This window comes from Mixophyes fleayi, chromosome 1 (assembly GCF_038048845.1).
Source record: "Mixophyes fleayi isolate aMixFle1 chromosome 1, aMixFle1.hap1, whole genome shotgun sequence".
NCBI lineage: Eukaryota > Metazoa > Chordata > Amphibia > Anura > Limnodynastidae > Mixophyes > Mixophyes fleayi.
In genome coordinates, this window is record NC_134402.1 from 124,490,820 (window position 1) to 124,634,998 (window position 144,179).

The 144,179-nt window shown below is 40.8% G+C and overlaps 1 protein-coding gene and 1 long non-coding RNA gene across 2 annotated transcripts; one reads left to right on the plus strand and one right to left on the minus strand.

Moving 5' to 3' along the window:
- The first annotated feature begins 45,925 nt into the window (after window positions 1–45,925).
- LOC142105783 (uncharacterized) lies at window positions 45,926–51,111 on the plus strand. Its single transcript, XR_012679719.1, has 6 exons — window positions 45,926–46,171; window positions 46,378–46,457; window positions 46,548–46,583; window positions 47,907–48,035; window positions 49,275–49,307; window positions 50,950–51,111. It is a non-coding gene; the product is annotated as an uncharacterized LOC142105783 (long non-coding RNA).
- An 8,775-nt stretch (window positions 51,112–59,886) lies between these two features.
- Window positions 59,887–119,715, minus strand: ADAD1 (adenosine deaminase domain containing 1). Its single transcript, XM_075200217.1, has 12 exons — window positions 119,624–119,715; window positions 104,473–104,646; window positions 102,782–102,970; window positions 94,662–94,814; window positions 89,692–89,799; window positions 83,793–83,918; window positions 83,287–83,413; window positions 77,017–77,187; window positions 75,261–75,490; window positions 60,999–61,236; window positions 60,743–60,875; window positions 59,887–60,297 (listed from the first exon to the last, which is right to left on the minus strand). Exons 2-12 carry the CDS (start codon window positions 104,639–104,641, stop codon window positions 60,184–60,186), a joined length of 1,758 nt encoding a protein of 585 aa, XP_075056318.1. The 5' UTR covers window positions 104,642–104,646; window positions 119,624–119,715; the 3' UTR covers window positions 59,887–60,183.
- Window positions 119,716–144,179: the final 24,464 nt, after the last annotated feature.

Genomic DNA, 144,179 nt, shown 5'->3' on the forward strand with positions numbered 1-144,179 from the left:
CAGGCCCATCTCGTTACTAAATGTTGACCTAAAATTATTTGCAAAAATCTTGGCCTCTAGGTTGAACCCACTCCTTCCAGCCCTCATCCATCCTGACCAGGTGGGCTTTATTCCAGGGCGCCAAGCCCCCGATAATACTAGAAGGATTATTGATCTAATCCACACAATAAACAATGATAATCTTTCCTCTCTCGTCATGGCGCTCGACGCCGAAAAGGCGTTCGATCACATCTCCTGGTCATTTATGGAGGGTGTGCTTCGAGCAGTGGGATTCACAGACAAATTCCTGGCAGATATTTTGGCCCTCTACCGGTCTCCGTCAGCTACTGTTTCCGCTAATGGTCTGACCTCGATGCCCTTTTTGATCACGAACGGCACTCGTCAAGGATGCCCCCTCTCCCCACTGATATTTGCTCTAGTCATCGAGCCATTGGCCGCCAGAATTCGTAACAATCATGAGATATCTGGCATACAGGTGGGCCCCTCTACCCATAAGATTGCCCTATACGCGGACGATGTTCTGCTCACTATCACTAATCCCAAAACGATGGTACCCCCCCTCCTAGAGGAACTAGATCTCTATGGCTATTTCTCGGGCTACAAGATCAATCCAGATAAGACGGAGGTTCTAGACTTTAATATATCAGCTACAGACAAGTTATTATTAGAACGCTCCTTCCCTTTTCACTGGGGTCGCCGCAAAATTAAATACTTGGGTGTTTCTATTACAAAGCACTATCGACATCTATTTCAAGCAAATTTTCCTCACCTACTCGATCAAATCAAAATAGACCTTACATCGTGGTCACAGCTCTATATCTCCTGGCTTGGACGCATTAATGCCGTCAAAATGAATATCCTCCCTAGGCTGCTCTACTTCTTTCAGACTCTCCCCATCCCATATGTTTTTAAATTCCTACAATTCCATGTCTCCAGATTTGTCTGGTCGGGCAGACGACCCCGGGTCCGACTTAAGGTTCTTCAGAGGTCCCCGCGGGGGGGGTCTGGGGATTCCTGATTTTCAAAGATACTACCTCTCCGCCCAACTCGCTCAGTGTGTCCTATGGTCTGGTCGGACGGAAGCCAGAGTTTGGTCTAAAATTGAGGCAGAGGGTCTGGGACTGCTTTCTTTATCCTCTCTCCTATGGGTCCCGAGGCCTCGTCACCCCAAACGTCTGTTATCTCACCCCATAGTCTCACACACATTATCCATCTGGGACTCATCATCCCAAAAATTTGCCTTATCTCCCCATCCCTCTCCGGTTGTTCCGCTATTCAACTCTCCGGAATTTCCTCCCGGACTGCATCATAACTCATTCCAGCCATGGTATTCGCGGGGAGTCATCTACCTCAACCATTTATCCACCTCAGTAACTTTTCCTCAGTTTTCTGAAATTCAATCACAGATCCACATTCCCTCAAAGCACTTTTATCAGTTCTTGCAACTTCGCCATTTCCATAGTGTTGCTAAAGATCGCCTGCTAGCCCGACCTCTCTCCACCTTTGAAGCCCTCTGTCTACGCCAATCTTGAACCAAAGGTCTGATATCAATGCTTTACCACGAACTTGCTTCCCCTTCTTCTTCTCTTAGACCCCCCCATGAACTAACCTGGGAACAGGACCTTGGTGAAGAGCTATTAGATGAGGAATGGTCTGAAATTTACGAGAACGCCGCCTCTAGTTCCATCTGCGTAAGAATTAAAGAGAATGTTTATAAGATGCTTTATCGGTGGTACTATGTGCCCTCGCGTCTTTGCAAAATCCATCCTGATTCATCTGATCGGTGCTGGCGAGGGTGCTCCCATGAAGGCACATTTCTCCACATATGGTGGTCGTGCCCAAAATTGACAGGCATGTGGATCCAGATAAGAGGCCTGATTAATTCAATTCTCCTGGTGGATATTCCCCTGGAGCCAAAAAATTTTCTTCTCCCTATGGGGGCTCCCTCGGCATCCCGACATGAGAACAAATTGAATAGACATATTGTTTCGGCAGCTACCTGCCAAATAGCGGCAGACTGGCGTTCGCAATCCCCTCCTTCCATGCAGTCCATAATCAACAGAATTTGGCAGATTGAACGGATGGAATACATGACCAGTATTATCCGAAACTTCTCCGGAGCCTTCTCCAGGGTTTGGGACCCATGGTTATCCTTCTTCCAGGCATGCCCACCCTTTATTTAACTCCGCTTTAAAACCTCATTCTTCTTGGATCTTTTTCCTACTAACAATGGATCTAGTCATTCACTCCTTCCCTTCTCTCCTCTTCTCTTTCATTTCTCTCTCTTTTCCTCCTCTATGTATTCTCTCTCTTTCTTCCTCTTTCTATAAAACCTTAGGTCATCTGTCATTACTAAAATTGTTAGACTGGTTGACTTAGTATCCTCTTATGTTTTATGCTGGTGACTGATACTGTTTCCTCCTGTATACTTATGTTTTCAGTATGCAATTTGTCATTTGTCCTATGCTGTTCTCATGACCTTGCAAAAATAAAACGTTTATAAAAAAAAAAAGAATTACCTTACTTATCCAAGAAACAGGTGAAGCACTAAATTTGGTTACTTTAAGCCCAAAAACATTGATTTTTCAACAAAATAGCAAAACAAAACCAAACAAAACCAAAACCAAAACACGCAATGGCGGTTTGGCAAAACCAGAACCAAAACACGACGGTAATCCAGATCCAAAACCGAAAACAAAACCAAAACACGGGGGTCAGTGAGCATCTGTGGTGCTCCAAAGCCCTGTTTTTACAGCACAGAGGAGTGCATAAGCGCTTTTAAAATGCAGGGCTACAAGGGGTTAATTGTGCTCCTGGAGACTTGTGCCCAGGAGTGATTGACAGGAGGAGGATGAAGGCCCTGATTGGCTGGGGGAGTAACAGGAAGAGGATGTGCAGGAAGGAGGGGAAGGAGAGAGCGGCATGGTAGGAGAAAGGGGAGCTGATGTGCAGCCGAGCAGAGAGGAGACTGAGCTGCTGCCGGAACCGGTGACATTGCCAGCACACGCGGAACGAGAACGGCTGGGGACAGGCAGTGGGGCGTCAAAGACAGTCTCCACTAACTGCAGAACCCTCTCAAGGTAAAACCCTAGCCTGCAGTGTACTGCACACACCCCAGTGTCAGAGGGAAGAGTGTTGAGAGAATCTACCCAAAACTGACATTGCATTCTTTTACAAGGAAGGATACTGTTCCCTTTGTGGGAGCTTTTTCCCCAGATCATACCTTTACACAGGCTGCAGGGAACAATTAAGACTGTTGTTTCAGCTATATCCTGTGTGTTGCTGATATCTGGACCCTATCCCCTGTTTCAGAGAACATGTGCTAATAGAGACGCATTCACTTGTGAGAGAACAGCGCCATCTTGTGGCTGAACTGAGCAACAGCCCTGTGTTTTACTATAATAATGAACCCAGCCTACAGTTTTAACAGCTCCCCTTTTCAGAGGAAGTACAGAGACTTAACCGGGACTGTTAACCCTTCTGGAAACCTCTGCAGGACATTTGAACACTACCAAATTCCTGTGCACAGGTCGGCCCAGGAACGAGTTGAAAATATGGTAATGCTACCGGGGATAATATTGGTGCACCAAATGTTTTAGATGGATGTTAATGTTATGTGATTTACCTAAGAGTTGATTTATTGATATTGAAGGTGTGACATTCAGCATTAGCGGTACCGCTGTGATTCAAGTTAACCCACAGGGAATAGCACGGTACCCCCAAACACCTGAATTGGAAGGAGCCCTCTAGTGGGCATGGTAGTGACCGTAAGAGTCTTGATTGGTTATTATCGATGGTTTCTTGCATCATCAGCAGTCAGATATCGTTAACTTGAAAGTAGTACCTGTGATTACCAGTGTGACTTATTTGACAAAGTGCTTTGTAGATGTTATCGCTATTGTGCCTTATACTCACCAGGTGTATGTTATATGTTAAATGCTATTGTGCTCTATACTGACCAGACGCATTATTTTGTCATTACTATTGGGCTGAGGGGGTCAGTGGTGCGGTGGCCTACCAAATCGATCCTTACCGCATTCTCAATAAACCCAAGTTGTTTGATCAATCCTTGTCCCTTTCATTGAAGTATTTATCTCCTGGCCACCGGATATCCGAAACAGAAAAGAACCTGACTCGTATCTAGACGGCAAGGTAAGGGAAGGATTTCCCATCAGCACTCGTCCACCACATAAACTTTAGTGTCACGAACAGGATCCGAGTGCATCAGGAGAGTAACACCCTCAGTGAAAAATGGATCAGCAACAAGGCGGGGGAGCAGCGCAACCGGCAGTGCCACAAAACCTAGAACAGGCCGCCCCAGTGGAGATCCTAATAGGGCAACTCACAGGGTCGGCGCTCAGAGAAGTAGTCTCATGGCCGATGGACGACAAGAAATAAGCGGCACAAGTTTTAAAAAAAATTTCCACTACGTTCGAGTCTAGAATTCGTCCAGAGCAGAAGATGAAACTATATGCTCGCAAGTAACAACCGAACGAGACACTGCGGGACTACGCCCTGAGCCTACAAGAGATGCTAAGAGCCATTCAGGCAGTGGACAAAGAGGAAGTACGAAACGTGGACGAGGCCCTGACCGTACAGTTCATAGAAGGAGCAGCCCAAGAAAGCGTTAAGATTCAGCTACGACTGATGAAAGCACAGATACCATGCAAAACCTTTCGAGAGTTTAAAGAGACCGCCATCACGATTGTCGTTAACCAACGGGGAAGGGAGGAACCCAGAATTGGTGAGCTTCAGAGAAAGCGCAAGCTCGACGGGAGCCATGGCAAGCAGCACAGAGAAATCAACACGGGCCCAAGAATCGGTAATACAGAGTGGTCAGTATCTCACCAGAGACCCAATGCAAACGCTCAAAAAGCAAATGGAGGAGCTGGCAGTCGGAATTGCAGAAATCCAGCGAGAGATGCGCCAAATGGCGAGGCCACCGGCACCCACCTACGGGGAACCAAAGTGGAGGCCCGAAAGACAAAGACCAGTCCGAGGCAGGTGGGAACCACCTCGCGAGTATGTACGGCGATCGTCCAACCAATTTGATGGTCAAGGGCGCCCGATATGCCGCCGGTGCCATGGGGTAGGACACATAGAACGAAACTGCGACCAAAATAAGCATTTAAATGACGAGACCTCGATGGAGGAGGACCGATCCTCAGGAGAACCATGGCAATAGAGCCAACTGCACAAGAGGGGTGGCCTTGTTACATAAGAGAATGCCCCCACCTGAAGGTCCAGATAAACGGAGTTGTGCTGCCTGCAGTGTTGGACACGGGCTCCCAGGTGACAACGATACGCCTATCCGAGTTCCTACACCATTGGGAGGAGCAAGAAATTATGTCTGCACCTAGCACTTGGCCACACCTACTGGCTAGCAATGGTCAATCGATTACACATCGTGGCTACTGGAAGGCCGACATACAGATAGAAAAGAGGACTTTACTCCAACAGGGATTTGTTATCACCAATGTCCAGGAAAGTGATGTACCTCCAGTAATCATTGGAATGAACGTTCTTCAAAATTGTCCAGAAGAGTTAATAGAAGCCTTCAAGAGTAAATCCAAGACAATGGTGCAGCCCGCGAAGCCGGCCTTTCAACATACTGTTCGGCTCCTACAGGGTTATCAATAGTTCGCTGGTCCCCATATAAAGGTTTTGGGCACTGTCAAATCGTTTAATGTGCGTAAGGGCTATGGATTTGTAAACAGGAATGACACCAAGGAAGACGTGTTTGTACACCAGACTGCCATTAAGAAGAACAACCCACAGAAGTATCTTCGCAGTGTGGGAGATGGAGAGACTGTAGAGTTTGATGTAATAGAAGGCAGGAAAGGTGCTGAGGCAAGTAATGTAACTGGTCCTGGTGGTACTCCAGTCCAAGGCAGCAAACATGCAACAGATCGCAGCTATTATAGACACTATTCGTATCGCAAAGATCCTCCACAAAACTATCAGCAAAACTACCAAAAAAGAGAAACCGATGGAGAGAAGTCAGAAGATATTGAAAGTGTGCCAGAGGCAGAGTGTCCTAAGCTGGAAGAGGTGCACAAACTGCAGAAGAAAGACTATGACCGGGATGCGCAGGCCTGCCAGCTGCCAGTAGGGAGCATCGTCCTCAAGAAGAATAATCGACCCCGGAGTAAGTTGGATCCCAAGTGGGAGTTGAACCCGTATGTGATTACGGCCGAACCCATATCAATGATGGCTGTTTACCAGATGTCGAGATCAGATGGCACCCGTCCACAGTGGATTCACCGAAACCAGCTCAAGCTCCGCCTAAGGCCAGATCAAGGGCCAGCAGAAACATCAAGGGATGACTGGGACGAAGAGCCAGATGATGGTGAAGGGACTTTGCCTCAGCTGCCCACTGACCCTCTTGAGCTACTATTGGCGGAAGGCTGGGCTACTATGCCACTGCAGAGTCAGTCTCGGCCGCCAGTCGAGTTACCATTATCCCTTGCGCCTGTGGAGGTGGCCCCCGATCCCGAACTAAGACGCTCCGCGAGGAGTACGAGGGGTACATTTCCACGGCGGTATCAGGATTAAAGATCTTTCTCACTGAAACTGTTGTATATAATGTATATTAAAACTGTTGTCATTGAAAATGTTTGTCATTATAAATGTTGTAGATGTTTGATTTGAGTTGATAAAGAACAACCCACCTTTACGTATTAATGCGTGAGGACACGCACCTGAAAAAGCGGGGGTGAATGTGGTGCCCCAAAGCCCTGTTTTTACAGCACAGAGGAGTGCATAAGCGCTTTTAAAATGCAGGGCTACAAGGGGTTAATTGTGCTCCTGGAGACTTGTGCCCAGGAGTGATTGACAGGAGGAGGATGAAGGCCCTGATTGGCTGGGGGAGTAACAGGAAGAGGATGTGCAGGAAGGAGGGGAAGGAGAGAGCGGCATGGTAGGAGAAAGGGGAGCTGATGTGCAGCCGAGCAGAAAGGAGACTGAGCTGCTGCCGGAACCGGTGACATTGCCAGCACACGCGGAACGAGAACGGCTGGGGACAGGCAGTGGGGCGTCAAAGACAGTCTCCACTAACTGCAGAACCCTCTCAAGGTAAAACCCTAGCCTGCAGTGTACTGCACACACCCCAGTGTCAGAGGGAAGAGTGTTGAGAGAATCTACCCAAAACTGACATTGCATTCTTTTACAAGGAAGGATACTGTTCCCTTTGTGGGAGCTTTTTCCCCAGATCATACCTTTACACAGGCTGCAGGGAACAATTAAGACTGTTGTTTCAGCTATATCCTGTGTGTTGCTGATATCTGGACCCTATCCCCTGTTTCAGAGCACATGTGCTAATAGAGACGCATTCACTTGTGAGAGAACAGCGCCATCTTGTGGCTGAACTGAGCAACAGCCCTGTGTTTTACTATAATAATGAACCCAGCCTACAGTTTTAACAACTCCCCTTTTCAGAGGAAGTACAGAGACTTAACCGGGACTGTTAACCCTTCTGGAAACCTCTGCAGGACATTTAAACACTACCAAATTCCTGTGCACAGGTCGGCCCAGGACCGAGTTGAAAATATGGTAACGTTACCGGGGATAATATTGGTGCACCAAATGTTTTAGATGGATGTTAATGTTATGTGATTTACCTAAGAGTTGATTTATTGATATTGAAGGTGTGACATTCAGCATTAGCGGTACCGCTGCGATTCAAGTTAACTCAGAGGGAATAGCACGGTACCCCAAACACCTGAATTAGAAGGAGCCCTCTAGTGGGCGCGGTAGTGACCGTAAGAGTCTTGATTGGTTATTATCGATGGTTTCTTGCATCATCAGCAGTCAGATATCGTTAACTTGAAAGTAGTACCTGTGATTACCAGTGTGCCTTATTAGACAAAGTGCATTGTAGATGTTATCGCTATTGTGCCTTATACTCACCAGTGTATGTTATATGTTAAATGATATTGTGCTCTATACTGACCAGACGCATTATTTTGTCATTACTATTGAGCTGAGGGGGTCAGTGGTGCGGTGGCCTACCAAATCGATCCTTACCGCATTCTCAATAAACTTAAGTTGTTTGATCAATCCTTGTCCCTTTCATTGAAGTATTTATCTCCTGGCCACCGGATATCTGAAACAGAAAAGAACTTGACTCGTATCTGGAAGACAAGGGAAGGGAAGGATTTCCCATCAGTACTCGACCACCACACATCTCTCCTTCAAACACACAACATGATGCTAGTCACAATATTTAAACCTTCTGTCTGGGTGTTAATTTTTCTATGGCTCTTGACACAATTTCTCCTGCAGAATTTCACATTTTACACATGTTCGTACTTTCCAATAATTCAGTCCTGCCTCACATTTGCATAACCACATATATTTTGACTTTCCAGTTCTCTTAACTTACCTGTGCCACTTCAAACAATCTCTTGGGGTTTGGTCTCAATACCCCTTTCATTCTTGTCACATTACCACTTGCAACATCTTTGTTTCTCCATTCACACATGCCAATTCCTTCCATTACATCTGCCAATTGGTGTCTAGATCTTATATTTCTTAGGGTTGAATTATGTGTATTCGACGATGACTGTTCCATTGTTGCAAAGCTCTCATGTCTCTTAATCATACTTGCCAACTCTCCCGGAATGTCTGGGAGACTCCCACATTTTGGGTGAGTCTCCCGAACTCCCGGGAGAGTATGGCAATCTCCCGAATCTGCCCACTTCCTAGCGAAGTGGGCAGGATTTGGTCCAAAATGCAGCGATTCCCGCATTTGGCCCCGCCCATGGTGTAAAGTGATGCGTTTGCGTCATTACGTCACCAGGGGCGGGTCTAAAATGACGAGATTTTTGGTGCCCCGTCCCCCTCACGCCCACCTCCCCCGGCAGGCTCCCGGAAGACAACATCTGAAAGTTGGCAAGTATGCTCTTAATATATCTGGATCCATTATCATCCCTCTGCGAGCTGGAAGTCCTGCCCTTTTAAATCAAGTCCATTCCCTTCAGAACCGTTCGCTATCTAGGGCACGCAGGGCTGCCATCAGAAATTGTGGGGCCCAGTACAAACGATGAAGGCAGGGCACCCATTCCTGAAGTACAGCACGGAGTGTACCACATTGACCCTATATTAAGCCACACAGTAGTGCCCCTAGTTCATATTATGCCACATATAGTACCCCCAGTTCATATTATGCCACATATAGTACCCTCAGTTCATATTATACCACATATAGTACCCCTAGTTCATATTATGCCACATATAGTACCCCGAGTTCATATTATGCCACATATAGTACCCTCAGTTCATATTATCCACACAGTATTGCCCCCAATTCATATGCCACACAGTAGTGCCCCCAATTTATATTATGCTACATATAGTATCCCCAGTTCATATTATGCCACACAATATTGCCCCAATTCACATTATGCCACACAGTAGTGCCTCCAGTTTATATCATGCAACACAATAGTTACCCCAATTCATATGCCACACATTAGTGCCCCAGAAATCATATCATGCCACAGATAGAACCCCCAATTTATATCATGCCACACAGTAGTGCCCCGAATTCATTTTATGCCTCATATAGAACCCTTAGTTCATATTATGCCACACAGTATTCCCCCTAATTCATATTATGTCATACAGTAGTGCATCCAGTTTATATAATGTCACACAGTAGTGCCCCCCAGGGCTGCCATCAGAAGCTGTGGGGCCCAGGACTAATTAATCTGGCAGGGTCCCCAAACCACCTTCCTCATTGCTGTACATGCCCCACCTTCATTACAGTATTCTTAAAAAATATAAATATAATAAAAAAATAAATATAAATAAAAATAGTTTTACCATAAAAATTATTTTTTTTTTTAATTAAAAATAAATACAATTGATAATAAAAGTAAAATAGAAATAAAAATCAATATACATATAAAATTATATTTAGGATGTAAAGAAAAATAAAATTAATATAAAAATGTGTACAGAGGAAATATAAGTATGTATAATAATATAAACTATTAATTATGAAGAGAATTAAAATAAATATAAGGTAGAGAAGCTGAGTAAGTTTGGTGATGAATTAGGCTAGAGAAAATAAGAAAAAAAGAAAAAAGGGAGAGTAAAAAGTTTAAAAGTAGGTAAGGCTTAACTTCAGGCTTCAGTGGTGGTCAGCGGTGTTTCTATATGTAGAGGTGGCTGAGCTTCTTCCAGGTCTGGTGCTTGGAACACAAATGCATTCCAAAAGCCGAACTTTCTGTTTTCTGTGGAACGCACAGGCGCCGGTGCAGTCCACTGTCTGCTTTTGCTGGGGGTCCCGCGTGTTTCGTACTGCCAAAGAGGATGTCATCAGGGAGGAGAGCTAGGGGGTCAGGGCAGTCCAGAAGGCCCGGACAGATGGAGTGGTATGAGTGGGACCCCTAGTCTATCCGGGCCCCTCACAGTCATACTGGCTGTGCCCCCCTGATGGCGGCCCTGAGGGCACGCATTATATCTATGGCACTTTGAGAGATTCTTATCAAAGTGCTGGATATCTGTGATCCCTATAGTCCATAACCTTTGACTATCAATATCCGAGATCTAAGGGGTCCTCTGAAATTATACTGTGAGCTGGTAATTTCACTTCAGTCAAAATATCTATCCACCTCCTCCCTATATCCTTTGTCAGTGGCACGAAATGACAGCAATAACGTATAAAAACAACAGACCCTATTTGATATGCAGCAAAGGGAGTAACCTGATGTCAAATTTCAGTTAGATAGATTTTAGAGGTCTGTAAAGCAACGGGCATGGTATATGGTGTTACAACCCCTTAATCTAATCGATACCTGAACTGCACTTTTTAGCCATGTTGTTACAGGAAGTAATGTAACTATATCATCTCCTTGGAAATGTACTTCAGGGGTTAAATTCCCCCTCCACAGGGAACACTCAGGAGTTAAGTGAATAGTTATCATTGTTATTTCTGTTTGCTCCCTATTGTCCACTAGTGAGCTCTACAGCCAACCAGGAGCCTGACCCAGCAGGGGTCACCTGAGGGAAGACACATGGGGAGGTAGGGGAGGGGGCTAGATAGTGTAAGCAGCCCACCAATCAAGACCTTTTGCAACTCCCCTGGACAGGTAGATCCCAAGGTGGGATTAGGAGGTGATAAAAGAAGCTACCCTGGGAGCTGTACGTGTGTGACTAACTTTTGGACAAGAGGTGATGCTCTGCCAGAGATGTGCTGTGGAACATATCTCAATGGATTTATTTGAACTGGTTTCCTCACTTGTTGAACCTGCTATCGTTACGGGACCGTGCTGTATTTAATTCTGTTCTGCAGAATAAATCATTCTTCTATTTTTCCCCTAATACCGTGTCTGAGTGATTTGGTAACCACGTATCTTCACAGTCTGAGCGTTTTTCTAACAGAACTGTGTAGACACAATCTCTGCAACTCATGAACAATTTACAGTGTACAGTCTGTCAAGAAGTGTAATATTTTCTCCCACCTTTTGCCCAAAGCTGTTTTCAGTGGCTTAAAGTGACAGCAAATAAACATATACATTTCTGTGCTTGTTTTATATGATTTTCCTACTACTTCACCAATGTAGTATAAATACCTTTCTGATTGTGTATCCTGTACTAAGATTAATCCACAATTACAATTATAACAGGTCATGAAGTATTTAAATTTCACTGTCTATACAAATGAGCTAGGTGTTGTGTGCCCCTTTCTTGCTCTCACTCCTTAACAGGGCAACTAAAGACACAGATCCTTCAGTACAGTCTATTTCTACCCACTTAAAATCAGTCTCACATATATGACTAGAAATCATGATGACACACAAACATATAACAATCCCTTGACTCTGTGCACTCGCTGGTTCACAGCGAAGAAATGCAAGGGCCTCTGACCAGACTCATGGGGCAGATTTTTAAACAGTCACTTCTTTCTGTTGATCTTGGCAGTGACAATCACCAGAGATTTAGGGGCCATCCAGGGCAGACTGCCACAGAATGCCCAAGAAGTCCCCACTCCCAGGTTCAACAAGATCGCCTCATACTCCAAAATTCTACACAATCATATACGCTCACACAATCAAACGCCTAGTGACAATTGAAGCACAGAGAAACAGAAACAGAAACCTGATCACTGAGACTTACTATAATATCCGAGCTTTCCTTGAGTACTGACTGGTTATCAGGCACAGGAGGACAGTAAATGTACAGAGTAGACAAAGTTCTACTCACCGCAGTCTTTTGTACTTCTGTTGTCCAGAGGCTACCAGAGCGACTGTCAGTGCCCCTCGGAAAGTCTGGATATCTCGCTGGGGACCTCCATTGATGATAACGATATTTTTTAAGTAGTCAGTGATCAGATAAGATATATCATATCGGACGTAGAGACATTAATTACACACACAGGTGGGGAGTAGTATATGCTCTGAGTTTATCAAAACAAAATGTCCTCTATATATATAATATTTCAGTAACGTAGACATTTTTGCAATGTGCAAGTGTGAAAAGCAAAATGAGTGAGCATCAGCAAATATTACAAAGAACAAAGAAAGATATACATGTCCTGTGGCACTGGACATAACTGTTACAAATCAAAGTTGCAGTTCTTGCATGTCCTTGAAACTTGTTAATGAAACTAAAGCCTATTGTGACTTGCAAAGCTGTAGGCCTGAACCCTGAACAATATTTTTCTGAACAAGCCAAGTTAACTCTCTCACTGGCAACGATGTGACATCACAGCGTTGTCAGTTGAGAGGATCCAGGAAGACAAAGAAGAAGCAGAGAAGCGAGCAAGAAGAAGATATTGTAATAATTACATTACTATCTATAAAACAAATGGAGAGGAGCCTAGAGAAAATAGGGGGAGAGGGGGCTACAGAAAAAGGGGGGAGAGGAGGCTGGAGAAAACGGGGGGAGGGGAGGCTGCTGAATACAGGGGGAGGGGAATGGAGAAAACAGGGTGTCACAAAACTTGCCTGCTCCACACTTCTGTGCTGCTGATTTCCTCTGCCTCTGTGTAGAGGTCAGCACTTCCTGGTTTGGGCGGTCACATGATCGTGGCTGGGAGGCGGCATATTCAAACTTGCAGAGTATATAAGCTCACTCTGCCATTGCAGCTGTATCAGAGCAACAGGTATTCATACCCAGACTGACTCCCTGTTATGCTATATTGCTGCTGACCATGGCTTTCCTTGTGATTCCTTCTTGGATAGTGCTTCTGCCTGTTAACCCCTCGTGTACCAGTCCTTGCTTGTTTGACCACTCTCTCTCGGATCCTGATTTTGTTCTGCACTATTGCCTGTGTACCAGATCCTGGGTCTGTTATTGTACTTCCCATCTGCATACTGATTTTGTACTTCGCAACCACCAGTGTGCTAGTCCTCAGCCATCGGATTTCCCTTTCTTTCCGCTGTCTTACGCCTAGTGGCTGATCAGAAGGCTGCGACCTGCATGTTCCCAGCCGCAAAAGTCCATCCTGCCTTGCAGCAGTTCTTGTGAAGACTGGGGAACCCGTTAAACTCCACATCTCTGGTTGGCATGTGCTAAAGCAGGCTAACACTTGTATCCATCACCCCAGGACTCTCTTCATTACAGACAATGAGACAATCATTACACAGGGGGAGAGATGGCTGGAGAAAACGGGGGAGATGTGGCTGGAGAAAACGGGGGGAGAGTTGTATGTTCAGAAATCCACATCACTTGCAGACTATTAATTTAAAGGAACTGCAGGGTTGAGCAACCATTTATGTTTTTAGCATTTGCCCTCTATTTGGTGCTCCTCTGTTGCTGTCTATTAGTATAATTAATTTTATAACTGCAGAATACATTAACACATGCAAATAACTAGAGAAAGGTAACCTAAATGACATATATGACATTAGGCTGTTTATTTACGAAATGCTTGTGGGTAAGAGGGCATGTGAGAACAAAGCTGTCTGGCAAAGGGGCATGTTAGAGGAAAGTGGTTTGACAGGGGGACATGTTTGAGAAAAGCTGGTGAGCAGGGTGACATTTGAGAGAAAATATGGTGGGCAGAAAGGCAGAGAAAAACTGGTGGAATGGGGCTGGCATGTGTGACAGAAGCTGATGGACTGGAGGTGGCATATAGCTGGTGGACAGATTGGCATGTATGAGAATAGCTGGAGGGTAATGGGGACATGTGATTATGTAACAGGTGTGTGATGTCAAGTATTTTTTCTTTGTTCTGTAATCAGATCAACATTTGGATCCTATGCTTTTGAAATCCTGTGTTTGCTCTTGGGCAGCAGTGGAGCCTGGACAGAATTCTGCAGCAGTGCCTCTGGCCTGCAGCTTTGCCAGCCAGCCAGTGACGGTGATATGATGAGGTCACACATAGGAAAAGGTGGAAGGGAGGTACAGATGATAAGATCAGCAGTCAAATTAAGAAAGATGGCTGGTCACGAAGGAGGGGCCAGTGCCCACTGGCACCCCTTGTCCTGACATAAGGGGCCCAGGGCATATGTACCTAGTTTTCCCCCCTTAATCCGGCTCTGCTTTCAAGACCAGTTATTATTACAGAACAGTTGCTGTCTGAATAGTCGGCCCTGTGTTTAAACTCCTATTATTTTTGTTTTCAGCAGTGTCTAACTATTTCAAAAATAGTGATGTAGAAATTTTGACTGAATTGAATAAATGTGTAATTTAAGTATTCCTGTCTATCTAGTATTCTACTCGATTTGATCTGAACCCATTTATATAGTGTGGCAAAGAGGGATATTTGCCACAGTAACCTGTAAGGAAACAGGTAGGAACACAGTTAGTCTGCAGCAACAGGCTGCAGACAGGGTTAGGTTTTCCCTAGGTTCCTCTCTTAGCACACACACACAGGTGTTCCACATGGGTGTGATTGGTTTGCTGTGATTTGTTTATAGTGCTTTGGTTGGAGGATAAAGACACTGTCTGTATGTGTGGGTGGACCACCAATTCCAGTAAGTGGCCGGCGAGTAGACAGGGAAGTAATGCCTAGCCAGATGTAGGTGGTGGGGACTTTCGTGTACTGTTACTGGATATGATTGCTGTACCAACATGGAGCTGTTTTACCATCACAAGTGGTGTCATCGTGGGATCTGTAGTACAGCTAAGACACAGCCGTCCTCCTAGCCTCCAGACCCAAGGGTGGTGAGTGGAGTCTGCTAAAGATCACTATAATCCACCAAACTGTTGTAATGCTTTTGTTTCAAATATATTGCTGTGAAGAGACAAACCTTTGCATTGGGAACTGATTAGCAGCTGTTTTGTTGCAAAAGAAAGCAGAAGTTAAAACACTGCTGGTCACTGTAGTGTCACACTTGTTAGAGGTTCAGACTGTGAGTTGGGTGTGGTCCACAAAGAAATTTTTTTTTGTTGCTATTTTACCAATGAAGGTTTCACAGCACACGTCAGCTGAAAAAAAAGGGGGGTTTAAAAACAAGCAAAAACAAATTTATTTTCTGGTAATTGTATTGCCACACTTTGTGGGTCACTCATTTGGTAATTGGGTGTGGCCCAGAAACTTTTGTTGTTACCTGAATGCTGAGAAAAGCTAGGTTGCATTTCAGAGCACAAACTCCTGTGGGAATGGAAGACATTTTAAGAACCCTAGAGCATGTGGCAGCAGTGCAGGAGGAAAATACCCGACTTCTCCGTGAGGAGACTGCTCAGGGAAGACGGGAAAGAGAGAGGCTCCAGCTACTCTCACGCTACAGAAATTAACTTCTGATGATGACGTGGAGGCATATCTAATAGCCTTTGAGCGTGCCGCCACCCAAGCCAATTGACCACCTGGGTCTTGGTCCGAATACCTGTCTCTCTATCTTTCAGGAGAAGCAGAGCGAACCTATATAGACCTAGATGAAGACCAGGCTGGCGATTATCAGCGGCTAAAAACCGCCATCTTAGCGAGAGTTGGAGTCACCAGAGCAGGGGAGGCCCAACGATATCATGACTGGAGGCTCTCCAAAAATTTACTGGTTTGGGCTCGGCTTGCTGAACTTGGTAGAACACTAAAGAAGTGGTTGCAGCCAGAAAAAAACACTGCGGACAGAATGATCGAAATTCTGGCCATTGACCACTGTATCCGGGGTATGGACCAAGGGTTCCAAAGGTGGGCGCGACAGGCGGATCCTCAGTCATATGGGGAATTGGCTGCTGTAGTGGAGAGATACAGCACCTTGTAGCATATGCCCAAACCTCCCTTGCCCGCTCCAAAGTTTGTGCCTCGGTCAAAGACTGGCATATGGAACAGTGGACCAGTGAGGAGAGATTGCTGGATAAAAAGGCAGCCAAACCTGCATTAAGTCCAATCTGCTTCAAGTGCAAAGAGCCTGGACATTTGAGGGCTCAGTGCCCGTTAGTAGAGCATATGGATTGTTCACTAGCACACACACAACCAAGCTATCTGAGCTGCTGACAATGAGTCCCGTTACCAAGAAGTCCTGCTTGTTCCTCGTGACTGTGTTTGGGAATCACCAACCGGTGCTGGCTTTAGTAGATTCGAATAGTGAACTGTCCTTGATTTCCAGCTCCATATTATCAGAGAAACTGACGCATAATCTGCCTAAAGTGAAGGTACTCTGTGTCCATGGGACTGCCGAGGAATATGACAGGACTTTTTTGCCTATTACTGTGAATGGACAGACAGCAACAATGGTAGCGGCCGTTGTCCCAAATCTGCCATACTCTTTAATCCTGGGCAGAGACTTCCCACTGTTCAAGCAGATCCTCCAGGAGCTAATCCAGACGGACACGTCGGCAATTGAAGCACCGGCCGAAAGTCCAGCCTTGATGGAGGAGCTTGAGGGAACAGAAAATGGAAAGCGCTAGGATCTACTACGAAACCTGAACCAGACAATTCGGGAAGATACACCTCCTAAGAGGTGGGAGTGTAGACAAAGGAGAGCTGCACCAGTACCAATGCAAAACCAGACCCTGGCATCATTCGTTGGCGAGAAGGGGCTATGCCTCCCAATGAGGACTCAGACTGGGCAGGATTGTCTAACTTGTTTACACTAAGACTTTGGCTGAGACCAACTTGGAGATGTTGCCTTAGCTAATGTCTATAAGAATGTGGTTGACATTAATGGGTTATTGCCTATTATATGGTAAAGAATGATTTGTTGTTTAGAGTTTCTAATGTACAGGGTAGAACTGTGGAGCAATTGTTAGTACCACAAATCCATACATCACTTGTTCTCAAAGCTGGACATACACATCTGTGTGGGGGACACGTGGGGGAAGATAAAACAAGGGAGCAAATATTGCTCAGGTTCTATGGGCCAGGAGTGTACAGGGCAATAAAAAGGTTTTGCCGGACTTGTGCAGTATGTCAGAGAACATTTCCAAAGCCAGACTATCCGGCCACACTAGGTCCCATCTCTGTGGTGCAGACCCCGTTCAAGCGTATTGGTATGAATTTGGGTAGGCCCATTAGGGAAGTCTGCCTGCGGCCATCAGTATGTATGGGTCATAGTGGACTATGCCACCAGGTATCCCGAAGCTATACCATGGCGCAATGAAAAGTCCAGAACAATAGAAAAAGAAAAAATAATAAGTTAGCTGCAGTTAGAACTTTCCAACCAGGTGACAAAGTTCCCATGAGGGACAATCTGTCCCCAGGGTGGGGATATGCTCTCAGCAGTGTCAGCATCACCAAGGTTGGCGACGCTAAGGCGAGGTGTATGTGGCAAAGAGGGATATTTGCCACAGTAACCTGTAAGGACACAGGTAGGAGCACAGTTAGTCTGCAGCAGCAGGCTGCAGACAGGGTTACGTTTTCCCTAGGTTGCTCTTAGCACACACACACACAGATGTTCCACATGGGTGTGATTGGTTTGCTGTGATTTATTTGTAGTGCTTGGGGTGGAGGATAAAGACACTGTCTGTATGTGTGGGTGGACCACCAATTCCAGTAAGTGGCCGGCGAGTAGACAGGGAAGTAATGTCTAGCCAGATGTAGGTAGTGGGGACTTTCGTGTGCTGTTACTGACAACTGCTAATAAACAGCTAAATGGCTCAGCATACCTGTGTCAGATTCCTGTGAATGGTGTACTTTCTCACAATAGTTTATTAGAATACACTCAATGGGTTTTCATTAGCATTAATAATATTGTAAATTATTAGTACAAATGCTAAAATGATTCTGTAAAGTAAAAATGTTAGCTCTGGCTGGAAAAAACAAATCCACTCTCCACTGCCAAGGCTCTCACCAAATTAGTGTTCAATTGCTATGTCAATGAAGAAGACAGTCATGTATGTACAAAAATATACATTTCGGTACAATATATATCTCCCCATAATCAATGGGAATTTGACTGACCTTTCACATGCATACCACAAAAAAGAAGATAAAAAGTATTCCCTGGGAAATGAAAGTTAAAACTTTTACCTAAAGAGAGAAATTAAAAATAACATAGTTTCAGTGGAAAAATGTACCCTTCACTTGTTGTTGTTCCCTTCCAACTGCTTTCTGTTCTGAAATCGACAATTTCACTCAACTTTGTAGCTAATAAGCTGCTATACAGACAGTATGGAAACATGTTATGATGTTTAGGTGCAAGGGATTTATCCCTTATGTATAGATTGTAAAAATTATCAAATATTCTTTAATAGGTACTTGAATTAAACAGAATACTTTTACTTTTTTCAAATATAAATAGGTTTATATAAAACATGACACTTTATTGAGTAAATGAAAATGGTGTAATTTTACACACATCCAGTGATCAAATGTTATGCTTTCTATTTGGTTTGAAGCTTACCTGCATACAGCTTTTAAAGGCCAATCTTCCCCAAGCACCAGCTGCCCATGAGACACCTGGGACTCACCTGACACAAGTTGGAATTAATGTAAAGAAAAACTAGAAATGAGGCGCAGGAGAGGATAGAATTTGATCATGTTAGGACTGGCCAGAACGGGACAACTTTGGCGTGAGTTGGTCAGCTTAACACATATTGTAATATGTGGATCTAACATTCCCTATTTTTAATATAGAAAAGTGGTTAGAACAGCATTAAATGCAATATATATATATATATATATATATATATATATATATATATATATATGTATGTGCAATAGGAGCACCGAAGCGGCCGTCGGGTATTTTATGACATACACTATCATGAGCTTTGTTCCATGAACACCAGCACAAGATGAGCATATTGTGAAACAATAATGCAGTTTATCTGACTTTTTTTTGACAAGCTGCTGAATTGTTTTGATCTGATTTGCTGCCATGGATGATATAAAGGAACGGCTTCATTCTGGACTTTACAAGTAATAATAAAACGTTCCTTTATATGGAGTGCTGGTTTCCAGTCTTGTTTGACAGGAATATATATATATATATATATAATTTGTCAAGAAATGTGTGCTGGGGTTCATCAAGGTACATTTTTAAAACTTACATCAGAAAAAGAGGTTTGGGTCATAACCATTTCTATAAAATATATTTTGGGCAAAAGTAACTATTGCTGTTAACAATGTTATAAATTAATTTGAAATTAAATGTGGTTTTCAGTTATCAAAATTATACAATATGTGAACAGTGTAGTCCAAACATTAATCTTAAAAGAATTATTCATACAATGAAATTACTTTATCCTAGAATTTGGTTATTTTGCTACAATTTCACAAACAATGGAAAGTTATTTTTCAACCATATCTTTTCTTTGAGATTGAGAGATCTGTGGTTTAAATATGAGTTTCTTGTGAAGTGGAAGAAAAGCCTTCAGAATGCTCTCAAAGGGCCTGATTCATCAAAGCACGCATACTGAGTGCAACCTGCGTTTGGTTTAAAATGCACATATTTAGGCTTTGCGCACACCTGAATTCATCAAGGCACGGATCTCAAGATATGTGTGCTGTTCAATTCGGGTGTAGGTCCGCTGTGCTCTACGGCACAACACACTGCAGGAAAAGTCCAATACCTACCAGGATTATAAATTTGCAAGAGAACGCACAGAAAAAGAAAAGTGGAATAATTAATGCCACCAATTAACAATAACAGCATTAATGATCAAAAAAAAGGGAAAAAAAAAATCTCCATGAAATACATTTATTAGGAAGTTGCTAATGTCTACTAACCATAAAATATTTTTTTGCAGTTGCTCCTGATTACAAACACGTTATGGCATGCATACAAGGCTGTCATCCCTAGCATAGGCAAACCGAGGGGGGGGGGGTTTCCTAGTGCCATAAACCCCCCCCTCCAAGCCTAGAGCACTGTATAATTGAGGTGGCTGGTCCCTGCCCCCGCTTCACACGGCTCTGCTTGAAAAGGGAGAGCTGCCTGCACCTAACAGTAGTGCACGCAGCATTGCCCATGTATATTATGGGGATAGGAAGAGTTGGAGAGCAGCCAAACACTGCCTAAGATTATAGCCACGCCCCCAAGCATGCTGGTCAAGCCTACTGGCGCGTGATGTGGAAACCCCGCTCTACAAATCCTGTGTTTGCCCCTGCCTAGTGATCAGGACTAGCCCTGTAGCTGGAGCAAGAGATACAGTAGAAAAACATAGCTGTCATGCAAATGATGCTGGAACCACCACTGACTGGTATTGATGCAACTAAACAGGGAGGCACGAAGTATAACGCACCCCCAGTGTTCACCAGGGACCCCTTCAAGGAGGTATGGACTTGGCTGCATGAGGTGCGCAGGTTGCAGTTCTCCAAGTTAGTCACCAGTGCAATGGAGCAGTAGGGGGAATCCAGGAGAATGATCAGAGACAAGCCAAAGAACCGGATCAGAGCAGGCAATGCAGTACCAAGCAATGAGCAAAAGAGTAGTCAACGAACAAGTCATGGGTCAGAACCAAACGGCAAACAGGTGAACCAATACTCTGGCACCAGAACATAATGAGGAGGAGTCTAAAGTAGATGGAAGTGGACCCTGATATGTGGGTGATGATTTCGGCGGTCAGCTCTTCCACGCTCACCATTCATTCCTGACAGAATGAGTGGAGAGCATGGGCAAGGGGATGCTGCTTTACTGCGCATGCAACAAGAGGCCGATAGCCGATCCAACAATGGAAGATAGGCGTCCGTCCCTGACTCCTAAGGGAACTGCGGGGATGGTGCGTGACAATTAGTTTGTGATACCCAGAGCTCCATTAGGATGTGGCTGCATACCCTTGAGTATGGCACGCCCTTACCCACCCCGTTCACTCCCCAAAATCGTAGGCTGTAGTAAATGTCCTTTGTGTATGAAGACGGAGCAGACGGAGCTATGTTTAGTGGCGTATGTCCTGGTTCTGGGCATGCACAGAGTGATTTTGTGTACGATACTCTCAAAATAGGCAGATACGTGCCTTGATGAATCAGGCCCCAAATGAGAAAACATGGTGCTAGAATCTGGAAAATTTACAACCTCCTTCTGACATACCTAGCTGGTCAGGATTGAACAGGATTTCTAGATGTCATTCTGTGTTAAACTTTATAAATGAGTCTGTTTCTGAATTTATTTATGGTTTAGTTGTACTGACCTTTTTAAAACATCTGAGACCCATATTCACTTGAAGGTACATGGGGAAATTTTCAGATTAGTAAAGGGCAGACTTATCAAACCTTCTAAAAATTAAAAGCCCATAGCAATAGATTGTAGCTAGCATTTATCTAGTTCTACATTCAAGAAAATGACTGCTAGAAGTTAGAATCTGATTGGTTCACTGATTCCACATGTAGGAACTGAATATTATTATTTCAGTTGATCAAAAATATAAATACTATTACTTCCTGGGTTCTAATGTCTCAAATTTCTGAAACACCTCATTGATTCAATTGTTTATTGCGTAACCCTGGAACAAAATTAGGATTGCCATAGATTGTAGTATATTTGGACAAAAAAAATAGCACTCACCAAAGGCTTGCACACTCACAAAGTTCTCAATCCTCCCCCTTACAGCATGGGTCTATTAGTGGACACTTTAGCTGTTAGGCATACTGTCTCTGTTACCTTGAATATACAATGGAATGGCTTGACTCAATTAGTTATTTGGCTGAATACACTAAATAAAGTGTTACAATATAACATCAAGAAATGACACTTCACGCTTGTGTGAAACAACAAGATATTTGAAACATTGTATCTGCCACACTACACAATCTGAGTCTGTGATTCATTTTGATACAATAACATTTATATTGAAATATATTAATACATTTCCCAATGCTATTTCAGCCAGTATATTACTGTGGAGACACATTGCATATCATCTAAAAGTTCTAACCTAATTACCTCTCAGATTACCTGTTGACCTAGCTAATTAACTTGGGCTGCTAGAGAGCTTTGTCAAGTTACTCAGACATTGTTCTGATTACAAACTAGGTCTACGCCACACCTCATAACAATGGGCATTTGAGACAAATGGTAATTACCTTAGCTAACACAAGTAAAATGACTTCTGCTGTCCTGTTATTTTCACACAATATGGCAATATTCTTTCTTTTTCTAATGCATACAATATTGCAGGTAATGGCAAGGGCAAAATGTACCTAATAACATGAAATAATAATACACATAATACACCAATACTGTGGTGTATATACTTAGACTGGGCCAAGGATTAAAAAGTACATTAAACCATGAGAAACATTCTCAGTCCAGTAGCACCCCGTTTCTTGACATTGTTAAACTGACTAACTCACACCAAAGTCTTCTTAAATCTGAATTTTAACAAAATAATTGTGATGCTTTTTAACTGGGATAAGTCTTGTCTGCATGCAGCTTGGAACCTCAGCTGTCACCAAAAACATTATTAGTGTTGTTCTAACTAATTCAAGTTGTATTCTGTATTAAAAACAGGAAATGTTATTCCACGTACTACAATACATGTTAGCTGACCAACGCATGCCAAGTATATATTTAGCGATAATAGGGTCTCTTTTGAATGTTTGGGAGACATTTTGAATAGATCTCCTGGACCCGAGGGACAGCGAACCTATTTTCTGGATTCCGGATCACTAGGTAGTGGATGTAACAGGGTCTCAATAATGTGATTCCTTGTGAATTAAGTCATATTGGCCCTGCCCCCATGGTGCAATGTAGCAATGATGGCATTTCACCACTGTACTTGAGGACATACCAGTGGGGATTTTTTTCAACTTGACAAGTATGGCGTGTGCTTAAACAACACTTTAGCCTGGCTGCTCTGGATCTTGTCAAAAAAGGGCCCCCCTCTGCTCCCACTATCAACTCCAGTAACTACCGCCCAGACACTAAGCTACTACATATGCTGAGCACCTCTAATCGGAACTCAGCAAACACAGTTCTGACGTTCAGCCTCCGACACATGTGCTGTTCCCCGATTTGAGGAGCTTAGCATGCATAGTGACTGAGTGCTGGGGGCTTGTCAGATGATGGCCTATGCAGAGTCAGAGCCCTGTACATGTAAGAAGGGGATTTTCTCTCCTTTCTCATGGCCAGGGGCCGATTGGGAACTTAAAGTGGCCCTGGAAAAAAACTCATGAAATGGCCTCAGGTGGGTGGGACCAAGGCAACTGTAGGTGGGACCAACACAAAAGTAGGCAGGATTTAGTACTAGAAATTGGTTGTAGTAACATTTAGGAAAATCTGGTTGTAATGAATTAAGTCACAGTGGGTGATCTCTAAGGCAATGCATGGAAAACTGCCAGTCCTGTGCTATAGATTTCTATGGCAACCCCTCCCTCCTTCACTAAAGATTTCTATGGCATCCCTCCCTCCCTCCCTTCCTATAGGTTGCTAGATTCAGCCCCCTCACTTACCTTTAGTTGCGCTGGCCAGCGTCACTCCTCAGATCAGACAGACAGAAAGTAAAGACTTCCTGCTTCCTGTCTGCCACACAGTGCTGTGGGAGTCCATACAGCAACAGGCAGTGTAGCCATTCGCTACCTTTTGCTGTCCACTGACCACCAATTCCTTTGATCCTCGCTACATGTGTTAAAAAAATGAATAAATAAATTACAATTGCAAACACAGTCTGAGAAAATAATTTGCATTGATAAAAACAGTTGACAGTTGAGAGTTGAAAATATTGAATGAATAAATAATCAATATAAGTTCATAGAAAATATTTAAAAAACTACACTTAGGGCCTGATTCAAGTCCAAATGCAACTTGCAGTTTACAAGAGAGCACGGAACTTGAGCTTAGTTCCAACTGTATTCAAATCAAAGCATATGTCAAGATGCGTTTCGGTTTGAATCTGGTTGTAAGTACGCTCTCCCTAAACGTTAATGTAATTAGATAGTCAGAACAGAGTGGAATATACTTAAAAGTGTCTAAACAGTAAAATTATTAATAAAAATATGGAGTGTTCCCAAAAATCCTATTTTCTACATTAAATACGTAAATCAAGATGCTTTTAATGTGTACTGAACATAAAATGTATTCTTATGGTCTATCGTACTTGCATACACATGTTTCTGTATTATCAGTCGGCACTTACACCTGCCCAGTAGCTGGTGCAAATGAAACGGCTGAAAGCAAGTGTACTTACGGTAAACTCAGGACTTGAATTGGCCACATCTGCATCGAAATGCCCTCCGGCACGCCCCTATCATCATCATCACTATATATATATATATATATATAATATATATATATATATATATATATATGCGCCACAAATTCCGCAGCACTGTAGAGAGAACTCGCTCACATCAGTCCCTGCCCCATTGGAGCTTACAATCTAAATTCCCTAACATACACAAACACACACACACACACACACACAGACTAGAGTCAATTTGTTAGCAGCCAATTAACCTAACAGTATGTTTTTGGGGTGTGGGAGGAAACCGGAACACCCGGAGGAAACCCATGCAAACACGGGGAGAACATACAAAGTCCTCACAGATAAGGTCATGGTCGGGAATTGAACTCATGGCCCCTACTGTACATTGTCTATGTTAGTCCACCCCTTCCCTCCCCTGTTCCACCCATGATAGGCAGATGTGTCATTTGCATTCAGACATTAATTATATGCAATTGTGTTCTTTGGCGTAAGGTTCGTTTCTGAGCAGGTGCAGAGCTATTTCATGTTAGATACACTCAGCAAACGGGTATACCTCTGAACATGAATCAGACACTTAGTCTCAGCCTTGTTATTATATATGAATGTGACCAAGCAACATTTTGTGACTCTTTATTTGAATCTAGAAAGTCTGTTACTTGGTTATTGCCGCAAAAATATTTGTGCTTTTCCATGAAATCAAGTATTTGTTAACACCTCTCTCAAAATCCTGCACTAGCTCCTGGGGACAGTGGATACAAATCATGTACCATCCCAGCTGCACTGTAATTCAGGATGAAGGTGGAGTATAGAGGATGAAGGAGGAGGTAGAAGAGAATGAAATGAAGGAAGTCTGCCAAGGAATGAGATTTCCTCCAGTGGCGTTCGGCGGTATGTGTACATTTTTGAAGAAACCGGGTAAATTTGGAGAGCCAAGGTTGGGGTTTAGAGCGGCAAAGGTGGACAGCAGAGGTGAGGCAACAGAGCCAAGAGTGATGGTGAGGTTGTGGTTGTAGAGGGAGAGTTTCAAGTGAAGAGGTGAAAATAACAGGATCAAGAGCATCTAGAAAGGGTAGATTTGGGATTTGAGAGAGGTGCAGGGGATGAGGAAAGGGTGAAGGAGAGGAGATGGTGGTCAGAGAGTGGGAAGGGAGAGTTCGAGAAGTCAGAAAGACCACATTAGACAAGGTAAAGGGAGTGACTAAAACTGAGGGTGTGGAAAGAAGTCCATTGTGAGAGGCCAAAGAAGGTAGAAGGGCAAGAAGTTTGATGAATGCTGGGCCTGTGGGGTTATTGATGTGGATGTTAAAGTCACCTAGGATGATGGAGGAGAGGTAGTGGGGAAGCTAGCCAGCAAAATTATCAAGAAATTGGGAAGAGGGACCAGGGCGGCGGTAGATGACGGAGACACGGAGATGGATGGGGTAGAAGAGACGGATAAAGTGGACTTCAAAGGAGAAGAATGAAAAACAGGGCTCAGGGGAGATTACACAAAAGATACAATTGGGGGATAGGAGGATGTCAACCCAGCCACTTGGACAATCATCAGGTCTAACGAAGTGGGTGAAAGATAGGGCCCCATAGGAGAGAGCAGTGGGGGAAACCGTATCAGTGGAAGAAAGCCAGGTTTCTATGATGACAAGACGTTTAAGAGAGTTGAAGATGAAGAAGTCATGGATAGAGGGCAGTTTTTTTCTGATGGAAACGGAATTCCAGAGATCAAAGTAGAAAGGGAGAGAAGGAAGTGCAGAGATATGGATGACCTTGGCGGAGTTGGTGGTCCGTGGGGGTGGGTTGGATCTGGGATGGAGATGAGGGCAGAGGGTGAGGATGGGTATTGGACGAGAGCAAGGAGACAAGGCGAAAGACTAAGGGAGTAAAGAAAGGAAGGATGGAAGGTGAGAGGATGGACTAGCAAATGAGTGGACAAAGGGTGCGAAGGGGAGAGAAGGAAAACAGCAATGTCTATGTAACAGGCTGACTGATGAGTGTGTAACTGACTGACTGATGTACGTGAAACTCACTGACTGATGTGCTTTAGACTGACTGATGTGTGTGTAACTGACTGACCGGTATGTAACTCTTCTACTAATGTGTGTGAGACTGACTGACTGATATGTGTGTAACTGACTGACGTGTGTATAACTGACTAATAGATATATCTATCCGTCCTATGCATGCTATAATGTTAATTACAATTTACCAATTACAATACAGCACAAATCAGAATAAGAAATAATATTTATTTTTTGAATCAAATCTTTTTGATTGAATTTTTCAAAACGCACAACAAATAGTAACATAAAAATATTTGCTTAAGTAAACTATACTAAGAAATATTTGTCTAAGGTATATAGAGTTTTATAAATATTAACATTAATTGGATATTGAAAATTGAATTACATTAATAATCAAATATGGTTTCATAAACAAGAAATAGTGCGATTACAAATTGGAACTAGTCATAGCTTGAGGTGTGTAAATAAGCAACATTAATGTACAATATAGATTATATAAGTGTATTGCATGGTAACCCTCCATGCACATACTCACAAATAAAACATTACAGATTGAACCAATTATGTTAGGCCTAGTTGACTAGTTTGGGTGTTTAGGTGACAAATTTAGACAAGATCGTCTGGCAATGATTTCATTGCACGTTTGGATTTTATCCATCTGGACCATATTTTATAATACTTAAAAGATTATTCACCTTGATGGGTGCTACACAATATGTACTGAGAACATATAAAATTATTGAAATTTCAGCGTGAATACATATGAGTCTATGAATCTTCTATGTAATTTCATCCAGAGACCTCAGAATGGAAAAAAAACTATACATAGTGTAGTACTCAGAAAAAATAGAACAATACTACATAAAAAAATAATACATAACAAATTGTGTATAAGTCTTCTATCAAACTTAAAAGTAAATAAAAAGAATAACTATACCAAAAGCCAAAATGGTGCCACCACCTAGTGGTATGTTGTATAAGACAAACAAAAAACAAAACTAAAAATCAACCCCCTTTGGTATAAAATATCAAACACCAATATGTGGAAATCTTATTTCGGGTTTCCCCTTATGTGAATCTGCTTACTTGACTCCAAATGAAACAGGCATGTATATATTAAATATCAAACGTGCTTGAGAAATGGAGGCTTCCCTACTAGTCCCGCATTGATCCTAGAAGATTATGATGAAGCACAGAAGGAGCACATAGTGCATTATCTCACATTTATTTATCAATAAAAAATGAGAATAAAATAGACCGGTAACAAACTTCCAAATGAAACAATCGAGTCTATCTGTCTACCAGAAATTCTGGCTGAATACATTTTTCAGCATTATGATATGCAGCATCTTTTGGGCCTCATATGATATCATATAGCATTGCATTGAGAAAGACCTAATGGTTGAAATGCATCGACAGCTGATTGCATTTTCCAGTAAAAGTGGACTTCTGCTATTCCATATGGGCAGCACAGTGGCCTAGTGGTTAGCACATCTTCCTCACAGCACTGGGGTCATGAGTTCGATTCCCGACCACAGACTTATCTGTGTACAGTTTCCTCCCACACTCCAAAAAAAAACATACTGGAATGTTAATTGGCTGCTATCAAAATTGACCCTAGTCTCTCCCTCTCTCTGTCTGTCTGTGTGTATCTATATTAGGGAATTTAGACTGTAAGCTCCAATGGGGCAGGGACTGATGTGAATGAGTTCTATGTATAGCGCTGTGGAATTAGTGGTGCTATATAAATAGATGATGATGATTCCAGCCTTATCTGCAGCATGCTCTTCATTCCCCCAGACCAGAGAGGAATAATATCCATTTATCTTAGAGAAAATCCACCTACATTGTAATGGGTATAAACATCTAAGCTGAAGAATCATCTTAATTAACTCTACCAGACATGGATAGGGGTAACGTCTTCCAAGTGGAGATTTTGGCCCGGAGATATTTTATGACCGGATATATGTTAAAGGGAATGTACTCCTTTACCGCATTAGATATCCAAATTCCAAATTATTTAAATTCTATTTTTTTATCTATTTTATATTGTTGTAATTTGGCAGCCATCAACAAAAGGCCAAACCCACATAAAATTTCATGTTTTCAAACTGCATGGTTTGAAAACGCCATCACAATTTTTTTGAATGGCATGTATACAAACAGTGTGATTTATGAAGCTGTGGTTTGCAGAAAAATGGCACAATTACAGTTTATAATGGCGGCTATATGCATGCGGCGTGCACCAACATGCACATACCAACATGCACAAACCTTCACGACATGCATACAATACATTTTTTTCAAATTTTCCAGGTACACATCTTAGTACCAGGAGAGGCCCAATGTGGGAGCCTGATCTTTGGTCCAGGCTTTTGTCTAAAAGACTGCCTGATGCTGAGTAGCCTGTGTCCTTACAGAGTGGTATGGGTAAAAACCTAATGTATCCTATCCGGTTTTAACATGCTTTTTCAGTTTTCATCCTCTGAGTAATAGGAAAGTAATTCTGCAGGTTGGAAGTGAAACTGTTGGCCATGCCTGGTGGTTTGTAAACCACATAAAAAAGCCCCAAATGTCTTGCTTCTTTCTTGCAATATGCACAAACAGTCTTAGTTCTCAAATTTGACCCTGTGATATCACCCAAATAAACACTCTGGGTTTCGTATAGTAGTCCATTTTATTTGTGTAAAATACGCATTTCCCTACTGTACATGCGCACGAAAAATGTGTAAGCTTAAGGTCCCTATGAAGACTCATATGTATCTTACACTTACTACTTCCTTTGCTCAGAGATGTGTAATGGGGGAGAAAAGGGGTATTTTAATGTAGGCCAAGTTCACATTCTCACTGCCTATGAGGATATTGAGACTGCCACAGATACCCTGTCAGGAGGTGTATCCGGTGTTCAAACTCTGGTGCAAAACACATACTGCTCCTGTTGCTGATCATCAGCATGGACCTTGCAAGTGATTTAAAAAATTAAACAAATACGGTAAAAGGGCAAGCAGTGTGTAGTACTTCTTCCGATAAGTGCACTAGTGCTCATAGTCTGGTGGCAGCAATTTTGTAGGTGAAGAACAATAAGCTGGACCACTAACACCACTAGCCTATGACTGGCTAGGTTAGTGACACTATAATGGGGAAAACTGTAGTGTTGGGTCCTCTTGTCATAATGTCATCTAGCCCGTCCAGAATCTCCTAGGGGAATCGGGCCTCCAAAAAAATGTGCCTCCCCAGAAAGACCAGTCCCATGCTGAACGCACTTCCCACTTCCAACTCTCCTTGTAAAACTAAAGGGGCCTGCAAGCCCTAGCATCAAGGGCCTGCTGGGACCTGTAGTACACCTGTAAAAACATACACTGAAACAAATACACAGAAACAGCAATAAAGTCCTCGCGGAGCAATGATGTGAATGACAGGCTCTAAACCTGTCACATTAATCAATATACAGTGGCTTCGTTCTGATTGGTCATTATGGTTAGTAGTAGTAAGACCTCACGTGGTATCTCACCACTAACCACAATGTAACACAACGTATCAGGGGTGTTCATTGAAGCAACTAGTACTAGTTGCTCCTTTTTTTGTAGGTGAGGAGGGACGCTGTATTTATTTATTTTTAAAAACATAAACATTGCAATGCTAATCATCTTTATCAATAATGACTGGCGTCTCTCTCTACCACATGATTATCCCCTTGAAGCGTATGATCTTCATACAGTGGTCCCTTCTTGCATATAATGCTGAGTAGCCAGTTCTTTAAAATACATAAACAAAAACCTGTCCAACAACTCTTTCCAACAACAGGTAAGTACACTTTAATAGTGTTTTAATATTGGGTTATTACCAGGGGTGAAACAGTGCATCGCGAGGCCCTATAACAAAATATATGTAGTTGCCTGAAAATTTCGCTCTTACATCCCGGGTCCCCCTCTCTGCTCACAAGAGAGTCTGGAGGGTATATTTACTAAACTGCGGGTTTGAAAAAGTGGGGATGTTGCCTATAGCAACCAATGAGATTGTAGCTGTCATTTTGTAGAATGCACTAAATAAATGAAAGCTAGAATCTGATTGGTTGCTATAGGCAACATCTCCACTTTTCCAAACCTGCAATTTAGTAAATCTAGCCCTGGGTCTTTTATGAGCTTTTGTGGTCTGGCTCAAGTTTTTTACAGATTACTAAATTAATTACATAAATTTTTACGTCCCTGTGTAAAGACATCCCAAATGTGCATAAATAGGGATCTAATAGAAAGACTGATATCCCTGTCCCACAGTTACACACTGTTACATTCTGCCAAAGTTCCTACACAACAGTCCTGTCAGGACTTTTAAAACATCAGTACATTTATTACTATAGATTATATGCAATCCAAAGGGCGTAAAGTAAATCCTGTGCAAGATGAAATGTTCCATTTGTTGTATTAAAAGACAAGTAGAAGGCCAACATACAGTCCTGTTCCTCATATGATATCATTACTAGGTCCTCTTCCCACTTTTCTCTTAATGTGCAAGACTACCAAGTGACACCTATGGGAGCATTTAAATCGGAAATTCATTTGTATGGCTCCATATTTGACGAACAATATTCATTTGAGCATTATTCATGTTATACGGCTCTATCTCAAGCATTTCGGAATTGCAGATAATGATAGAACAATGATCTCAGAAGGTCAAATTCCTTGTAATTATTTTACAAAAATAATTGACCTATTATTACATTTCCATACCTGTTTTAAGCAGTATCTTCCCAACTTCTGCAAAGTGTCCTTAAATTGATTCTACCTGACTTTTCCACACAGACCAGAGAGGACATGTATCGGTCAATTTACCAGGCATATATACAGTGCATATTGTAACGTATATATAATTTGGGTTGAAAAAGATAAGAAGTTGCAACTTGCATACAAGGCAAAAACAATGGAGGGGGGGCCGCGCATGCCTATGGGGGGAGGAGATAGGGAGGAGGCTCCTGGGGCACCCAGAGTGCACACGCCAGCCCTAGCCATACCTGGAAAATTTACAGTTAAGCCTCCATTTGCGAGTCTACATTAAACTATATGGGGTTTTTTTAGATTTTGTTTATGGAGTAAATTTTATTTTCAATATTTTTAAAGGTATAAGATCATTATTTGTGTGCTACAGAGTAGGTTGCATTCTATGTTTTATTGCATGTGCTAACATATGATATTGTTTCCCCATTCATAAATATCTTTTGTAATTACCTTTATCCTTCAAAGTAAATGTTTTAAACCAGATTAAGGCATGTTGAGAAAATTGCAGTTCTCAGTATCTCAGTACCATCAGTACTATCCAGTCTATCCACCAAGGATGAAGCTATGAACAAAGGGGCACAACTCAATTTAGATGATCAGAAATACATTCTTATAATAGGTGCAAAGGGAATACCATTTTTCCATAAGTTATGTTCACAATATTATATGGACCCCTTATTTTTAAGTTAGCCACATACACTATGCGGACAAAAGTATTCGGATGCCTGAATATTATACCTATCACTCCACAGAACATGTTTCCACTGCCCCACAGTACAGTGTCAGTGTGCTTTACACCAGTTCATCCGACGCTTGACATTGGTCTTGGTGATGTGAGGCCTGTATGGAGTAGCTCAGCCATGGAAACCCATTCCATTACGCTACCGCTGCACAGTTTTTGTGCTTACATTAATGCCAGTGGAAGTTCGGAACGCTTCAGCTTTGCAGTCAGCAGAGCATTGGCACCATGCTCCTTAGCAGTCGTTGACACCTCTCTGTGATTTTATGTGGTCTTCCGCTTCATGGCTGAGTTCCTGTTATTTCTAAACGCTTCTAATTTCTAATAAAATCACTTACAGTTGACCGTGGAAAATCCAGCATGGATGAAATTTCATGAACCGTCTTATTGCAAAGGTGGCATTCTATTACAGTACCACGCTTGATGTCACTGAGCTCTTCAGAACCACCCATTTTGTATCACGAATGTTTGCAAATGGAGACTGCATGGCTTGGTGCTTGATTTTATACACCTCTGGCAACGCGTCTGATTAAAACACCTCAATTCAATAATTAACAGGTGTGGCCAAATATTTTTGTCCATATAATGTATCTTGAGTTAAAGTTATAGAATGCATAAGCCACTATTACTCTTATTGTTGTATATTTCGATTTTTTGTGTTCTTTGGGAGTTAATGGGTTGGAAAGCTATATCATGTCTGATCATGTAGGAAATATTTTTATGTTACCAGGGAAGGAAATGCCTCCAACATTCCAAGATTAACATTTTAAAGCAGTCATAAATCAAGATTGAAAAGCACCTTCACATGCATTGAACTGAATTGCCCTGAATTAGGTAGAGTAATTGCCAGAAGCAATAGTGGAATCCAAATAACAAGAAACCACCTTTACACATATAATTTACAGTTGAGAATGTATAAAAAGGCGATATCTGGAAAATAAGTCAGGATGCTAGGCAACTGCTCTCCCAGTGTTTCCCCCGGGTACTCCGGTTTCCTCCCACACTCCAAAAACATGCTGGGAGGTAAATTGGCTGCTATTAAATTGACCTTAGTCCATATTGGTGTATATTAGGGAATTTAGATTGTAAGCTCCAATGGGGCAGGGATTGATGTGAATGAGTTCTCTGTACAACGTAGCGGAACTAGTGGCCCTATATAAATAGTTGCTGATGATGATATTAATAAAAGTTCTTTCCTTGTTTTCATTAGTTCAAAGGAACCTAAAATAAAGTATTTCCCCTAAAAAAAAAAACAATATTTTTTTTGTATGCTGCTGATAAAACCATTATTCTACATATTTTCTAGGTGCTTGATTTTGTCCAGCAGCTGTTTCTGCCATTTGTGTAATGAAGAAGCCTTTCTATGACAGAAAGCAATGTTCTGTACTCCTTAGCTGTAACTTGTTTGGATATTTGAGCAAGTTGTTCCTTTAACTCACACACCACAGCTGTGGTAACATGAGAGGCTACATAGTTTCTCTGATTTTCCTTACCACGTCTACATATGAAAATGAAAATTCTCATGTATTCCATCTGTCGCAATTGCAGTCTCTCTGGGCCTAAGTCATTAAGGAAAGTAAAGCAAAAAAAAGGGAGTAAATGTTCTCCAGGACAAACCATGTTACAATGCTAGGGGTGCAGATTCGTTTATTATTTTGCAGAAAAATTAAATACTGGCTGTTTTTACATCTAACCGACAAATACTTGCTAGCTTTATTTTTACACTGAAATTTAAAGTTGATCTAGGAAATGCCTTACCTCAACTATAAATCTGTCCCCACATTTTAAATTTACCTCTCCCTCCAATGCTCAATGTAACATGGTCTTGCCCAAAGTTACTACTATTTTATGCTTTGCTCTCCTTAATGACTCAGGGCCTCTATGTTTTTCTGTCACTACCATTGTGCTGCAACTTGCCTGCAGCAGGAGTGCTCAGAAATTTACCAATTCAGCCATGTGTAAGTGTATATTTCTTTAAAGTTTTGATTTGGTGGTTCCCCAATGCATAAAGCAGAGCTTCCCTGTTGCGCATCCTCACAGCAGCATAACAGAACCAGAATTCTCAAGGGTCTACTGTTTGAAGTGTTTGAGGCATTGTGGAATCTGTTGTGAAATGTCATTTTAGGATGTCCTACCTCAGAAACAAATTCAGGATCAATACATATATATGATTTATTTTTTTTTATCTTTGAATTTCTCTCCTAATTATTTAATTCACCTTGCATGAGAGTCAAAACTCCAGAATACAGTTTGTCTTTCTGTGGTAAATACTATTAACATTCTCTATGTTTCTGTGCTAATATCTCAGATCTGTCCATATTACAATTATGTTGTTGCCTATTGGATTATGCACAAACAGATACACTATGTTATGTGTAGGGATAGAGTTCAACTCCTTACATATTGTGAAACCACTAATTAGAAAGGTGTGTGTACCAAGAAGAAATCTGTTATCTCAGCTAAATCCTACCGTACCATATGTGAAAGATTTTTTTTTATTTTTTCATTGTTTGAAGCAATAAATATGTGTAATACAATTAGTAATGAGAGAATCCAGTAACTATACTGATGAGAATGTTCTCCGTGTTGGGTATCTGAATTGTAGACGTGTCTCTGGTCATTTTTATTATATAGAAAATTTCTTCCCCACCTTCTTCCACCTCTGTGCAATGGAATGCACTTCACCCCTTTGCAATGGCCTTGAATCCTTTCCCAATATCTCTGGCTTGTTTAGAATGCTCTTTCCTCTTTATTTTCTTCCACTAATTTCATACACAACTGGAGTCAATGAACAAAGTGAGTAGAGATGCTCACTGACCCCCGTGTTTTGGTTTTAGTTTTGGATCTGGATTACCGTTGTGTTTTGGTTTTGCCAAACTGCCATTGCATGTTTTGGTTTTGGTTTTGGTTTTGGTTTTGTTTGGATTTGTTTTGCAATTTGTTAAAAAAAATAATGGCCTAAAATAACATAATTTAGGTATTATTTTGTACCTACATTATTATTAACTTCACTAACACTAATTTCCAGTCCTTTCCATTCAATTTTGACCACCTCCTAGGCCACAATATGATTTTCATACACTTTCAAGGAAAAATTGCTGCAGTTCTTGTCAGTGATAAGAAAAAGGCCATTGTCACCTCTTAAGTGTGGAATAATTTTTGCACAAATCCTGACAACAGTTGTCTAGCCATTTTTAGTGTTTTTAAAGCCGCACTCAGTAGAGGTAGGGACCTTAACCATCTGGGATCCTCATCCATGTTACCTCATTTATCAGTGAGTTCTTGGAAAGCTGTTGGGAAAATCAGAAACTTAGGTTAAAAAAGATAACAACAAGCAGTCCAGTATCATCTGCCTCCCTTCTCTCATCTACATCCCAGCACCTGCAATCTACCCCCCCCCAACACCTTCATCATCAATATCCCCAGAACCAATAATTTACAGTTAAACAATCCTTTGCAAGAGGAAGCAAGTATGAAATCTGTCACCCTGTCGCAAAGCGGATCACAGACGCCATAAGGACTATGCTAGTATTAGATCTGCGTCCAATGTCCATTATTAATGTCCATTATTAATGCAGCTGGTTTTAGACAGTTACTTGAGGTGTTCTGTCCCAATTACCAAATTCCATCACTACATCATTTTACTAAAAAAGCTATTCCTCACCTCTACCAGAAAGTTCTTAAAAATGTAATCATTGGGCTACAAAATGCCATTCTATCCAGTGTACACTTAACCACAGATATGTGGGCAAGCAGAACTGGGCAAAGTAAAGATTATATGACTGTGACAGCCCACTGGGTTGGTCATTCGCCTTCACCAGCAGGGACAGCAGCAGCATGTACCCAAGTACATCACATTTTTCAGAAGTAGGCTACTCTGTGTATCAGCAGCTTCACTAAGAGGCATACAGCTGACAATCTGTTCCAAAAACTAAGGGATGTCATTGAAAGATGGCTAATCCTGCTTGGACTCTCCTGAGGATATGTCATTTCTGATGACGACCCCAATATTGTTCATGCATTACAGCGGGGTTGAATTCCATCACATTTCCTGTTTTGCTCACACAATCAACTTGGTGTTACAGAACTTTTAAAAAATGACATGCAGGAGATGCTGTTTGTGTCCGGAAAAATTTAGGGGCAATTTCTGTTTTCTGCAACAGCATGTAGGAGAATGCAGCAGCTGCAAGAAGACTAGCATTTGAGGGGAATGTACTTTAGTCCAGCGAAGTAGTCACCTGTGAAGAGAGTGCAGACACAGTTAGCTTGAGTCAAGTGATTGCCTTAATAATACATTTTGACAAGGAGCTACAGAAATTTAACGTGTGACATAAAACAAAGTAAATGTGCTAACTATATTTTAATTGTAGACAAAATACTTAATTTGCTTCGCAAGGATCCAAGACCTATCAACATCTTGTTTAGACGTCTTCTCCTTCAGTTTCTCTGGCAACTGTTTGTTTTGCAAAAAATTGCTTTCTCAAGACACCCAGTGGTGATGCAGATGATTCCGCACAACATTTTGATATTTGTTCTGCTGTAAAAGAATTGGCCAATAATCGTGACAGCTCTGCCCTAAAATGAACTACTAATTCCATTTGGAAGGCCATTATCAGCAATTGCATCATAGTACACAGACTTCTATGATGATGGGATGAATTAGTATTGTTTGAGGAAGATTAGCACTGAACCCTGCCACCTCTTCTGTTTCTGAGTGAGCTATGGTACAATAAAATGTAACTGCAGATTTAGACCAAGAGTGTCAGCCCTATTATTTCTATTTCAGCAATTACAATTAGCAATGGAGCTCTTCTCTTTGGGTGTTACCTATATAACGCAGTAGAATTTGCCTGCAAACTCTACAGACAAGCCTGCTTGTCTTCCTCTTCATCAATGACTCTTAGCAATTGAGCACTCAACTTTGGGTGTATATTACACCCAAACCGTATTAGTGCAAATTAGGAAAAATACAGTTTAATCCCTGCTAGGCCCTCCATCATCCTTTGCATGTTAATAGTAGGATTGGTTACACTTCTGGGCAAGGTCACACATTTTTTTGCCAAATCCTTCAAACCAGCCCAAATGTCAAACTGTTGTGGTCTGCCACCTGCGTCATCTCTGCTTGTGTTTGGAAAGTGCAAATTAATGCCAGAACCTCACGTGCCAGAACTGCTGCCACTGGTGCCACCCTGCTGCCACTGGTGCAGGACTTACACAATCAACCGCATCCTCATCAGCGCCCTCGTCGGCTACCCAAATCTCCCCCTCATCCTCTTCTAATTCTAAAGTGTCATCCTCACTTGGTGTATCACTGGCTACACTCGGGCTGTTCAAGCACACATCAGCAGAACTGCTGAAAGGGCCCTTCTTTATGGGTACATTATCAGAATCCTCACGATTAGACATACCACTGGTGGATGGACTCTCCACAGGGATTGGTGTCATTTCTGATTCTGAGCATACATTATCCTCTAATGCCTTACTGTTTTCTTGCAGCTTGGCTTTGACGTGTAACAGTAGTAGTGCACCACTTTTAGACTCCAAATTACTTGGTCTTGCTTGCTCACGAGTGACCTTACATGAAGAAGACTTGGTAACATTTTTAGATCTGCCACTAATAGAGAAAGGCAAAGGCCTCATTCTTTCTTTACCACTGCGTGTGTAGAATGGCATGTTGGCAATTGTTTTTTTATCGGCACTTAGTTTTTCCTCAGTTACACTTATTTTTTGCTTCAACACAGTACATTTTTTTGGGGTGTGTGTTTTTTTTACCTGATTTAAAAAGACTATGTACTTTGACATCGCCTTTCCCAGATGACGTACTGGGAACGCTACCATCAGGACTGGTGACAGAACCGGGTTGCTGATTCTGCTCATATGTGGACTGCTTTGAATCCATTTTAATGAGCCCAAAGCACTTGTATTGCCAAAATTGTATTAGCTAGATACTGCTGACAAATATGACTTTTGACAGCCAGAAAAATTACTGTAAAACACTGGGGAATATGGGACACCCTAAAAGCACTTGTAGTGCTAAATATTTTTTTTGATACTGCTGACAAATATGACTTTTGACAGCCAGAAAAATTAATGTAAAACACTGGGGAATAAGGGACGCCCCCAAAGCACTTGGAGTGCCAGAAATTGAAAAAAAAACAAAAAACCATCCTCTATCCTCCTCTTACTGCTGTTACAATTGGTATTAATATTAGACTTGTATAGAATAGAAACAATAATGTGTCCAATTATTGCTCTGTCCATGCGCTGATATAGCCTGTGACCTAACCCTGCTCTCTCCCTCTCTCAAATGGCGATGGATTGCTGTGGAGGCTGGTATTTATGCTTTTCAAATCTCGCGAAAACCGAGCTCAGAAATACGAATACGTCACAATGACGTTTCGCCTCGATTTAGATTCCGAATGGGCGGGAGCCTGCTCGACTCGGTACTCAGATAGGCGAAATTTGGATGGATTCGGATCTCTGGGAACCGAGCCCGCCCATCTCTAAAAGTAAGTGACTTTTCAGATAATGAATTGCACTTGTGTCATTTTATAACTTCAATTACAATGGGGTATGTATACTTTTAATATTTAATCTTTTATGTTTTTCATTTTTAGTTGTTTATAGAAAGAGTTTGGTATATTTATATTGATTCAGCATGGCACATAATACTGTGTGGGTAAGCGACAAAAAAAGTCTTCAATTCATTTAATTTTCAAAATCTGAAGAAAAAGTGAAGAATGTATTTCCCACCATGTGAAAGGGCTAACTCACCCGCAGCCCTTTCACATGGTGGCCTTCATTTCACCCAAAGGTCCTGACCTGGAAGCAGACAAGGAGCTATGGTTGGATTACTTTTTTCCTACACATTGCACATTCACTGTTCTACCATATGTCCCATCACTCACATTCACATTTTTTGAAGTACATGCTATTAGGATTTTCAACCCATTCTCTATGCTTGCTGCTGTGATCTATCATCCCCCTGGACCACACCAACAATTTATTTTTGCTGAGTAACAAGGAAAGAAGAACAGATTACAATAAAATATATAATCAGAGCAGATCAAGGTATGGTGTATTTGTACAAAGTTTACAGCATATTCCACCTTACATTATAACATTATGTTAATGTCCAGAACAGAAAGCATGACAAACAGAAAACAATACAATACAATGACTAACCAGCGGGGTTGTACTGGAAAAATAAGTATATCACGTCAAGATAGCGAGACATCAAGTTTGGAGACATAGGATATCAGAGGAGTGCCTGAAGAGCCGCAACAAGAGGCCATTTTGGTCCTTTGGTAAGGAACCATGGAAACTAGAATTCAGAGATACCACCATTTTTTTTCCAGAACTTAGCAATTTTCCCACAGTAACAAAAGTTGTGGTAGAAGGTAGCATTATCCCGCTTACATTTTGGACATTGTCCTGTCTCGCTGGGTATCACGTTTGCATTGGCTTTGTGACACATATGCCCTGTTAAGTGTTTTCAGATATAGGTAGCAGCTATTCCCTTTTTCTTCCAATTGACGAAAGTGATGTTGTCCGGATTGAGGCTGGGTTTCCCAAAAAATAATGCCCCCGTTTCCTATTTTGAATAAGTTTAGTTCAAGCTATTTTAGGTTTCTTGTTCTTCCATAAAAATTTCAGGAATATTTTAGTTCAGTTGTAAGTATCCGATTTGATTATACTAATGGGAATCATTTGAACGACATAAGCTATTCTAGAGAAAATAACACTCTTGATCACAGCATTCTTCCCAAGTAGGCGAAGGTGTAGGTTGGTCCAAGGTCCAAGGTGGTTCCAACACTTTGTAATGAGTGGTGTAATGTTCAATCCATATAAGTTGTGTATATGAGGTGGTATGTGAATTGGCAACTATTACATTTTTCTTTTTAAGATTTTCAATTGAAATACAATGTCAGGACGATTAAAGATGTGGTCTATACCAGAAAGAGGCAGGAGTTCAGATTTATTAACGTTAACTTTGTAACCCGCATAACTGCCGAAATCATGTATGAATTTCAAAATACATGGGATGGAAACCTCAGATTTAGAAAGCAGCAACAACATATCATCAGTAAATAGTGCTAACTTAGACTCACAGTTGCCAACCTTAATTCATGTGTAAGAGGTGTTGTCTCTCAGTGCAATTGCTAGAGACTCTATTGCCAAGGCAAACAAGAAAGAGGAGAGAGGGCACCCCTGTCTGGTCCCTCTTTGAAATACTAACGGCACAGAAATATGGCCATTGGCCATGACTTGTGTATATGGGTTATTATATAGCTCTAGAAGGAGTTTCAGGAAAAACAAATTTATGGATAGTGTCAAACAGATGGTACCAGATCACATGCCTTTTCAGCATCCATCGAGATTACTAAATTTGGATCTTTTGTCTCTGAATTATAGTGAGCAGTTTCCTGACATTAGTCAATGATTGTCTACCCCAGGCAAATCCCATCTGATCTCGATGTATGATTGTAACTAAAATTATTTTCAATCTTTCACGATTTTTTGTGAAAATTTTTGTAATCTATATCTAATAAAGCGATTGGACGTTAAGAGCCTGGATCTGTAGGATTTCTTCCTGGTTTGTGGAGGACTTTGATGATCACACTATTAAAGTGCAAGGGTAGTTGGCTATCTTGCCACAAATCCTAGGCCTTCTGCTCTTCTCTATCTATAACACATCTCTTGGAATATTAAAAAGCTCCTTTGGATCTCAGTATTGTCCTCTATGCGGATGATAAATTTATTTATCCTCTTCGGATCTATCACCATCTGTGTTGGCCCACATTATTGACAGAATTTCTATCATTTCATCAATCGCAGTCTAATAATAGAGCTAATAATATTCCCACCAGAAAACAGAAGTTACCTACCCTACATGACAATAAATTCGGCCCCTCAAGCTCGCTGCCTAGGTGTGATCCTTGAGTCAGAACTATTTGTTCCCCACCTCCAATCTATATCTAAATCTTGTTATATATTCCCCGATTATGCACATATCACAAACAAGATAATGCAAAAACTTTAATTCACACACTCATCATCTCCCACTTTGTCTATTGCAATACCATCCTTACTGGTCTTCCCCTAACCAGGCTCTCATCCCTATATTCTATTTTGCTTACAGATGCTAGAGCTGCAAATAACTGTCACAGTTTTCAGACCACCTAGCAGGTCACATGTTCCAGGTCACCCAGCAGATGCGCAGGGAGAGTTCATTAACTGTCAGTTTCCAGAGCAATCAGAGGGTGCACAGGTGTATTGGCAACTGTCACATTTTCCAGAGGACAATGGTAATGTATAGTTGTAAATTACGGGTGGACATTTTGCGACATAACTCTGAAACAATGCAACTGAGTACAAAGCCAATATTTTTCTGCAAATTTACAGATCAAGACCTTTAATTTAATATATGATGTGCCCTACTTAGACAATGGCATCATAGAAATAAGTCATTCATAAAAGTCATACTGCTATTAATATATAGATAAATATTTTTTAAGGGCAGTGCAGATAGAAAGTACATCACAATTTAGTATTGTCCTTTGCAAATTATGACTGTCACTATACGAACACTAAACAAATTGTGGTTGAGTGACTAGAGCGGAGTTTATAAACGGTGGTCATTTACATCATCGAAAACCACTGATTATCTAGGTAAACAGACTCACATTTCCTGAGCGTGAAGTAACCATTTAATAATAAATTTGTCTTGAGAAACATAAAGGAGGTCATTACACAGCCCAACATCAGCTTTGGTCCCACCATGTGATTGGTGTCAAACCACATAGGCAGGCGCGGGCTGGGAGAGGGAAGCCCGGGGGGGGGGGGGGGGGGGGGGGGGGGGCGCACAGACAGCCGCATCACATGACAGGGGATGCGGCCGGCGGGCCTACCACCCGGCCCTAATAGCGGTCTGACTGAGCGGGCCAGCCCGCCCCTGCACATAGGTCTATGGAGCACATGACAGTGTTTGGGGGTGAGCAGAAATGTGCTAGGTGTTTTTTACATTGTACATCCAGTGTGTTTTGTAAATGAGGTCCAAATTGTTTAACTAAACCTGATGCTTACTATTAGTTATTGTAAATGGGTTGACAACTACAGTTCATATACTTTAGGTGCGGCTCATAACAACTATCAGCTTTTTGATCAGTAGGTTTGACTAAGACAAACAGGATGGATGCTTACTTCTTGTTTTGAATGCCATCTGGCATTTTTACATCATGGTATCAAAATTGATTTATTCTGGTATTGTTTCCACTGATCAATACAAAATACTCTGTAATATCAAATATATTTTAAAAAATGCTAAAGCTTTTACTTGATTAAATATGAATAAGAAAAGGATAATAACTGATTACATAAGTATCCACGCAACATGCTGTAAAACATTGGCAAAAGCACATTTAGCTGCAATTTTTACTGAGTGTTTAGCCGTAAGTCTCCGCAAGCTTTAGAAATCTGGGCACTGCAATTCTTCTTTGCAGTACTGATTAAGCTACATCAGGTTGGTTGGGAAACATTGGTGACATTTTTAGATCATTTCATAGATTCTCGATTGCCTCTAACATTTGTCTATATTTTGCTCCATTCTTTTTGCCCACTCTTTTGACAGGTTTTCCAGTCCTTGAAGCAGAAAAGCAAACCTATGGCATTAATTCTACCACCACCATGCTTCAGGGTGAGTATAGAATCCTTAGCCAAAATCTAGGTGAGATTTCATGAGAATGTTCTACAATAATAATTTTCCTTTTTCACCTTCCATGAAGCACAGAATTGTGACGTTTCTAGACTATTATCCCATAAAGAATTTCAAAAGCAAGATTGTAACTTGGTCAGCATTTCCATGGGCATCTTGGTAGCCTAATAAATGCCCTTCTTACATAGAGCATTAGTTTAAGAGGATGAACTGTTCAAGACAAATTCAGGTTTGAGACATTTTCTCTCCATTTCTTTACAATGGACTTGGCTTAGTAAGACTTAGTAAAAGTCTTTTCCTTGCCTTCTCAAGATTGGTGCTTTTCAATATTTTGCTGTTGGATTTGTTAAGAATGTTCTTGAATCTTCATGATGAAACTCTTGTTGGAAAAATACCAGCCCACTGAAGGACCTCAGACAATTGTATTAATTTTAAAATTAATTGAAATACTTTAAAGCGTTGATTCTTTATTTGCCATCACTTGTTGTTTTTACGGTAATCACTGGTAAGAATTCTTAAATAAGTCAATTTTGATTCCTTGATGCAAGAAAAGAAAATGTGAAAAAATACTAATAAGATGGAACACAACACTGTTTATAGCTACTGTATATTATTGCTAAATATTTATCAAATTATGTATATAATGAAATAACTTTTATTTCCCAGCAGTCGAATAACTCCCCTAGAGGATAAAGCAAAATTTATTTGAATTTTGAAATGTTTCAATATGTCTGGCAGGTAATTTAAGTGGTGTCTGCAGAATGGTTTATTAAACAATTTGTTAATTATTAAATAAGTGGTTGAAACATACTATGCTTGCAAACTCTGAGATGCAGTAAATTATTTTATATTACCAGAAATAGATTTTACCTGATCAGTCAAGTATTGCTTTTTAATTTAATGTCATTCATAGAGTGTATTATCCAGATTATCAAAGAACAGGATTATTTAATTATCAGTTCAAAAATATCATGATGATCTTTGAAAAGGTCTACATAAAGGTACTAATATTAACAACTGGAGTGACAGGTAGAAATGCTGGTAACCAGGCTGAGCAGAAAGCAGGAATGGAATCATAAGATAGAGGACTGACATGGTACTGGTATAATGAGATTGCCCAGGTACAGGACTAAATAAACTGGATATAATGACAATGTTAGTAATGAAGCTGTCCAGGTAACAGGACTGAAGAAGCTTGTACATAATCTGTTCAGGTAACAGAGCTGTAGTAGCTGGATAAACTGGCAATACCTGTAAATAAGCTATGCAAGTAACAGGGCTGAATTATCTGGATATTTTGGTAATGCTTGTAAATAAGCTGTGCAGGCAACAGTGCTGAAGTAACTGGCTTGGGCCAGGACTGAAGCCAGAAGTATCCAGGGGATAAAAGAGAAAGCAAAGTCCAAAAACAAGCCAAGGTCAAGGGTTCCAAAAGTCAGCAAAGTCAGAGTCAAGCCAAAGTTCAGGTGTCTGGGAAACCAAAAAGGAGATTCATCAGCAGGCTCAGAACCTGCAGCACAAACAAAAAATAATGACTTTGCAAATCTGTGATACAACAAGCCCCTATATTTAATGGGTAATTATCAGGGATGATCAGCAACAGCTGGAGAGTGATGCACACAAACTGAGCATACTCAGAGTAAAACTGACAGTAGACAAAAAACACACTGAGCATGCTCCAAGAACAGAACATTGAAGGCTATCTCCACTTTTTAAGAGTGCGAGGTTGTGAAATAGGGTTTTTCAAAAAACTATGAATTACAAAATAGGGAAAAAAGTAGTGTTGTCTACCTATTATAACCAACCTTCGCACTATCCACATTCACCAAACATGTTAAATACTTAGGCTGGTCAGTTTGGGGCACTTAGGCGAAAATTTAGGAACCTTAACTATGCTATCCATTTTAAGGTTTCTGTGTAAAAGACAATGGGTTCTTGCACAATGGTTCGAAAGAAAAAACCCTGCTGTTTAACAAAATATGAATATATATAATAAACATTCCACACTCCCTCATTTTAAGGCTCTTTATATCTTCTATGTTTTCTTTTCTTGCAAGACTGTTGAACTCTGTTCCCTCCATCTTATTTCTTATGCTTTTCATTAGGCTTTATTCCTAAAAACATGTTGCAGAGCACATTTATTGTATAGAGTTTCTACTTTACACTCAGTTGTATTGTTATATTTGAACGTGTCAAGTGTAGCAGACCTTTCAGGCAGTATATACGTTAAATTCTAATACACACAATGGGGCTTATATACATTGTACAAGACGAAGCAGAGAACAGCTTTTAGCCTGGTTTTGATAGATTAATGAAAGTTAATATGTGACATGCCCTAATAGGTAATATGTATTTACCTTGCACTATTTTATAAAACAAGCCCTATTGTCCCCCAGCTGGAAGAATGTAGAGTTTAACATTTCAGACAACTGACCAACTAACTAACCTATTAGAGGCGTATGTGCAACTTCATTATGATAATGGAAGGGTTAACGTATAAAGAAATGTTAGGAAAATTAGGTTTGTTTAAAGCACCTTAGAGGTGACCAAATTGATATGTATTAATGTATTCAAGGTCACACAAACATTTCATATCAAGGACTATAAGAGGACAGGTGGTCATAATTTGCAAATGGAAGAAATTTGATTTCAGGACGAGTATAGAAAGTGGTTCTTTACTTTAAGAGTGGTTAAGCTGTAGAATTCCTTACCACATAAGGTCATGGCAAAGTCACTAACAGAATAAGACATTGTCTGTATGCCTTTCTTACAATGAATGATATCTGTAGTTTTAAATAGTTGAGGTCATTGATCCAGGGACTTTATCTGATGACATGTAAATTAAATGAACCATTATATCAAATAATAAATGGTGTTGCCCAGAACTCCATGGAAGAAGGGATTTTTACTAGCAGTGGAACAAGAGGTGATTAAAAAAATAAACATTTTATGGAACAAATGGCATATATGAAAAGTAGGACATTTTTAATTGGAAAAAAAAAGTGAATTCATGGTGATGGACCCACTTGAAGTAAATTTACTCCACAGTATCTGCATAGAGTGGAAAAGGTAATCTTCAACAGGAAATAAACATTTCCTGTAAGAAGCTGCTCTTTAAAAGTTGCTTTGAATGTGTGTTGAGTGCAAATAGTAAAATAGGAACAACTTTTTTTTTTTTTTTTTTTAAGAATGTGCACACTGGCTGTGTATCACATATAATAAAATGCATGATTTGCTCAATGACCAGCTTATGCAGCTCAGTGCTTGGAGGTGGCACATGGAACAAAGGGGAAAAACTGGTGTGTTTAGAAAGCGTCATGTCATTAGAGAAGAAAAGTTGAAGACAGTGAGTGTGGGTTAGAGGGATTTTACCTACATCCATTCTGTGCTGCTGATACTTAAAAGAAATTCCAAAGAGTCATCAAGGAAGGAAAAGAAAGTAATATTTATTGCCTCACAGGTACTGCAGTGTACAACTATCTGTAATATCTAAACTTTCTCTTTCCACCCTCATTTTATTTCCATGATTAAGAATATAAATTCTTCTTTGGGAACTGTGCCTATCTCATTAGCATTATATGTATATTAGCTGAAGGAAGATAATTACAATGTGTAAGTTTCAAGCATTCTGTTTGCTGGTGTTAACCTTGCTTGTTTTCTCACAAGAAACTCCAGTTCCACCAAACAGCCAGGCTATTCTGTTGACAATACAACGCGATGTTTCTTTTCTGAAGCAAGGCATCACTGTAAGTATGAAGATTATATTTGTATGATCTATACAGTATAATTTTTTGGTGCACAAATGAGTAATACACGTTGTATTCTTTTTTATCCAGGTAAACAATACGTTCCGCATACCAACGGATGTTCCGGTAATTATTTTTGAAAAAATCTTTTATATGTAGCATAAAGTTAATGTATTTATTGCTCTGGTCAATGTATAATAAATATAAAGGGAGTAGATTTTCAATCAACATGCATAGTTTTTTTTTTATTGTATAGTGTTTATTTAAGCAGAATAAACCAGAAACGCATTTCACTTCAATAACTGGCCCTGTATATCTGCTCTGCAATTCTTTAGTTACTATTGAGCAATGTTATGTACAGTAGTTACTCTGTATTAGAAGTTACTCACCCTTGGAGCTCATGGCTTGGACGTGAACAAAATTATACATCGGATTGCTGGATATTGTTGTAGCTTTAGTACGTTCCTTTGATTTTACATGTGCTGATCATTATTTATCTTCACATTCCTGGTGTTCTGTTCTGCAGTACTGCTGTGTAAAGGTTTTGTATTGGTAAACCAATCAGGATGTCAGCTCTTTTTAATTCTAAAAAAAATATGCAACAATACTATATATATCTTTAGTTGCACCAAATGCGACCACTGGCTACAATATAATCGCATTCACCATGTATATTAGTGTAAACTTAGTGCTATGTGAAATCTCTGGTTTCATAAAAGGAGTTGTGCTTATGTGAAATTGTGCCAAGGTACTAATGTGGATGTATCTAGTTACATAGTTGGAATGTAAGCATATATATCAATCATTAGTGATATTCTTTACTGGTGGAAATGTAAGCAGATGTTCACTTTCAAATGAAGAACATTCTGCAACCATTAAGGCTGTCAACTAAAAAGTGTATCAAATGTTGTTAAAAAGTATACTCTACATGAAATGTAATTATGCAGCATAATTACATGTAATACACTAATTAAAAAATGCCTAGTTACAAAAGTGAAATATGTTATGCTATGGAGAAAACCCGCATACACAGAACAGTATCTTCTGTCATGCTTTATTGGGTACAGCATATCAATAAATAAACCAAATATTTTAAATAGTATTTACAATGAGAAATTCTTCTCTTTAGAACAAAAAAGGTTATGTGTGGTTGTTTTTGCTAGGTGAAACTTTTCCATGGTATGCATAGCTCAAAAAGTTTTCCTTGTTAACAAAAAGTAACCATTAAACTTTTTTTTTGTAGCCAGTAGGGGCTCACTTCCCTTCACAGTATACGGGTAATATTTAATGTAACCTCACAAATATGCAGAGCAAATTGGAGAAAATGTTATTATATGATTCTATAGAAAATATAAGCATTACTTTAGACAATACTACTCTTTAATAATTTTACTCTATAATATGTACATTATATAACATTGAAACTATTATTTTTCATGCTTCTTTCAGGGTAACTGTACATTATATGCCCTTGCCTGTTTTGGAGGAATGATGGCTGAATTAGAAAGAAAACATAAAAATGAAGGCGAAGTAACTAATGCAATCCTCAACATTATCACCAATATAAAGCAAATCATAGTAAGAAAAAACTGTGTTTTTTTTGCAATTGTTAATGAACCTTACCTCCCTAGTGAATGATTGCATATGGAAATAAGTCAGTTATACCGTGCATAGTTTTCATCATTTATTTTGCAATGCATTTCACAGTGAAGCAAATTTTCTAAATAAGAAATGCTATATTTGTTTATTGGGGGTACCTATGGGCTGATAGACGGAACTGTCAATCATACGCCTTTTGCAAAACACAGCTAAAAAACACATTAGAAATAATGGAATAAATATATACATTATGTACATAAACACACAGGACGTATAATTGTATTATATCTCAATATTTAAAAGGAATAGTCCTGCTTAGTCCATTCAAGTTGCTATCAGCAACAATTTGTGAATTGGGTTGTGTGAGGTTCTGAAATTTGATTGGTATTTTTAAAGGTGTCTCTACCCCGAGTTTATTTTCCGCATCTGCCAAATACATGTAAGAGAGATTGTATACTTAAAATTTACAAAATATTCTTACAAATCCCACCACTCCAGCGCTGACAACTTTGCCAGCAAGCTCAACAAACAACTCCATTCCCAGCCCCATGAAGGCCCAGCAACAATGTGGCAGATCCACATCTCCTCACTGCTCAGCTTGATAAGAATGTAATAAGTGCATTATAATGTAAACAAGCATGTATCCCATTATATTAAGGTAGGAGAGCATGCAGGTTGCCTGCATGAGCTGTATGCAAAACTAGCTGACAGCACTGTCATCATTGTCAATGAGATACATATTGAGATGCGGGTGGACAAAGAAAAAAGACTTCGAGGCCAAAGAAACCCAACCTTCATAATAACTGCAAGACTCACTTCAGAAATCATATGAATGCTAGGTGTTATAGATATTTGCTGGTACTCGCTAAATATATCCTAGAACTAGTCTGTCTACTTACTAAGATTTATCAATTTGTGCACAGCAGACAAATTGTAGGGGTATTTCACATTTGGACCTATACAGGCACAAGCCCCTTATCATCTAATGGCAGTCCTGCATGGGGTACCTTTTAAGCATTTATAAAAATCAGCGGTGTTGGGGAAATATTTACTTTCAGAAAAAGTATTTTGAAAACATTTATAGATAAAGAGATAGAAAGACTTAACAAGTAAATGTTTAGGAAATTCTGTTATATTCTGTATTTGCTTGGATTCTGCATTGTTATTTCCATTGTACTGGATTCCTTTGGCTAATTGTTTTCTTCCTTTTTTTTCTAGGAAATGAAATTAAATAAGACAGTCACAACACGGGTAATTATCTTTAAGGTTTAAACATTAAATAGAAAGAAATGCTACAACACAGAGTAGACAGAAAAGTATTATTGAATAATTGCATGCTGTATAGCTCTAACTGTTTAGTTATTTGTGATACTATTACGCAATGCTCTTCTAGCAGACTCATTGCATGATAAGATACAGTAGGCTTTTTCAAGGATTGCATTATATATTTTTTTTAATGTCGAATTAAATCATTGTTGTCGTCATAGAAACTTCCTTCCGTAACTCCATCTCACTTTAAGTCACTAGAGGCTTATTATCCTGACAAGTTTTTTTTATTCTTGCTTGTTTGTCTCTGCCTTAAGCTATTTCTGTAATCATGGCTTAGTGCTTATAATACACTCTCTATAAAGAAACATTAATATTAAACTGCTAAAATGACAGGAATCACATAATTCTGAGTATCTGAATAATACAATATACAGGATTTATAACTAGGTGGGGGCTACTATACTGAATGGCTCTAAGACTATAAAAAAAATAGCAGTGTCACTTTAATGTTAAGTGAGTTTCGCTGCTGATTGCAACATGAGCCAATAAGTTCATGCAGCTACACATATTTCAAGGGCTCTTATGGTTAATGTTTTATCACATAGGAAAGCATCTTGTATTTACCATTTCCTCTTCTAAGTAAACAGCTATACTGAAACCACATACCTGAAAAGGCATTTGAACAATTTTCATTTTCTTACTCTGCAATTCACATAGTATTTTGATGCAAAATGCATTGCAACAATATTCCCCTATTGTAGTATAACAGACACAGTGACATTATTTTAGTATAGAGGTCCATGTAGTCCTTCTATAATGTGCCAGTGGACTCTATATGTATCTTAATGTCTGCAGCATTGTCTCTCTCATTAAATAACTGTTCCCTAAACATAGGAAAAGGGAACTTTTGTGGCAATATAAAATATGTAAAGGTGGAGCTCTATTTTTTCCCCCCTCTATTACCTTCCCCCAATTAACAGATTAGTTTGAACTGTGTTTATGTTCACAAATATTTACCCTTCCTATATCATCCTGGACTGTCTTCATCACTGTGTGAAAATATCAGTCTCCAACACTTTACAACAAGTGTCATAAGAGTGGCAGGTTTGTCCACAAATGTGCTGCATGCACCTCTTTCCATAAATGTTTCTTGCTAGTATCTCAATAGTAAAAGAAAAAATACCTATTATTTACTAATTAGAACTAGTGATGCCCCAAAATCAGCAAGTGTAATACATCAAAAGTGAGGTAATATGTGGAGTAAGTCCACGCTCACAAAAAAAACCTTCTTGTTATTAATAATTAGTATTTTTTTTTAAAGGCCTATTGTATTTTAAGTCAAATGCAAACAACACTTTGTTGATGGTGGTAACATATTTTACAAATTTCAGCCTTTTTAGCCGACATATAAGGTAGAATGTTATGTGGTATCAGTACAGTTCTTTGTTTTATAAAGCACTGTACGGATACCGCGTAACATTCTACCATATATGTCGGCTAAATAGGCTGAAATATGTTAGAATTAATCAAATTATCTTCATAATAAAAGTAAAAATGCTAAACTACACCCTCCAGTTGGTCAGCATATGACTGATATATAAATATATATGTTCTTTACTTGCAGGCGTTATGTTCCAATAAGGAGTGTAAGTTCCACATGGTGATAAAAAATACTCCTCAAGTTCTTCAGAATCTGTTGGACTTCCTGAAGCACATACGGTCACAAAAATAATTTGCTCTCATCTTCTGTGTTCACTACATGTTGCTCAATTATGTATTTATTGAAAAAAAATCATATCTATTTATTTTGTATTGTATAAGTTATTACATTTTCATGTATTTATTATCTTTGTGATATACTGTAAGCAACTAATTTTAAATAAAAATAAAATCAGATATTGTTCACATTTCTACATTTGAGTCCACATTATAATTAATGTAATTAAACAATAAAATATATGTAATTTTTAAATACAGTGTGTGATTAGTATTACATATGTACTTAAAAAATATATTATGTGAAAATAAGGGCAACAGCATTTGTGGAATAGATACACATGGATTGTTACCATCCATTAAAGGCTGCAATAGCTTATGTATAGCCACACAAAATATGTTGCATTCCGATGTGCCACTGACCAGTCCTTTATTTCATCTATAGAGTATTGTAAAAATGTAACATGGTGACAAAGTTAATTTCTGTCACAAAAAAATTATCAAACCACCTTCCTCAGTTGTCCACTTAAAAAGAAAACTTACTGTGTTTAAACCGTGAGGAAAATGCATTTATTACTCTTGTAACCTAAATGAATTATCAGAAACGATCTTAAGGACAAGCACAGGATTTCTACAGGGAGGGTATTAAGGACAGAGTAGTGTGAGATCCACAACTGCTAGAACCTTTACATGAGATGTTCACCTTTAATAGACCCCTTACGAGGAATGAGTTATGTTCCACAGTACTCAGTTGTCCCCAGGACTTAAGCTTGGGTAATAGCAGTTGTTGCCCAACGGAGTGGACGGAACACGGTAGGAGGTAATGGGCAACCATGATATTGTTGACAGAACTTAGGATACAGTTGGCAGAAATCAGCGTCAGACAGGCATGCATAGTCTGGCACTTGTCTGATGGAGTGGACGGAACACGGTAGGAGGTAGTGAACAACCAGGATATTTTTGGCAGAACTCCGAGTCAGACAGGCAGGGGTTAATGCAGGTAGTGTGCCACTTGTGTTAAAGAGTGGGCAGCCCATGGTAGCAGTAAGTGAGCAAACATAATGTATTTTGGCAGGATTCAGATTCAGACAGGTCAGAATCAGGAGTAGAGAAGACAGCTGAATCCTTTAAACAAGCCAGGTCAATAGCAGAACAAGTCAAGATACAAGGTACACTAGGTCAAGCAGGAACTACCACCAGCATTGGTATGCTGCCAGAAAGAGTTTTATAAAGGCAACAGCACCAATCACAACTGGAGGATAGTTAGATGCATGAGTGTGGTAAGTAATAGCACAGCTGCCAGACTGGGAGCTAAAGAGAAGCTTGTTGCTATTTATCTAGCAACCAGTTAAGCTGCAGAATAGATCCTACACATTATTGCTAGAGATGAGCAGGCTCGGATTCTGCTAATCCGAGCCCACCCGAACAGTGCGGATCCGAACGGGATCCGAGCACTGTTCGGATATTTCCGGCGGGCAAAAAATTGAAAACAAGGCTCTGTCGTCCAAGTCTCGCGTCGAATCTTGCGAGGGGTGGGAGGGAGGGCCCAGAACAATTCCATCTTGTACCTCTTTTTTTGGCATTATGTGCTCAAGCTACCTCGGTGCAACCTTTTGGCCTAAAAACAATATTGTGAGGTGTTCAGAATAGACTGGAAATTAGTGGAAATGATTGTTATTGAATGTTGTTGAGGTTAATAATAGCGTAGCAGTGAAAAAAAAACCCACAAAACTGGTTTTTAGCACTTTTTATGTTTTTTCCAAAATAAATCCGAATCCAAAACCTTAAATCCGAACCAAAACCTTTCGTCAGGTGTTTTGCGAAACAAATCCGAATCCAAAACCTCAAGCAAATCCGAATCCAAAACGCAAAACACGAGACACCAAAAGTGGCCGGTGCACATCCCTAATTATTGCAGCACAGCTAGCAGACAAACAAGAGAGATCCTAACTCTTAACAGAGGGTTTCTAAATGCTTGATTTTGGAGCAAAAATAACCACTTGCCGTAATAATAATAGAATTAGAAAAGTACAATGCATATAGTGTAATAATGCAGGTTTTAAAAAAAATAATAAAAAAAAAAAATAGGCATAAAGTAAGCTGTAAATTAATGTAAAAAAAGATTCATATCAACCTCACTTAAAAAAAATCCATCTTGACCATTTTACAAAATTACCACTTTGTAATGTTAAGCTCCCCTCACATCCAATTAAAAAAAATTACAATTAGTGTTACAGTTACACAGGTACCACATTCCCACAAAAATGAGTCTTAGTGGTATATTTAATAAACTGCAAGTTTTAAAATTGGAGATGTTGCCTTCAACAACCAATCAGATTCTAGTTGTCATTTAGTATAATATACTAAGTATAAAATAAGTAGAATCTGATTGGTTGCCACAGGCAACATCTTCACTTTTTAAAACCCGCAGTTTAGTAAATATAACCCAAAGGCTGCAATGTTCTGTAGTTTATTTTAATGCATGCACTAAATTAGAGATTCCAATTATGTTTTTACTTGTAGCATCATAAAATTAATAATTTAGTTTATGACCATTGCAGGAAATAATATATAGGTTAAAAAAAACTCCAAAATTTAAATACATAATATTTCAAAGATGGACTACATTATTAGATCCCAGCTATCTGTTGAGATTAGAAAATCATATTGAGCAAAATTGTGACAGGGAGAGGTATCAACAGAAATTCATTTTAAAATGTGAATAGTTGTTCTTCAAAACATAAATAAAATATAAAAGAAAAATGTATTAAGGTTTTAATCCAGACATATCACCTTGGACCAGAGCTTGAAACTGACGTCATTGTAGCCTGCCGGGATGTTCCTTCATAGGAGCTGTTTCAAGTGTCGTTTTTCAACCTGTCAGTGTTATCAGCCTGTCGGCCTCTTTACAGTCGGTGTTGTCACTACCGTCATAAGGTACCCCACCCTTCGGATGATGGGGAGGTAAAGACTGTTTCTCAAGTTTCAACTAACAATAGTTTGCATATCTTATTCAATGCTTTAAGATAGACTTGCTGAATATACTAATAAGAACCATTGCACTAGGGTGTAATTCCACAGGAGACCTAGTAAAAATAAAGAGCTAGAGTCAGTGTAAGTGTATGTGCACCATATTAAGGGGCATATTTAATTGTCGGTGGAAACGCAGAAAATCTCACGCTCCGCGCACTATTACCGTTATTATGGCAATAGTGTGCAGAAAAAATGTTATTACGGTACTCTTCTTGCTGGATTTCAGCTCGCAGCTCCCTGAGCCGCGAGCTAAAATCCAGCTAACTATTACCGTAATAACGGTAGTAGTTTTAACGCGGCGGGGAATCCGGACAGTTGTATATGTGTCTAGGTCTGATTGAGTAACAGTTGCGTCCACTTGACAACAGAAACAACCCCCAGACACTCCAACTTGCAGACATGTACTAAAACCATTTATTTTATAAGTTAAACACAATTGCTATAAAGTGTCAATTAAAACTAACCTAGCTAATACAGAAGTACAACTTCCCGACAAGTGTAGAAAAAAAATTATGTTTTTATCGTTGCTTCTACACAACCAGAAAATCCTAAAGTATGGCCAAGTGACTACTAAAGTTTGAACACAGGACTTAATTTTGCTCAACTAGCTGATAATTTAAGATAAATATTGTTGGAATTGCAAGACCCAGGTCTAGGAATGCAGACTTATGCACAAGAGTACAAGTAAACTGAGCAAAGTCTAACCATGAGGAAGCCATGAGTTTTAAAGCTAGAGGGAAGTGGGATTGTTTTTGTGGACAGCAGTGTGAGAAACCACTGACACAAGCTGTACATACCCCAATCCTAAAAAAGTTTGGCAATAAGTGCACTGAAGAGACATTTATCTTGCATAATCATCATTTGCTATTAAAATTAACTGTGGATTCAAATAAAAGGGGAGGAGCTCTGAAGAAATATAAACAAAAATAAACATCCTGGTTCCCAGATACCACAGGACACCTTCAGTGTCCATGCCTCGACGGGTCAGAGCTATTTGGTGGCACAAGAGGGACAATATTATGCAGGTGGTTTTAATGGTGTGGCTGATTGGTGTATAGAATACTATAAACACTGTCATCATTATGAATAAGATCAGGGGATATGGCCCCATTTTGCCTTCTCACAGTTAAAACACTTAACATACAAACTTTGAAAAACAGCCCCATACCATTATCCCTCCTCCAACAAACCTCACAGTTGGCATAATGCAGCCAGGCAGGTAACGTTCCTCCGGCATCCACCAAACCCAGACTTGCTCATCTGACTGCCAGAGAAGGGTGATTTGTCACTTCACAGTCCAGTGTCAGTGTGCTTTACACCACTTCATCTGACGCTTGGCATTGACCTTGGTGATGTGAGGCTTGCATGCAGCTGCTTGGCCATGGAAACTCATTCCATTAAGCTTCCACCGCACAATTTTGTGCTTACATTAATGCCAGTGGAAGTTCGGAACTCTTAAACTATGCAATGGACCGAATGTTGGCAACTTTTACACACAGTGCGCCTTACCGGTCGTTGACGCCGCTGTGATTTTACGTGGTCTTCCGCTTCATGGCAGAATTGGTGTTGTTCCTAAACGCTTTCACTTTCTAATAATATCACTTATAGTTGACAGTGGAATATCCATCAGGGATGAAATTTCACTGTCTTATTGCAAAAATGGCATCCTATCACAGTACCACGCTTGAAGTCATTGAGCTCTTCAGAATGACCCATTTTGTATCACAAACGGAGAATGCATGGCTAGGTGTTTGATTTTATACACCTCTGGCAATGGGTCTGATTGAAACACCTCAATTCAATAATTAACTGGTGTAAACAAATACTTTTGTCCATATAGTGCATTTATAGCCTAGCATGTCTATATTGCAGAAAAGCATACATAAAAAGCATACATGTCCTAAATAGTAGTAGTAGGATTATGATGGTCAAAGCTCCACATATATTGTGCAGCTGCTTTAGAAAAAGAAAAAATGCAGTTCCAAGATTTTAGGGCAATACTGAACTGTTAAATGAAATGCTGTGGCCCAACGATTAGCAAGATCCATTTAAAGCATACAGTGGGGTTATTCACAAAGCGCAGTGCACAACACTTTCATTGTGCACAAGTGCACCTAGATAATCTAAATATACATCTAAGCATTGTGCTCTCCAATCTTCTGCTCTCAGGAAACTGCTCCAGAAGTTGAAGTGTGCCTTGGTATGCAATGAGGTGGAAAATTTTGAGGTACACTGTGCAATACATGCAAACACACGAACATACAAACATGGCCATAGTGCTGAGGTAGCAATGCTAACCACTTTGCCACTGCTGCCCAAAGTGCAACCTCCATGCATAGTTTCAAATACCTCAATCCCACATACTTTGAGACCTCTCTTCATTATGATCCCTGAAACCAGTAGAACAGACCCATTGGTTTTCCTGGGCTTTTGTACTGTATACTACTTCAAGAGATGTCATGTATCTGCACTGCTGCTGTATTAGCATTCCACCAAGAGAACCCAGGTGACTAATACAAGAGTATTTTGAACTACACCGCTAACAGAGATCAACTTTGCAACCAAGAGCGATACACAGCTAATAATTCCACAAAAGGAAAGTGTGGTCAGATTATAATACTGATAAGAACACTGTGCAGGGACAACTCAATGCACATGAATTTGCATTAAATGACTTAGATGTCATTGTAATGATACACTATTTACAATCTTTTTTTAACTACATTCTACTTATTATTGCACACTATTTCAGCTACTTTGTATCATTTTTGATTGGTGAAAGGTAGATTTTAAATGCACTATATGCTACAATCTCCACAAAGCATTTGCTTTGTGCCTAGAAGAGGGGATGCATATGTGAGACAATTTTGTGCAATTCGTCAATACAGGCTGAGAAAACTTGTGTTTTGCCTACTGTGATATTTTCAGACACCAAATTTGTATACCAATCAGACAAATAAGAGGATTTTTGTACTTGCGTTAAATCCTTTTCTGATTTCATCTGGGGGGCACTGCTACCATGGGGTTGTAGGAGGGTGAATGGCGTTGACACTTAAATAGTTAAACTGTTAATGTAACTGTTGACAGAAGCTCTTCCCCTCTGCAACTCATCAGTTATTTAAGTGCCCAAGGAGTCGGGCTGTTTTCAGTACTGTTCTGCAGTACATGCTGTTAGAATAGATTTTCTTCTATTTATTCTTATTATTGTTTATTTTTATTTAGGACTGGGCAAGTGCTGTAAGCAGCACTTGTACCCATAGGACTAAAAGGAGCACCGCTCCGTTCATTTCAGTTACGCTAGATTTCTTCAGTTAGAGGCAGTGATAGCCGCGCATCGACGAGGCTGCCACTGATTTCTCCTGTCAGGTCCGCACTGCCTCAGGCATAGAGCATTGTGCCCTTGTCGGTGAGCGGCTATTACAAGGAGATACCAAGTTCCCCGCTGAGGTGGAGGGTGGAATTTGGATCTCGCTGGCCAGAAGTGACAGACTTGTCCTGACAGGTCTTCGCTGACTCAAGCATAGAGCGTTGTGCTCTGATCGGTGAGCGGCCATTACAGGGAGATACCAAGTCCCCGCTGAAGCAGAGGGGGAAACATGGATCTCATTGGCCAGAAAAACGAGAGCAAACAGTGCTGGGAGTGAGAGATTGACAAATCAGAGAAATAAGGAAATTTTATTTAAAAGGTAAAGTCCACTTTTGGGCACCTCTCCCCTTGAACTCACAATGTTGAAATACGGAATCTGCTAATATCACTCCCATAGAATGTACCAGAGACTACCACGGAACTCCACAGTGATCTCAAGTATCCTTATATTTCACAGTGTGGTGTGCATTATCCCTGCTATACTCTCTATGCTTCTGTCAGCTTGTCCAAACACTATCAGACACCAAATTAAAAGAATGTTCGCTATTGCGGACACATGGGAATATCACATATCTACATATTGTAAGTAGGCCAAGTTTTTGGTCATTTGGACTTTCACAATAGTGGTCTGTTTTTCCTGTTTACATTTTTCCTGAATGTTATGCAACTATGATTAAATGACTAGGCTAGTACATTTATGTAGCGCACACAATTCAGGAGTGACTCAATATTCATATCCATATGCTATTTATCATATCATTAAGCAGTGTGAAATGTCTAAAAACAAATACAAAGAAATGTAAAACTGCTTGTTTGTGTGAATTGACTTGCAGATTTGAAAAGCTTAAGTTTCTTATAAAGAATTTTTCATTTTAAAATGTATGTCAGGATGAGAGCATAAATCTGATATGATGAAATAGAATATTGGATGTCAGGGCCCAAATACAACATTGCATTGAAACATAAATGAACCTGATTTTCAACTCAGATAAATGTGTGACAAAATGTTTTTTAAAAGGAAACAATTAGCCAAGTAGGAGGTAATTAAGCTAGGTAAGCCCTTTGTGAGGACACCAGTTTAAGATATGCAGATCACAGACATCCATTGTTTTTGATCATGTATTCCACTAGCTAATTAACTTCCTTTCAATAGATATTGTAAACACAAACGAACCACTAGGTGTAAATTAGAGAGCCATATGCCTAGGTGAGAATCTTGGAGACTCCTGTAAAACCTGTAGGCTCTTTATGTAGGTATATAGAAATATGAACTTGAAAGGAAATGCCTTCATTTTTCATATTTTGGGAAATCCATTTGCCACTCCGTACTGAGGGGCAAAAACCACACAAGGGTTTTAAAACATAGATACCAACTATACAGGGAACAGCCATAGTATTTCAGGTCGAGATCGGATATTGTTGAAATTGCATCATATTTGGTATTTAAATGTGCGGGAAGTTATGACCGGTTTATTGAAGGGGAAGTTATGTCTCTGGGAGATATCTGAGAAAAGCCAAGACAGGTCAAAACCTAGGAAAAGTTTTGAACAAGCCCTAGGTGACACCCAAGGGGCATTTCCGCCCCCACATTAGCATTCACACTGCCCTTGTGAATGCTGTCCCATTAGAGTTTGCTTAAAAACCTGTGTTTTGAAGGGACAAGTGGTCATCTTCTTGGGGATCAATCTAATTGAAGGACTGTCCATCTTTTCTGCCTGCCCTAGGCATACAGATTAATATATGTAAGTGATGCTCTGTACTTTCATCCCATTTGTTTTACTTGTATGTCAAATCTTTATCCAATGTTTTTTCATTCTCTGTAAGCATTGTACTGTTTGTATATTAAATCTAAAATGTAATAGTTCTGTCCTTATTGCTCTAAACAAATTCATTGCCTGTTTAGAAGAGACCGATTGCTTGGCTGGATTAACTGTTTAGAAACCAGTGTGTGAAATGTTTACTGTTAGCTACCAGGGCACAAAGTGTGCACAATTGGGTGATTGAGTTATAGGTTTGCTATGGGCCTTATACGTAGCTGGTGGCAGTTGCCGAGATGTGTGAAGCGTGAGTCTGTGTTGGGAAAAGGGACCAGTGAAATCTGTAGCCTTAGAGGGGAGTGTGAGATTTGGGCTGGAATCCTGTGTGTTCTCTTACAGTAAGCTTCCAAGTCACAAGTGCGCAGAGGGCGGTCTGTGACAGATAAAGGGGTTCAGGAGCAGTTTCCTGACAAAATAGAGGTGATATATTGTATGACTGTTGGAATATATTATAAGATATCTAATCAGGGAGTAGCTAGAGGGGCTTATCCCTGACAATGTACTTTAAATGTGTTGTGGCCAATGTGTGCAACTTACAAGACAAATACTGCAGCACTTTGTAAGAGTGAGAAAGCATATACATAAATGACATTTGTATATAAAAATCTTTTATACTGGCACAAAAAAATTCCAATGTCTACATTATTACAGAACAAAATTTGCTTATTTGCAGCATTTTAACAAACAAGTCTGTTGCCATAAATCAAACACATAAAGACAGACACAATGAAACAATGAGGGAATCCTTTATATAAAAATCAAATTATTCTGAGTGAAAAGATTGCTTTCTTGTAATTTTGCCAATATTTGAATGTGCTCAAGGAAAACATGCACACTTGCCAACAACTTCAATGTAATTTTTTTTTATAAAATGAGAACTTAAATGAAATATAAATACAAATCTACAAGAACTGCAGTTGTATGATTAAATTGTAAAGTCTTCAATGGTGTTTGGCTTCACAATCCAAGATCCAAACCCTTGTTGCTCCAAATAGGACTTCAACAGGCATTTTGCTTCTTGGTAGGGTATAGCAAGGCTCTAAACGATAGATGAGCATTAGATGTTAACTTACAGACTGAATATATAAAATATATTTAAACAGACATTTCCTCAAATGATTACAGGCAAATATTTGGAAAAACCAGCCAGTATTTCACTTACATGCAAAATAATAAACTAATTTGTACACCTTGCATTGTAACATGGTTTGTCCACGAGAAAACTTACTCCTTTTTTTGCCTTACTTTCCTTAATAAATCAGGCCAGAAATGTGCATAGTTTCTGGACTTAGTAAGTTTTGTTTAATCTTTAGTATTTACCAACCCAAATCCTACTGTCAGTTATTTGCATAAATGCAACCTTATGTACAGACGTCATAAAATGTTTCTCTGCAAATTATAGGTTCATAATATTTAGCAAATTATTAAGCATAATGACACAGCTTGGTATGACATCTTCTACATACAATTAATAATTTAGTTACCTTTGCCTCATGATAAGATAATCCACGAACAACATCCTCTCTTTTTGTTTCCTTTACAAGTAAGTTGAAACGACTTAACATCGCAGCTTTGCAAAGACGGCTTGCCATAGAATGCCCACTTTTAAATGGGGAACTAAACAATGAAACAAAATGAATTTCCTCATTTGCAGGTAGTAATTCAATTACCATGATACAATTGTTGTTATTTGTATCCCTAAAGATTCATATACAGCACCAAATGCTTAAAAGCACATACCTTTCAATGCTTTTCCCTTGCAATGCATTCACAACTTCCAATGAACTATCTCCCTGTGACCAATTCAAACTTAATGTGCGATTAGCGGCAGCAGTCTGAATTGCGTGTGTAGCAGGGACAATGCTTATGTAAGGTCTGTTTACTAAGTAAAACATTGGCAATCTTGAAGTAAGAGCATCATCAATGCGTTGTTTTACAGCTATTTCCAATCCTCTGGTTTCTGTGCAATTTGCATTGCCTGAAATATAAAACCATGTGTACACATGAAATACTTGAATATGTTTATACATAGAGTTCTGTTCAACAGTCATCCACCACCACCCATCTTTAATATTGATAGTTAAACATAAAAGCATAAAATATCTACTGATTAAAATAAAATAGAAGTCTAATATAAGGGACATTTGTATAACCACTCATTAAACAAAAGAAACCTGTAAAAGTATTACTGTAGTATATTTCTACAAGATGAATATAAAGAGAGACATTTAAAAAATCATGCTACAAATAATGTGTAAATAACTAATAAAGATGAGAAAACAGTATATATTCCAGCTGGTCTGGGTGGGTCAAAAACAACTGTAAACTTCTAAATAATACTTTATATATTATGTATTATGACAAAACACCAAATCTGTACACATAGAATAACTTATAAAAAAATATTGTAGATGGGCAATGAAACAACATGTAAGTATAATGGATAGATAGAATAGCTCCCCACACCCACATTCATATCCTGTGAGGGAGGGGAGTGTAAGAGAATGTTCTTCAGAGGGGAGTAGTTACATATTTAATTAAATATTGGAAACTACACAAACAAAATCCCCATTATACAAAAAATAAAAGTAAAAGGTTCTATAGGAGGATACTGTACTAGGCATGGAACTGCTAGTCTACCTTTGCACACTCCTTACTTATAAACATTTTTTACAAAAACTTAGGTATTCAATAAGTTAGATATCACTGGAAGCAAATATGATATGATGGAACAATCCATGTATTCACTGTCTACCCTGGTGAATTTGATATTGTTTGAGGACAGATGGGGCTGTCTTTAGCTAGCGGAGTATATTTTTATTTTTCCATATTTACTTTCACACAATTAAAGCAACCCCACAAATGTACTGCAAACTTTTCTTCGCAAATATTTATATCAGTACATAAAAAAACCAAAAAGGTTTGTTTTTTCACATAACTGCAAATCACCTGTATAAGATCACTTGTAACAGTGATGTAATAATAGCTGGCATTAGATGTCACAGGTATTTATATAGTGTGTAGCACTTTCACATTTAATACAAGGAACTCACAATGCCATGTATAGTGATCATCCCACCACGAGAACCTTGGTTGTCATTGCCAGGTACTCACGGGGATTAAGCCCAGGGTAATTCACCATATGTAAAAAATAAATGAATATACAACAGCAGGAGGATGTAAATTGAATTCATGGATGCAAAAGGAATGCTGTGCTAGATGGTTATTATCAATATCAAGAGTAACAGACATTATGGCTCAACAATTTGACTATACAGGAAGAAATGATAGATCAAACTGATCGGACAAGTCTGTATCCATTTTTCATTTAAATATATATGTCCATATGTCACTATGTTAGAATAACTTTTGATCATTTAGTGTTAATTGGATCGCAAAATTGTTTTGTCACTTGTATCAGAAAACATTATAAAACAGAAATCCAAATATAGTGGCTATAACAAAAATAGTCTATGGAGACACTTGTCAAAAGCAATTCATTTTAAAAAAAAGGTGGGAACAAAATGTGTCAGACCCTTTAAATACAATCAACATAGGATTTACTGCCACTTCTGTCGTACACTTAAGGTGTCATCATTGTAAATACTGCATCACATGGCACTCGCTACCTTACCATTAAATGGGCGGAGGGTCACACTGGCACCGGAGTCAGATAAGAAGGATTGACACAAGTACACAGGCAGAAGAAAGGGGGGCGTCCCCCTTTTACACCTGGGGACTAAAAGGGCCAGTGAGAGACTTACTAGTAAAACCAAGTGGGGGAGGTTAAGAACTTGCATAGGCAGGAACAGGAGGAGAAGGGATAGTATCGAGTGGAGATTTGCAGCAGCAGGCAACCATCGCCATTGCTGATAAAGAAACTCACAATTACTTGAATTCAAGCAGCAGACATGCCTGCAAATAACCGGGAACACACTGCAGCAACTGTCCAACAAGGCAGAGGAACCCATGCAGGCGTTTGATTGAAGCAGCTGAGATTCAGGAACCCAGCCATGCACGAGCATTACACAGCAATGGCTATGGGTCACATGTGAGCAAGAGAAGGAGTACAGCTAGAGGCCGAGCAAAAGGTCAGAGAGCAGCAAAGAAGAAGCACATCAGCATGGAAACCCTAGCTATCTCGTTGGACACAGAGGCAGGATAAACCCAGCAAGTAGCAGAAAATATCACAAACCAGTAGTCCATGGTGAGTGAACTTTCCCTCTTTCCCTCAACCTACTGTACAGGGTCAAGGGGCTGAAGATGACAAGGAGTTGGGGGATAAAGGCAGCTTAATGAGGCAACAGCTTGAGGGGCTGTGCAAAACACCCTCATCGCAGCATTCATCTCAGGCTAACATGGCCACAGCTTCACCCGCTAATGGAGTGCATATTCCGCAGGCATGGAGAGCGGCTGGACACAGTTTCAGAAAAGGTATCAGGTCCCCGGATCTTGGGTATTCATCGTTCCAACACAATTACATGGACAGCCACCCAGCTATGGTCCATCGCCTCTAGTTTTAGGACAGCAAGAATGGGAGCCCTACACTGGATTTGGTTATCAGCCTGCTCCATACCCCTATTATCATCTTCCACGGTTACCCTCACCCCCACGGCGCAGCCAAGAGTACAGGTATAGAAGTCTGGAGCAGAGGCATCAGCGGCATGGTAGTCGCTGAACGACAAGGGAGCACAGTCGGCACAACTCGCCTAAGGGCAATAAAGCACGAGCATCATCTAGGCATCAAGAAAAAAGACTGCAAAAAGAAAGAAAATTGCATCAGACCAGACATCAGTGCACATTGCATGGAGATAGGAGCTCACACAGGGTGACTGTAGATGCTGGGTCCAGGACCACAGCAAGAGAAGGACATCGCTAAAGTCCACACCAATCCAGCAGTTCGACACTGCTCACCAGGTGCCACATCCAGCATGTTCAGCGGTACAACAGCAGCAGCCAACACCAGGGCCAGCGCAGCAAAAGACAAGACCTCTGTTGCCCCTATCAGCGCAGAGATGAGCGTATCAGCGGGGACTGGTAAGAACTCCAATAATGATACTGTTAATATGAATAGGGGTGGAAGTAGAAGACAGCTCAGGATTAGATAGTTCTACTGAATCCGAAGGCAAATCACCGTATAAGGCTTTTAAGGAGCAGTGGTGCATGCTGATGACGGCGAAAAAAAAGCGTAGGTTATCTGGTCCTGGGGTAGATGCAGTTAGAGGTCAGTTGGGGCAGGCTTCTGAGCATAAAGCTGTAGCGTTCGAGCAGGCTGGGGTATCACTAGGATGCAATCTGGGTGCAATTTACAGCTCATTTGCCAAATCAAACAAGAAGGGACATTGAAAAAGGCCTATTTATTGACATATATACACCATGACAGAAGCAGGGCTAAAGGAAAAAGAGAAGTTGGTGAGAAAGGTTTAGCGCAGGCTGATGCGTATAAAACTATGGATAATTGACTGAGTAGGATGTTCGTTTACACAGGGTGTTACTTAGAGGCTTTCCCAGGGATGACCGAGTATGGAAAAATAGACACATTTTATCCACTTATTCAATAGGAAGTTTGGGGGGACCATCTGGAGGGATTACGACGAGGCCTTTCGCCTGAAGTCGCAGGGTCAGAAGCCAATTAATTTTAGGTCAAGAGATGTAGACATCTGGTTAAACTGCCAGGGTAGTGCAGCTAAGGAAAGAGGGGGTGCATCAGCAAAGCCTTGGAGGCCTAGTTTACAAATGCAGAAAAGACCTAAATGCCGGACATTCACAAGGCTCAGTGTACAAGGGCGCAATGCAGGTTCAGGCACGCGTGCATTTTTAGTAAAGACTGGACAGGTATCCTAAGCAGTATGAAGCAGAGTTAATTTATGAAGGATTTAAGGAAAGGTTTGAAATTCCGGTTTGGACGTCAGTTCAAATAGGATAGAGTGTAAAAAGCTAAAGTCCATCAATGCGCATCCAACAGTGGTTAAAGAAAAAATTGTCAAGGAAATGATCTTGGATTGAATTGCCGGTCCCTATATGGAGCCCCCCATAAAGGATTTGGTTGTCTCCCCCCTAGGCTTGGTGCCTAAGAAGGCAACAGGGAAGTTCAGGCTCATCCAGCATTTGTACTTCCCAAAAGGAGCGTCAGTCGACGACACACACGACAGTGAGCAGTATTCAGTCCAATATCAGTCGTTTGACAGTGCAATCAAATTTGTTAGAGCACATGGCAGGGGTGCTCTTATAGCAAAGCTGGACATAGAATCAGCTTTCCAGCTCTTGACGATACACCCAGACAGTTTTAGGCTGATGGGTTGTCATTTTGACCACAAATCTTTCATTGATAAATGTTTACCAATGGGGTGCGCAATATCATACTCAGTTTTTTGTTCCTTTCTGAAGTGGTGTTTTGAAACCCGTAGCAAATTAGACGATTTTTTGTTAGTTGGTCCTGCAAAGACAGAGCAATGCAGCCAGTTGTTGGGAGAGCTCCTGTGCATGTTTAGGGAATTCGGTGTCCCTATTGCTCAAGAAAAAACTGATGGTCCAAAGCCAATCATATCTTACCTAGGAATCGAAATTGACACAGACAGGTTAGAGTGCAGGCTCCCAGCGGACAAGATAGCAAGGTCCAGCAAGATGGATGGCAGGTGCATAGAGGCTAGGAAGGTCACGCTAAAACAGATGCATTCATTGCTGGGGTTGCTGAACTTCGCTTGCCAGGTGATACAGATGGGCTGCATATTTAAGAGGAGGCTGGAGAGAGCAACAGCAGGAATAAAAAGCAGCACCACAGGATTCACATTAACAGGGAGATCAGAGAGTATCTGTTGGTATGGGACCGTTTCCTACAAGAGTTTAATGGGGTGTGTTTATGGCCCGCAGCAGAGGAACCTAACCATGAGATGCATCTGTTCACAGACGCAGCAGGGGCAATAGGTTTTGGAGCATATATGGAGGGGAAATGATGCGCGTGGTCAGACGAGTAGGTCGCTAGCGGTCTCACTAAGAACCTAGCTGCGCTGGAATTGTTACCAATAGTGGTGGTGTTTGAGATTTGGGGGAAGAGGTTAGGGAACAGGCACATCAGGTTCTGGTGCGACAACCTGGGGGTGGTGCAAGCCATTAACAATCAGTCGGCATCAACCATCAACCCCCCCCCTCCCCCGTTATTAGGCTGCTTGAGCGGTTAGTTACAAGGTGCCTGCATAGGAACATTACATTGAGAGCAAAGCATGTCCAGGGCGAGCATAATACCGTAGCTGGTGAGCTCTTGCGACAGGAATGGGAGGTTTTCAGGGAGGTTGATCCTCATGCGAGGCAAGTAGGCTTACCATGCTCTTCCCATCTTTGGCAGATTATCAAACCGGTGTAGGCGAGCTGGTGGCGAAGTCCTTGGCGCAAAAGACAAGGAAATCTTACATTTAGGGCTTACATTGGAGCTTGGGATAGATGGCAGCCGTTTAAAGCCAGAAGATCATCAGAGGGTAAAAGGAAACCCTACAGATATTACTGGCATTCCTGGGTGAGCTACACACAACCAGGGCTTTGAAGACCAGTGTTAACAACATACTAGCAGGCATTGCCTTTTTCTAAAGGCTGAGGGTAGAAACAGATATAACCAAAGCATTTATAGTGCGTACAATAAATGAGGGGCTGGCCAGAAACGAGACTTGCAACCCTGATCCCGTGAACCAGTGACCGCAGAGAGGCTGAGGGAGTTAGTAGGGATAGCACCCACAGTATGCAGGGATGAAAGGGAAACAACGCTAATTAACACTGCAATCATTTTGGCATATAGTGGCGCTTTCAGAGTCAACAAGATGATAGCACAATCCCAAAAATCGCTCAGATCAGGCCTTTTGCGCAAGAATATGGCAGTGTCCTTTAACGCGGTGTTGTGCAAGATCCACAGGTCTAAGATGGACCAATTAGGAAAAGAAAGGTGGGTACAGATGACACCAGGCGGATGCGGCGGTTTGCCCTGTGGCTGCAGTAAAGCAATATCTCAGCTCAAGGCTGAAGGACAGGGAAGTCTTCCTGGTGCACGGCAGACGTTTCCCCTTTAACAAGGTTTCAGTTCACATCAGTTTTTAAGAGATGCGTGCAAGCCTTAGGTTAGGCACGGTAACATCAGCAGCTGTCGAGGGGCAATCTGTCAAGAGGCTGGGTGGCTGGATGTCAGACAGTTATAAATCTTATGTCAGGCTGGCAAAGTGGAACAGCGGGTCAGCTGATGTGCGTGACTGAGAAGTTGGTACCCTCATGTCTACCCCACCAGGGGGTTTTTCCTTCTTTTTCTGCCACCTCACTCATGCAGTCTCAATCTCTTCACAGCCAACCAGGGTAGGAGGCGAATATGGATCTCTGGACACTCAGCAGGCTTCGACTAGGCCATACAGGCCTTGGCTAGGCCTGCCAAAGGAAGCAGTTACCGTTAGTTGGCTGGGAAAAAGAGAGATGGTATGGGGGGGACCTCAGACAGGAATTGCTAGAGGCAGAATAAAAGTGAGACCAACCTGTTGTAGTAGTTTTACACCTCGGGGCAATGACCTGGGAAAGAAGAAATCTATAGATTTTGTATGAGGTATCTGGGAAGATTTTGTGTGGATGAAAGATCGCTGGGGTGCTATTACATCAATATGGTCAAAAATCATACCAAGGCTGTCCTGGAGAGGTGCGAGGAAGGGGGCGGGCATTGACAGAGCTCATAAGAGGGTTAATTCATCCACAAGTAAACTCATTTCTGCATGCAGCGGCATCACCATACGACATGCACTGGTTTGTATAGGAGAGACGGGGTATACCTGTCAGATGTCACGCTGGACTTGTTCAATAACACGATACAGGAAGCACTGGAGGTGTTGGGGGCTTCGGCCTCATGAAAGGTTCACGAATGTCTCGTGTGCGGGGGCATGCAGCGGCCAAGGTATAGCTATGGAGGGGGAGAGGCCCAGCGCGGTGCATAATAACCTCGGAAAGGCGGCCGTCTGCCCGACTCCAGCTTCAACGGATGGGCCTCTATGTGGGCACACCAAGGGAAGAGAGGGTGTGTGGGCACTAGATGTGTTCTCCAGACATCCTGGAGGAATTGGTAAAATGTGCACTGCTTTCCCTGCATTTGGTGTTGATTGTAAATAAAATTGTGACCGTTATTAACGCCAACACCGGCCTGTGCCCTTTTATTTCAGAAAAAGGGTTTGCTGCCTCCTGCTGGATGCCAACAGGTAGGCATATCCTCCCTTATAAGGTGCGACCAATAATGAGCTAAGCACTGGACACATGTAAATAGCGACCAATTGTCCTCCTAGACACCAGGGGCCTCAATTAGAATTAGGAGCAAAAAAAAAAAAACGCACATTCTGGACAAACCATGTTACAATGCAAATGGCACAAATGCATTTATTTCTTTACATGCAGGCTGCTTTTGTTTGTAACACAGAAATACGGCAGCATTTAGAGATGAGCTAGGACATACCCATGCCAATTTTAAATCTGTCCGTAAATTTTCAAACCCCCCCCTCCCCCTCCCTGCAGTGCAACATGGTTTGCCAAGGTACAAATATGATCCTAACTAAAAATGAGGCAGCATATCACTAATTAGATAGATGGGGAAAGCGATTGTTTAGGGAAACATCATTAAAATGCTAGGGGTGCATGCATGAAGCACTGGTGACGTGATCACTTGTTTTTCTTTCTTGAAAGAGATGATCTGGATCTAGAGACCAAGACCAACTCTGCCACAGCAACTCAGTTACTTAACAAAGAATGACAATCTGTGTTAAGAAATGAAAAAGTAAACCCCCCTGACAAAAAAATTCTCTTAAGCCAAAATTAAGATTTTGTTAATATGAGTACCGCACATGAAATTAGAAATTATGGACTGGCTAGCTCATGTTGGTTCAGATGATAATGGATCTCTATCAAATTGGGACAGAGCTTTCTTTACCTTTGAAATCAAGAAAAAAATATCATGTCCTATCAGTGTGAAAACAAAGTACATTTTAAATTACAAATAAGTTTCAGTGACTATTGAAATTGGGCATGGTGAGACAGTAGTATGGCTGTCATCTTCAGAGGCCATGCTCAACGGAAGAAAGTTTGCCAATTTACCACTAAGCAATAACCTAAATCCAGCAAGGGCAAAAAAGAAAAGGATCAATGTTCTTAGACAGTACAACATCGCTAAGTGGGTTGTATAAAAGAATGTATGCAATCCTAGTGCCAGCTGTGCACAATCCAAAAACAATCTGTGCTAGCAAAGTGGCAATATAGCCTCACAAACTGAAAGGTCACAAGAGAACCTAATTTCAGAAACTGCTTGTCAAGCTGTGAAGAGAAAAGAGATGCACAACTAGATGTCGCTGCCATTCAAAAAGAACATGCGCTTAAAAAAATTGCCTACTACACCAAACACCCCCATTCCCGAAAAATACTTTTAATTTATCAATGGCTAAATTAAACCACCGTTGCAAGTTCTTTGTCAACTACAAAATTTAAACAAGCATCAAGAAAATTAAAGAAATAAAATCCACATATTATCTAAAAAGGCCAGTCACCAATGCAGGTTGAAAACAGCCGTTCTTAAAATTATGTCAATGGTAAAGAGTATTGTATGGGTACTTAACATTTTTAGCATCTATGTGTATTAAAATGTGCTTTGCGCTGTTAAGAAACCGATGCCACTGATGCAAACATAATTTAATGCTCGTTTTAAAACCATCAGTCCATGACCAATTTGCGTTGAGGGCATTACTCGTCTTGACTACATCTTGATTGGCCTCTCATTTATGTTTTAACCTGGCATTTCTGCGGCATAATCATCCCTAAAAAACAACTGGTACAAATGTAGTGTTGGGTTTGTTTTGTTTTTGACAAATAAGGATATTCTAAATTAAATACAAGCTTAAAGAAATAGAAATACAAAAAGAAAGAACAAATCAACAATACAGTGGAATAATTATAGTTGCAACATCAAGATAATTTGTTTTATAACAATAAAAGGTTAAAATCTACATCAATAAGTCTTCTAGATAATATTGTTGGTAAATGCAAAGACCAGTGAGACAACTGTATTCAAAGCACCTTGGTTAAGGGCCACCAATTATTCTGTAAGGCATATCTGGTTAGTGGGTCTTAACAGAGCTGGTCAAAAGTAGGGATGTGCACCGGCCACTTTTGGTGTCTCGTGTTTTGGATTCGGATTTGTTTCGCAAAACACCTGACGAAAGGTTTTGGTTCGGATTTAAGGTTTTGGATTCGGATTTATTTTGAAAAAAACCATAAAAAGTGCTAAAAACCAGTTGTTTTTTTTTTTTCACTCCTACGCTATTATTAACCTCAATAACATTCAATAACAATCATTTCCACTAATTTCCAGTCTATTCTGAACACCTCACAATATTGTTTTTAGGCCAAAAGGTTGCACCGAGGTAGCTTGAGCACATAATGCCAAAAAAAGAGGTACAAGATGGAATTGTTCCGGGCCCTCCTTCCCGAGATTCGACGCGAGACTTGGACGACAGAGCCTCGTTTTCAATTTTTTGCTCGCCGGAAATATCCGAACAGTGCTCGGATCCCGTTCGGATCCGCACTGTTCGGGTGGGCTCGGTATTAGCGGAATCCGAGCCCGCTCATCTCTAGTCAAAAGTGGCCTTGGAAACTGCATCGAGCAGACGTTCTAAATCTCTAGAAAGGTCGTTCCTCAGCCTAGCGAAGGTTTCTTCTTCTCTGGAGAGTGGTAGATACTACTTTTCAGAGACATTGTAAGAGACACATCCTTTCTCAGAATATTAAAGGGGACTCAGATTTTGAATTTTATTCACAAGAGGGACAAATTGTCGGGGTATTCAGAATATGAGAACCATTTTAGTTTCGGCATAAAGTTGGTTAGTAGACAGGGATTGGAACATTTAGTCATGTTCGCCAGACTCTTAACATGGAGGATGCAGAGAATCCTTCACTTCAGGACGTTTCAGTTATTAATTGAAAGAAGCAGCGTCCAGTTGCTTTTTCTTCCTCTTCTCATTTATCTGAGATGTTGATAGTTTAATGGGAACTCCCTTTTCCAAAAGAGGTAAGTTCCACTTAAGGTTGATATGCCAATTGCTCGATTATCTAGACATACCACTATTTCAGTTACAGGGTCTGCCTCTCTCAAATATCGTACAGACCATTAGTGTGAAGGTATTTTAAAATCAATTTATGGGGCAGCAGGGGTAAGTCTCAGATCTTCTTTAACATCTGCATGGGTTAGTAAGGCCATTGAGAAATGGTCATAACAGGTCACTGAAGGTCTTCAATCTGGCATGTTTATTCTATCCAATCCCATTATAAGGAATTGGTCTTTTTCACAATTCTCACCTCAATTCATTATTTATTATTAATATAGCCTAATACTTAATGTCTAATATTTATTGAGATATGCAGACTCTTAATTTTGAGAGTCATCCATTAGTTATCCTGTAATAATTTATCACATTTAATAAGACATTATGAAACGATTATAGTGTATAATTCAAAGCAACCGCTCTTTTATCATGATAGGATTCACCCTATATGAATCATTTTTGCACAATATGTATATAATGTAAAAGCGACACCATTCATTTCATTATTTACTCAATACACCCCTATACACATAGGTTAAGATTTGCATGTATTTAATTATTAATTGGATACTCCTTAGCAATCTATGAAGTTGACAGTTTTTACAACTTTGCAGGAATTGCAGGAATTCTCCACCTCTAAACCAATTCACGGGACATAATGTAGCCTTATATTGACTTGGCCATTGTAAATCTTGTATATCTTTAAAGACCTTATAATATTCTGTGATAAAATAATGGTATATGCCAACAACTTGTTAAGATTAATTGTTAAGACTGAAATAGCAGATAACTGAGTTATATGGAGTAGGTCTGGTATACTTAAAGGTTGCATCACTGTCAAAAATATGTAGTCAGCATAAAGGAAAAGAATATAGGAATATATTCCTATATTCATATATTCCTCGAGAAGAAGTCTGAATAGATGAAACGTGTTGAGGTCGAGGGACTAGTACCCTCCTGCATTGCTGTATATTCAAGCTATCATTAGAGGTATCCTGAAATCTAACCCACGGCTGTGGAGATTAAGGGCCTGATTGGAATTACAGATAAGACAATTATTCTTGTTCATATTGTGAGCATGTATTTTATATTCTATTGTGAATAAATTTATACTTTTTTATATACTACACTATGTGGGACAATTTATGTTTTTTTATATATTGGCTGACGGAATGAATTAAGTGTGAACATCCACAACTATATGAACATATACAGATAAACTGATTTTTATATATTTTCTCAGTGTGCACTAATCTGGTGACGGATTGATCACTAAATACACCAGTTGTCTGATATTGATCTGGCATTTCTGTCTTCTTTGCATATGTGTACGGGACTGGAGTAAACATTCATGCTTTTGGAAAGTTACCAAAAGGTTTGGACTTAACGCATATGGAAATTAATATATACCCACTGAGTTTGGACTAAATACTCTGAAATACTACACAAGTGTGCGCCTTTTCCTATGAGCTGCAGTGTGATTCAACATGGAGGAATGGTTTGGGTGGTACCTGATGGTGCAGGAGTTTGTGTTTGATGGAGAAGGCTTACGTTTATAAAAGTTAGACTGAGTAAGACAATGATATATATTGTAGACTGTTGGTTTACATGGTAGTAATGTATATAGGATAGTGAAGAAAACGTGCAGATTGCATAGATTGAATGCATATATTGTTGAGATCAGGATTTAAATTGGAAACTGGTACAGAAAGTGAAATGTGATTTGTACTGGATAGTCAGTGGGCAGATGTTAGAATTTGGCTGAGGTTTACATTGTTACATGGGTTAAGTTCCGTTTCTTTAGTTAATAATGCAGCAAGGTGATATTAACAAAGACTGCATTGTTATGGTGTAGTTTCATATTATTTTGACTGCTTCCTCCATGTTTTTCTTTAACATGCTGCGTATTCTTGATCTTGTCTCTGCCATGCGGCATGTCCTCCATCTTGCATCGTGCCCACACTGTCTTACAATTAATGCACACAATGAAATCTGATATACAAACATTCATACACAGATGAGAAAGGCACATTTATACGTAAATAAAACAGATGCAGTAGGCACTGCATTGTATTTTATGTAAAATATTTAAGCTTCCTACAATGTGTTCTTGTATGTGTGAACACTGTTACTGAAAATACCTATTGTTAATAAGCATACATATGATCTTAAATGAGACATTGTGGAAATCCTTTCTTGATATAATATGCAAATTTCTGTATTATACTGTGGTAATAAAAGTAAATAGGACAGACATTGAAATAGAATTATCTTTCTGATAACTGGGTTTAAACTATAATCTACCTTTTGTGAGTGAAAATAAAGGTAGTTCGTAAATGGTCATTAGGATATTAATATAATAGTATATTTGCTGTACCCTTGGATTCAGATTTTGTGACTATTTTCTAGATTTATGTTGGGGTTGGCAATTTCCCTATGTGAACCGCAGCGGTGAGGACACCTGATTATTGTTAAAACACTGATGTGAATGAGTTCTCTGTACAGCACTGCGGAACTAGTGGCGCTATATAAATAACTGATGATGATGAAAATAAAAAATGCCCTCAATATATTGGGCCAATAATAGACAGTTATTCATTTTCAGTGCCTAGTAATCTGTTTTTTTTTGTTTTGTTTTTTTAAAGTGACCAGCACTAGTTACATTGTAATGGGATAAGGGCAGCGGAAAGTGCAACTGACTCAGAGGTGAAATGGCAGCAATGTGCATATTCCCAGGGTAATGAACTAATTATTGAGGGAGGAGGTCATGACATTACAGCTAGCATCAATTTTTATCTTATTCTGCGGCAGAGTAGTTTGTGCCGTTTCTTATTTTTTTTTGTTATTTCCATTCAACTACAAAAAAAATTTCATATGGATTACAAATATGAAACATTTTTCCTTTTTACTAGATCACCACATTGGAACAGAAGAGAATCTATATTTTTAATAACTTGGTGTGAGGGCTTGGGGGAGTTTTTATTTCAATAAATGTTTAACAATCATGTCTGTTTCTTACATTTTATTGTTATTTTTTTTTTTTTTAGTATAGTGGAATGAGGTCTTATGGAACTCATACCACTAAACGAAAAAAGGTGACAAATATACCACACCAAGTGTCTCAATATTTATTACCCTGATGCTTTTCCCTGCACAATTTTTTTAATGTTTCATACATATGGAACTTTTCCCATTTCTTTCAATGGTGTTTTTATTCACACATCCCACTGAAACGAGTGGGTTATTGACATGAATGGGAAAAGCTTCTTGCAACTTGCATTCTAGATGTATATGCAAATACGCTCCACACATATCAACATTGGGTATACCATATGTGAAGGTCATATTAAACGCACAGGATTTAAATGCTTTGTCACGTTGGGTTTGCGCTTTCATTTTTTGAGGCAAACACAACCTCAGTGGCTTATCAGCTTTACTATTAGTGCCTCTCAGCACTTCATCATCAGCTATCATTTCACTTAGACTCCAGATAAACTTAAATCATTTTAACTGTAGTAGCGTAACTAAAAGTAACAAATTTACATATGCCTATAGAGTCTGCTAATGTTTTTTGTTTTTTTTTAGGGATCTGGACAAATGTACTAAGTGAAAAAGCTATTAATTCATATTTGTTAAGAGAACAAAACAATCAGATTTCTTCAGGTGTAACTTTACATTGGTATAGATTTAATAATACTGTTAATTGACCTTATACCAAGTAATAAATAGAGGCATACGAGACATTTTGGTGAAAGAGTAGCTTTTTTTTTCTTTTGAATAGGCAAGATAAACCGGATAAATAGAAATTAGTCTCAAGTACAAGGTACTATGCAAGACAGGTAACACTTCCACTATCAAATTGACATTTGTTGGACTTTAGTTACCATCTCAAAAGAATATAACTTACCCACAATAATACTGCTGATGTACACTGGCTGCATGAAGATGCTCAAAAGTCCTCCTTGAACTCCCAGAACTTCCCATTTTGTTAGTTTGTCAGTGGAAGACATGCTGCTTATGTGATTAGTAATGTTCCGTGGGTAGTATGCTACAGGAAAATTTTTGCCCTCCACAGAAACATGAAGGCTTAATTTGTCATTGGTTTCATGTGCAGAAAGAGAATGGGGACTGAGATATCTATTTAAAAAAAAAAAAGAAAAAAAAATTAAGACAAAGTTTTCCTTACTATTTGACATTAATATATGTCTCAAAGGCTAAGTATTACTAAGTAAAAATACATGAAATAACTTGAGGCTAACCATGTAAGGATGGAAATGCTCCAGTATAAAAAGATACAAGTGTTACATACAACTTGGCAGATTTACTTTGTAGAAATGCATTGTGAGGATTGATTTATACATAGGTAAGTAAGAAGCCCACTGCAGCTCAAACGGTGCAGTAAAAACTTTTTGACCGATTTACAATTCCATTAGGAAACTGTCCTAAATATGTGAGAAAGGCTTTTAATGTCCCTAACGGAGTGTAAGGTAATGCTTTACTTTTTCACAGAGCTGCAGTGGAAAATCAGGACAACACTGACAGAAGCCATGGTTTGAAGACAATGAGCAATCTTCTATCGCTTTAGGGAGAGTGGTTAAACGCTCAAATATGGGTTTGAACATTCCAATAAAAGGTTTGTTTAATCGGGAGTTCAATAACGTCATCTACATAATAAAATGCCTATGTGGTAAAATGTAAGTAGGCAAGGCAATAAGACGACAGAATGACAATGAAAAATATTTTTACCTATAGTGTTGTCATGTTAGATTCTATGGGGGCATATTCAATTCTCGGCGGAAACGCCGAAAATCTCGCGCTAATCGTGCGCGGAAAAACAGTTAATACGGTAATTTACTCGCTGGATTTCAGCTCGCAGCTCCTTGAGCTGAAATCCAGCTACATATTACCGTATTAACTGTACTAGTTTTTCCGCGGCGTGGAAAACTAACAATTGAACATGCCCCAATGTGTATCAAACATGAGGAGCAATGTTAACGTTTAACATTTTTATTTCATAAACGTATCATATAAAAGTTTTGTGTTTCAACTTTAAGATTTTGTCTTGATGAAAAGTATGACAATGTGTTTTGTATGCCTGTTTTATATATGTAAGAAAATGGAAATAAATAATAAGATTTTGTGCTAAAGATCTAATTTTATTTTTAGCAGTTTTCAAACAGAGGAATAATCCTACTCCATTAAATCCATTTTAAATACTTTATTTGTTAAAGTAATGTGAAATGAACTTTTACTGTATTTTTTTTAATTACAACATTTTACACTGATGCACCACTATTTTAACTGCACAGTCTGCACTTGACTCAGAAAACTGTTCAATATAAAACATGCATATACCTTCCAACTCAGAATAGTTCTGACATAAGTATGGTAATGAAAAGATGTATATACATTCCCCTCATTTGCAGCAGGATATATGTGTTGCCTTTTTATAAAGATATATTTCACATTTCTTGGATGCCTTTTTTTCTTACATTCCTATATATAAAATTAAAATAAAAAATATAATTTACATAGACATCCGAGTGCTCTCAGTCCTCTAAGTGGAATGGAGAACCTCTTATGTACTACCTTGTGGACCTGAAGGAAATAGATTTACAGTACTGTAATGTGCTACAGAACATCGTATAGGTAACGATACTTACAGTTGTGAATTTATCTGGGCAGCACCTTTTGGAAGCTGATTCATATACAGATAGAGATTCAAATTCTGTTTGAGAGCAAGGAAAGATGTTGCAGGCTCTCTGCAGAAAATAGATTTTTTCATCATACCAGTATTTCCGCTATAGAAAAGTAGAAGCTGCCTGTAAAAATACCTAAGAGACAAAACATTTTAGTCAATACTTACGCCAAGCACATTTATTAAACAAAAGTACAAACATATTAAATTGAAATAATTTATTTCTAGTAGAAATTATGCATTTAGAGATACTGCACCAGCAATCAGTCACCATTACCCACTACATGCTGTCAGTTATTCCCGGGTCTATTTTCTCAGTACTGTTCAGCTTCTTCTTAGTGTCGATATTCTCATCCAACTGCCAACAGTTTCCTTACAAAATCACTGTACAGCCTTGATGCCAGAAACAGCTATTTTCCTGTATCTGCTTTATTGCTGTCTCCTTGGTATTGCTTGCATCATCTAAAACTGCCTGCCAAGGTTATCTTGGAAATTGCTTGTTCTCTTCTAATTTTGTTTTTTGATTTTAAGCTATTTCTTCTAACATTTCTTATTTAATTAAAAGAAACATCAAACTTTTTTTTAAAAAAATAATGTCTTCAACTAGTAAAGTTTTAAAATTGAATCGCCTTTAATATTGCTTACTTATTATTATGAATATCTATTTATATAGTGCAAGCATATTCTGCAGCTCTTTACAAATAAGAACACACACAGTAATAAAACAAGACTGGATATTAATAAAAAGGTAATATGATATATTGTTATTCAATTTAAAGTATTTCACATCTATGCAACAAGTTCAGTTACCAGCACTCTCAACTTCACTGACCAAATATACTCTGGGGGAAAGAAAAAAAAAAAAAGAAGAGTACAGCAAGAAAGACTGTTAGTATAAAAAAACCAGTAGGACAATGCAAAGATCCTGCTTGGTCTGCAATTAGATGACAGCAGACAATTATAACGTTTTCAACTGTACCAGATCACTCATAATACTGCAACACATTGCTGGCGTATATACCAGATACACTACCTTGGGCATGCAATAAATACAAACAGAAAGAGGATGAGTGGAGCATATGACATTACTCATGGGAATGCCCTCCCATAAGTGGTAATACAGGACAACTGTCAAAAAACAACTTGGATAGGGTCTGAGGACTAACTAGGTCCCCAATAGACAAACAGTTGCAGAGAGCCCTGAAACTAAGGAGAAACACAAAGCTCCAGAATATGGATTGAGCTAGTTATGTATATTAACATTTACAGAAAAATGAAAACACAATATGGCTTAGAACACAAAAGAACTTACAAAAGTTACTTGCCCACTTTCCCCAATAAGACAAGTCTTTCAGAATGCCAAAAGAAGGGTACTATTTAACTGACAAAAAAACGTAAACATCCGACAGTGAAATGTTAAATTAATGAACATTAAAAAATAATACCTTGGGGGGGCGTGGTCTGGCAGCCATTCTGAGAGGATGCACAATATTGGGGTTCTGGCTCAATCCATCTAATTTTCCTGCCCATAGGGCAATATTGTCGATCAAAAGCGTTCTCTGCATTTCTGTGGGGGGCAGCCACGGACTGGAAGTTCTCCACGGCTGCGGAACTCCGGACCGCGCGAATACAGGCCGATAATATCACCGCGCCCTTTCCCACCCAGCTGACCCATACGGCTGGCCCGTGTCAATCGTGGACTCCTTTCCACCATCAGGTTTGTTCCCGACACGGACCTTGACTACTTCCTCCAGCACCTGTGGACATCTGCACACATAGGCAGCGGGTCCTCTGACAAGAACTGCGGGCACCCGATGAACTTCCGGCGGCGCTACTGAAGAGGACTGTCGAGCAACTGAGGGGATCCCATCTTCGATGGAAACCGTGGGTTGCATGACTCTTAGTCCCGACGTCCCTCCTATACCCCTCCTGCATACGTTACAACTACCGCAGCAGATCAGAAGAGGGCTTTGCCCCCACATCCCCTCTAAGTTCATCTCACATTACTGTGCCCACGGGTCCCGGTAGGAACCTGTCATTTCCACACCGGATTCTCCCCCGGGACTCGTACTGCCAAACCCACATCACTTATCTGTCTGGCCTGAGAATCTTGCGGCCTCTCCCTGGAGCAGCTGGTCCCTGGACTATTCCTGACACTGAGGACCCTCTGCTGCATATTGGCTGTCTGTGCTGCACTGTTCAGCATTCACAGGCTCCACACGGCCTGCTGCCCTCTAGTGGTCAGTTGCTTACACTACTATATCTGTGTTCCTAAGCATACAAGGCCCACACTGATATCAGGTCCAGGCTCTCAGTCCTTCCTAATAAAGGCTACTTCGGGTTAATAACCCACTCATTCCGTATTTTACCTGCTACCGGACTCCAGGGCAGAAGTAACCTTGATTCACCCCAACCCGGATCTCCTGGTATGTTCAATGATTTAATAATCATGCTGACAGGGGAGGGAATCTCTTCTACACCGCTTTTCAATTCCAGATTCATACGAGTCCTCCCATCTACGTGGACCCGTTCTTTGTATTTTACTCTAATATCCTGCTTGGGTATACCGCACCTTCAACGATTCCTGCTTAAATCTCTATCTTTCCAACATGCCTAAGGAGAGTAAGAAATCTCATCCCAAAGGACTTCCTCAATATTTCTCGAAACAACCGACCTCAACCCCGCACCGCGCAAGGAGAGATTCTTCACACACTTCTGCTGATTCTGACTCAAACAAGGACGACGCATCCCTGATAACCAGACGGGACTTTCTAACGCTAATTAAAGAAATGAAATAGCTTAAGTCTTCTGTTCACTCAGAGGTGCAAACTGCCCTCCACTCGCTACGTGCGGAGATGACCTCAATCGGCGACCGCACCGATCAAGTTGAACGGAGACTAGAGACGGTGGTGTCCTCCCAGACACGAATGAAGGAGGATATTGTACACCTTCGCAGTTATCTGACATTTGTCCAGGAGCATCAGGAAGATATGGATAACCGGGCTAGGCGGAATAATCTACGCCTAAAGGGCATTCCGGAAACTGTTGAATCTGCACACCTGGACCAATATCTTAAGAAGGTTTTCTCCCAACTGGCCCCCGAGGAACACTTACTATTGGACAGAGCCTATAGTGCCCTGAATCCCAGGTCGACTGACCAAAACCAGCCTAGGGACGTCATTCTACATCTTCATTTCTATACTGCCAAGGAGATGATCCTACGTGGGGACAGAAAACAGACATCGGGAGTTGGCCCCAGTAACACAAGTTTTGAGAGATCATAATGTGTGATATCGGTGGGGCTTCCCCTTCCGTCTCTTCCTCTGGCATCAGGATCGTCAGGTCTCCACTCGCACACTCCCAGAGGTTCAGACTCTTCTCAACCATCTACTGCAGGCACTCAGTATACTAGCACCACAAAGCGAATGGTCTACGGTTCAGAGACCGTCCACGCCTCGCAAGACTTCTTCATAATCTAACTCTCTAACTGCCTTCAAGAGCTCCTCATTCAAAGTTGGTGCATCCGGGACAGGGCTAATAATAGTGGTCTCTGCTTGCTTACTGGCTACCCCTACTGGATGCTGCCCAAGAAGTTGAAGGTCTCCGGTTACTAGTTCTTCATGACGTACAAATGTTGTTTTACTTTCATTGTAATGTTTACATGCACTAGGTCAGGTGGTGTTTCTACTTTGTTTTTGCTCTCTCCTCCTACTTTCTGTCTCTCCCCTCTCTTATTGCAGGTTGGTCTTCACATTCGATGCCTCTCCAGTGCCATATCATATTGTCTACATAAACTCCTCTTGGAATGTCCCTCTCCTTTTCCCATCAGGCCTGTTTATTTTTTAATGTTTATACTTGTACCTACTTACATATGTGAAATTTGCCTGCTATCTCTGCCACTTCTGTCTGGATAATGTACTGCTATTATTGCATATGTTTTTACTGTGTGTTTCTATGCTACAGTTATGCCCAAACCCATCACCCCCTTACGGGTCAACTTGGAAGTTGATAATCACCTCCCCCCTCCCTGTCCGCTCTCTACTTGACGTTTCTCTGGTTGGTAACTGTCAGTCACCTCCTCAGAGAGCTTTCTTGCTCTCAGTTGGTCCCCGGGAACCGCTCCATCTGTCCCACCAGCACTTTGGACTGGTGTCTAGCGCCACACCTGACCTCTGCCCCCCCGACCCTCCTAACATTCCTACCATGTTTTCCCATTCTTGGTCGTCTTGTTCACCCACTCCTTCAGCAAGTCAGAATCTCATTTTACTATTCATATTTCCCTTTCCTGACTCTTCCCCCCAGACTTTCTCATGACCCCTCGCCTGATATCTTTTAACGTCAAAGGTCTCAACTCTCCCTAAAAATGGGGCAAACTTTATACCTCCCTACAGGCCCTTAAAGGTGACCTAATATTCCTTCAGGAAACCCATTTTATTAAACACTTTCACCTGGACCTCAGGTCCACACGATTCCCTCTCACCTACCGTGCCTGTGACTCTACACAGAAGAGACGCGTGGTGGCAATTATTTTCTCCCGTAACTTTGCTTTTGATCTCCTAGATACACATAGCGACAAAGAGGGTAGATCCTGCTGTATTTAAACAGATAGTCTCCGTAAGAGGGGAGCTCAACCTGTTGGTTTCCAAACGAGCGGCCAACAAGCTGAAATGGCTGAATCAGCATTTTTATGAAAAGGGCGATAAGGCGAATAAGCTCTTGGCCACTCGGCTGACTGGCGCTACTCAAAAAACCCACGAGCCGTGGAGTCAGGGGCTTCCCTGACCTCAAGGCTCATTACTGGGCGGCCCAGATTAGCTCAATGGTTTCCTCATTTGCGCCTCCTGTGTCTCACACGTGGGCAGACTTAGAAACGGCCTATCCGGCCTCTGGGGAATACATCCTGATACCACGAGGGCACTGATTAAATGTTTTCCAACCTTGGAATTTGCTGCTCGGACCAGGGAGACCTGTAAGCGCCATCTTTCTGCCTCTGTCAGCCCTCTTTCTAGCACAACCATGTGGCAATACCCGCCTTCCCTCTGGGTATGTCCCAATCGTTTTCTCGGAGATGGACCATAGCAGGTTTTCAATTTGCAGGAAACCTACTTGAGCAAGGAAGGCCCATGCCCTATGAAGTTCTCTGCTCTAGAGTTCCTGACTTTCATCCGCCTTTCTACCAATATCTGCAGGTTCGGCATTTTCTCCTGTCGGACAGCTCGCCCCCCTCGCCTCTCCATTTGAATCTCTCTGCCTCTCTTCCCCCTTGCGGAGGAGTATGATTTCTTCCTTGTATAACCTCCTACTGGAGAATATGTTGCCTTCTGGGAATGCACATGAGAGGGAATGGAAGACAGACCTGCACCCCCCTCGGAGAAGGACTGTTGGGAGACCATCAGAATGAATGTGGCCTCTAGTTCTATATCTACATTAATTTAAAAAAACGCATACAAAGTTTACTATAGGTGGTATCTTATACCCGATAGGCTCGCAAAGATGTATCAGTGTGCTTCTCCTGACTGCTGGAGAAACTGTGGTCATCGAGGCACGCTAGCACATATCTGGTGGTCATGTCCGGTCATTTCCTCCTTCTGGGATAGGGTTGCGGGTCTCCTCTCCTCCCTTCTCCAATGCCCTATTAGGAAGAATCTGTGGTCCTTCCTACTCTGCTACCCTATACAGGACGTTGATGCTCACTCAGCAAAATTAGCTTCACATGTTCTGGCAGCTGCTAGATGTCCGATAGCTAAATCATGGAAGCGGGCGGAGCACCCCTGCGTCCCTTCTCCAGGATCTTATGCCTGGTTTATCGCCAACATGGAAAAAAATACTTTGTTACTACAAGACAAAGAAGATAAATTCCATCAAATCTGGCTCTATTTCTAGGGTCCCGCACTTTTACTTCTTCCGAATAACCCCCCCATACAACATCGGGCCTATTGCTTCTTCAAACACCATAATACAGATTTAACAACATCCCCTTCTGTGGGAACTCAGGCTTCTTTTACCCCCCTTCATTGGACGACCATACCCTTCCCCCTCCCCTACACCCCTCAATATCCATAGCCTCACCCATCCACCCTTTGCTCATTACTAGCATGTTTTACTGCAATATATACTTTTACTATGGAAAGTGACATTGGTTGATACTTGTATTTTGAATGATTCATACAAGCTTTTCTTTTGTCATTTGTTTATATAATAAAATTTTGAGTTAAAATAAATAAGTAAATAATACCTTAGTAAAGACCGTCTTGCAGAAACTATAGCATGAGAGTCATGAAGAATTCGCCCATCATTCTGAGAGCTCTGTCCAAAGTTACACTCTCCTGTACCTATTGCAACCACTTCCCAATGTTGGCCATCTAAAAATGAATAAATCAGTTTGAAAAATAGTTGATTTTCCTTTACACTGTCAAGATCATCTAAAACGTACAGCACATTTTCAGTTGTTAACATTGATAAAAGTTGTCTGCAGTTTCAATACTGTTCAAGCGGAAACAAGATGGAACAGATAATGAATAAAATACAGATGATCTTGAACAAACTGACTATTTTTATGACCTGGTTAGTATATTACATTTACAGGTATAACCTAATGATTTTTTTCTGAATGAATCATGTAAAATAAGTACAGTATTTTAAAACAAACAGGAGTACAGTGGAGAGAAAAAAAGGTAGTCTCGTGAAGATAAACCAATCCTAAATGTTTTAAATCACTTATTTGATTCTGACTGTTCTTACCCTTTTCCATCACAAATGTAGCTAGAGAACTGCAGCAACTGTCATACTCTGAATATTTAGACAGCAGTTCAATAATCTTCTCCTTTATTATGCAACATATCTGTTCATGAACAAAAGAGCGTTTATCTGAAAAACAACATAGTGGATTAAAAGGTTTTGAGAAAATATTAAAGATAAAAAGGACAGGTAAAAACAAATAAGAATGATAATGGAACAATTATTCAATGAAATCCCTAAGTGACCAGAGGAATATTATTAATTGAGTAACAAGCCAAATATTAGAAACCTGTGTAAGGGAATTATAAACTTTTCTTGGAGGGGGAGGGCTGTGCTTTTCTATTCTCCAGGTATATAAATACATTTATTTTATTTTGATTGTATAGGGAAAAACAGCAGAAATAGGGGGAGTCGCTTAAAAAAAGAAGTCCACCTTCAGAGAATATTATATTCCCGGCATAGTTGTCTAATTTTGCTGCCCTTAGACATTTCGATAAATTTGTATCTACATCAGTGAAAGGCTTCCTGAATCTTCAATCAAAGAAAGAGACACATATCTGTAATAACATATGAGTGAGCATTAAAAACTAGTGTTAAAAGCTATAACAAACAAATCTGACAAGCAGGAAGGAACTGGGGGCTGCAGGTAAAGGGACGCATGTTGGTCTAGGGACACCTGCCCATCACTGATCTACACATATATGTTGTCATATCCAAGAGCAACCAACAATAAACAAATCTGCCTAGACAATAAAAAAAAAAAAAAAAAAAAAAAAAATCACTGAAATGTGCATTTTCCCTTTAATCACAATCCTGATGTTGATGTTAATGTTTTTTGAAATATTAGCACACAAGGTTATACAGTAAAACCATATAAGGGATCTAATCTAAAAATAATCTAATGTACAGGTACCCATTAGATAAAAACTTTTTAGAAATGTATCCAAGCTTTTCTAGTGGAACGTGGGTGCTGTCACTGTAATACAAAGGACAGTAGCTTGCAGTGAGGCAGATAAAAAGATTCACCACAACATCAACAATCTTAACAGATGTCATGTTATGTCAACTTTTACAAATCAAACCATATATGTTTCAGGGTCCTCTCACAAATTAGATGTATATATGTTTTTTACTTATCCTGCTACATAGGGTGTCATAGTACCCATATATGGACCTCCATATTTCGCAATTGTGAATGTTTTAAAACGCCTTTTGCAATTAGACATACCTGTATTTAAGAAAAGAGGATTTTGTACTCAATGTAAACTCTATTTCTCTGAATCCATTTAGAGGACACTGCTTAACTATGGGTATAGACGGTGCTCTGTAAGGAGTAAGATACTTTTCTACACTAAAACTTGTCTGGACTTACTCCTTCCCCTCTATGCCCCTCCACTGTTGTTTAACTAACAAAGTCCATAAAACAGGAGTAAAATAAAACAACATAAAACAGAGCGAAGATCAAAAGGGGTGGGAATGCAGTGTCCCCAAAATTGATTCAGAGAAATCCTCATTGCTCACATTCCTATTTGGGGTACACTGTTTAACCATGGGGACAATCCAAAGCTGCCCCTAGGATGAGTTCGCTCAAACACAGCGCTGCACAAAACTTTTCAGCTACAGCTGGAGTCTTTGGAAACAAAGACATTGAACCTTTAGTAAAAGTATGGACAGAGGACCAGGATGCTACCCGACAACTGTTCAACCAAGGGTCCATTCTGTGCCGCCCAGAAGGTGCTCACCGATCCAGTAGAGTGGGCTATAATATCATCTGGAACCAGAGTTCCTTCTAAGATTGTAGCTTAAACCCATCTTGCAAATGTATCATTGCCAGCCACCCTCTCTTATGCACATCATAAAGATACAAGGAAGCTATATGCTCTAAACAGGAATGAATATTTGTTTACATAAATCATCACGGCTCTAGCCACATCCATCAGATGGAGAGTCTTCACTTCTAGATACTAGATCATGACCCAGAGCAGGGATAAAATCTTGGTTTAGATTAAATGTGGACCCCATTTTGGACTTGAAAGTAGGCCTGGGGAGCAGAACAGATCGGTCATTAAGAAAAATAAAAGGTACCTCCCAGGTTAGGAAATTTAGATCAACAGATTCAAGAGGCTCGAATGACAGCTTCTGAACCACAAAACAGGATCAAGCTCAAGTCCCACAGAACGACTGGAGGAACATAAGGCAATTGGATTTAAAGAATCCAGTGAAGAAAGATCTGAACCTTGGAAATAGTGCCAACAATGGCATTTTTAAAGGCTAATTGCAATGCAATGTCTTGGCCATCCTGTAAGAACAAGTCAAATGAAATGAATTTTAACTCCCTTTATCTCACAACAGACTATGACCTTCTCAGCACCTTAACTCAAACATTAATTGCCTCAACAGCCAGAATAGGCCATGACAGAAGTGCTTATCTTAACAGGGTACGCCCTGGGTGGTTCTGCCACCATGCTTAAATGATCTTCTCAGTCAGACCTGTATCACCAGAATAAGTGGGACAACCTCTCAGCCACGAGGAAGTAAGGGAAGAAAGGTACACCAGTCGGTAAAGTCACCGGACCGCCAATGGATTCCATAAGGAATGCCTAGATCCATGGTTCTTGAGCAGTACCAAGCTACTTTGTGGTTCAGCTGAGAGGTCCTCATGTTGACCTCCAACAGACACAACTTTTCCACAATCTAGTTGAAAACCTCCGCATGAAGGGACCATTCTCCAGGATAAATGGCATGCAGACTCAAGTTGGTCTCCCAATTATCCCCCCTGGGACATAAAGAGCCATCCATCGCATATTCTTGGCTAGTCTCCTTCATAGCCAGAGGATTCCAGGTCTCCCCTTGGTGGTTTATTTACACCAGAGCCATGGCACTGGATTTGAATAGGTATCTCTTAGTAAGCACTGAGCCTGCCGCAGAGCATTTAGAGCTGCACTATGTTTGAGAATGTTTATAGTAAGTTTCGCCTCCTCCTCTTGGGACCACAGTCCCTGTAACTGAAGTTCCTGAGTCACCATTTGCCATCTGTGGTCAGAATAGTGCAGTCAAAGATGGAGAAGGAATGGCTTTTGCTGAGATTTTTTGTCTTCACCCAGCACAGAAAGGACTGATAAGTCTGTGGCAATAGTTTGTAAAACCGTGCTGCTAATTGAGGATTGGACCTTAACTACTTGGCTAGAACCTCATTCTGGAAAGTTGAGAGTGGAGAACAAGCAAACAGCACCGCTTTGAAACAAGATGCCATTCTCCTCATTAGCTTCATGCAATTGAGGATTGAGAGCTGTCTGAGAGATAACAGTTTTCATTTGTTTCTGTATGGCCAGAATCATCTCCTCCGTAAGAAGACTGACAGCTGGTGTAAGAGAAACATCATGTGACGAGATGGGAGAAGACTGGACTTTTGATAGTTTAACACCCAGCCATATCAAGCACAAATGGGTCAATAGAAAAGGGGCAGAGCTCACCATTATCAAAAGGTCATCCAGGTATGGTAAGACAATCGCCCCTTTTGACCTCAAGAGAGCCGACATGACTTTCATAATGTAACAAGGTTATCAGGAAGGGCGCCCTGAGATGATGGATACATATGTTAGCCTGGTTTAGCGCTGGCCAAACAGAGGCTAATTGATTCCGTTCTTCACCAAGAACTGCCGCAAGCCGAGATGAGCTTAGCAGCCGTGAACCCGCAGTTGGCAGCCCTCTGAAAAGCCACTACACAACACAGCAGAGATGGAGAAGGGGAAAACCAAAAGCAGGTCAGCAAGCCGAGGACTGGTACACAGTCAGTAGTGCAGTACAAAAATCAGGATCCGAGATAGTAACAAGCAAGAACTTGTAGAAAAGGAGTTAATAGGCTGAGAAGGAATTCAAGGGAGACGCACAGGAAAGCGCAGCTTCTGCAGCATAACAGGGAGTCAGACCCATGTGGAAACCTATTGCTCTGACACTGTTGTCAGAGAGAGCTTTATATATTCTGCAGATTTGAATATGCCGCCCCAATCATGATTCTGCGACTGCCTGAAACAGGAAGTGCTGACCTCTACACAGAGGCAGAGGAAATCTGCAGCACAGGAGTGTGGACAGGTAAGCTTTGTAACATGTAAATACCCTGGTGCTGTGTCAAGACCAAAGGGTAGTGCTCTGAACTGATAACGGGATTAATCCACTTCAAACGTGAGAAGGCTGTGATATCCCTACCAGATCAGGATAAGGGGATAAGCTATTATCTCAATGAAAGAAGAAAGTTACCGCACTCCATGGCAATTGGACAGACTCCATTCTAAATTTGCAAACCCCCATATGCAAGGTTAAAGACTTCTGGGTTCAGGATGGGCCACAAAGTCAAGCCCAGTTTTTGTATAAGGAATAGGTCTGAGTAATAACCCAAAGCCTCCTGCTCTTTCAGAACTAGGGCATTCACTACAGATGACAATAGGGACTGAATGTCCTGGATCTGTCTGTTAGATGGGGTGTGGAGTAGAACCACTTGTGGAGGCCCCAAGATGTAACCTGGTTTCATCATGATTACAACCCCCAAGTCCTAAGAACACCTGACCAACTGGTCCTGAAAGAACAAGACGAGCCCACCACGGATCTTTCTGGATGGGAAAGGATCCTGTCATGTGGACTGTTTTTCAGTGGACTTTGAAACAATTGGCCTGCCCAGGCAAGCCAGCTTACCCCTTTAGTGGCTGTCCCATGGGGCTAAGCACTGACCCCTCACAGACATTCCTCTCCCTTTCCCTAACAAATGAAAGGACCAGAATCTCTGGCCTTCTGGTTTAGGAGCATTAACGGAGAGAAAAGGACTCTTTCCTCCTGTGGCCTGAGACGAGACAGAGAGAGACTGAAGAACACAATCTGGGTCAGTAATCAATGTGAAATTAACAACCAAAAGTTCCGTGACGGAACAGAGTGTAAAGAAAAGTCAGTACTCAATAGCAGAAAACAAGAGAGAACAGTGCCCAACGGAGTGGCTAAATAGAGTACGTACACAATAACATAAAATAGATGAGAGTACAGTTAAAGGACAGCACACACTCAGACCACAGTCTTAATGAATACTGAATGGAAAAATATTTCCCACTTTCAGAGAAGCAGCCTAGAAGGGGGGTATAGCACAACAGAGTTGACCAGCCTACGTTATGCTTTCCTCAGCAAAAGTCTTTTTCTGGGGGAGGTGTTACTATTATGGCACCTGCACCTGCCCTTGTGAGTCCAGTCCAACCATGGTGCCGTCTCCAGAGACAGTTTCCCTTTCCATAAGACCCTAGTGTGGGGTGCTGCTGGCACAAATACTCAAAAATGTTGACACTGTTACACACTGGGTGTGGACCGTTAGATATGTATCAGACACTTCATACACACAATTTAGTACAGCCCGTTTAAGACGCTACTAGTTTTCTCCTACCATTTGGCCATGGATTCTATTTTTTGGAGAAACAGATCTTATTTGATCACACAATTAAGTAAAACAAAAGATAGTAGGAAATCGCACATTCACTCTCCTAACAAAATAGGAATATTTATTATAGGTTATGTCCACTCATAAGTTATTACAGAGTTAAGAAATGGACATCATTCAACTCTATTACTGCTAGTGGGGGTGAAAATTAAGAATTGCAACAATGTCTCTCTTTCACAAACATGTCTATGTTTTTTATTGGTATTTTAGCTGTACTAAAGTCACACATAATAATTGTAGGCGAATCTAAATTGTGATCTGGAAGCGATAAAAAAAAAGTTTTACATCCTTGTTAGGCTGTGTAGCTCCACACGTTAATTTGGTATAAATTAGTAAACAATATCGCTATGGGTTTAATACTTTTACAATCATTGCATCTGGCTTAGCAACAAAAAAAAAAAAAAATTAAAATAAAAAAAAAAAACTTACCAACTCGTGTTCTTGAACGACTTGAAGGTTCTGTCGAGACTTTTGGTTCCACAGGTAACAAGGGGGGTCCTCCAGTAAGACACATGTTTTTACTTACTGAAGGTTGAACTACAATTACACAAACAAGAACAATAATAAAGGACTGTATACACAAATGACAAAAAGCTCATTGGGTCTATATTAATAGTGGTTTAGTAAAAGTATATTAATTGTAATAATGAACTGTTTTATACTAATGTGAGCATGTGGAGTTTGTCTCTAAACATTAATAAAATTATAGGGGTAGACCAACAGCGCAAAAAATACATAACATTTACAACCTCCTCTTACCTCGAAATCAAAAGGTCTGTACTGAGACATGGCAAAAGCTCAACTTGGGTTTCCAAGATGAGCTGGGCTCCACCCTACTTAACTGTGATAGAACATAAAATCCTACACATGTACACTAATACCTTAAGCCATTTGCAATTTTTCTACAATACAAGCGCTGAGACACACTTTATGCGGAGAGGGACCACTCAGATGACAGCAAAAAGGAATTTACAAAAGAAAAATGAGGGCTAAAAAAAAGCTTTTTAGTTTTATATTAATCTTGCAAAAAAGTTGTGTTTAGATCCAAGAGATACTCTCACAATCATGGAAAGCATTGGTCCAGACATATGCAAGATGAGAGAGCACAGTCTATTTATGAAATCACCTTGACCAACTCCTCTACTGCATCCATTCAATGTAAAGCTATTAAATGAGAAATGCTGAAAGATTTCTAAGAGCGGTATTTCAACAAAGATGAATATACACTGGTAGCGTGCGCATAATATATTATTCTTGTTTAGATATGGTATGACTGCTTGTGTGTAATATTAAAAACAAAACCACTTTCTACATTATCCATTATACAATGTGAAAAAAAATATGACAATACACTGAATAAGTGCTGCAATTATTTCAAATATTCACTAGCTAAATATTTTCATATTGTATGCAAATAAAACAGCCGAAGTTGAATTTTTATAGATAAAAATATTGACGCACCTGTGAAAAAGGGCGATGTCCAGTAACAGCACATACACTTTATGCTGTCAAAATGTGAAATAGGAAACTTATGTTTATGGTTAATCTTGTTTCCTTTAAGGTTCCATGGCAGCCCCTTAACTCCTTAGTCAGTTGAGGAGAGTCAGTAAAAGAAAAACGCATCTAAGAGTATATATAGTGTGACTCCTTTTTCCCCACAGGTGTCTGAGTAACTTCCCAAGCTTCCCCTGAACAATATAAAAGACAACACAGTTCAGAAAATCGGTACTGCCGTGGAGTCTTCAAGGAAACAAAATTAACGGTAAACATAAGTGTTCTATTTCCTCTGTGGACTCCATGGCATCCCTTACAATGTAGTGTAAAACCAAACCGCTGCTCTGCAGAGATCATCCACTGATGCCTGAGCCCGGCTTGTCCAAAAGGTCACCATGGCCTTTAGGATTCCAGCACAATCTTGTCTTACTCCTGGAAGGACAAAAGCGGTTTGCTTTGTACTTGAACAACCACCTCTCCTCCATTGACCTCATCAATGAGAAGCCATCCAGCTTTGGGTTTTAAAACGGTCCCTGACACAGAAGATCTGATCACAGTGGTAGAGCAATGCTCTTTTTTCCCCATGCTATTGCAAACCATGGCCGGCGCGGCCAAAATGAAAGGACTGCTATTACCTCTACTGTTTCTCTCCTAATCTTCTGAAAAGTGAGTGCACCAAGACAATATGAAGGGACCACATAGTTACCGCAGATGAAAGTTCCAAGGGCTCCTCAGAGCATATACTCCTTCTGCTCTGGAGTTTCTGCAACAGGAATAGGATCAATCTAACTTGGCGTTCTGTCATGTTGCTATCAAATCTATTTGGGAAGGTCCAAACTTGTCGACCAATAGTTGAAACACTTCTTCATGCCATGCCCATTCTCCTGAGTGCATCTGATAACGACTCAAATAATCCGCCACTCTGTAATCACTGCCTGTTAAAAGGTATATTACTAATTCTTGCATCATGGACCTGCTCCTTGTGCCTTCTTGGCGGCTTATGAACGCAAATCCTGTGCAGCTGTTGGAAAAGATGCTTGTGTGCTTGCGATATAAAAAAAAGAGGCTGAAAGCGTTTAATCACGTGCCACACTGCTCTCATTTCCAATGTTTGAATGTATCCTCCATTTGCACTGAAGGCATGTGCCCTGCGCAAATTCTGTATTAGAAGCATCCAGGGCCTCTGTAGCAACAATCTGTTGTTAGCCCTGTCTGTTCTGGTTCTGAATATGGCATCTCCTGGAACTTCCAGTATTTGGATTTGCCACCAGTGGAGTGACTTTTTGATATTTTTGGTGACCCTGACACTCTTTGGACTTTGGTCCCACCGATTCAGGAGATCCAAATGAAGATTTCTCATATGCTACCTTGTCATGGAAGGTTGTTGATGGTGAAGGAGAACATTCATAAAAGTCAAAAACTGACCCTTTTCGAAGACTGGTGCTTGTGCCAGACATTGAATTTTGAACAGTCCCCCAACTGACAGCAACACATTGTCTCTTCTTGTATCTATCTGTGCTCCCAAGAATTGCAGCCGTTAGGAAATCACACTGACTTTTTTTTTGTATTTATGATCCAACCATGTTACAGTAGGAAAGATATTACCTTGATGGACCTGGCTTGGGTGATGTACTTTGATCTCCCAGTCACCAGAATATCATTCTAGCTAGTGCCAGCGTGCAATTCCTTGCTTTCTGAGGGCTGCCATAGGTACCACTATTAAAATGAAAATGGTACCCCAGAATGAAAAGCCTGAGGAAACTATGATGCTGCGCTGCCACCCGAGAAAGGCATCCTGTAAGTCTGTGGATGAAGGGGAGTTTACGGATTCCTCATGGAATTGTTGTTTCATCACAGAGTCTGTTTAGGTTGAGAACAGTTTGAAAATCTCAGGAACGTCTGTACTATAAAGAGTTTGGAGTAAAAACTTGTGGTGACCTGCTTTTCCATCATTATCTGTAAATGGCTAAACAATGCTTCATAAGTTAGGCTTATGAAAATATTGCTTCTGGGTACTTAAAATTCCATTTTGTATCCCATGTCAATAAAATCCCATATTCATATTGTGGGTAGCATTGGGGCTAAGTGGTTATAATTTCTGCCTCACAGCACTGGGGTCATGAGTTCAATTCCCGACCATGGCCTTATCTGTGTGGAGTTTGTATGTTCTCCCTGTGCTTGCGTGGGTTTTTTCTGGGTGCTCCGGTTTCCTCCCACACTCCGAAAAACATACTAGTAGGTTAACTGGCTGCTATCCTGTGTGTGTGTGTGTGTCTTAGGGAATTTAGACTGTAAGCCCCAATGGGGCAGGGACTGATGTGAATGAGTTCTCTGTACAGCGCTGGGGAATCAGTGTCGATATATAAATAAAAGGTGATGATGATGATATTCAGCAATCTAGAGTGTTGAGTTTCCAAATCTCTGCATAATTTCAGATCCTGCTATCCACTAGACTCACAGAAGGTTGTTCCAACTCTAAGTCATTGCAAATTTTTCAGTCGCCTTCATTCTTTACCCATGGAGAGGCAAAAGGACTATTGAGAAAAATTATCCCCCACCCCCCACACACTGTCTAGGATACTATCAGCAGGGATGATAACTTTAAGCACTTCCTTAAAATGCTGCCTGTAGGAAGATGCAGAAAAAGACATTCTAAGATCGTGTGGGATGGGATTTACCTCCTGTGATTTTCTGAACCATAGTTGATCTAATCGCAAAAAAGTTAAGTACATTTAAAGGAAAGAGTTGCCAGACAATTCTTGTACTGCGTATCAGTCAACGAAACGAGAAAGGGGTGTTCTAGCTATCACTGTCAAAGCCACACTTCTGGCGGAAAGTGCAATTAAAAATGCCACACAGACAAAATTAACTCCTTTCTACATGATGCCAATATTTCTGAGAAAACAATATTTATTACTTCTATATCTTAGACGTCCTTACGCAGAGTCTTAGTCCAAATTTTAAGTTCTCTAGAAACTGAGGCTATTGCACCTTCAGTCTTAAATGCAGTTCCTGAGGAAGCATGATGTTTCTTAAAAAAATGTGTCCACTTCCTATCATTTGATCTTTCAATTGGCCCTCAACCTTCATTGAAACAGTAGCCCTAGCTGAACTATTAGCTACATCAGCATCAACCTTAGGCACTGAATCCCTCTTTGCAGCTTGGCTATCCTGGAAAGTGTACATACGATCAAGTATTTTTGGATTGGATTGAGGTCTATCCAATGGTTTCCATTCATTATTGGTCAAATCTTAAACCATGTGTGTGCCACAGAGACTCTGCACTTCTGCTGCTGTTCCTCAAAAAATGAATATTGTAATGAAACCTGTGCTGGGATGTTTGATAACCCCATTGCCTTGTTAAGGCCACTGTCTTGTTAATGTGTTTAAGTAGCACGTCTATTACTTCTAGATTAAAGGATCTGGTATCTTGCTTGATCTCCCTTTCTTCACTATTAGATGAAAACTCGATTTCCCCAAATGAATCTAAACATCTTGGAGTAGAGCCCTCCTAGATCATCTAGATCCTCATATTTGTAACCTGCCTCTCTGTACCCTTAGTGTGCATACAAATTTACCTTGGTCACAAAATATTTTATCATACAGACCACCGATTCATGTACTGGATTTACTTCAGATTGTGGAATAAGGAATGTGAATACACACTACACTCCATGGTGGAGGACAAGTTCTATAAACCCATCCATGCACTGCCAGGGTGAGGAGAGGGAAACATCCAGTGCCAACTAGCTCCAGGAAGGTCACAGTGGTTCATGTTATTCATAACATAAAGGAGCAGTGATGTACCCCTTTTTAAAAAAATTAATAAATCCAAAACACTGTGTACTTTATATTAGATAATTAAAAGTAAATAGGTAATAAAAGTAGTGACAGACAATTCTTACCTTGTGATTCAGATTCCTCATATTGAAGAAGTTCATCCAGTGCCAATTTCGATGCATTTGCTTTTGCTTCTTTTTTGTTCTGTCCCATTCCAGTTTTGTATTCAATTCCATCAACGATGGCACAAAAAGCAAAATATGCACCGAAAACATTTCCTAAAGACACAAAAATAAAGAAAACATTAATGGCCATGTTACCACTGAAGCAATACAACAAGCATCAAAACTATCCTGCACTGGGTCTAAGTAACTAAATAAAGATTGAACTTTAAACATTCACTTTCTAAATGTACTTACTTAGTCTCCTGTTGAACATTGTAATACACTTAGCACATAATTATAGCTGCTATTGCTATATGGAACATCGCAAAGTTAAAAAGTGGGCACCTCCTTGTGCTTTTCTTGTTACCATTAAGTTTAGTTTCAATTTAATTAGCACCTGGTGAAAATAGAGACACCTGAAGCAGTTTCATTAGTGATCATAATATGCTAAAATACCAAGAGAGAGACTTCTACAGGACTCCTTTATTAGGAGAGAACTCCATGGAGTTCTCCTTTAATGTATGCAAACTGCAGAGTCATAGGTTGCTACCTTCTAGAAACAGGTGGCCAAGAACAGTTTGAAAAAGTTATTATCAGCAAGTACTGGAATCAGATTTAAAGTACACCTATCACTGAAAATGTAACCAAATGCTGCACCAACATAAAATAACACCACATGTGGCGATTATTTAATTGTCCCTAGCATAATCTATTAAGGAACTAAATGACAATGGCATCCATGATATGCTGTTTCAACAGGTAAATTGACAGATAACAGATAAATGAGAAGTAGAATAGTACCTAATAGAATCCTTAGACCCTTAAGTGATTCTGTGTTGACTTTTTGGATCAAGGCATATGAATTAAAAGATTATAATATTTGGTAGCCAAGGGTGGAAATTCAGGTAATCCTCTCCCAGGAAAGAACACTCCGTATTGAACTATTTTAAAGCCAAGGATTAATATGCCAGGACAAACTTGAACATCTTGGTAGTATTTACAAAATATGGGTAAGCACCGGTCTCCATGAGAGCACAGGTTTCAACAGAAATTGATCTCCTCTGTCTAGGTTTCTTGCCCATCTATACGAAACATATTATATTAGGATTGCAAAAAATTAAGCGTTTGGACAGGGAGTATAACGGGTAAAGTCGATCAGATATGGCAGGGCAATATATTTATTGCAATGGCATTTATTCTACCAAAGCACAAGGTGCATAGTGAATCCCAAGTTGCTAGATCATGCTGGATATTTTTAATTTATGGATTAACATTGGTTTAAAGTAAGTGATAGCCCTTTATAATTGAATAGCGGGTGGTGACCAGATGAATTAATTTTTTTTGTATGGCTAGAGAAAGCCTCCATTTTACAGAGTTGCTTATTTTGTACCCCGAGAGCCTCCCTTAAGTTCATGGAACATGGTGGTTGTTAGTAGTACAGTACATTATCAGCAAATGAATAAAATGATTACTAATGGGTTGCTACTCATACCCCCACTATTTCAGAGGTAATCTGATTAAGGCCAATAGAAATGTGATGCACATTGCAAAATTTAATGGGCATAAAGGGCATCCCTAGTGCAATTTTCCAACTTGAACAAATCTGAACTTAATCCAACAGACAACCAAAGGTCAAGGGTAAATATAGTGCTTGTGAATTCTCCTTTAGGACCATATGCCCTAAATCTCTGTCGCATGAAAGGACAAAATCTTATCAAATGCCTTGTCTGAATCCAAAGCTAGCATAACACGGGGCAATTCTTGTTTATGTGATGAGCAAGATTCATAGTTCGAATGTCATTAGAGGAGTGTCACAATGGGATAAATCCTACATGATCTTGTTAAATTGTACCAGGCAGGAGAAGGTTGAGTCTATTAGTTAGCACTTTAGCAAACAGTTTAAAGTGTGTGTTGAAGAATGAAAGTGGTCTATAATTAGAGCAGTCAAAAGGGTCCTTATTAGGATTTAGAATTTGTATAAGGAGTGAATTGATCTGTACGAATTGGGTGTTAGAATTCATGGGAACGTTTTTTTATTGAAAAGAGGAACTTAAGGAACAGTTAAAAAAAAAAAACCCACTTCCTTAAGTTCCTCTTCTGCAATATTCAGATTCATTTTGTGTATGGCTGCTGAATTCAGTCTAGGGAGGCCACAAGAGGCCAAATGCTGTTGGATGTTCAGCATTACTTCCTTATCACTTGGCAGACATCCATGAATATCATACAAAGATGCATAAAAGTCTTAATGGATGTTAAAACTTAGATTGGGAATTGTGCCTCTGGGAGGTTCTTTTCGCTCCTATTTCAATGGGTAGAAAAGTGCCTGGCTTATTACTTCAGTCATAGAATTTTTTTTATTTAAACATCAGCAGCTCCATTGCGTTTTATCAGCTAAAAAGAGCAGAGTTCCACTACTTTACTCTAGTTTATTATAAACTTTTTCAATTCATCATCATTTATTTAAATAGCGCCACTGATTCCGCAGCGCTGCACAGAGAATTCATTCACATCAGTCCCTGCCCCATTGGAGCTTACAGTCTAAATTCCCTAACATACACACACAGACAGATAGAGAGAGAGAGAAAGACTAGGGTCAATTTTGATAGCAGCCAATTAACCTACTAGTATGTTTTTTGGAGTGTGGGAGGAAACCAGAGCACCCGGAGGAAACCCACGCAAACACGGGGAAAACATACAAACTCCACACAGATAAGGCCATGGTCGGGAATTGAACTCATGACCCCAGTACAGTGAGGCAGAAGTGCTAACCACTTAGCCCCAGTGCTGCCCAATTGTGTTAATTTTTGTTATTGTTCTAAAACTAAGATTTGAAACAATTCAATGTTCAATAAATCGTCAAGAAATCAATTATTTAGTCTTAACAACCACTGTTTCTTTGCGACAAATCCATCCTTTTGAACAAATCAGCACATAATCCACTTTGTGCTTACCAAATTAAGACTCATTAGCAAGCCTACTGCTTCCTCTTAAAAGATATCCAAATCCTCATGGGCTTTGCAGAATCTGTGAACATAATAAAAGGGGGCATTCCACAGTATAAAAATAGGACTTTTGCACTTACATTAATACATTTCTTTGATTCCACCTAGGGGACACTGCTGCTTTGGGGTATAGGAGTATGAAGTATGCATGAATAGACACTTAGTTTTAAATATTGAAAATTGTCAGCTTGAACGCCTCCCCCTTCTATAACCTCTGTACGAACAGACACCCAGGTTTTTTATTTATAATCTAACAAAGCCCATTAAAAAGCTCATAACAATTAAAACAGCCATCTAACGCAAAAACCCTACTTCAACATTAAAACAGTGCACAAACAAAGCAGTTGCAATTGCCACTTGATGGAATCAGATAAATGGATTTAACATCTATAGTGGGGGAAGAGTCCTAATTTTGGCAAGTTCCAACAGTACCCCTAGGGAGGGTACTCTCAACTAATGCCTAGTCAAATACCTTTTTTTTTCCCAGAGCTTGCCTGTTTAAAATCAAAAACAATGAATGTGTAAAATTCAGTTAAAGTATGGTTGGATGACCGAGTTGCTGCCCAATAACTGCTCGGTCGAGGTCCCATGCCGCGCCACCCAAGTAACACTTTCCGATCTTGTAGAATGAGCTGTGACGTTTTCATAAACTGGTTTTACTGCAAAAACATAAGCCTGAATCCACCTGGACAAAGGTTTAGATGGCATATATCCTCAAGGCTCTGAACACATCTAACAATTACAGGAACTCTTCGCTTTCTGAGAATAAACTCTTGTCAAAAAGTAGGAATAATAATCTCCTGCTTTAGGTGAAATGTAGAAACCACCTTGGGCTGGAAAGATGGTTTCGTGCATAGTACAGCTTTGTCATTATGAAAAAAAAAAGGAAAGGCAAACTGCACAATAAGGCAGCCAATTCTGATATCCTTCTTATGGACACAATGGCCAAAAGGAAAACAACTTTCTAAGTAAGGAACTGGATCTCAACGGTTTTCTGCAACGTTGAAGAAACCAAATTAAGATCTCAAGGAGCAATAATAGGTAGAACATAAGGTGGCTGGATATGTAGAACACCCTGAAGAAAAGTCTGAATTGCAGGGAATTTTAGCTAACTTCTTCACAAAGAAGACTGACCGATTGAAAAACTGGACCTTTAAGGAAGACAGTCTCAGACCACCCTCAAAACCAACTTGTAAGAATGACCAAAGCCACGCCAAATTAAAAGATGAAGTATGTACTACTTTCTTTTCACATTATGAAATGTAAGCCTTCCACAACCTATGGTACTTTTTCAAAGAGATTGACTTTCTGGTTTTAATCATGGTCTAGATTATCTCCCGAATCCAATGACAGACTGTTTGCTCTCAGTATTATGGCCCAAGCAGCCACCTTATTACAGCCAGTCATGCTAAATTTTCTTGGTAAAATGTGCCTTGGCTTAAAAGATCTTTCCATAGTGGAAGATGTCCCGGTCGATCTTCCACCATGCTTAAAATGTGCATATGAAGAGCTTCACGGCTATTTTGGGGCTACCAAGATTACAAGAACGCCTTATCTCGAACCTTTCTAGAACCCGCAGTAGCATTGTTATAGGGGAAAAAAGACAAATCAGTTGAAAGTTCCATTGGACCATCATGGTGTCCACCAAGAATGTTTTTGCATCCCTGGTCCTTACACAATATTTGTCTACCCTGTGACTCAGTCGTGATGCCTTTATATCTATTTACGGCTGGACCCAATTCTGCACTGAACTGGCTAACTACCCCCTTGGATGGCTGGCATGTCGGCTCAGGAAATTGGCCTCCCAATCTTCAACTCCTCGAAAAAACACTGCTTTGATGGCTGGGACATGATGTTCCGCCCAGCTCATAATCCTGGTGGTTTCCGTCATCATTAAGAAGCTCTTGGTTCTTCCTTGGTGGTTTATGTACACTACAGCTGTAGCGTTGCCTGACTGTATGCAAATAGGTTTTCCCTTTAAAAGAGATTATGCTTGAATCAGTGAGCGGAATACTGCTCATAGTTCAGAAACATTCAAGGAGAGCTTGAAGTCCTCCTGGAACCAAGAGGTTTCCTGCATTAGGAGGTTCTTAGTCGCTGCTCACCACTCCAATAGATTTGCATATGTGGTCACCACAATCCTATTCCATATGGAGATGTCTGCTGATATTCTACTTCAGTCACCAAAGGGATTGACGGGTTTAGCTTCAGATCCCTTAATGCACCTCAAAATCAATTTCACCAGATTTCAAGGATCTTCTCTTCTACTAGAAATATCCTCTGAAATCTGGTGTTGAATAGGCGACCCATAAAAACAATGCGTTGGCTCAGCACGAGGCTGGATTTTTAATAATTTATCCCCCAACAATGTTAATCCAGCATCTGTACTCACAGCCGTAACGAGGGTGGTGCGGGCAGTGCCGTCACCCAGGGCGCAAGGCCAAAGGGGCGCAGCAGCCGTCCGCTACCTGCCTCAATACCTTCAGCCCTTAAATTCTGCTTAAGGGCTGAAGACAGAGAGAGAGATTAACATTAACTTACAACACACATGCGTTCCACTGCGTAACTTCAGGGCAGAAGCACCAAGCTGTTGTAAGTTAAAGAGAGAAAGAGATCTCTCTCTCTCTCTCTCCCCCCCACTAACAATTGGATCAGTGTACCCTGAACTATTAGTATATAAGCTTCTTTAAAGGAAATGGGCCTTTTATTAATATTCCTCACCTAATAAATTTAATTTTTAACACAATAAGATTACCTAGAGTAAGAGATCCGGTTTCTTTTGGTTGGACATAATTGTGAATTACTGTGTCATTTTCCACAATAAAGTCCAGATAACAACATATCCTGGTAGTTAAAGTCATTACTGCCCTGTAGATTCCTGGTTAAGATATGACTGTGGATTAATATCTACAATACAGTATATCAAAACATGTAGCATTTATTTTGTCAAGTAATTATATTTCCTCATGTTTTTCTGTTGGCCTCTCAAGGACTTTACAATGACCTTATACCTCAGACATTATTCTCTCTCTTTTACTTTCACTAAAGTGCTAGCCACACCCACACATTAGGTTGGCCACGCCCATTTGTCAAATGCCACTCCCACTTAGATGGGGGGCGCCGGTGCCATGTCTCGCCCAGGGCACTAAAATGTCTAGTTACGGCACTGTCTGTACGGTTTTATCCTTTGATGATTCAAGAGAAGACCAGGCGATCTTTCCTTTATCAGAAGGACATCCAGGTACAGTACCACATTCCCCCTTGAGACCTTAACAGGGCCGCCATGAAACACATCAGAGTTCTGAACTCTATAAAAACTCTCGTAAAGCAGAACGTCACTAGCGTAAATCTATTACAATCGAGCAATACTGTATATACAGAGTCCTAAAATGAAGACCAACCAAATGTTATGTTATCTTGTTATCCACATTACGATGGGTCCAGCGTGTTATAATTAGTCCGGATGGCCCATGCTATGGTGATCGAGCTACCCAACAACAAACCACCCCCACTGTGTAAAAAATTAATGAATGCATAAAAAAACAAATACTGTGGTTGAGGCAGCCTTAATGCAGCCCCCAGGTGATCCCATGACGTGGTCCTGGTAAGGTCTATTGCCAAGCTGCCCCTGCCCATTACTATACCACTGATGTATCTCCAGATGCTCGCAAAGTTAAAATCCAGCCATACGGCAACACCCTAAACTCTAGATCTGGGATAGGTGCCAAACATGGTGGGCAGCACAGTGGCGTAGTGCTTAGCACTTCTGTCTCACAATACTGGGATCATGAATTTGATTCCCAACCATGGCCTTATCTGTGTGGAGTTTTGCATGTTCTCCCCTGCATGCTTGGGTTTCCTTCGGGTGCTCGGGTTTCCTCCCACATTTCAAAAATATACTAGTAGCTTAATTGGCTATTAAATTAACCTTAATCACTCTAAGAAAATGGAAATATCAGCAATTATTTCCTTAGCAGGGCTGGGTTTGCCCTTTGTCATTAATATACTGTAGTTTCTGAACTGTTGTTTTATACAATTAGAGACCTTCAAAATAATATGTATGGAATAATAATTTCTTTACTATAATAAAATAAATAATAATAATAATAATAATAATAAGGCTTTGTTTTTATTATCCTCTTTATTATAAGAATGTATCTTTTCAACATTCATATACACATGAATGGTTAGGCAATAGTGCAATACAACATTTTATTTCATGTTTCTTTTTTTCTTTAATCCCTATAGTTTTGATTTTATCTTTCTGGCTTCTAGGAAATACCTAGCAGTAACAAGTTCATACATTTATTTAATAAAGGTTATGTACTTTAGAGAAATTTGTTTTTTCTATGAAATGCACCACAATATTGAAACAACTTCTCTCTCTATGTGTTTGCTAATAAACTATGGAAAACATTTAAATATATATTAATGAATGTAATTCACAATATTGCCTCATCTCATTGAATGCCCCGGATACTTGCGATTCAGGAAAAAGCACGCTGGTCTACCAAATACACATACAATTTTCCTGCATGGGTATGTACCAGCCTGCAAGGAGGCCGGGGATAATGTATGGTAATGCAAATCACATCTTCAACCTGTATGCACCTCAGAAAACATTTAATACTTAAGGGTGTGAAGACAGTGTGTCATCAAATTTCTTGCCCCATCCACTTGATCACATGAATGGTGTCATCAGCACAGGCCCAACTCTTGCTTTCATACCTTTCTGCCATATCTTCCGGAAGGGGGGTTTGATAAACAGAAAAGAGGAGCTATTAGTAGCTCTAAAATACGGTGTAGTTTTATTTTCCATCAGTGTTGGAATAGAAAGCACTACCATCTCCCATTATTTTTTTTAGATATGTAACATAGGAATCACAAATACATTTACTATGAGTGACAAAGCAAGTTAATTACAAGGTTTCACAAATGCGCCAACATATGTTTCAAATATTATAAGGATTAAACTATTAATTAACAGTTTAACCTACAGAAAAATATAGACCTATCAATAAACAAAGATTTTTAATTGCCAACAAATGAAGATTGATCACACTGCGTACTCAACCTTACCTGTAGTTACAGTCTCTTTCAGCTCAAGTTCCATACGCTGCATTTGTGCAAATTGATGTAAAGCAGAAACTGGATTCAGCTCACCACGTCTATATTTCACAATAAATTCTTTGGGGATTTGTTTAAGTGGTAAAGATGATGTTGGTGCAGGCACTATTACTTTGGATAAAAATGGTTCAGGAAAGACACCTGGAGAAAATGGACATAAGTAGTTGTAACTAGGGCTAGTTTAAACAAAGCAAACATGAATCTGTCTGATGAAGACCTGTGATTTAAATACTAATGACACATTAAAAGCAACTCAATAGCATTTTGTGTTCTAGTTTTTGCTTTACAATGCATACTCTTCTTAGCAACTGAATTCTGGCATGACACATTTTTTGGTCAATGCAGAAAATGCAAAATCACAACACCAATACTCCCTCCATGATAAAGGATGGTAAATTCTATGAAATATACAGGTTAGAAAAAGTATAAACTGGACACTACAAAACAGAGCTAAAATTCCATTCTTATGTCCTCCAATGTGTTTTGAAGAATCTTAAAAAAATACTCACCTTTAAAGTTGTGTTAGCATACATTAATATCTTAAAACATAGTTTACATATTCACACAAGACCATCTTACAAAATCTATTCACCCAGGGCTGTAAGCTACATAGTGCAAGACAAATCTACTGCCATTTTCAATTGAGCCTTTATGCAGTAGAGAACAGGCTTGTATACATATGCGCATAGGTCTTTTGAATGATATGCTAAACTCAACTGGAAATAAGTCAATCAGAATTTAAGTCTTTTCTGCAGGAATGACTGACTTATGCACAATTTACCAGTTAAGCATGCCAGAAGAAATCCCCAAACAATGACTAAACCCTGTTTTTCGAGGTACATACTAAGGTGTGTATCCTTGGCAAGAGAAGCATGAGAAACAGGAACATAACTATGTGTTAACCATGAGATTACCATGCCTAACAGATCACAGGTGGAGAAGGGTCACTTCTGTTTTACAAGAAGGGAAAATATACCCATATGTTTTAAAGTCACTGAACAGCAGTAGCAGAAGAATGAATATCTTCCTCCCTGCTTCCAGGATTCAGACTACAATTGGCATTTGGGAAAGCACAGAAATGACAGACTATTCTGGATGAATGCAATACAGCAATTTGTTGATCCATCAAATAACAATAGAGTAAGGGTATAAACTAAAGGTAGAGTATAGGGGAACGAAGGATTAAGAGGAAAACATTGTTACATTTTAAAATGTTTGAAATAGATAATTAGGAAAATTATTTAATTTGAACTGCCTAAAACCTGTTGGGCCTGACTCATTAAGGAAAGTAGAGCAAAAACAAAGGAGTAACTTTGCACCTTGGCAAAACCTTGTTGCATAGGAGGCACATTTATAAATGGGGTAGGGCACGTCGTAGATCAAGTTTTAATTTCAGTATACAAATAACGCTATCAAGTTTGTGTGTGCTACATGAAAAAACAGCCAGTATTTTCCTTATGTACAAAATAATAAACTAATTTGCATTGCTTGGTTTGTCTTACTTTCCTTTTTAAGCAGGCCCGTTGAGATTTTCATGTTTGTGTGAATGGAATATGGTAATGATTTTTTTACCCTATGACCCCATTTTACATTCCTATGTTATTAGAATACAAATTCTCCATGGTAGGACATTGCAAGAGTACCTGTAATTGGAGTCACTTTGGCAGCTCCATCTTGTGGCTCACTGTATAGTGAAAATGTTGTTGCTTTGCTTACAGCAGGACATGGAACTTGACTAGGTAAATTTTTCTTTAGTATCTGAGCAAAACTGGGAACCTTAGACGGTTGATTCCAGCAACCAATGCCTGCCATTTTGTCTGTAAAATGGAAAAAATAAATATTACCCATTTGCACTGAGTGAGCTCTCTTTTTATATAGCTTGTCATGAACATAGAGAACTTACCGGTAGTTATTTATAAGGGATAAATCATAACTGCAGTGTAAATATGTTGTATCAAATGAATCCATTGATAAGTTTAGCTAAAGTGTAAAATGTGAAGACAGAAAGCCTGTTATATGTGTGTATTTGATGGCTCTGCACATAACCAGTGTGAGAAGATAACCATGTCACCTGTAGCAGCTTCAAAGGGCTCTTGCTGTGAGATATATCCTGGCATAAGCTAGTTTTTGGACTCCTGAATAGACTTTGGACCGGTCACAGCTGGACATCCTTGCAGCCCAAGGCAGCATTTTGAAGGCCTATACATGTATATAGAAATATGAGCTTCAAAAGGAAAATGTCTTCATAGTTCATATTCTGGGAAATCCGGGTGGCATTCCATACGGAGGAGCAGAAATCACACCAGGGTTGTGAATGACAGATACGGGTGGTATCCGGGAACAGTTAAAATCACATATGTTTGGAAAAGGTATGTCATATTTTCAACATTCCATCATGTTTGGTATCAAAAGATGGACAAAGTCATAAGGGATTTATTAATTATAAAATTGGGTCTGTGTGACGCAGAAAAGTTAGGTCACATAGTAGAATTGAGTAGTAAATCAGACAACATGCAAATAGGGATTGAAAAAAGTATCAGACACAACCACTGGGGGCGGGGACAGGTATTGAAGTGTCTTTAAAAAACGGAGACCAGTTACAACAAAGGGTCAGACTTTGGGAAATCATTCACATTGATGAGCTGTCCATCTTTCAAGCCAATATCCCTTGGCCAGAATATACCACTTCGAAGTAAGTTGTTCTCTGAATCTAATCCTTTTTATTTTAAACTGTTTTGCTTGTTATGTCAATCTATTCATTGTTTATTCATTACTTTTTTATATATATCTGTATGCCCTGTACTTTTGTATATTAAATCTACAATATTAGACTGTTAAGAAGAATATAGCTCGACCAAGTTAACCCTTGGGTGCCAGTGTGTGATTTGTTGATATAGTTGATTAACAAGCTGTCCGTGCTTGTATTTACATTTGTGTAACAGTCTGGAGGTGTGAAGAGTTAACCCTTTGCTTACTGGTGTGGGTCTTGCTAGTCCGTGAGCAGCTAGGAGCCTTGTGAGCCAGTGTGGGACAGTATATTGGGGTCCTATTGCCCGTATTCAATAGGTGGTGGCAAATCTGAAGTGTGAGGTGTGAGCGCTGTTTGGGGGCAATTCAAGTAAGTCTATAACCTGTGTGATAGGTAAAAAGACTGCTGGCTGGAATCGTGTGACCTCATATGGCAAACACCTCTAAGTCACGGCAGCTGGGAGCGTGTTCGTGACGTAGGTTAATACTTACCAGTGAAAACTCAATAACTCTTGTCAAAACAACAAAACTCTTCTGCAACGGATAAAATATTAAGCAACTGAAAGCAATTTAAGTGTGGTCGCTTTAACATAGTAATTAGACTATTTAGACAATAAGGGGCAGGTTCAATTGGCCGCAATGTTCCCGAGATCATCACGGCCGCACTTTTTACACAAAAAAAAAAAATTGCCGCATAGTGTCTCGCAGCCGTTCTGGGACACTACACTGTAATTGTTTTTAGCATTCAATCTGCGCCCCTTAGAATTTATGTAAATATTAGATAGAAGCTGTTCAAAATGTCTTAGAAGGATGGACTATCTTCTGAGCTGGCTTATTTAAAAAAAAAAAATTTACATCTGCTAATGGTGACTTATGTGTACAGCAATATACATGGAAACAAGTTGTCAAATAAAGCCAGTCTGAGTAAAAACGGTGGAGTGAACAGAGGCCTTATCTGTGTGGAGTTTGTATGTTCTCCCCGTGTTTGCGTGGGTTTCCTCCGGGTACTCCGGTTTCCTCCACCACTCCAAAAACATACTAGTAGGTTAATTGGCTGCTATCAAATTGACCATAGTCTCTCTCTCTGTGTGTATGTATGTTAGGGAATTTAGAGTGTAAGCTCCAATGAGGCGTGAGTGAGTTTTCTGTACAGCTCTGCAGAATTAGTTGAGCTATATAAATAACTGATGATGAGGATATCTATATAGTGCACAATTTGCAATACTACACTAAGGTGCTGGGATTGCTGTGTAACATTGTAACAAAACATGATTTCCCCATAAAGTGTTAAAACAGCAAGATAATTAAGGGGTAAAATATAATTTTCACTCCTCAGCCAAACCATCTGCTAGTATAAGCTCCTTTACCCTCAGGACAAGATACAGATGCTTCACATTAATGTTTGAAAGCTATGTGCAGGTTACAAAATAATTCCACCTTAAAAGGTATTTTTTTTTTAAACTAACCATCTATTCCCAACTAGCAGAACGGTGGGGTTCCCATGCCAGGGGTACAAAGGGAACTCAACTAGCAAAAAAATGGCAAGCACAAGGAATCTGTATTGTAGAACTCCTGTAGATGCAAACATGCAGCCAGTGGTCCAAGTACATTGTAAACAAGCTTCACCTCATTGTAGTGTCTATAATGAGGGGAAAAGGATGGCACAAGAAGCTCTTTGTAAATGTGGAACCTAGAAACCACTTCGAATTAAAAGAAAGTGACCGTCATAAAAACCTTGTAATACTCATCAGGAAAGGCAACATGTTTGATAACTCACACACCTAGCAGAAACAATAGAAAGGAGAAAAGTCACCTTCACAGTAAGAAAAAGGGATGGACCACAAAAGCTCAAAGGAAACACCTTGCAGGTCCTTTAGTAATATATTTTGAGAAGGAATTGGAACATGAAATAGCAGATGAGCAAGACAAGTTCCTTGTGGAAAATAAATTTCACTTCCAAAATGACTAAACTCCAGAAAGACTAACTATATTGGAAAAAAACACAGATCTCAAGGCCATCTTAAAGGAACATCCAAGAAAAGAAGAACTCCAGTTGAAAAAACACTTTCTCGCATAAAGTTCCTTGCATTATTCCAATAACTGGTTTGACAAAACTCTTTCACCTGTGAATGATGGCTTCCAAAGCCATTCTATTAAACCAAGAATGGTCAAGTCCTGATGAAAAAAATGGATTGTCAAAAGGCAGGTCTGACTGAAGGGAAAATGGGCCAATCGACAGACAGTCTGATTAGAATGGTGTACCTGAACCTTCTAGGCCAGAGGCAATAAACAGCACCCAAACCCCTTTCAACGAACACAGGAAATTGTTGAGGTAAAGAAAGTATATCTGCTGAGGTATGCCAATTGAGTCTGTGAGGAATATCTTCAAAAGAAAAAAAGGAATTCTCCTAACGGGGTCACACTAAATCTCACTTATGGTACCTATAAAATCCTACCTTTACTGTATTTAATTTTAAAAGCAAAACAAAAACTTTACCATCTATCTCATCTATGTGTGTGGCGAAATATGTTATTAAAATAATAGCAAGATAAAAAGTGAAAAAAATAGAAAGTGTCTAAAATGTTGCAATTGTGCAACAGGGGACCTCCTCTTTATGAAAAAAATTGATTAGTATATCTAGATATGGTTATCATTCAGATAACAAAAATATTATAACCATAAATTCAAATGCCTCTGTCTATCCTACAAACAAAACATTCATTCATATCACATTAGGTGTCTGTGGTTGTTTTATTAAAATGTTACATGCCATTATACATGATTCAACAATAGTTTCATTATATTTGTAACTGTGTATCTGCTTAAAGCAGACCACAACATTCCAAGAGACATCAGTTAAAGCTCACATAGATCGTATCCTAATCACCATTTATCTCCTAAGTTACGGCAGTCAATTGGCAAGTTCAGAATAAGTTGTAATGACCCATTCTGTAGTTTACGCAGACAAAATGTCACACTTTTTCTGCCTCTCTGTCAGACTGGTAGTATACTAGGTTAATTCTATTGGGTTTTATCTGGGATATCTTATCTCCAACTGAGGTGTCATTAATCACTCTTAATGACAGTGCACACAGCTCTCTCCAACAATAAGTTATGTACTCCTTACACTACATTCTGATATTGAGATAGCGAATAGATATCTGCCTTATAGGAGCCAGTTTGACAAACTGTCTAAACACTATATTTATTGACCAGCCTGATTCACAGTTGTTTCGCCAATGGTTTCTCAAGGAATCAAGTTGTTGATCCCTTGAGAAAGCGTTGGTGAAGTGCGGTTTGGGGTGGGCGGCAGTGTCTTAGTACGCTGCAGCTTGTGCTTAAGACAAAAAAAATATCTCCAGAGGTCCCAATACCACCAAAAGCTCTTGAAATACCTTAGGATAAAACTGACTCACAAGTCCACTCCAGTCATGTAGGTTTTATGAAATACCATAAACACACTGTTCCTCTCATCGTAGAATTGTAATGTTTCTTACATGGCCTGAGAACTGTGAGTGCTTGTGTGAAGGTTTAACTAGGCCAAAGCAGTGACATTTTCCATTAGGACTGTGACCATTTAGCATGAGAAGAGAAGTAGTTTATGAGCACAATATTTATTGGCCCAAAGTGCCAAGACTTTAACAAGCAGGATGGTCTCTATGGCTTCAAGAAAACCATAGAGGTCAATGGGAACAGGAAAGGCATTGGCCTACTTATAATCAAGGCATGTCTTTCTGGAAAGCCAGTTGAAGATGATGTAGTGCAAGTTTCCTGGGTTAAGTGTTATGAATGTCATGCATATATGGCATGATTATGAATCACTGGTGGCTCAGAAGGGCCACCATAGAGACCATGACTTTTGTAAAAACACATGGGCCAACGAGAGGCTGAAGGAAAGCCGAGGAATCTGGAAATGTGAAACGCTTTGTAACCAAAACAAGTTCTCCTAATAGGGATGTGGAGGTATGCATTCTTAATGTCCAAAGCCACCAGGAATTCCCCTTCCCTCACCATCTGAATTACTGACCTGAGTGACTTCAAGGAAAGAAAAAGGTTGTAGTAGAACCCCTGACTGTTCTGGAGTTATAGTACCATACAGATATACACACTGTGTTTTGGGGGTTAGCCCCATCAAAGATATCAGATACACCTGGCTTGCAATATATATTGAGACCACAGGAGACTGGACACAGTGGTCAGGAGTTGGTGACAATCAGAAGATGATCAAAAATCACCCATGCCCACAGGGTCCAACAGGTAGAGAGGAGAACTTGGCATCATGTTTGTGTGTCGGAAAGTACCTCTTCTTGGACTGTACTTCTGCCACCATATCTATCAAGACCTAAGAGGGTTGTCCACACCCACACCTGCTTTCCCAGAGAGGACCAATAGGTACCCATTCAGTATTAACCCTCCACTTAGTATTAATTCCAGGGTAGGAATTAAATGCTCATACCTATTGTGTTGAAATATTTTCCAGTTCAGTCAGAAGAAATGCATTCCCCGAAAAAGGCAACACTGATAAAAGACATTTTGGATGTGTCATCTGCTGCCTAAGAACTGAAAGTACAATATAAACTAAATCTGCATTAGCCGAGGCCTCACCAGTGATCTCACGAGATCCAAGGCCATGTCCTCAATGTTACCAGATTTATTCTGTATATTCAAGACAACTTGCAAGAGGATCACCACAATACAAGTTGCCACAAAAGGCAGGTCTCTATGGGAAAATCGACAGTGTGTGGAAAGGTTTGTCTAGGTTAGATCATTTCCTTGAAACTAATATATTAAAGAGGCAAGTCGGGGAGTGGGGGGAAAGCCATTGACAGGGAAAAATCAAGGAGGCTGGGCTAGACCTTTGGAGTCCTAAACATATACAATACAAAGCCCAGCCATTATATGAAACTTGTCTGACTAAGAAAGCTGCGCGATTATCTTCCGTCTCCTTCCCTAGTTTTGTGTGTGGACAATGGGTCCACTACATATTTATCCAAGATACTCCACAAAATTTTAAATGACAAACTGGTTGAAAACTTCAAAGACTAAGCAGTAAATGTATCAAGCTGCGAGTTTCTGGAGAGTTTGAAAAGTGGAGATGTTGAATATAGCAACCAATGTGCACATATTTAACTATCATCTTACCTATCTTTCTCTCTCTGCTTCTATTAGCTGGTGATATATCACCTAATCCAAGTCCCCCACACTCCTCCAATTGACATGTCAGAACACTATTGCAGTCCAGAAAACCTGATATGCATCACACCTGTCATCCCTTCTCTTCCAGTCCTTTAAATGTGCCCTTTGAAGTGCACGTTCTGTTTGTAACAAACGCACCTCCATACATGACTTCTTCCTCTCCAATAATCTCAACCTTCTGGCAATAACTGAAACCCGGCTTACACAATCAGACACTGCCTCTGACACGGACAATGTAGCCCTTTCACATGTTGGCCATTTCGCCCACATCCCTAGACAAAGAGGTGGGTTGGATGCTATTCATATTTTTAATCCATTTTCTATGCGTGTTGCTGTGATCTATCACTCCGCTGGAGTGCAACAACAATTTCTTGAGGATTTCTCTGCATAGCTTCCTTACTTCTTATCTTCTGACATCCCCACCATCATCCTGGGTGATTTCAACATCCCCATTGTTAATCCACGTTCCAATGCTACTTTAAACCTCCTCCCTCAACCTCTCCCAGTGGCTGAATCCTTTACTCATCAGGATGGTCACTGCCTTGATCTTAATTTCTCTAGACCAGGGGTCGGCAACCCCCGGCACGCGTGCCAGACGTGGCACGCCGACCACTTTGTCTGGCACGCCGACGCTGAAGCTGCTTCAGTAAAGCAGCCGATGATGGCCGAAACGGAGCTTCTGCTTTACTGAAGCAGCTCCCACCCAGGTTTCTGGAGAAAGACGAGTCTACAAAGGTAAGTAAGAGCAGCAAATTGAGGGGCACATATACTTGACATACTATGTATTTGTGGGGGCAACTGTGGCATACTATCTATTTGTGGGGGCAACTGTGGCATGCTTCGTGTTTCTGGGGGCAACTGTGGCATGCTTCGTGTTTCTGGGGGCAACTGTGGCATGCTTCGTGTTTCTGGGGGCAACTGTGGCATGCTTCGTGTTTCTGGGGGCAACTGTGGCATGCTTCGTGTTTCTGGGGGCAACTGTGGCATGCTTCGTGTTTCTGGGGGCAACTGTGGCATGCTTCGTGTTTCTGGGGGCAACTGTGGCATGCTTCGTGTTTCTGGGGGCAACTGTGGCATGCTTCGTGTTTCTGGGGGCAACTGTGGCATGCTTCGTGTTTCTGGGGGCAACTGTGGCATGCTTCGTGTTTCTGGGGGCAACTGTGGCATGCTTCGTGTTTCTGGGGGCAACTGTGGCATGCTTCGTGTTTCTGGGGGCAACTGTGGCATGCTTCGTGTTTCTGGGGGCAACTGTGGCATGCTTCGTGTTTCTGGGGGCAACTGTGGCATGCTTCGTGTTTCTGGGGGCAACTGTGGCATGCTTCGTGTTTCTGGGGGCAACTGTGGCATGCTTCGTGTTTCTGGGGGCAACTGTGGCATGCTTCGTGTTTCTGGGGGCAACTGTGGCATGCTTCGTGTTTCTGGGGGCAACTGTGGCATGCTTCGTGTTTCTGGGGGCAACTGTGGCATGCTTCGTGTTTCTGGGGGCAACTGTGGCATGCTTCGTGTTTCTGGGGGCAACTGTGGCATGCTTCGTGTTTCTGGGGGCAACTGTGGCATGCTTCGTGTTTCTGGGGGCAACTGTGGCATGCTTCGTGTTTCTGGGGGCAACTGTGGCATGCTTCGTGTTTCTGGGGGCAACTGTGGCATGCTTCGTGTTTCTGGGGGCAACTGTGGCATGCTTCGTGTTTCTGGGGGCAACTGTGGCATGCTTCGTGTTTCTGGGGGCAACTGTGGCATGCTTCGTGTTTCTGGGGGCATCTGTGGCATGCTTCGTGTTTCTGGGGGCAACTGTGGCATGCTTCGTGTTTCTGGGGGCAACTGTGGCATGCTTCGTGTTTCTGGGGGCAACTGTGGCATGCTTCGTGTTTCTGGGGGCAACTGTGGCATGCTTCGTGTTTCTGGGGGCAACTGTGGCATGCTTCGTGTTTCTGGGGGCAACTGTGGCATGCTTCGTGTTTCTGGGGGCAACTGTGGCATGCTTCGTGTTTCTGGGGGCAACTGTGGCATGCTTCGTGTTTCTGGAGGCAACTGTGGCATGCTATATATTTCTGGGGGCAACTGTGGCATGCTATATATTTCTGGGGGCAACTGTGGCATGCTATATATTTCTGGGGGCAACTGTGGCATGCTATATATTTCTGGGGGCAACTGTGGCATGCTATATATTTCTGGGGGCAACTGTGGCATGCTATATATTTCTGGGGGCAACTGTGGCATGCTATATATTTCTGGGGGCAACTGTGGCATGCTATATATTTCTGGGGGCAACTGTGGCATGCTATATATTTCTGGGGGCAACTGTGGCATGCTATATATTTCTGGGGGCAACTGTGGCATGCTATATATTTCTGGGGGCAACTGTGGCATGCTATATATTTCTGGGGGCAACTGTGGCATGCTATATATTTCTGGGGGCAACTGTGGCATGCTATATATTTCTGGGGGCAACTGTGGCATACTATGTGTTTCTGGGGGCAACTGTGGCATACTATGTGTTTCTGGGGCAACTGTGGCAAAGTATGAATTGTGGGCACAACTATGAGGCATAAGATGAATTGGGGACACAATTATGAGGTATGATGTGAACTGGGGCACTACTGTGCGGCATAACGTTTTTTTTTGCTTGTCCCTTACTGTTAATATGATATTAGCCTCATAAAATGAGACCTAAATATATATACACACATATATATATATATATATATATACACATATATCTATCCGAGAGGGAAGGGGGCGGCTACAAATTGCCCGGGCCTGCTTGGTGGCCCGAGTCCCCACTGGAGACCTATCTTTGAAAATAAATTTATTTTAAAAGTACTTTTTTTTTTTTTTATTGAGTGCAGGGGGGATCAGTAGTGGCTAAATCCCCTTCAGCTCAGGTATCTTCAGATGCCAGGTCATGTGACTGCAGTGGTCACATGGTACTCGGCGGGTTGCTGGATATCTTCCCATGCTGTGCAGTGGAGAATAAGGTAAGAAGAAGGTGTGCTGGAGAGGGGGCATGTGTGACTAAAGGTGCTGGCCAGAGGGGGGGCAAGTGTGATTACAGCATGCGGGCTCCGCGGCGGCACAACATTTTTTTTCCCATGCTTGACGATAAGGGGGGACACAAGAAGTTGCTGTACTGGGGCCATGAATTTCTCTAGGCAGCCATGTATGTGTGTATGTGTGTATGTGTTATATATATATATATATATATATATATATAAATAATCACACCCAACTGGCACACCTGGGCTTCACTAGATTTTAGCCGGCACTCTGATAGAAAAAGGTTGCCAACCCCTGCTCTAGACTATGCTCCATTTCTGATTTCCTTAACACACTCTCTCGGATCATCACCTTGTCAGCTACATGCCCCCCCCTCCACTACTTTAACCTCTGCTTAAAACTCTATCAAGCCTCCTCATTAAAGCAGAAATCTTAACTCAATTAATCATCTTGAACAGTTTTCTACCTCTCTCAAACACATTCTCTCCCAAATGTCTACACTCTCCCTGATATGGCCACAAACCAAACCAAACCCAGGTAACAGCCCTCGATCAAGTGGTTCCAGCGAATATTTATACTAGACGTCGACTTCAATGTCAGCCATGGCACACTAAAGCAACATGAAAATCTTCAAAAACTTCCCCGTAAAGAGAACGTCACTGGCATAAATCTTGTACCTCTAATGATTTCTTCACATATACTTCTACCACTCTTAGCGAAATGCTTTGGACATTGCAAAACAAACATACTTCCAATCTCCCATCTATGCTCAGGCTTCTAACTCTAAACCCCCATTTTAAACACATTTACATCTCTTCTCAATGCTACCACCCCAAACCCTCAGACTACAGCAAGTGCCCAGGATCTTGCATCCTACTTCAAGGACAAGATTGATAAGACCAGGCTAGGAATGGTATCATCCTCCTCGACAAGCAATCAGCTCAATTCCTTCCCATCACCCTCTTAAACCCTCTCTTTATTTGATCCCACAAAATGAATATGAAGTATCTACTCTTATATCTTCCTATCCTCTTGATCCTATACCCTCACAAATCGGTAGATCCCTCTCTCCTGTGCTCATTTCACATCCAACTAAAATCTGTAATCTCTCTCTACTGGTATTTTCCTGTAATTATACAAGCACACAGTGATTACTCCTATTCTGAAAAAAAACAAACAGATTACTGTCCCATGCCCCTCCAAGCTTCTAGAGAGGCTTGCCTACACTTGCCTCACACACTTGTTTTATGCAAACAACTTGTTGGAACCTCTTCAGTCAGGCCTTAGTTCTCAACACTCCACAGAAACGGTGTTGACAAAGGTTGCCAATTATTTGATCACTGTTAAAATTAAAGGTCATTACTCTCTTATAATTCTCTTCTCTTCTGGATATCTGACAGAGTTGACCACTCTCTTCTCATACAAACGCTGCAATCCCTGGGCCTTCAAGACACTGTCCTATCCTGTTTCTCATCCTACCTTTCTAATCGCTCTTTCAGTGTTATATTCTCTGTATCCACCTCTGCTCCGCTTCCTTTATCAGTTGGAGTACCACAAAACTCAGTGCTACATCCTCTGCTATTCTCTATCTATACCACTTCTCTCGGAAACCTTATAAGCTCCTTTGGATTTCAGCATCTTCTCTATGCGGATGATACCCAAATCCTCTCCTGATCTCTCACCATCTGTGTTGTCCCCCATTACTGACTGTCTTTCTGCCATTTCATCTTGGATGTCCTCTTACCAACAAAAAACTCTATCCTTCAAAAACAGTCAATAATATTTCCACCCACCAACAGATGTTACCTACCTGACATTTCTATTGACAACATAACCATAAATCCCTCCCTACAAGCTTGCTTTCCAAGTGTGATCCTTGACTCAGAACGATCTGACAGCCCCTCCCTACCGGAGGAGCTGTCATTCCCCCTCCGACAGTGATCCTTGGAACTCTATTACCATCCTGCCAGTGGCCTGGGAATATAATTATGGAGTATTAGTTTGAATGCTGGCTGACTTTCTTGGTATACAGGTGTTACACTGCCATCTATAGGATTAGTGTGAATCTGCTGGCCAAGTGACTTTTGATATTATGCTCTCTGGCAGGCTATTATTTCCTCTACTTGTAAGTTCCTCTGGGTTGTGGGAACGGAACTGTGGTGCCCCCTACTGAATTTGTGTTTTACTACAACACCACCCAGCTTATTATTACACTTCTGTAAACTCCTTTGGATTGTGAGTGTGCTCCTATTTACAAACTCTGTATTGATCTATCGCACCGGTGACATTCTGACGCTATTGTTATGGTGAAGACCAATGCGGCTGCAAAATTTTAAAAATATGCTTGCGGCTTCTCCACTTCCACGGAGGCGGCTGGTGCTCGGAGACTGCCGGCCCTGCTCGTTGACTCGCCTACACCTTCTGCAGGAGTCTTCCTCTATTCAGCAAGTACTCATGGCCATTTCTTTGTTAGAAAAGAGACTCGAGGATCGTATTGGGGCAGTCCATGTGGACCTGTCCCTTATTAGCCAGGACATGCAAAAAATGAGGGAACGAGTTGGCAAGGCTGAACAGCGGATATCTACGTTAGAAGACACTACTAGGCCTGTTGCGCAGTTTGCGGTGGAGCGGACCCACTGCCGTCCTCCTCAATCAGGTGCTCCGCACGGACATTTATAGCCAAACTGCTTCACTATCGAGGCAGGGATACTGTACTTCGACTAGCCCAGACCAGGGATTCACTACAATATGAAAATAATCCTGTATCAATTTTCCCTAATTATGCACTCGAGGTCTAAAAAAACTAGATCCCAATTTGTAGAATTCATGAGGAGACAACGATACCTGCAACTTCAGGACGCTATGTTATTTCCAGCTTGGCTGCGGGAGGTGGCGGATGGCCGCACACCTATCTTCCCTACACCCAAGGAGGCGATTGATTGGCTGGAAGGCAGTTCTCGGGCTGATAGCATGCGAGACGGAGAACATTAATTAATATTGATAGCTATAGCTTGTGTTTAGGAGAGAGAACTTGCTTACCAAGAGATGGGAAAATGCCATACTAATGCAAATTCTTTGATTTCTAGAAATATTATCTATAAAGTGTGTGAGTACTACATTTTGGGAGGGCTCCTTGCTACAAGTTAGAAGTAGATAGTTCTCAAGTAGTTGTTAGTTTAGCTAGGGGTTGGTTATGGGATAAGTTTTTTACTAGGTATGCGGGGTTCAGATCTAGGGGGGATTGGGATAGTGGTAAGGATGTTTGATATGGTTCCGAATGTACTATTTGCCACTTCATTATCTTTTGTCTTACACTGGATGCGATTGGCCTTACTATGTATTGTGTTCTTGCATTACTACATGTTTTCAAATTTTGACTATTTACAATGTACTTTTTTAAGGTGCACTGCTCTTAACTATTCTTTCTTGCTGTATGTGTCCAGTTATAGCATTGGTTGGGGGTTTAGTTACTATGTGTCTTGGCATTAGTTATGAGTTCACCTTGGGAGGGAACTGGGGGACTTATGTTCCACTCTTGGAATGTCCAGGTACTTAAAGACCAGGTAAAAAGATCCAAAAAGACAACCCTGACATGGCGTGCCAGGTGGAGACTCACTTGGTGTGGGGTCGTATCCTAGCTCTGAAAAAGTCCTGGGTGGGTTGGGTTTATCATTCTGTATAGGCAAAGCACTCAAGAGGGATGTCTGTTCTGGCGAGAACAAAAAATCCGATTTGAGCTGTAGGTGAAGCTTGACCCTTATGGTCGCTATGTATTTCCCAGAGCTCCGATAGATAATTCTCCAGTTTTACTCCTGGCTGTGTACATCCCTCCACCTTTCAACTCAGAGGTCCTAAAAAAGGCCTCCAAATTTATCACACTTTCAATGCATGCCCCAGTGGTTTGCAAGGGGGACTTTAATGCGGTCATGGATGAGAGTCTTGACAAGTGGTAGGAGATGTCGTCAGCAGTGAGCGGGAGTCCCTAGCAGATATGGGTCTAATTGATATTTGGAGGGCTCGCTTTCACCTTAAGGAAACATTCTTTTGCTATTCTTCATCCCACCATGATTTCTCCTGCATAGACTTGGCCCTGATCTCTATTGGGCTGGCCCCTCTGGTCAAAGACATTGGCTACCTCCCTAGAGGAATATCTGACCACTCCTCGGTGCAGCTTGTCACTGCCCTTATCCCAGATGCTGGAATTAAATCTTGGAAACTTAATCCATTTTGGCTTACACTTATGGGGTTCGAGTAGCGGCCTCGTGGCAGACCAGGAAGGGATCTTTTCAGTCAATGCCACCACGGTCAGACCAATGGTCATCTGGGACGCCTTTAAGGTATTTCTCCGTGGTACTCTGGTTAACCAGGTGGCTCTCTAGAGCGACGGAATCTAGGTTGGAACAGGCCTGTCATGATTTGGAACAGACCTATTTGTTAACGCAGCTACCCGCTTACAGGCTGACTTGGCTACATGTGCAAAAGGACTGGACCAATTACCTACTTGACAAATCTACTCGCCGACTTCTTTTCTCCAGGCACTCTACATACACACAGGGGGACAAGAATGGTAGCCTCATGGCATATTTGGCCAGGACGGAATTGCAAAACAATATCGTGTCTGTTATCTCTGACTGGTCATGAACCACCCATTTTCAGACTGAACAAACTGCCATTGTGTTTCGAGCTTACTATTCTAACTTGTACGCCTCCAGGGCGGACTACACTGCACCCCAGTTACATGACTACCTGTCTTGGGTGCGCCTCCCCAGGCTCTTTTGGGAGGGTGTAGACTGTCTTGAGGCTCTGCTTATCCACCACGTTCCTATCACACTAGTGCTGATAAACCCAAGTGGGGAATTTAATGCAGTGGGAGGTCCACTGCATATCGTATGAGGCTCTAGTGACTAGAGCCTCATACGATGTGCAGCTGTGCCTACTATAAGTATTACTGTACCTAACATATCACTGAGTTTTGCTTGCACCTTGTTTTATCTTACTACACAAGGCTCTAAGGAGACTTCACCTGGAATTAAATTCCCCCTTAGGGGGTGGATTTCAACACAGTGAGAGATCTTGTGGGAACCTCGCACGTGTAGCTGAGCCTATTCCTGGGCTATACAGTTGCTAACATCACAAGTCTTTGCTTGAACCTCATAAAGGTGTGAGCAATAATATTCTGATGGACCTTCACCTGGAATTGAATCCCCCCTCCCCCACGAACCCAGCTAGCTAATTTACATCATTAATCTACCAAACAGGTCATTTAAACTATTGCATGGAGACAGCTAACTTTTAAAGCAGCAAAATTTGGAATACATGTATAAAGAAAGATGGCCAAGACACAACATAGATGCCCCAATATTAAATATTCCAGCACATCCATAATGCTGTGCTTCTTACCGTCCCATTTAACTTAAAAGTTGCAGTTATTTGAGCAATTCATTGATAGAGCAGAAGGCTGTTTTAAAAACATCAAAGTACTTAATACCTTGCTGGAATAGCAATTTGATAATTTATAGAACAGATTATTAAGATGAAAGGGGGTTGAATAGTCAGTGGTTCAATGGTCAGTGGTATGAGCACGATAGAACGTGCAGTTTAACCACAGCTGTACAGCCACACGTAACAACCCTGGGCAAATACAATGACAGGTGTATGTGGAGACGTCCTTTATAACCAATGTAGGCAGTGCAGGATCCCTCCACCGTCTGTCCACAACGCACGATTTTCCCAGGTTATGCACTTACACAACGACCGGACCGGATTATGTACACACAGTTCGGAGAGAAAAGGATGTAAACACAGTAAACTAACAGCAGACGACGAGACGAACAGCCACAGAGAAATAACATTACCGCCCTGTGCAGCCTCCACGCAGCTCCTTTCAACCGCCGCTCCTCAACACAGACCTAGACACTGAGCGGGGCGCTCCGCCAATCACTGCAGGGCATCTGCTCACGTGATGTAGTCAACGTTGGCCGAGTAGCGTTTTTTTGGTGTCTGTACACAGGAAATAGTCCTGAATGCCCAGGTATTTCCCCATATTTCAGCATTTATCCCTGATAACGCCACTGATTGTTTTTTTTTTCCAACTAAACAGTACAAAGTTCCTCGGTATAAATACGTCAACTTGGCCTATTTAATCTAAGATATATGTGATTTATCCTGTGTTTGCTACGGATACCTTGGTACATTTTATTAACCAGTGTAGGACAAACCATTTACATCAATTCACCGAGGCCAATTTAATTTGTTCATGAAAGTAAATGATAATAAACAGTAAAAAAATGCTTCACCCATGTCCACCGCCGTGTGCAGTTCTGTATATAGGTTAATATTGTGTGGGGAATGTTGAAGCTAGATTTAAATGCATAAGACTGCTATGTCCATTACTGATAAAGCAGGTTGAGCAATTTAGTATTTAACCATTTGACTGGATAGCTTTCTAGGGACAAATGTACTATGCAATCCACATGCAAAATCTTATTATCATCACCATTTATTTATATAGCGCCACTAATTCCACAGCACTTTACAGAGACCTCATTCACATCAGCCCCTCCCCCATTGGAGCTTACAGTCTAAGGGGCACATTTATCAATATTCACATAAAGTGAAAAGTAGTTTTCAATCCTTATCGCAATGATAAGGATTGAACTATTTCTCACATTTATGTACAGCCCTGCACAGAAACAGCAGTTCCGAAAAACTGCTGTTTCAGTGATAAAAAAAAAATCATACTTACCCCCCTCTTCGGAAGTGCTGTTTCCGGCTCCTCTCTTCACTCTTCAATTGCGCATGTCCAGTTCCAAGAACACACAGACCCGCTCTCTGTCTCTGCAACGACAGCTCTTCGGAGCAGAGCTGACAGCGTTAGATTTCTTCAATTCCGATGATGTAAGCCAGCGCGTACATTAACATGACAAGTTCCCGAAAAAAATGTTTTTTCGGGACTTGTTAGATTGCGGCCAGGAGCAGTCACCATACTGTTGTATGGTGACTGCTCGCAAAAACGATCTGAAGTGAAAAGCAGTCATTTTCATCAGTCATCAGTGCGATGGGACTTTAATAAATTTGCGTTGGACACTTTCTGGACCAAATTACACGGTAAGTGCACGATAGTGCAATACCGTTTTTTCTTAAATATGCCCCTAAATTACCTAACACACAGACATAGAGACTAGGGTCAATACACGGAGGAAACCCACGCAAACACGGGGAACATACAAACTCCACACAGATAAGGCCATGGTCAGGAATTGAACTCATGACCCCAGCACTGTGAGGCAGAAGTGCTAACCGCTTAGCCATCATGTGTACACTGTATCAATGTGCACAAACCCTTAGGACAGAACTAAGTTACGATACGCAGGTGTTGGCAGGACAAATATTGGGGGTTTAGCAACATTTGTGAAGTTTTGAGGTGACCATTATTTCTTTGTGACATGTATGTTTGTGTCTGTGTTTATGTGTGTGACATTCACATTATATCATCCAACATTCATTTGGCCTGAGTTTCTTAACTGTGGCCCTCAGTCATAGGTTTGAAAATACACTTGGTAAACAAAGGCAGGGATTTTTATCAAAGTAGAGTAGGGGATACAGTTAACTTAACAATAAATCAGGCATTTAGACCATGCCTCCAATTTATCCAAACAACGTTTCAATCCAAATTATTGCATAAAAAAATGCATCATACTTTCACAAAGCAATAACAGTGAAGTACTTGGCATTGAACAATATCATATTGTTACAAAAATCTGAGTTGCTTAGGGAGAATGTAGTCAGCAGCATAGGCTTCTCCATATTTGAGAAAGATCGTTAAAGGGACTCTAAAGCTGGGTACACACTACAGGTTTTTCAACCAATTAACGTGCCAATCACACAATAAACGGCTGTTAGGTCTGATATTGCATTAGTATGTACGCTCCCACAATCATATTTTATCATACCAAAACTCATCATATTGTTTGATCTGACTTAATAAACTGACCAAAAAAACCCCACAGTTAACGATGGAATGATGTCGGGCAAATGTGAACGTGTGTATGCACTGATGACCAGCAGTATAGGCAGATCTCTATAGAGTGTGCAGAGTCACAATCTTTTCAGCAGATGGTTATGACACATGAAGAGAACAGATCTGAAGTTAAATCATGTATATGTGAATACATAAATCTGCATGCTCATCTAGACTGTCAGTCGTTAGAAAAATCGTTACAGAAATCGCATCTGCAATAATTTTCTGTAGTGCGTACCGAGCTTATCCCTTTTTCTTTAATGTTCCCTGTGTATTTAATATAAATATTAATGGCTGAAACTGTACAAATATTGATGGTTCTACTAATGCATAAGAGTTGTTTGACTTCTCTTCCCCATAATTATTATATTTGTAAGGCGCCATAGTGCTCTGCTGTGCCGTACAATATATAAACGGACATACAAAGTAGACAAAATAATTTCAGACATGAACTTGCACTCTTAAATGGAAGAGGGCACAGCTGAAACAAGAGGAGCAAGTGTGTTTCAGACTAGAGATTGGGACAGTTGTGAGGGTTCATTAGTGTGAGTAGTATTATCAGGAATAAGGTAAGCGCTAAAAAATAGATGGGTTTTTAGAGAGAGTCTAAAGATTTGAAGGCTGTGGGAAAGTCTGATTGAGCGTGGTAGGGATTTCCATAAGTAGGTAGCAGCATGGGAGAAGTCTTATAGGCGCAAGTGAGAGGTGGCTACCAGAGACGAGACAAGGTGCAGGTCAGAGGTAGATCTAAGAGGACAGGAGGGAGAGTATTTTGATAAGAGATTTGAGATTTATGAAGGGGTGGTGTTGAGAACTTTGTAGGTAAGGGTGAGTAATTTGAATTTGATTCTAGATGACACAGGGAGCAGGTGTAAGAATTTGCAAATTGGTGCATCAGATGTGGAGTGGTCAGAGAGGAAGATCAGTCTTGCAGCAGCATTTAGTACGTATTGAAGTGGGGATACGTAGGTGTCAGGAATTGCAAATAGCAGGAGGTTGCAGTAGTCAAGTCAGGAGATGATGAGAGTTTTAGTATCATGTTGGGTAAGAAAAGGGTGTAGTCTGGCAATATTTCTAAGGTGGAATCGAGAGGACTGGGAGAGAGTCTGGATGTGAGGAATACACCAGAAGGCAAATATTGAATAAAGAATTCATAAAATAATAAATTTGATTACATGTGTGAAAATACCAAATATGTCTGTTTTGCTTTGGGAATCAGTTCTTAAAAAATGTGCACAAAAACAGTCACACAATTAGTTGGAATTCAGCAGTCCAAAAGCATAAATAGCTTGGATAAGTTGTTGGCAAATATTATCAGCGGAGTTGTGCAATGATAATGGAGACAGCAGCTTGCCTGAAGCCAAACCCACCGATAGATATGTGGGATAATAAAAATGTACATGTAAAGTGACTTGACTCCTTAACAAATACCTGGAAGCTTGATCCTTTTTGTGGATGTGGAGAAAGGGATTAGTAGGTAAAGCAATGTTATCCTTTAGAGGCAGGAACCAACCTTCGTTAACATTGTTGCCAGAGGAGGCCGGTTACGACCACTGCACTCAAGGCTGCGGAGTTTGTCTAAAGGACAATATTGCTTTACCTACTAATCACTTTCTCCACGTCCACATGTATTATTGATATCTTGCCACTACTGATTGTGGTTTTCCATGTTGCTAGAATAAACTTTGTTATTTATTTATCCATGGTTCACGGTTGTCGTTTGGAAACATACACTATTGTTTATATTCTTTTTTTCATAAAGTCAAGATTGAGACGGAGAAAATTGTTGTGTTATTGGCAGTGAGGGAGGTGGTGACTCTGAGAGGAGGGAATATGATAAGTTCTATTTTGGATATTTTGAGCTTTATTGTTTATATGTTTGGCACCACTGATTCCGTAGTGCTTGACATAGTAGTTTAAATATGACATACATGAAAACAGTAGACATAACAAGTACATGGGTACAGAGCAGCATAATAAGTGCATGGATGCAATTAACAGTACATATCGCATGACAAACAGAAACAATTCTGCATCAGACATGACAGGGACAAACAAGTGTAACGTCTGCTACTACTGTCACCAATAAAGATTGTCCGATGCAATTAATACGGTTCCAACGAATAAGAGATTTAATAGCAAATTATAGCCAAGTATAACAAAATGCAATAAAGTATAAACCGATACACTATGCAGGTGACCTGGATCCAGAAAAAATGATCAATCATGAAGTCTGTGTTGGTAAAGAGAGACTGTTGCTGGGTCAGTGCCTGTTTATATGCAGTTTGGATTGAAAAAAACAGTAATGATGTCTCATTGTATACAAAGATAACACGAAGATCTTTCTTCGTTGGTCCAGGGGTCAAGTCATTCCAGTACAATGCAGGTCATGAGTCAGTTCAAAGATGCCTTTCCAAAGGTGAAGGCAACTCAGTCCAACAGCTGCATAGGTGTCTTCCCCATGAAAAACTGGTTTAAACTAGGGATGAGCGCGCTCGGATTTCTGAAATCCGAGCCCACCCGAACGTTGCGGATCCGAGTCGGATCCGAGACAGATCCGGGTATTGGCGCCAAATTCAAAAGTGAAACTGAGGCTCTGACTCATAATCCCGTTGTCGGATCTCGCGATACTCGGATCCTATAAATTCCCCGCTAGTCGCCGCCATCTTCACTCGGGCATTGATCAGGGTAGAGGGAGGGTGTGTTAGGTGGTCCTCTGTGCTGTTTAGTTCTGTGCTGTTTAGTTCTGAGCTGTTTAGTTCTGTGCTGTTTAGTGCTGTGCTGTGCTGTGCTGTGCTGTGTTCTGCAGTATCAGTCCAGTGGTGCTGTGTGCTGTGCTCTGTCCTTCTGAGGTCAGTGGTGCTGCTGGGTCCTGTGCTGTGTCCTGTTCAGTCCAGTGGTGCTGTGTCCTGTGCTCTGTGCTTCTAAGGGCATAGTTATTTCCCCAATATTCCCCTGTGTTTAAAAAAATAAAAAAAAGTTTTTTTAAAAAATACCAAAAACTACTTTAATATTTTTTAATTACCACAAAATTTTCACAACCAATCCTGCAGTATAAGCCCATTGGTACTGCAATATTACCAAGTTCACACATTCAGCAGTAAAAGTCCAGTGGTACTGCAATATTACAAAGTTTACACATTCTGCAGTATCAGTCCAGTGGTGCTGTGTCCTGTGCTCTGTCCTGCTGAGTTCCGTAGTGCTGCTGGGTCCTGTGCCGTGTCCTGTTCAGTCCAGTGGTGCTGTGTCCTGTGCTCTGTGCTTCTAAGGGCATAGTTATTTCCCCATTATTCCCAAGTTTTTTAAAAATAAAAAAAAAGTAAAAAAAAATAAAAAATTTAAAAAAAAAAAAATATATAATAATTATAACCAAATTTGCAAAACCAATCCAGCAGTATAAGTCCATTGGTACTGCAATATTACCAAGTTCACACATTCTGCAGTATCAGTCCAGTGGTGCTGTGTCCTGTGCTCTGTCCTGCTGAGTTCCGTAGTGCTGCTGGGTCCTGTGCCGTGTCCTGTTCAGTCCAGTGGTGCTGTGTCCTGTGCTCTGTGCTTCTAAGGGCATAGTTATTTCCCCACTATTCCCAAGTGTTTAAAAAATTAAAAAAAAGTTATAAAAAAAAATACAAAAAAATAATTTAAATTTTTTTTAATTACAACAAAAATTTGCAAAACCAATTCTGCAGTATAAGCCCATTGGTACTGCAATATTACCAAGTTCACACATTCTGCAGTATCTTGTGCTACATATAATGGAGAGCAAAAATTTGGAGGATAAAGTAGGGAAAGATCAAGACCCACTTCCTCCTAATGCTGAAGCTGCTGCCACTAGTCATGACATAGACGATGAAATGCCATCAACGTCGTCTGGCAAGCACGATGCCCAATCTCCTAGTACAGGGCATGTAAAATCCAAAAAGCCCAAGTTCTCAAAAAACAGCAAAAAAAGAAACTTAAAATCATCTGAGGAGAAACGTAAAGTTGGCAATATGCCAATTACGACAAGTAGTGGCAAGGAACGGCTTAGGCCCTGTCCCGTGTTCATGACTAGTGGTCCAACTTCACCCAAGGATCAAAGCCCTCCTCCCCCCCCCTACAAAAAATTTAAGAGAGTTATGCTGTCAGCAACAACAACAAAACAGCAAAGAACTCTGCCTTCTAAACAGATGACATCACAAATCCCCAAGGCGAGTCCAAGGGTGTTGTTGGTTGTGAACCCTGACCTTCCCATCACTGTACGGGAAGAGGTGACTCCATCCAGCATTTGCAGCACGCCCTCTGCATATGCTGGAAGGATCACCCACAGTCCAGTTACAGATTTGGCTAATGAAGGTGTGAATGTTGTGCACTGGGAGGAGGATATTGATGTAGCTGGCGCTGAGGAGGATGTTGATGATTATGATGCAGACAGATACCAAATTGCATTTCTCAATTTCTATTTATATTCTAGATTATATAACGGCTGAAAAGTTTTCTGTTTTACTCCTAGTGGAGAGGGGATCTGATGCAGACAGATACCAAACTGCCTTTGTCCATTTCTTTGTATATTTGAATTGCTAGTTCTACAGTCTATGCAGGCTGCTTTATTTATATTCAACTACAAGTGTAGGGCGGGGGGGGGGGGGGGCATAGATAGCCACCAAAGTAACGTGGTCCATTTAATTTCACTTTCTAGCTCCACAGTCTGTGCAGCCTGCTTTTTTTTATCTTCAAAGTATTTATATTTACAAGCCTTGCAATCTAAATTAACTAGAGGTAGTGACGTGGTAGAACTCCAAAAGGCAGTTTGGAAGCCCCTGTACAAACTGGCTCTATTTTTTAACTGAGTTGTCCCCCCTCCAGTGTGTACTCGGAAAGAGTTTTTAGTGCAGCGGGGAACCTGGTCAGTGAGCGGCGAAGGAGGTTGGTTCCTCACAACGTTGAAAAAATGATGTTTATAAAAATGAATAATCAATTCCTCAATGAAGTACAGCACTGCCCTCCAGACAGTACAGAGGGACTGTGGTTGTGGAGTCCAGCGGGGACGAATTGATAATGTGTGAGGAGGAGGAAGTACACACTGTAGGGGGAGAGGAATCAGAGGTTGAGGATAAGGACGACATCTTTCCTCAGTAGAGCCTGTTTAGTTTGTACAGGGAGAGATGAATTGTTTTATTGGTGTGGGGGCCCAAACAAACCAATCATTTCAGCCACAGTTGTTTGGTAGGCCCTGTCGCTGAAATGATTGGTTTGTTAAAGTGTGCATGTCCTATTTCAACAACATAAGGGTGGGTGGGAGGGCCCAAGGACAATTCCATCTTGCAACTTTTTTTTTGGCATTATGTGACCATTCAACAGTCGTTTGCCATGTTCAAAAAGTAAAAGAAAATGCCAACAAATTCAATAAATTAAATCAAAAGTTAAATGCCCTGTCATTATTTAAAACAAGAGGTTTTGACGTGCTAGAATTAGTGTAGTGTTAAGATGTTATAAACACTACACTTGGAAATTGGAGGAGGTAATGTGGCCCCGGTATCAAATTGGGTACCGGGGCCACCCCACTATGCAGTCCAGATACTTGTTTGGTGGAATTCCGACACGTGGAGGGTTTTTAAATTATATTGTGGCCTCGGTACCAAATTGTGTACCGGGGCCACCACACTACGCAGTCAAGATACTTGTTTGGTGGAATTCAGACCAGTTGAGGGTTTTATTATTATATTGTGTGGACCACTCTATCTATACCACACTACAACTCTATACCACTCTATTTCCTACTTTAATTCTATTTCCTACTTTAATTCTATTACTAATTAATTACCATAAAGAGGAACAAAAAAAACCAATTTTACCAAAAGTATAATATGACTTAGACTTACAAACACTACACTTGAAAGATCGTGCCTTTAAATGAAAAAGTCAGTCTTCATTGCACGACTATGTGCAAGTGCAACAGGGACATTTTTTTGGGTTTACAAAGTCAAACAATAACACTACGACCCTGTCTGTCTGGGGTCTGTCAATGACGAATTGTCTGTAGCATGTTTGGAGGAGGTATTGTGGCCCCGGTATCAAATTGGGTACCGGGGCCACCCCACTACGCAGTCCAGATACTTGTTTGGTGGAATTCTGACACGTGGAGGGTGTATTTATTTTATTGTGGCCCCGGTATCAAATTGGGTACCGGGGCCACCCCACTATGCAGTCCAGATACTTGTTTGGTGGAATTCCGACACGTGGAGGGTTTTTAAATTATATTGTGGCCTCGGTACCAAATTGTGTACCGGGGCCACCACACTACGCAGTCAAGATAGATAGATGCGTATCATAGATAAAGTACATTCAGTGGTGTGGGGCAAATTGAAAAATATTCCAAATGCACTGACATTATCAAAAACAAGAGGTTGTCACACGCTAAAACTCCAACATGTATATGATGGAGAGGATGGAGGAGCAGCCGTATGTGTAGTGTAATGCAGACCTGTTGAAGGTTTTTTATATATTTTATTGTGGTGCCCAGTGCCCACTCCTCTACGCAGTCCAGGTACATTTATTGGTGCGATTCATAAAAGTTCAGGGTTTTTAATATATTGTGGTGACCCACTCCTCTACGCAGTCCAGGTACATTAATTGGTGCGATTCATAAAAGTTCAGGGTTTTTAAGATATTGTGGTGACCCACTCCTCTACGCAGTCCAGGTACAATTATTGGTGCGAATCATAAAAGTTCAGGGTTTTTAATATATTGTGGTGACCCACTCCTCTACGCAGTCCAGGTACATTTATTGGTGCGAATCAAACAAGTTGATGGTTTTCTTATTATATATATTGTGGTGACCCACTCCTCTACGCAGTCCAGGTACATTTATTGGTGCGATTCATAAAAGTTCAGGGTTTTTAATATATTGTGGTGACCCACTCCTCTACGCAGTCCAGGTACAATTATTGGTGCGAATCATAAAAGTTCAGGGTTTTTAAGATATTGTGGTGACCCACTCCTCTACGCAGTCCAGGTACAATTATTGGTGCGAATCATAAAAGTTCAGGGTTTTTAATATATATTGTGGTGACCCACTCCTCTACGCAGTCCAGAAAGATACCTTGTTGCAACGTTTTGGACTAATAACTATATTGTGAGGTGTTCAGAATACACTGTAAATTAGTGGAAATGCTTGTTATTGAATGTTATTGAGGTTAATAATAGCCTAGGAGTGAAAATAAGCCCAAAAACTTGATTTTTAAACTTTTTATGTTTTTTTCCAAAAAAATCCGAATCCAATACCTTAAATCCGAACCGAGACCTTTCGTCAAGTGTTTTGCGAGACAAATCCGAACCTCAAAAATAACGAAAATCCGGATCCAAAACACAAAACACGAGACCTCAAAAGTCGCCGGTGCACATCCCTAGTTTAAACCAACCCACTAACAGAGTACTTTTGAGAATTAATCTTCTACTAATCATAACTAGCGATCGCTATGTGAGATCATTTCTCCGATGATACCGGATTTCTGCTAAATAAAATGATAAAATGTGGATTAATTTAAAACCAAACACCATACATTTCTTAGGACCTGTAACATAAATACCTTTTAATGTAGACAAAATGAAAAGACAGTTGTGGGTGCTTATCCTTAACACTGCATACCTGTGTGTATCTAGCAATAGAAAAGGCATTAATTCATATTTTGATCAAAACATTAGCATGACGGGACTCCCCCCTCTACTCGTGACGGCTGGGGTAGTCTACATTTGTTTCGGGATCAGTGGGTGGTGACCTCACGGGACAATTGGGTCTTTGGAATTATGTCCAGAGGTTACATCTTGGATCTTTCAGGACCTGCTGCTCATGTTTTTTTGCCACACCTCTTCCGCTTTATTTGGAAAGAAGACGGGTGATGGACCAGTCGTCGACTGTCTTATTTCCGCAGGAGTTATATATCGTGTTTTGGAGTCCCAAAAGGAACAAGACTTTTATTTTAATCTCTTTTTGGTCCCAAAACCGGATAGTTCCTTTCGTCCGATTCTCAATCTCAAAGGCCTGAATAAGTATCTCTGCGTGGACAAGTTCCGGATGGACTCAGTTCGCTCAGTCATCCATGGTTTGAAACCCAGGGAATTTTTGGCGTCCATAGATATCCGGGACGCTTATCTCCATCTTCCAATTTGGCATGGACATCAGTCCCTTCTGCGTTCATGGTGGGACGTTCATATTTCCAATTCAGAGCTTTACCTTTCGGACTTTCCACTGCACCCAGTGTCTTCACAAAAGTTATGGCAGTCATGGCTGCTCACTTGAGGAATCTGGGTGTGAACATCTTACTGTATTTGGACGACCTGCTTCTCAAGGCCCCGTAATGTCTAGTCTTGGAACAGCACTTGAAGATCACCATTCGAACCTTGGAACGACATAGTTGGTTAATCAACTATCCCAAGTCTCAGTTCCTTGTCAGAAAATGCTTTTCTTGGGACTTCTCATGGACACAAAGTGCCAGATAATTTTTTTCCCGGAATCCAAACCATGCATGCTAATGGATTCGGTAAGGAGACTCCTGCATCATTCTCAGCCATCAATTTTTTTAGTCATGAAGGTCCTGGGACACATGGTGTCCATGTTTGAAACCCTTCCATATGGTCAGTTCTATTCTCGCAGATTTCATTGGGAACTCCTGGGGCAGTGGTCAGGGTCTCCTTCATCTCGACACTCAACGGATGACCCTATCCGCGAAAGTTCACCTCTCCATACTTTGGTGGTTGGATCTGAGCCATTTAACAGCGGGCTGGTCTTTTGTTCCCTGGTCCTGGATTCTGGTGACTACAGATGCCAGTATTCAGGGTTGGGGAGCAGTTGTCCTCCACTTACACCTGCAGGGTCCTTGGACAGGCAGAGACCTCTCTCGGCCAATCAACATTCTCCAGTTAATGGCAATGCTCCTGGCCCTTCAGGGAACGCAGTCTCTGTTGCAAGGCAGGCCGGTATGTCTCCAGTGAGACAACGTTACTGTGGTTGCGTACATAAATCGACAGGGATGAACAAAGAGTGTAGGGACCATGAGGGTGACGAATCAGATCTTCAACCATCTCAGCGGTGTTCATATTGTCGAGAACTGGGAGGCGGATTTCCTGAGCAGACATTCGTTCCTCCCGGCAGAGTGGTCCTTCCATTCTCAAGTGTTTCAGATGTTGGTTTACAGATGGGGACTACTGGATCTGGATTTAATGCCATCCAGACACAATTGCCAGGTTCCCAGGTTTTGTTCTAGAAACAGGGATCCAAGGGTGGTAGCAGTGGAAGTCTTGACAATGAATTGGGATTTTCATCATGTCCTTGGATCTTAAAGAGTTGTTGAACTGGATTACTAGAGGACATAGGTAAAGCAGGTTTCACATGTGAAACATGGAATACTAAGTACAGTGCATTGTGGCAGGAAGGGGTAATGTAACAGTGGAAGGAGACAACTTAGCAGTTATAGAGTAAGGTTCAATGAATTGGTCTGAAGAGCTTGGAGGAAGGACGGCTCAAATGAATGTTTTTGTAGCTAGCCAGACCTGCTGTCCAATCTTTTTATGAGTACTTTGCTGCCAACATCTTTGGAACTTCAGAAAAGCAGACTTAAGATGCATCCATGTTTCATGAAACGTTTTATGGAGAACTCCGCAGTAGGTAGCAGTGACATATTGTTGGACAGTCTGAAATAAGTGTGGCTACCAATAATGACAGAAAAAACAGATCTATGTTGGTAACAGGATGACATGACCTTCTTTACATTATGGTGTTGTTGTAGACCAACTGTTGTCAAGGAATAGAAAGACAGGAGTGCCAAGTCAGGATATCGGGTGCATACCTTAGCTTGTGCTACTCTGGTCCGGAATGTGAGGTATGAGAGCTCCTAGGGACTTTGTTAGAGACAAGATATATTCATCTGGGTAGAAGGTGCTGTAGAGTTCTCAAATTGACAAGAAAGGGCGTCTTTTTGGTATTTTGCGATCCTGGTCTGTAGGTAAAGATAAAAGTGACTATTGTAATGAAGAGGACCCATCTGGTGTTACAGGAGTTCAATGTATCTGCAGTCTTCATATACTCTGTATTTGAATAATCTGTACAACTAGTAATAGGTGCAGACATAGGCTTCTTTGAAAAGTCAAGTGGGTGCATAGACATCTTTGCCCCCTGCGTTTGAGAGAATGGCCCCTAAAGCAGTTTTTGAAGCTAACATGGGTCAGTACGCAGCCAGCACAGGGGCAGACTGTTAAGCCCTTTTGTACTGACAAAAAGCCTTTTGGACAGAAATCGTCCATGAAAACTGTGTGACAATGTGTTAGGGCAGTGACAGGTACAACTATTCTAGAGAAGTTGCGTATTACATTTGATAATAATTAGCAACACTAATGAATCACTGTACACTTCTCAAGTCTGTAGGGGATGCCAGGCTTCTGTGGCTCTTTTCTTGGCAGGATCCATCCATAGTTCTCAGGTGAAATAGTGTGCCCAATGAATTCTATGGTATCCACCTTTAAAGTGCATTTTTCTAGACTTGGGTTCTTAGACATACCAACTTCTGTGTTTGTGAATAGATGAGAACATTTTCCAGATAGACTATCACATATTGGGCTAGGATATCATGTAACACATCATTTACAAAGTATTGGGTAGTGACTGGGGCATTAGCTAGGCTATGACTAGGTATTAGACATGATCATATTGGGTGCAAAAAGCTGTTTTCCATCTGTCTCCTGGAGGTATTCAGACCAGGGGCTAAATGTATCAAAGTCCGGTTTTTTTCAACTCGCGGGAGATCGGCGAGTTGACAGCTAAAATTTAAAGCAGCGTCAGTGAGGAGCAGCAGCAGAGAGAAGACAGCAGAAAAGAAGACAGCAGAAAAGAAGACAGCAGAAAAGAAGACAGCAGAAAAGAAGACAGCAGAAAAGAAGACAGCAGAAAATGAGGAAGAAGGTAAGTAAAGGAACAGAGAGTGAAGGGGGGCAGAGAGAGAGAGAGACGCTGAAGGAGGGGAGGGGGACACAGGGAGAGAGACGCTGAAGGAGGGGAGGGGGACACAGGGAGAGAGACGTTGAATAAGGGGAGGGGAACACAGGGAGAGAGACGCTAAAGGAGGGGAGGGGGACACAGGGAGAGCGACGCTGAAGGAGGGGAGGGGGACACAGGGAGAGAGACGCTGAAGGAGGGGAATGGGACACAGAGAGAGACGCTGAAGGAGGGGAGGGGGACACAGGGAGAGAGACACTGAAGGAGGGGAGGGGGACACAGGGAGAGAGACGCTGAAGGAAGGGAGAGAGACACAGAGAGAGCTGGCAAAGATGGGGACACAGTGTGTGAGATGGCGAAGGGGATACAGAGTGATATGGTGAAGGGGCGCAGTAATATGATGAATGTGATGGTGAAGGGGTCTAAATACATCTTACATCATTTTGACCCAACTACTTAAAAAACGGGAACACAATACAATATTCAGATACTCCGCGCAATCTATCCAATTGCAGCCTTTCAAATCACAGTGCACAATGCCCTCAACGTGCCTATACAAAATATAATCTAATCAAAATTGTGAACAGAAATGGCGCTATTGGTGAACAATCCAGATACTATTATAAATGGAATTAAATGTCCATATATTTTCAATTTCTGGTAATTTTCATATCCTTGGTGTATCCAGTCCTCTTTATTCAGTGTGCTTCTCTGTATTCACTCATCAAAGGAATATGTAAAACAAATATAAAACAAACATAGTGCAACCTGTTTTTGCCATATAATTATTAAAGGAATAATACTCTCCTTTAAGGCCCGTGTGTAGATATAATAATCAAAACACCTCGTGAAGAAGAATTCCTAAAAATCCCCTTAAGGGTGTACACTTACTAAAATAAGTAATATTTACAGCAGAAAGATCACAACAGACATCATATTTTCTTGTATGCCCTTGTGGTCTAATGATACAATGTAGACACCTCGTGTAGAGAAATAAAAAACAACTCTTCTTTTGCCCCTTAAGGGTATACACTCACTAGAACCAAATGATAATCAGGCACATCACGAAGTATCTAGATCTTCCTTTCTGATTCAGCTGATTCCCCAGGTGTCTGAGAGCGGCTAGTGCTTGGGGAATACTTGTCTCTAAAAGCTGTGTGCAGATTTCTGAATCGAAACGCGTCGGCAGTGAGTGACGTCAGACGCTCCAACGGGGATTCGTATAGTGTGAAGACTCTACTCCTCTGGAAGTCGGTTATCGCAGGGGTTTCGCCCGGGACACTCCATGCTGAGTGATATAACATCACGCTCACTGATTTCCGGAAAGGGGTAAGAGGCCACCTATCCTCGTTGTAGGAGCTTGTTTTTAGGAAGAATATATGTGAGGAGTCATTTGTTTATGACGGCCTTGTTTTTATATGTTTACAATAAAGTGTCTGAGGATTTTACACTATGGAGCATCGCTCTTTTCTTTTATTTTTTTAAACGGACAAGTACAATCGGATGGTTTATATCGGGATCAGAAAGGAAGATCTAGATACTTCGTGATGTGCCTGATTATCATTTGGTTCTAGTGAGTGTATACCCTTAAGGGGCAAAAGAAGAGTTGTTTTTTATTTCTCTACACGAGGTGTCTACATTGTATCATTAGACCACAAGGGCATACAAGAAAATATGATGTCTGTTGTGATCTTTCTGCTGTAAATATTACTTATTTTAGTAAGTGTACACCCTTAAGGGGATTTTTAGGAATTCTTCTTCACGAGGTGTTTTGATTATTATATCTACACACGGGCCTTAAAGGAGAGTATTATTCCTTTAATAATTATATGGCAAAAACAGGTTGCACTATGTTTGTTTTATATTTGTTTTACATATTCCTTTGATGAGTGAATACAGAGAAGCACACTGAATAAAGAGGACTGGATACACCAAGGATATGAAAATTACCAGAAATTGAAAATATATGGACATTTAATTCCATTTATAATAGTATCTGGATTGTTCACCAATAGCGCCATTTCTGTTCACAATTTTGTTTAGATTATACTTAAAAAACGGGACAACCCGGTAATTATTTTGGCTTAGTGGTGCCTTGGCAAAATTATGGTGACCCTAAGGGTGCCTCAAACTGATAAAGTTTGGGAACGACTGGTATAGCAGGTTTATGTGTGGCCAACCATGTTGTTACTTGCAACTAGATTACTATAAAGCTTGAGGCAATGGACTGAACAATAGGGTTTTTGTAGTTACATTAAATAATTTGGGGGACATTTGATACACTAGATTATACAGTATAGTGACAGGAGCTTGGGCAATTTTCAGTTTGCCTGCTAAAAAAAAACCAACCTACTTTTTCTTCTCTTTACCCAGGAATTGTGCAGAGAAGTATTTTTCTAACAAACCAGGTGTACAGAATACGAGGAAGAGAAGCGGAGGACACTGGATACATCCCAAAGCTGTCCCTAAGGGGGGATATTTTCAAAAGTTCACAGTGCACCTCATCTCCAAGGCTAGCATCTTTGGACACCCAAAATGCTGCATCGGTAGAACAATAGAACAACCGGTAACGGTAACCAGTGGCCATCTGACACAGCTACACAGCCAAAGCCTCATTCCATGTTGCCCAAAAACACCCATCAACCTGGTGGAACATACGACACATGACTGGGAATAGAAATATCCTCTCAAAAAAGCCTGGCAAATTAGTAATAAAAAAAAAATGGAATCCAACTGGCAATGAACTGCTCTCTTTTGTGCATCATAGAGGACTAAGAGATCATCCGCTTCTGCACGCTTCACGTGTTCTACAGGTCTAGGTTCAAAAGGCCCTGAACACATCCAGTGAATGAAGTCAAGTGCCCTCTAACATGCTGGGCATGCTGCCCTCCCGGCGGTAGCCTAACTTCTGGACCTCCCCGTCTTCTGAAGGACCCCTCCGGCCCCATTGGCTCCTGACTGGGTGTCTGGCCACTTGGTGCGCCTGCCGCGGACCTCGTGGCCTACTTCCGGTGGAGACCAGGGGCTAAAGTTAGAGCTGCCCGGCGGACCCTCTATTTCCGGTTTCGCAGTGGGACTTCCGGTTGGCCCGGATCGAACGGAGCCAGCATTTTTTCATTGGAGTCTCCACTTCAAGATACCTCCATTGCCCTCCTTGACCACTAGGCTAAAACTTTCATAAGGCTAGTTCCTGTGGACCCCTCTCACCCCTTCATCCTCCCTTCAGTATTGGAAACGCAGCTGTCCTCATTACCTCTACAACCCCTGCATTACTCCAGAATGCCTCCTCTACGACTGGATCTCTCGACACCAGACCGGAAGTCACAAACGCAATCATTACCTTCTCTTCCGGTGGGCTGCATGAGGTGATGCCTGCTGGGTAAAGCACTGGAGCTGGAACACAGGGTATTAAAACTAGCTGGATAACTGGGGCGACCCTGCACCCTCTGAAGGTGAGCACGCTGAGGAGAAAACAATCAGCAGAGCTGTGTGATTTGTACCAGTATTTTTATTTTTTTTTAAATAATAAAAAATATACATGGCTGTCATTGTTCCCACTTATTAAAGTAATTCTATTGTTTTCAAATAAGCATTGCCCAAGCGATTGTGTTGTGTTTTCAAGGCACAAAGTAATTTATTTTAGCAGATGTAAAATTTAACAATTCAATACATGATTATAATACAGTACAGCCAATACCAAAAGATAAATACATACCGCTGCGCTCGCTTGCGCTAGCTGCGCTCCCTCTGGTACCTGCGAACAGTATTTCACTCCAGAATACTGTGGTCAGAGAATGACTGAAGCCAGTGGGAGTACAGCTATATTATATACACTCAGTGTTACAGAGAGAACAATGCAGATGACGTGGATGGCTTCTATAGGTCCAGACTTCAGGTGGGTCCAGTGTAATCAGGTCATAGGCTAGTTCAAACAACCCCCTCTAAGGCTGAGGGTCAACATTCCAGATGATTCTCCCGCCCAGAAACCAGTTTAAGCTAGTCTATTTACACATTACAGTATAACTTTAAGTATTTATTCCCTAACATCACTAACTAGAGTATGCAATGTGCGATCTCTTTGGCGAAAAAACCGGACAACTGCTGATGAATAGGGGATTAAAATGATACCAGACATGACACATTTCCTATAAACTGAACCTAAAATAACACTAAAGTGTACATATAATCATAATATATAAACTAATAATAAACTAAATACTATCTGCTCATAAATCACTGTGGATTGGAATCATTATAAATATGAAATATATAAATAACTAAATGTTGTAGTGCAAGTGTGTGCGTGCGTATTTTACTGCGTGATCGCACCATGCCACATGTAGCGTGGCATACTGAGTGCAATCACACGATAGAACAATATTAACCAATATACTTTCGTTCATCCAATTATACGACTTCGACACACTCTAATACAGCAGCTCATTGATGAAGCCTGAATTTGTTACTACACTTCACTGCCATCTAGTGTACATAACGATACACTACAACTTGTATCTATTGAAGCTTCATAACCTCTCACAGCGATGCTGTAGAAAACACAGAAGACAAGGGGTAACTAATTCGGAGTATTTTCATATTCACCGCAATTGGGTCCCTCCAACCCAGTTTGAGTTTGCAATGTCCACAGATCAAAGAGTCTACATACACATAAGTGCCTAGATGAGCCAGTAGCACATTGGGACACAGGGGAATCCATGGGGCTCTAGCTCAATAACGCCTCCGCCACAGCGACGGGAGAGAGAAATCTAACAATCTGATCACGACAGTAGCTATTATCGATCTCGGAGTGTCTATTAATATCTATACCTACAATATTACAATGCCGAACAAAAATAAGAAGGTCGCCACAGCGGGTACAGCCTCTATTTTCACTCAAGCTAAAAAGCGGTTGACAACACAGTCCGTAACATCCTCGCCGACGCCGCATTCAGATTCAGACAACGATGATGCTAGCTCCACCAATGAAGTGTCAATGTCTGCAGAGCTGAGAGACATTATCAAATCCACTATCTAATCTGAAGTTCGTGCTGTTATACAAGCAGAGAATAGAAAAGTAGTATCCGAGCTTCGCAAGGAAATAGCAACCATTGGTTCCAGAACAGCAGACCTGGAACAAAAGGTAGACAAGGTTTGCCATTTCCAAGAATTTGTTTCCACAGAACTTTCAGACCTCTGCACAGATATGGAATCGTTCAGAGAACAACTTGAAGATATTGAGAACAGAAATAGGCGAAATAACCTTCGCATCCGGAATATCCCAGAAACCATAGATAACGATCTCCTAAGTACCTGGAGAGACTGTTCTTGCACATCTCCCAGAGCTCTCAGCGGCAGAGGTTCAAACAGATCAGGCTCATAGAGCGATACGTCCAAAACCTTACACAAACCAACCACCCAGAGATGATGTTGTCCGATTCCACTATTACAAGGAACAATTCGCTATGGCCGCCCGAACCGCCGCCTCGCTTATTTTTGAGGGAGCAGCCTTCTGGTCTATCAGGACATGGCCCCTACTACTCTGCAAAAACGACGAGATCTTGCTCCAGTTACCAAACTCCTGCGAGATCATAAAATCCGTTATCGATGGGGCTTTCCTTTTCACCTTCTGATAGGCCATGAAGGACAATCCCACAAGGTCAAGTCACTGGATCAAGGAGTAAATCTTCTGCCAACACTGGGAATACAGACTTCCTTGATTCCAACAACTACTACAACAGAAGCTACAAGACCAGCTGCTCCTACAGCCTCATGAACGCAAGCCTAAGGAACTTAAGCAAAAAATTGCGTGATTGCTGTCTTTTATTTACTAGCTCACTGACACTACCTGACAACTGGAAAAGTCGGTTTACGGCTCTAGTTCAACCACTTTGAAGAATGCCTCCTTGCCTCATCACATATTGATAAATGTACTTTGCTAAGTGCTCGAGGGACCCACAGGAAATAAGTAAACTTTGTTTGATTATAGATCATAACTTAAAGGTTATTGCATATTAGCTTGAGGTCTCACACGGGTTAGTTCACTACATGAACCAAATGTTTATTACAGATATTGAATTAGTAGTGAAATATTATGGTAGCCATACATCTAGCAATTGATGAGTATAAATACTGACCACTCAGTTTAACCACATTTACGTCCTTAGAAGTAGTAGGTAAGTTGCTACGGCTCCACTTTAAATTGGCCCTCTGAGCTCAGCCAAGTAAAGACGAGTATTACTGGGTAGTTATAGTCTTCACAGGACCCAGGTAGATAATCTATATATGCAAGATATTTCATGGACGATGATATTGCTTAATTATGAGATCCCTGATGGACTGACTATCTAGCATAATCTGACCATAATAAGCGCTAAATTACGGGGTCATTTTGATTTAGCAATCTGGGGTCTGACCCACTATTAAGCCCAGAACTGTCCCCTTGGTTTAACATTGGGATTAAAGAGCTAATCTGCCTTTAGATTGATTAAGCACTGATCGTCATATATGACCTAAAACAGGAACCAGACGAGGTCTGTGCTCTTTGTTGACTAATCTGTAATAGACGAGGCCCTTGAGCCCTGCTATATCTGACTAAATGTATCATTCTATAAGTTTGAGGGCTCTACGCAAGACGTGTTAATTCTATAGGTGCGTTAGAGACCCTGTAAATGTTGTTGATCTTCAATTTTGAGACCTCATGTGAATTGACCAAATGTTAGGTCCAAGTATTTGCAAAGTTCATTGTGTTTATTGATTTGATAGGAAGGAATGGCCTTGTGATCTGGGAGGTGGCTGGTCAGTAGTATTTTTTCATTGTTGATGGACTGCCTCCCAGGTCGGGATGCAAATAATTGCTTAGGCTGGCAACAAGGCAATAGCCAGACATTTGTTTACCGGTCTGAGAATGTCGCTATGGCCAGGAATAAATTTAATGTTTACTATGGTGATTGAACGCAGGTATTTATCTGAACCATAAGTGATGTTTCTTTAAAATACTCCAATGTTTCCTTTATATACTTTCTCTCTCCCATTTGAATGTTATTTAAATTGCTAATACAGATGCTAACCGGTTTGTAATCCCTTGGATTCCCCTCCACCAAGTGTCCCTTTTCTGCTATGCTACCACCCCCCACACTTCCCAAGTACACAGAATGTACTGGTTCCATTCTTTGAAAGACATGTCTTGCCAGTCAAACTGTCTTCTCCCCTTAGACTTTCTCCCTAAGTCCCCCCTAACTCATTTTTCTTTCTTCTTCAGCTTTCCTGTCTCAACCTGGTGTCTTATTTTGCCAATTAAGCTACCTCGGCCGACTTTGGTCAGACTATCACTGGTATCAACCATGACTCTCTCGATTCTAACCATTAATGTTAATGGTCTTAACACTCCGCAGAAACGCACAATACTGATTCAATACCTTAAACGGCACTCTCCGCAAGTTGTAATGCTCCAAGAAACACTTTAAATACACTCACCCAAAATTGCAGTGTAGACAATATCCGCTTGTATTCTATTCAACCGCCTCACAGAAGGTTAAAGGCACAGCAATCCTTCTTCACCACACACTCCCAATGACAGTTGAGACGATTCATGAGGATCCCCAAGGTCGATTTATTTTTCTAGCAGGCCTACTTTCGCACGCCCCTATTACTTTAGCCACAGTATATGCACCTAATACCTCTCAAAGCGCTTTTTTCTCTCACTTTTTGCCAGACTCTCACAATCGAAAGTAGGAAAGGTAATAATAGGAGATTTTAATACTGTTTTAAACCTGCCGTTAGACTGTTCACAACCTATATTATGTTGCAAGAGTGCTATTCGTGAAGGTTTTAATTTGCAGTCGTTACACATGCTAATCTTTATGACTCGTGGAGAGTACTACACTCTAGTGACAGAGCTTTTACGCATTACTCGATGCCACATGGCACATACTCTAGGCTAGATATGATCTTTGTAGACGCTAACACGACATGGAGCCCGAGATCGGCTAACATCATTCCAGTTCCTTGGTCCGACCATTCAGCTATGTTTCTACTGCCTGATATTTTTCCACAATTTTTTCTAAAGAAGGAGAATCTTAGTAAGATCAGGCAAGCTCTAAGCGACTTTCAAACAGATAATAGTCCAGAAGAAACCGCTCCTACTGTTAGATGGGAAGCCCATAAGGCAACTTATTAGGGGCTGTCTGATCAGCGTTACCTCTTATGATAAAAAGGTAAACAAACAGATTGTAGCCAACTTAGAGTCTCAGATACAGGCTCTTACTATCCAGCATCAGAGATAGCCCAAACGCACAACTTATCTTAAACTACTAGCCCTGAAATGGCAATTAGGTAAATTACTGGCTACCAAAGCGGCTAAAACACTTCAATTACTTCAACAGCGTTTTTATGAAAAAGGATACGTTGTTAGCCCGTAGGCTCCAGAACAAGCGATCACGCAATCGTATTGTGGCCATTAGAGATCAGACACAACAACTCATATATGACCCCCAAGCTATAGCAAATAGATTCTGTACTTATTACAGCTCACTATATAACCTTCCCCCGACAGCAGACTCCCCAGACTTTTTCAATGAACGAATACGTGAATACCTTCAAATGTGTTCTCTCCCACGTCTCACGAATGTGTAGCTGTCGATACTTAACGCAGACGTTACGATGAAAGAGATAAGAGACTACCAAGTCTCTTAGAAACTCGGTCGCACCAGGACCAGATGGCTTTACTGCATCGTATTATAAAAAATTTGCGCCTGATATGGCACAGATGCTTCTTTCACTTTTCAGTGCAGTACTAAGTGGTGAAAGCTTTGAGAGGGACACCACCAGAGCAGATGTCATTGTTATTGCTAAGGCGGGTCGTGAGCCTAGTTACTGTGAGAGCTACAGACCCATCTCTCTACTGAATGTAGACCTTAAACTATTCGCTAAACTGCTCGCAAACAGGCTGGCTCAAGTGATCCCTGCCCTGGTCCATCCTGATCAGGTTGGATTTATTCCCGCTCGACAGGGATCGGATAATACAAGACGAGCAATTAATCTAATTGAAGCAGCTAACTCGAAGCACACTCCTGCTCTGGTGGTCTCCCTTGATGCAGAAAAGGCCTTTGACAGGGTATCCTGGCCCTTCATGAGAGTCACTCTTGAGACGATGGGCTTTGAGGGTCAATTTATGACCTGCCTAGCTTTTTTGTACTTTAATCCCTCTGCTACTGTATGGGCCGGTATTTCAAATCACTAATGGCACTCGACAAGGATGTCCACTCTCCCCTCTGTTGTTCGTCCGAACGATGGAACCTTTAGCTTCTTGAGTTCGAGCCAATTTAGCAATCACAGGAATCCAAGCGGGCAAGACTGATTATAAGATCTCCTTATATGCGGACGATGTCTTATTGACAGTCACTAACCCCCCTTACCTCTCTCCCTTCCATACAGAAAGAACTTAGTGAATATGGCGAGTTGTCTAACTTTAAAATCAATATGGATAAATCCGAAATCCTTCCTCTTAACTTAACTTAACAAACTGAAATATTTGGGAATCTGAAATATTTGGGAATCTACATGACAAGTCAAAACAGTCAGCTATATACCTCTAATTTTCCTCGGCTCTTGAGTATTCTTAAACAAGACCTTGAGAAATGGGATAAACTATATATCTCCTGGATAGGTTGCATGACAGCGGTAAAAATGAATCTAGCCCCACGAATTCTCTATGTTTTTCAGACACTCCCTATTCGGGTCCCCTCATTGGCACTTAAAACCCTTCAGAAACAAATTGCGCATGTTGTATGGGCAAACGACCACGGGTCCAAGCTCGCACACTTTATCGTCGGACCTCGGAGGGAGGACTGGGTCTTCCAAATATTTCTAAGTGCAACATTGCTTCGCACCTGACCTAGCTACTCCTATTTCACTCTTCGCCTGGCACTAGACTATGGGTTGACATAGAGGCAAATAGCATACAGTTGCTTTCGCCACACACCCTTTTGTGGATTCCAATTAAACATCGTCCACCACTCCTTTCGCTTCCATCTTCTACTCGTTTCTCACTCCAGATTTGGGACTACACTACTCGCGCCTTTCAGTTATTAGCTAATCCTGAAATTATGTTTCCGTTGTGGAATAACCCGGCCTTTCCCCCTGGACAGCAAAATTCCTTTTCTCAACACTGGTTTAATCGCGGGCTCTGGTTTATGACAGACATAGCACCCATGCAAAGTTTTCCTGAATTTGCAGATCTGCAGCGGATACACAACATCCCCCATAAACGTTTGTATCAATATCTTCAACTAAGGCATCTATTTCAAGCTCTTTTAGCGTTTAAAACATTCTACCAATTAACGCCTTTGGAAACTTTTTGTCAGAATAGATCTCCACTGACCGGCTTAATTTCAACATTTTATAGTCTTCTGGTTGCATTTCATCAACCTATAAATGATTGATACAAGCTAAAGTGGGAAGAAGACTTGGGAATTGAACTGGAAATTGATGATTGGGCTGAAATTAGGACCCAGATCCCTAAAAGTTCAATTTGCGTGAGGACTAAGGAGAATGCGCATAGGCTACTTTATAGATGGTACCTGGTCCCCACTCGTCTTAAAGCTATATTCCCCGATACATACAATTCCTGTTGGAGATCTTGTGGACAAGAAGGCTCATTGTAGCACATTTGGTGGTCTTGTCCTAAAATGGTCAAATTCTGGCAAAAGATATATAATGTAATCCTTAGAATAACCTCAATACAAATTCCTCCATGTCCTTCCTATTCACTCCTGCACAGGCCAATACCTGACACTGACAAACATGAAACAGCACTAGTGAGTCATATCTTTAAGGCTGCCATAGCGGCAAGCTGGAAACACTTAGAACCCCCAACAATGCCTGAAATAATTAATAGGATCTGGCAGACTTATCGCTGCGAACACATTACAAGTATACTTAATGACCAACCTAACAAATTTCGGAACATCTGGCAACCTTGGCTTGCGTCTTGCGGAGTAGAACAATCAAACACCTCTTGAGTTAGATCCTGATACCATAAACCTAATATTAAATCTCATAATAACTGGCTAATATTCATTAAGATACCATGTTGAGCTCCTTTCTGTTGATTTTTTTTTTCTCCCTTCCTCTCCATGCCTCTTCCCCATTGTCTCTTTCTTTGCTTTCCTCTCTTTTGCTCAACCTGTTTTTCCTCCTCCTCCATTGTTCTTTTCTCTGGTTCCTCTCCCCCCCCCTCCATTTCTAATTTTGATGCATTATCTTGTTGATAGCAAAGTTCTTAATAACTTTATATACTGATTGAGCGATACATGCCCTAACCTATATGCTGTTAAAACTTGAAAAACCTTTCAATAAAATGTTGTTGTTTTTTTTTTTTAAAAAAAAGAAAATCTATAGTTCCAGTAAAAAAAATAAATACCTGTTT

Bases quoted from the DNA above. Each gene is read 5' to 3' on its own strand.
- ADAD1 (XM_075200217.1), bottom strand. From the start codon at position 104,641: ATGGCAGGCATTGGTTGCTGGAATCAACCGTCTAAGGTTCCCAGTTTT. The intron at 102,971-104,472 runs GTACTCTTGCAA...CATTTTCTCCAG, and splicing joins CAAAGTGACTCCAATTACAG to GTGTCTTTCCTGAACCATTT. The intron at 77,188-83,286 runs GTATTATTTACT...TTTGTCTCTTAG, and splicing joins GCAAGACGGTCTTTACTAAG to GTATTTTTACAGGCAGCTTC.